We start from the raw sequence: 144,179 nt of genomic DNA on the forward strand, positions 1-144,179 counted from the left end.
TCTCACAAAGATTCTTTAAATTTTGAAAATTTAAATGCCCGTAGCGACTATGCCATTTTTTTGCAAGAGATATATCGGATATCAAATGCACTGCATCAGTGGTTTTTTCCACTCCATACACGTATAAATTGTTTTCTTGTACCGCTCGCAACATTATATGTCCATGTTTATTTCGCACTAAAGCTTCTGAATTTCCGAATGTAGTGACATTCCCGAACTCGGCTGCTTTGCTCACCGACAAAAAATTCATTTATAAATCCGGCACATACAACACGTTTCGCAAATCTATATTTGTTTCATTTGATTTAATTTTTACAGTTCCAATACCTAGGGACTCAATGTACTTTTCTGCAGCCAACATAATGGTTGTGTTTTTCTTATTAAAGGTTTCAAACAAATTTTTATTACAACACATATGCCATGTTGCCCCACTGTCGATACACCAAGAATTTTTTCGCTGCTTAACAACGCAGCTGTGCATTAAACAGTTTGATTTTTCATCCCTTACGCACTCTTTCGTATTATCTTTGTTGCTTTTGCACTCGGATGCGCGGTGCCCGCTTTGTTTACATTTGTATCATTTTCCTCGAAACTCGCGATGCTCGTTGGATTTCTGGCCGTCTCGTTTGCTGTCTTTTCGACTGGCGCCGTAATTCTTCGCACGCGCACCGTTTCTTTGAGTCTGTGTGTGTGTGCGTACACTGCCTGTACAGCAAGCTCACGATCGTCTCTTTCGTCTTTACGTGCTCCTTCTTCAAGTATTTTTACTTTTACCGTTTCGAACGACGGCAGACTGTCGCGTGTTTCTATCGCCACGACGAAATTTTCCCAACCGCTGGGCAAGCTCGACAACAACATTATTACTTTTAGCTCGTCTTGAATGTCGATATTTAGCTCGGCTAACTTTTCAATAATTTCCACGAAAGAATTTACATATTGTACCACGTTATCACCGTTTTGCATATTTTGCCGCAAAAGTTTTTGGTACAACTGTACCTTTCGCACTGGTCCCACTGACACATGTACATTATGTGCATCAACTGCGTTGCTTTTACATTTAATATAATACATGCCAACGCCTTTTGATCAGCCTTGTCCCACTGTGCCAAGTGTTCCTGTGTTCCTGCTGCTTCCTCCTGTGGCCTTTCGGCTTTACCACTTATCCACCACTTATCCACAAATCCGTTGTGATCAATACACTACGGTTGGACATAGACCACACATCGTAATTGTCTTCCCCCAATTTTTCAATTTGCAGAGACACACTCATTTTGTTTTAATTGCTACACGCCACTTTCTAACTAGTGCACGATTTATTTGCAATTGCATCAAACATTTGCAATTGCCTACCAGATAAAAATCCATGACATACTTTTCTCTGATATTTTGTATTTCAGGGGTGATTTCGAAGGTTAGATTGGTGTTACGATGCTCCGTTTTAGCAACGTTGCACGTAGGACATTCATTGATAATAATTTGGATTAACTTTTGATAATCGGGGTAGTAGAATTTTCCTTTAAACCAATTAGTGGTCTTTTCGATACCTGGATGAAGTAGCTCTTTATGATTCTTCAATATGTGTTCCTTGAATTCGGAGTAGTTCGGAATATCTATATTGGACGTTGACATGCAATGACTGCATCTTTCAAGAGGCGATGCAATTACTGCACCGTCAAGTGGCCCGTGTGACACCAGTAGAAGGCTGTTACGCGCGGATCCCAGGCAAAACGCAGTCCTACTCCCGCCCAACCGACCGAGGGGCGCTGCCGCATGACGCGCGGTGCGTAGTCGAACCAAACGCGAACATGCAAGAAAGATAGATATTAGACTAACATTCGAGGAAAATTAGCACTAAACTTACCAAGAAACTAAGCATGCAATCAAAATACAAATACCTCTACAATTACTAATTAATAGAAAGGTGTGTAAGGATTAGTAATTTAATAAGAGGAAGAGAATTAGTGTTGGATATAATATGGTAGAGGGAATTATAATCCGAGCATAAGACCCTAAACGGTTCATGCAAGGAATAATTCGATCTACAAAGTGGAAGGAACAACGGTATAAAATTTCTAGTCAGTCTAATAGGAATCGTGAAGTTTATGCGGCTCAACAGATCAGGGCTGTCTATGTCACCCCTGATCAAGTTGTGCATAAATATCACACCAAGCATTTTTCTACGGTTAACTGAGGATGGGAGGTTTACTAATAATAGTCTACTGGAGTCTTACACCCGCATCCCAGTTAAGGCCCAGCAGAGCAAAGAGTAAAAAGTTTTTCTGTACTGATTCTATACGGTCCTGGTGTACTTTGTACTGAGGGCACCATACACAGGAGCCGTATTCTAAGATCGGACGAACAAGCGAGGTATAGAGAGTCTTTGTTATATAGGGGTCGTCAAATTCCTTTGACCACCTCTTTATAAACCCAAGCACGCCCATGGCCTTATTTACCATGGTAGAAATGTGTTCGGACTTAACCTTGGGGTCTAACATAACACCCAGATCATCCACCAGGGTAATTCTCTCAAGAGAACTCCCAAATAGGGTGTAGGGAGCCAACAAAGGGCTAGAACGATGAAATGTCATAACTTTGCATTTCGAGGCATTAAGGTGTAACAAGTTTGCACAACACCATGACTGAAAGCTATTGAGATTGGATTGCAAGCGAGAACGAAATGAAATTTCCTTATACTGGACACCGAGTTTAACATCATCCGCATACATAAGTACTACAGAGTATGTTAATACTGAAGGCAAGTCATTAATAAAGAGTGTGAAAAGAAAGGGGCCTAGATGGCTGCCCTGTGGTACTCCCGAAGAAACCTTTACTGGTAAAGAGAGGGAGTTTTTGAAGAGGACTCTTTGAGACCTAGAACAAAGATAGCTAGAATTTTGAAATACATAGGTGCCAAAAAAGCTCGGCATCTCAAACAATGATGATGAATCATCGATGTTTTTCAAGCTAACAGTTGCAAAAAAATAAAACACATTAAGCTGCACAAATATGATTAAAGTTATTAAAAATATATTTTTATTAGAGATCATTTTAATTGGAAATAATTTCACTTTCAATAGCTCATAGCTTTCGTCCAGTAACATAAAAAAGTAAATTCCCTAGATTATATCTTAAAAGTCCTGATTTTTGTTTAGAAACATTGACTGGTCTACTACTTTCGGCTTTAGGCGAATACGACGATCAGAAATAATTTGACCGGCCTTGCTGAACATTCGCTCAGACTCGCAGGACGTGGCCGGGACGCACAAATATTTTTGGGCAGCAGCTTTGAAAGGCATAATTCCGTCTTTATTCCTCTAAAAATTGAATTATTTATTTATCGCACTGTTCCAACGAGTTTGCACTTCCTGAATCAATGCCAACGGCTTCTCAACATCCTGTGCTTGTTTAAATTTTGCCATCGCTTAATTTTACTTTTGCCAACACATCCAAGCCAACCCAACCTATATATTTAAAAGATTGTTTTAACGTACTCCAGAGTGACGCGTCATCATGAGAGAGAGCGCAGAGAGAACATCTTTGCATGTGTTAGTACACACGCAATATATATTGCGAGCTCGTTTGCGAGCGTTTTGCGACACAAAACCATATCGCTCGTACACAAGCTCGCTAGCGAGCTCGTTTGCGAGCATTTTGCGGAACTCCCGCAAAAGGCACGTTAGTTGGTTTGGGATTTTTCGACAAAAATATGCGATTGTATGCTTTTTTCAGATTTTTTGAACTCCCTCAGGTCTGGTTCTGTTTTTCCACCAGCATGTTTTAGTGTATTTGTGCACATGCATTCTCACGTACTTTGTGTGTGTGTGTTTACTATTGCTGCCCGCTAGAACTGAAATTTGAGTTTGGATCTTGTTTTGCGTCTTTTGATGGACTGAAACAAAGTAAATGAATAATGGGCAGGGGGTGGGGGTATGGTACACTAGGGCGCGGGAAATAAAATAAAAGCGGTTATTTGTTTGATTTATACCACAAAATATAATAATGTATATATATATATGTATATATAATGTAATTATTTTATTGTAATATTATAAAATAATTACAAATTTATTTCCTTATTTTAAACAGGTTGATTATAAATTATAAAAATTATGCAAACGCCGTCGGTTCTCGACTATATACAATAATATAATTGCACATTTATTTCCTTATCTTAAGCAGGTTGATTATAAATTATAAAAATTATGCAAACGCCGCTGGTTCTCGACATTTTTGTTTATTATAACTAAAACTTGAATATGTCCACACAGAAAAATAAATATATTGTAAATTGCGCCTTTTGACATGTATTAAATAGAGAACAACGCGTCTGTGCTCATAAGTGGTTTATTCAGAACTGAAGAGATGACATGTGTACATATGTACTTACATACGAATTGGAGAGACGAGAGATAACAGAGGCTCTCGCTGTTCATGTACATTATGTTAATTAGCGTTGCCAGACAGATCATATTATGGTTACACTTCAAATTTCAACAGTTACACTTCAAATTTCAACACTTTTGCTTAAGCATAATATTTTGTCATTACAATGTATTAATCAATTAATCCAAGCGATTTTACAAATCTATAATGCTTTTGCTTACATAAACTTTTGGTTAATACATCGGCAACGTTTTTCTGTGTGGACATATTCAAGTTTTATCTCTTTACTTTCTACTTTGTCTCTAAAAAAAATGATATTTTAAATCTATATGCTTTGTGCGTTTATGGTGAATAGGATTTTTCGCAATATGATGCGCACTGAGGTTGTCACCATAGATAGTCATTGGCCCTTGATTTGTGTATCCAATCTCTTGCAACAGACCTTGTAGATATACTGCTTCTCTAGCGGCTGTTGATAGCGCCACATACTCTGCTTCGGTGCTGCTCATGGCGACGACGCTCTGCTTGGCTGATATCCACGAAAACGCACTACCAGCTAGGAAGAAAACGTATCCGGAATATGATTTTCGGTCCAGCTTGTCATTTGCCCAATCAGCATCGGCGAACCCTTTTACTGGCTCTCCAGACTTTTGGTTGATGATGCTCATATTCATTGTGCCTCGTAAATAGCGCAACACATGCTTAGCTGCAGTTTCGTGCTCCACATGAGGGTCTTGGTTTCGCTGTGATAGTTTGCTCACAGCATAAAGAATGTCGGGCCGGCTCAAAACTGCTAAGTACATAAGCGAACCAATTAGTGATTGATAATATGTCTTATTTACCTTTACACATTCTTCATCTTTACAACCAGCGTGAAAACCTGGGTCAAGTGGTGTTGCGACTGGACGGCAATCCTACATACCGAAAGTATTCAAAACGCTTTCAATATACCTCTTCTGGCATAACTTGACGGCGCCTTGTTTGCCTTCTCGATGAATTTCCATGCCTAGGAAAAAGTTGAGCTGACCTCCATCTTTCATCTCAAATACGGATGCGGTATTTTGCTTGATCGCGCTGACGTCCATCTCTTTTGGACAGATGATTATCAGGTCGTCGACGTAAACTGCTATATAACTGAAGCCTTGTTGATGCTGTTTGACGTATAGACATGGCTCGTGTTGACTTTTTTTAAAGCCCATGTTAACCAGCACCTCGTTCAATTTGTCATTCCAGACACGTCCAGACTGCTTCAGCCCATAGATAGCCTTTTGCAAGCCTTTAGCGCAAATAACATTCGGATTGTCTCATAACGTATCACTGGAGAATATGTCTCCCAGTAGTTTACGCCAAACTGCTGGCCACATCCTTGTGCCACAAGTCTCGACTTATACCTTTCAATGTCACCGTTTTGGTTGCGTTTGATTCTGAAAACCCATTTTGAACATATAGCCTTTTTTCCGGGCGGAAGATTGACAGGAGTCCATGTATTATTTGACACGAGTGCATCGAATTCCTTTCGCATAGATTTTTTCCATTCTTCTGCAACGTGTCTTTGCAACGCCTCTGCAACGGTCCGTGGAGTCTCAATGTCATCGGAGCAGCTAAGATTGTTGAGGACATTGTACAGCTTCTTTGGTCTGCCAGGTTGACCAGTACGAATGATTTTTGGCCTTCCTGGGCCACGTATTTGTGGGATGTCTTCTTCATCTGAGCTGCGGCTCTGTTCTGGATCGCTTGCACTTACGAAGTACTCCTCCTCATCATCATCGCTGTTGTCAATGTTGCTAATCGTTTCGTCTTCGGGCTCAACAACAGTTTGTACCTGCACAGGTTCTTCGTTTGACTCAAAGCGTATGATGATTTTTGCAAGATCCACAGTCTGATCTCCATTTTCGTAAATATCATTTACTTCCTTGATGAACTCACCCTCCACAATTTTGACGTCTCGGCGTTCCACTATCATTCGCTTTTCTTGGTCATATAAACGATATGCTTTTGCTGCAAAAGAGTAGCCAACAAAAATGTACTCCTTTCCTTTTGCAACGAATTTGCCTTTTTTGGTTTTTTCCAGTGCAAATGCGCGTGAACCAAATATTTTCAGATGGTTTACCGACGGCTTGCGCTTGTTCCAAGCCTCGAAGGGGGTGTATCCATTTAACGCTCTGGTCGGACATCTATTTCTCAAATATACTGCAGTTTGAACGGCTTCATGCCACAAAAATTCTTTTAAATTTGCATGAATTAACATACTCCTAGCCATTTCAACGATTGTACGATTTGCGCGCTCAGCAACGCCGTTTTGCTGAGGTGTGTAAGGCACCGTTAGTTCTCTTTTTATTCCGCACGCATTTAAAAAATTTGTAAATTCATTGTTTATGTACTCAGTACCGTTATCGCTTCGCAAGGCTTTGATTGTTTTTTCGGTTTGGCACTCAACATAACTTTTATACATTTTAAGTTTCTCAAAAACTTGATTTTTGGCGCGCATAAAATATACGTGAATTTTTCGCGAGTAATCGTCTATAAATGTAACAAAATAACGGTTTCCAGCCAGAGATTTAACATTCATAGGTCCGCATACGTCGGTATGGATCAATTCGAGAACACTTTTCGTAACACGTACTGCCTTGTGTGGGAACACAATCTTTCTCACAAAGATTCTTTAAATTTTGAAAATTTAAATGCCCGTAGCGACTATGCCATTTTTTTGCAAGAGATATATCGGATATCAAATGCACTGCATCAGTGGTTTTTTCCACTCCATACACGTATAAATTGTTTTCTTGTACCGCTCGCAACATTATATGTCCATGTTTATTTCGCACTAAAGCTTCTGAATTTCCGAATGTAGTGACATTCCCGAACTCGGCTGCTTTGCTCACCGACAAAAAATTCATTTATAAATCCGGCACATACAACACGTTTCGCAAATCTATATTTGTTTCATTTGATTTAATTTTTACAGTTCCAATACCTAGGGACTCAATGTACTTTTCTGCAGCCAACATAATGGTTGTGTTTTTCTTATTAAAGGTTTCAAACAAATTTTTATTACAACACATATGCCATGTTGCCCCACTGTCGATACACCAAGAATTTTTTCGCTGCTTAACAACACAGCTGTGCATTAAACAGTTTGATTTTTCATCCCTTACGCACTCTTTCGTATTATCTTTGTTGCTTTTGCACTCGGATGCGCGGTGCCCGCTTTGTTTACATTTGTATCATTTTCCTCGAAACTCGCGATGCTCGTTGGATTTCTGGCCGTCTCGTTTGCTGTCTTTTCGACTGGCGCCGTAATTCTTCGCACGCGCACCGTTTCTTTGAGTCTGTGTGTGTGTGCGTACACTGCCTGTACAGCAAGCTCACGATCGTCTCTTTCGTCTTTACGTGCTCCTTCTTCAAGTATTTTTACTTTTACCGTTTCGAACGACGGCAGACTGTCGCGTGTTTCTATCGCCACGACGAAATTTTCCCAACCGCTGGGCAAGCTCGACAACAACATTATTACTTTTAGCTCGTCTTGAATGTCGATATTTAGCTCGGCTAACTTTTCAATAATTTCCACGAAAGAATTTACATATTGTACCACGTTATCACCGTTTTGCATATTTTGCCGCAAAAGTTTTTGGTACAACTGTACCTTTCGCACTGGTCCCACTGACACATGTACATTATGTGCATCAACTGCGTTGCTTTTACATTTAATATAATACATGCCAACGCCTTTTGATCAGCCTTGTCCCACTGTGCCAAGTGTTCCTGTGTTCCTGCTGCTTCCTCCTGTGGCCTTTCGGCTTTACCACTTATCCACCACTTATCCACAAATCCGTTGTGATCAATACACTACGGTTGGACATAGACCACACATCGTAATTGTCTTCCCCCAATTTTTCAATTTGCAGAGACACACTCATTTTGTTTTAATTGCTACACGCCACTTTCTAACTAGTGCACGATTTATTTGCAATTGCATCAAACAAAATATAACCTTCCAGTTCTACCACGGTTTTTTAATTGTCTTTAATACACGCCCGATCTTTCGGTGATCTGGGCCCATAACCTATTGTAAATTGCGCCTTTTGACATGTATTAAATAGAGAACGACGCGTCTGTGCTCATAAGTGGTTTATTCAGAACTGAAGAGATGACATGTGTACATATGTACTTACATACGAATAGGAGAGACGAGAGATAACAGAGGCTCTCGCTGTTCATTTACATTATGTTAATTAGCGTTGCCAGACAGATCATATTATGGTTACACTTCAAATTTCAACAGTTACACTTCAAATTTCAACACTTTTGCTTAAGCATAATATTTTGTCATTACAATGTATTAATGAAGCACGGGTTGGGATGTCAACCCAAACGTCGGTGGAAAGCGTAACTGCTACCACCGGCGGGCACGGGGAGAAGCAGTCCTCTCTGCGTGTCGCCAGCGGTCACACCTCTGACTTGGCGGGAGCAGGCCAGGTCAGTTGTAAAGCTACTGCCACAACAACAACAACAAAAACAACTCACTCCGTGCCCTGCAAGTTGAGCCGCACAGATGCCGTAGTCGATACAGACACGGATCTGGAGAGCGTGCTCTCTCTAAGCAGGACGGACGAAGAGAGCCTTCTCCGCTCGCCGGAACCAGGCACCAGCTCCCTGCGTAGGGAAGGGCCGAAGCGTTCCAAGGAGGGGATGAAGGCCAAAGCGCAATACAAAGCGGCCCTCAACATAAAAAGCCGGCTGCAAGGCAAAGCAGACATCTCCCAGGAGGAGAAGGTCAAGCTAGCCTGGGCCGAGCAGAGAATAGAGGAGGGTCGGCTACACTATGCCCAGATGCCACAGATGAGGGCGTCGAATGGCGAATATGCCAATAAGGTGGAGGATATGATGGCCACCAAGAGGCAACGCTCGACTGAGAGTGCCATTAAGGACACTCCAGCGAGCAAGCGGCAACGCGGGCCCAGGAGTGCAGCCCCTCCACCGAAAGCGGCCAAGAAGCCGAAAGCGAAGGTCAGCGAGGTGACCAAACGACACCTGATCGTGGCACTCATTGACCGCAGCGAAGAAAACGGCAAGATGTCAGCGGCACAGTGGAAGCTGGTGCACGCGCGTCTTGTCGACGCACTCTTTGCACAGATGGAGGAAGACCCCGCGGCCCCAATGCCCACGTTCGATGGTGCTGGGTGGCTAAATGGAGTTAAGATCCTGAAGTGCAATGATGACCCAACCCTAAGGTTGCTGACGCGTACGGTCTGCCAACTGGAGGCGATGTGGGAGGGGGCCAAGCTGGAGGTTGTGGACCGGGAGCTTATCCCGTCCAAGCCTAAGGCGAAGGTACTCTTCCCCATCACGATCCAGGGGGACCGAGCGCTGAAGCTCCTTCAGCGGCAAAACGCGGACGTGCCAACGGCCGACTGGAGGATCCTACACATTGGTAGCCCACTACCCAACGAGGGGGGCCAGTGTGTGATCCTCCAAATAAACAAGGAAGCAGAGGATCTGCTATACCCCAAGTTCGGGAAGATGGCGTGGGGCATGGGTAGCGTCTACCTGCGCCTCAAAAAGCGCCACCCTGAGGACAAGGACGCGCATACCCTGCAGGCAGGCGAGGTGGAAAAGGACCTAGGTCTCGAGTCCATCGTGGAGGCCGCCCAGGGTCTTGCGCTTGAAGATGAAGAAGAGGAAGACGGTGACCTGACGCTGGTAGTCAACCCGTCAGATGCAAGCGAGCCAGCCACCCATGCTGAGTGTGCTGCAGCTCAACTTGCATAAAAGTAAGGTAGCGTCGGCGGAGCTCCTCATCGCCATGGAGCAAGGGCTCGCCGACATAGCTCTAGTCCAGGAGCCCTGGATTGCGACAGGCAATTCAGTGGCCGGACTAAAGTCCTCAAATCATAACCTGTTCTACTCAACATCGGTAAGCAGGAGCAGAACCGTCGTACTCGCACGAAAAGGAATCCATGCTTACCTTATGTCTCATTACAGCACGGATGACCTGACGGTTGTGATGCTGGAAAGTGAGGAAAAGCGCCTTCTGGTGGCTTCCTGCTACATGGCTCACGACAGACCCGCACCACCCGACGAACTCAGGAGCCTGGTGACAGAAGCCGGCACCAAAAACTATCAACTCGTCATCGGAACGGACGCCAACGCCCACCATAATGTGTGGGGAAGCACCGACATCAATGACAGAGGTGAGTCACTCTTAGACTTTATACTAGCAACTAATCTATATATAGCAAACGTTGGGGAGGAGCACACCTTCGTAGGTCCGACCTCATCTAACGTGCTAGACCTAACACTTGCAATGGGAAACAGTACTACGGTATCTAGCTGGAGGGTCCTCGATAGACCATCCTTCTCAGACCATAAGTACATTCAGTTCAAGTGCGAATTCAAACACCTTTCGAAGACAACAGTCTATAGAAACCCCCGGAACACAAACTGGGCAAAGTTTAAAAAGACAGTTACTTCGAAGCTCGCGAATCCGGGCTCAGTGAAATCCGCGGAGGATATAGAGAAGTCCCTAAAGACCCTATCCAACGAGCTACTGAACGCCTACCATGCATCGTGCAAACCCTCGAGAACGAAGAGGAGGTCCAAGCCACTCTGGTGGAACCGAGATCTCTCTCTCCAAAGGAACAACCTCAAGGAATTCTTCAAGATCGCCAAACAAGCGAACGAGGAGATTGTCAATGAGGAATATAAAATCCTACTTAGGAGCTACAAGAAGGAAATACGTAAGGCACAAAGGAACTCGTGGAGAAACTTCTGCTCCAACATCGAGAAAGTGCCCGAAACCGCCAGGCTTCGGAAGCTGCTTTCAAAGCAGCCCACAGTACAGAGCCAACTAAAACTAGACAACGGACAGTGGACAGAGGGCAGCAAAGAAGCCCTAACAGCACTAATGGAGGCGCACTTCCCTGGATGCACCGAGGTCACTGACGCCAAGGAGCATCAGGACCTAGCAACCGAGGAACACCACCCTCCAATAGGTCTGTTAACCACTAAGAGAATACACTGGGCCATAGACTCCTTCGCGGGCATAAAAGCACCAGGACTGGACGGGATATTCCCAGCCATGATGCAGTTGACCAAAGAGGTTATCACCCCAAGGCTCCTCGCAATATACTCAGCATGCCTAAGTACGGGCTATATCCCCATCCAATGGAGAACCTCGAGAGTTGTCTTCCTCCCTAAGGCAGGAAAGTGCAGCCACGTGAGTCCCAAGGACTACAGACCGATAAGCCTTACCTCCTTTATACTAAAAACACTAGAAAAGCTGTTGGATTTGCACATCAGGAATGAGGTAGAGGGACTGATGTCAACAAACCAACACGCCTAAACTAAAGGGAAATCAGTGGAGACGGCACTACACTCGCTAGTAGCCACCATCGAGAGCGCCCTTCACAACAAAAAGTATGCTTTGGGAGCATTTGTGGACATCTCAGGAGCATTCAACAACGTGGCCACAACCGCAATAACAAGTCGCCTAGAAGCGAATAACATACACCCTGCAATCAACGTCTGGATCAAAAACCTCCTAAGTTGCAGACGGGTGCAATCGGAGTGGGGCACTGCTTCCATGGTAAAGGCGGCACACAGAGGCACACCTCAGGGTGGAGTCCTGTCGCCACTACTGTGGAATCTGGTGGTCGACGACCTCATCAAGAGATTTGAAAGGAAGGCCCCAAAGATAACGGCTTATGCAGATGACATAAGCATACTTATTACGGGTGTATGTCCATCGACCCTCAGCTCCTTAATGGAACGTACACTCAGGGAGATACGTGAGTGGGCGGAAGAGGTAGGACTCAGTATCAACGCGGACAAGACGGACCTCATCCTCTTTACCAAGAGGTACAAGGTACCGATATGGACCCCCCCGAAAATTGACCAAACTAGGCTGACCCCAAAATCACAGGTGAAATACCTAGGCACAGTACTGGACAGCAAGCTGGCATGGAGGCCCAATGTAGTGGAAAGGGTGAAGAAGGCTACCATTGCGCTTTATGCATCCAAGAAGATGCTCAGCAGCACATGGGGCCTGTCACCTGCTCTAATGCACTGGATCTACATCTCGGTGGTGCGACCAACTCTGCTGTATGGAGCCTTAGTGTGGTGGCAGGCTACTGAAAAGAAGACATACCATAAGCTTATGGAGAAGACTCAGCGACAGGCTCTGCTCTGTATTACAGGGGCGCTGAGGTCAACCCCAACAAAAGCACTCGAAACCATACTCGGAATCGACCCCCTGGACATTCAAGCTCGCCTGATTGCGGGAAAGGCAGCACAACGCCTCATAGCATCAGGAAATCTATCGCCACAAGGATACGGGCATAGTTCAATCGGCAGGGAAATGACCAGATCAACTGACTACATGACCCCCCAAACTTGCCTTGACGTCAAAACAACCACATCTCTGGGACCTGAAGACTGGAAGATTGGAAGGGACCAAACTGAGCACCTCAATATATACACAGACGGCTCCAAGATGGACGGAGGAGTAGGAGCGGGCCTATACTGCACAGACCCCGTGATAAGGCTGTCGTATAAGCTACCCGACCCATGCATCATATTCCAGGCAGAAGTTTTTGCCATCGGGATAGCAGCGGAGGTCGCTCTCCGCACAGAACGAACACACGATGCGGTCAACCTATTCGTCGACAGCCAAGCGGCGATAAGATCCATGCAGTCGTCCGTGGTCAGTTCCAGAAGTGTCTTGGCGAGCAGGGAGGCATTAGACATCCTAAGCACGACAAAGACAGTGCGGATCTATTGGGTTCCCAGCCACCAGGGCATCGAAGGAAACGAAGCGGCGGACGTACTAGCTAAGGAAGGCGTCGGGCTGGAGAATAGGAGAACCGAGAACGTGCCTGTCTCCCTCAGAACGCTGCAAGGCGATCTAGAGAAGCAGGCTAGAGCACAGACTGATAGCAGGTGGAGGAGTACCACCACCTGCAGAACCTCGAAGATAATGTGCAAGGAGCGCAACGAGAAACTTAGCCACTACCTACTGCACCTACCACGAAAGGACTGCAGACTGATGGTGGGAATACTAACAGGTCACTGTCTGGCTGCTGCACATGCAGCAAAGCTAGGCATCACCAACAGAGACAGTTGCAGGAAATGTGAGGAACCTGGGGCTATCGAAACCCTGGAACATCTCATCTGCAACTGTCCGGCTCTCTCAAGGGCAAGGAGGAGATACCTGGGCGCCCCAGTGTTGGCATCACTGGAAGATGCCTCCAAAAGGACGCCTCAGGAACTGCTGGCCTATGCTAAAAACACCTCGATTCTCGGGGACTTTTTAAAACCACATTAACACTCCCGCGACGGTTCATACACCCCCCCATCCGGATAACTAAGGGCCATATTGGCGTATGCGCGGCCCCGCTGAGGGCCGTCCGGGTTAACCTAACCTAACCTAATGTATTAATCAATTAATCCAAGCGATTTTACAAATCTATAATGCTTTTGCTTACATAAACTTTTGGTTAATACATCGGCAACGTTTTTCTGTGTGGACATATTCAAGTTTTATCTCTTTACTTTCTACTTTGTCTCTAACAAAATGATATTTTAAATCTATATGCTTTGTGCGTTTATGGTGAATAGGATTTTTCGCAATATGATGCGCACTGAGGTTGTCACCATAGATAGTCATTGGCCCTTGATTTGTGTATCCAATCTCTTGCAACAGACCTTGTAGATATACTGCTTCTCTAGCGGCTGTTGATAGCGCCACATACTCTGCTTCGGTGCTGCTCATGGCGACGACGCTCTGCTTGGCTGATATCCACGAAAACGCACTACCAGCTAGGAAGAAAACGTATCCGGAATATGATTTTCGGTCCAGCTTGTCATTTGCCCAATCAGCATCGGCGAACCCTTTTACTGGCTCTCCAGACTTTTGGTAGATGATGCTCATATTCATTGTGCCTCGTAAATAGCGCAACACATGCTTAGCTGCAGTTTCGTGCTCCACATGAGGGTCTTGGTTTCGCTGTGATAGTTTGCTCACAGCATAAAGAATGTCGGGCCGGCTCAAAACTGCTAAGTACATGAGCGAACCAATTAGTGATTGATAATATGTCTTATTTACCTTTACACATTCTTCATCTTTATAACCAGCGTGAAAACCTGGGTCAAGTGGTGTTGCGACTGGACGGCAATCCCACATACCGAAAGTATTCAAAACGCTTTCAATATACCTCTTCTGGCATAACTTGACGGCGCCTTGTTTGCCTTCTCGATGAATTTCCATGCCTAGGAAAAAGTTGAGCTGACCTCCATCTTTCATCTCAAATACGGATGCGGTATTTTGCTTGATCGCGCTGACGTCCATCTCTTTTGGACAGATGATTATCAGGTCGTCGACGTAAACTGCTATATAACTGAAGCCTTGTTGATGCTGTTTGACGTATAGACATGGCTCGTGTTGACTTTTTTAAAAGCCCATGTTAACCAGCACCTCGTTCAATTTGTCATTCCAGACACGTCCAGACTGCTTCAGCCCATAGATAGCCTTTTGCAAGCCTTTAGCGTAAATAACATTCGGATTGTCTCATAACGTATCACTGGAGAATATGTCTCCCAGTAGTTTACGCCAAACTGCTGGCCACATCCTTGTGCCACAAGTCTCGACTTATACCTTTCAATGTCACCGTTTTGGTTGCGTTTGATTCTGAAAACCCATTTTGAACCTATAGCCTTTTTTCCGGGCGGAAGATTGACAGGAGTCCATGTATTATTTGACACGAGTGCATCGAATTCCTTTCGCATAGATTTTTTCCATTCTTCTGCAACGTGTCTTTGCAACGCCTCTGCAACGGTCCGTGGAGTCTCAATGTCATCGGAGCAGCTAAGATTGTTGAGGACATTGTACAGCATCTTTGGTCTGCCAGGTTGACCAGTACGAATGATTTTTGGCCTTCCTGGGCCACGTATTTGTGGGATGTCTTCTTCATCTGAGCTGCGGCTCTGTTCTGGATCGCTTGCACTTACGAAGTACTCCTCCTCATCATCATCGCTGTTGTCAATGTTGCTAATCGTTTCGTCTTCGGGCTCAACAACAGTTTGTACCTGCACAGGTTCTTCGTTTGACTCAAAGCGTATGATGATTTTTGCAAGATCCACAGTCTGATCTCCATTTTCGTAAATATCATTTACTTCCTTGATGAACTCACCCTCCACAATTTTGACGTCTCGGCGTTCCACTATCATTCGCTTTTCTTGGTCATATAAACGATATGCTTTTGCTGCAAAAGAGTAGCCAACAAAAATGTACTCCTTTCCTTTTGCAACGAATTTGCCTTTTTTGGTTTTTTCCAGTGCAAATGCGCGTGAACCAAATATTTTCAGATGGTTTACCGACGGCTTGCGCTTGTTCCAAGCCTCGAAGGGGGTGTATCCATTTAACGCTCTGGTCGGACATCTATTTCTCAAATATACTGCAGTTTGAACGGCTTCATGCCACAAAAATTCTTTTAAATTTGCATGAATTAACATACTCCTAGCCATTTCAACGATTGTACGATTTGCGCGCTCAGCAACGCCGTTTTGCTGAGGTGTGTAAGGCACCGTTAGTTCTCTTTTTATTCCGCACGCATTTAAAAAATTTGTAAATTCATTGTTTATGTACTCAGTACCGTTATCGCTTCGCAAGGCTTTGATTGTTTTTTCGGTTTGGCACTCAACATAACTTTTATACATTTTAAGTTTCTCAAAAACTTGATTTTTGGCGCGCATAAAATATACGTGAATTTTTCGCGAGTAATCGTCTATAAATGTAACAAAATAACGGTTTCCAGCCAGAGATTTAACATTCATAGGTCCGCATACGTCGGTATGGATCAATTCGAGAACACTTTTCGTAACACGTACTGCCTTGTGTGGGAACACAATCTTTCTCACAAAGATTCTTTAAATTTTGAAAATTTAAATGCCCGTAGCGACTATGCCATTTTTTTGCAAGAGATATATCGGATATCAAATGCACTGCATCAGTGGTTTTTTCCACTCCATACACGTATAAATTGTTTTCTTGTACCGCTCGCAACATTATATGTCCATGTTTATTTCGCACTAAAGCTTCTGAATTTCCGAATGTAGTGACATTCCCGAACTCGGCTGCTTTGCTCACCGACAAAAAATTCATTTATAAATCCGGCACATACAACACGTTTCGCAAATCTATATTTGTTTCATTTGATTTAATTTTTACAGTTCCAATACCTAGGGACTCAATATACTTTTCTGCAGCCAACATAATGGTTGTGTTTTTCTTATTAAAGGTTTCAAACAAATTTTTATTACAACACATATGCCATGTTGCCCCACTGTCGATACACCAAGAATTTTTTCGCTGCTTAACAACGCAGCTGTGCATTAAACAGTTTGATTTTTCATCCCTTACGCACTCTTTCGTATTATCTTTGTTGCTTTTGCACTCGGATGCGCGGTGCCCGCTTTGTTTACATTTGTATCATTTTCCTCGAAACTCGCGATGCTCGTTGGATTTCTGGCCGTCTCGTTTGCTGTCTTTTCGACTGGCGCCGTAATTCTTCGCACGCGCACCGTTTCTTTGAGTCTGTGTGTGTGCGTACACTGCCTGTACAGCAAGCTCACGATCGTCTCTTTCGTCTTTACGTGCTCCTTCTTCAAGTATTTTTACTTTTACCGTTTCGAACGACGGCAGACTGTCGCGTGTTTCTATCGCCACGACGAAATTTTCCCAACCGCTGGGCAAGCTCGACAACAACATTATTACTTTTAGCTCGTCTTGAATGTCGATATTTAGCTCGGCTAACTTTTCAATAATTTCCACGAAAGAATTTACATATTGTACCACGTTATCACCGTTTTGCATATTTTGCCGCAAAAGTTTTTGGTACAACTGTACCTTTCGCACTGGTCCCACTGACACATGTACATTATGTGCATCAACTGCGTTGCTTTTACATTTAATATAATACATGCCAACGCCTTTTGATCAGCCTTGTCCAACTGTGCCAAGTGTTCCTGCTGCTTCCTCCTGTGGCCTTTCGGCTTTACCACTTATCCACCACTTATCCACAAATCCGTTGTGATCAATACACTACGGTTGGACATAGACCACACATCGTAATTGTCTTCCCCCAATTTTTCAATTTGCAGAGACACACTCATTTTGTTTTAATTGCTACACGCCACTTTCTAACTAGTGCACGATTTATTTGCAATTGCATCAAACAAAATATAACCTTCCAGTTCTACCACGGTTTTTTAATTGTCTTTAATACACGCCCGATCTTTCGGTGATCTGGGCCCATAACCTATTGTAAATTGCGCCTTTTGACATGTATTAAATAGAGAACGACGCGTCTGTGCTCATAAGTGGTTTATTCAGAACTGAAGAGATGACATGTGTACATATGTACTTACATACGAATAGGAGAGACGAGAGATAACAGAGGCTCTCGCTGTTCATTTACATTATGTTAATTAGCGTTGCCAGACAGATCATATTATGGTTACACTTCAACAGTTACACTTCAAATTTCAACAAAATATACAATATAAGAAAAAAAAAAAATATATATATACATATACTTAAATAAATATGCATAAATATAAATGAAATTGGTTTTACAAATATTTTAAATCAATTGTCAATCGCGCGCTTTCCGACGGGAATCTGCAAAGCTAAAATTTAGATGCCGGTCGCACCTTAAATACTCTCATGGACAATACCCATAAATTTTCTAATTCAATTATAAATTATCTTATGTACATACATAAATACGTACATAAATATTAAAGTTTATTACTTTCGTATATTGCATGAGGGTTTTCAAAATTACTGTTGTCTTAATGTTGTCTTTATAATTGAAATAGAAAATTTATTTATATTTATTTATTAACCTTTTCATTTTCTCGCATAATTCCGTTGACTTAAGCTTCAAAAAAGACACCCTGTTTTGCTCACTGGTCATTGGAATTTCGTTAGCAGCATTAATTCCCATGGTAGCGGCAGCGTTGGCAGAAAGACCAACGTCTCTAGCGGGAAGATGATCGCAAAGAGTAACACGAGCATTAGACGACAAGAACCGAGCCCAGCAAGCGAACAGCTATGTACGAACTGTATATACAAAGGCGACCGGTGTAAGAAACGTTTCTTGCGGGAAGATGACCGAAAAGAGAAGCGCATGCCAACAGCTACGTGCACTACCGAATATGCAGGGGAGGCCGGTGTATATATGTATGGATAACTTATGTGGTCGATGACACTGGTTGAGATGGCAATTAGTTTAGATCTTTGAATGCTATATTAGTTTGTGATTGCACTGATGGATTATTTATTGCACAATCACGTCGGGGTCACCAAATGTTAAGCTATTAAGCGTTTTTAATAACTGTTGCAATTTGAAGTTAATGAAAGTCGAGAGGTTGTATATAATTCACAATTTATTTGCATAGGTTAATCCAACTTATCACGTATGTACATATGGGGATGATTGGGCGAACGATTGATGCGAGGATGTTAATCTAATAGCTGCGACGATAAGCTCAAGACTGATAATGCAAGGGCCGACGGGCCAAATTGCCGGGTCCTATGCAGCAAGCTTAGACGCAAGCGAGAGAGTAGTATAGCCCGAGAGCGTTAGAGCTGTTTGGGGTCGCTATTAAGCCGACTACGAGAGATTGCGATATAAAAAGACGAAAGAATTCCGCTGCATGTGCATATGCGGTAGCAAATAATCTTTACAGTGGGGGCAAAGGAAATGACAACAACAAAATGCATTTCCTTTGGGCCGCACCACTGGCAATAATTTACAATATTTAAGCTCCTTGAACCGACAATTGTAATTCCGGTAATTGTAACGGAATCGATCCTTGGTCTAATCGATCCTCTAGGCGGCGAATGCTTTTTAATCGACTTTTGAGCTTCATCTTTAAGTGTTCATGAATGCGTAATACTTATGTAGAATTTTCGCAACATGCCATTATATTTATATTTATTTATCTTTTTTTTTAAATAAAATGTTTGAACGAGAACGATAATCGAAAATGAATTGTAATATTGAATGTCGAGGCACGATGTATCAAGAGAAGGAGTGGTTGCAAGTAACGTTTGAAAGCAATATACACTTACAATGTAGGGTAGCGTGTCACTTGGCAAGCAACAGCCGTAAATTACATACCCCTTGGCGCACCGCTAAGCTCAAGAGCGGCCACGAAAATTCTCCAAAGAAAGCGATTTGTCTGATACAAATTTGTTTTTGAAATTTGTATATTCTAATATACAAGCTTTTTGCTAAATTCCTCCGAAATGGCTCTACCAATTTTCGCGAAATTTTCGTGAAATTTTGTGAGCTTATATATTTTTTATCACGATCAGACCACTCTCACTGTCTCATTGGAAGACATATCCGTATACGTTTTGTATTCCGATCCGATGTCACCGGTTCAAGTACATGCCTTTGCTGACGCCTCCATTAGAGCCTATGGAGCGTGCGTCATATAAGTATGCAATACTGCAGAAGGCTGAAAAATATCATAGTTGACTTCCAAATCTAAAGTAGCGCCGCTCAAGACCAAAACACTTCCAAGGCTTGAGTTATGTGCCGCTCACCTTCCCGCAGATCTCTGTCACAGAGCCAAGCCCCTATTAAACGTCCCCATCGAACGAGTTGTTCATTGGTCGGATTCAGAGGTATCTCTTCATTGGTCCTGCACTTTCCTTTGTGCAAATGGTGCTCCAATGAGCCTATACTGCTTGAGGAGGGGCCTGAGGAAGAAAGGAAGCGCAAGTTCCATAATGGAACAGACATAGCGAGGGTGTTGGGGCTGGTATGGTGGGGGTCCCACCAAATAACATAAGAGCCAAGGTTGCGGAACGGGACTTGTACGTCGGCGATCTCATATCTAGTGATGACACAATACCTATACGCAAATGGTGCTGCAAAGAGCCTAGAGTGATGGAGGAGGAGCCTGGTATGCAAATGTACAGGCCTGTAGTCTAGAGCCAGATTCTATGATTCTCGGTTTGACAGCACCTATGTATTCTGGCCAGAGTCAAAATATTCTTTCCGAGCTTATGAGAGGACGATTTAGGATGGGAAGCTACAAGACTATGTCCTGAACATTTAGGAGCAGTTGATCGTTGTCGTTTTTGCTGGTACATGACATTTTAAATGTTAATAACTGTAGGGGATGGTAAATTTCATGTTAAATTTAACTTAAATCTATAAATTTGTTAGTGAATATCTATGACACAATTTCCAATATATCCATCCAATAATCCATTGTGAACTTTTATTATTTCTTGTTTTAATTGAATATTAAATTATTAGAATTACGCTTTGGTAATGGTGGGGGAATAGTGAGGGTACTTCCATAACTGAGTTCACTATACTCTTTTATTGAAAAATCCAGTTCTTTAGGCATTTCATACTCGTCTACTCTATAAACCTTGCCTAGAACACTTCTAGTATCCACAACTGTTTCTTCTGAAAAAGGACTGAAAAAAAATATTTTTTTATTTAATTGTTATTTTTCTTAAAAAACAATTGGATTACTTACTGCTGAGTATCATTTAAAATTTTTGCACCAAAGTATTTTCTTTTTGTTTCATCTATTGTGTATTCGGATTCTGTTATTGTTGATATATAGCATGTTTTATCCAATTTTTTAATTATTAATACGTTCTTTGAGCCCTCTAAAAGATCCGGGTAGGCTTTGATACCAAGATATGAAATTATTGCTCCAAAAATTGTGGAAACAAAAAGAATTAAGACCAGCATGGCGACCGAAAACTGCTTATTATTGCTAGTGTTTTGAATAGAATCCGTCGCATTATGAGTTTTCTCTCCAACCATAGGTACATAGAGTGGTTGACAAAAGAGCGGGGAAATAACTACGTTATCTGTCGGCATCATACAAAAAGTATATGTATGATTTCCATGCAGTGAAGCAATGGTTAAAAACGGGCCAGAATATTGCATACAGTTGTATGAGTAATCTACATCAAATACATCTTTATTGCTATCGAACAGTTCTGTAAACCAAATAATGTTTATCTGGTCTGCATCATTATAGTTATCAATTCGTACTTGTAGACTAAAATCATCTGATAACTCTAAATAGAGGTCATAGGTGGGGGGTTGAAAAACAAAAATGCCATTGGCATAGTTTGCTTGATTTGGTTCGACTTTATTTGTGTTTATGTCTCTCTGGGAATGGTTAGTAAGGCGTACACTTTCATTTAAATCAACAGCCTGGGAACAACTAAACTGTAGTATAGGACTGTAAGAATATTCATTTGTAAAAGAACCAGTGTATTTACCACTCCCTATTGTAGTTAGTGTTGAAAGTTCTTCTTGCCAGCCTGTTGTAGTTTGATTTGTTTTCTCAGCAGTTGTGGTTGAAATATATGTTTTTTGGGTAGTAGTAATACGTTCATTACCCGTAGAACAATTTATTTTACTGCTGTCTAGGTCGTTAAAGAGTATACCAAAAAAGTAGTAGGGCATGCGACAATATGGCACATTTATAAACAGCCTAGAGTGCTTAGAGACGAAATGTATCAAGGACAAAAGTTCACAATCGCAAAGCCAATTGTTGGGCTCAAGCTCAATATATATAGGATTAATTCCAGTTAGCACAATAGAACTGATAGTAGAAAGAATATTATTTGCCAAATTAACAATCTTTAAATTATGAGCTATATCATTAAAAGCATTATCTTCTATAGCAGTTATCGAACAATGCTGTAAGTAGAGGTAAGTTGTATTAGGCACGGCATTGAATATTTGCCTGGTAAGAGGACCAAGAAATCTATTGTAGCTGAGGTCCAAATAAGTTAGTCTTTCAAAATAAATATTCTCAAAAAGAGTCAAGTTACTGTAAAATATTAATTGAACATTCAACTTCAGATATGTTAGCGTGGTCTGCACTGGCTGTAAAAATGTCATACTCATGGTTGGAAGTTTCGAATCTATCTCCAGTTTTTTTAACGAGTATAAACCAACCAAAGCTCCACTGTCGACTTCTTGGAGTTTCAGGTTTACCCAGGACATGTGAATCACCTTCGCAAATAAAGGTACGTTAAATGAAGCGCTTTTGATTTCAGTCAAGTGGCTGTTGCTTATAATAATATCTAACACATCCACATCTTTATATATCCAATTGTTTTCAAGACAATGTCTGAATTGATTGGAGATAATTATTGATGTGATAATTTCACACGAGCTCGAGTTCATTACATCAGATATGTCTCCGTATACATCTTTGTTGTTTGAACAGGAAATTCTACAAGATATTTCCGTGCATCCGATCGCGGTGGTACTGGATATATTATAAGAAGTTTTACTGAAATTTTAATTATATACATATATTTCAAATTTTAATAATATATTGTTTCTAGTTTATAAAGAATTTTTTACCGTTGCACTTGTGATGATAATTCAAAATTTTCTTCATTTTCCTTTTTACTGTCAATGTTGTGCATATAATTTTGATCATCTGATCTTTCTTTTCTTGTATTGTCATTGTAGGCGTTGCTATATCTTACTGAAGCAGTCACTATAATACATAGTCCGATAGTTAAAAGCATCCAAGCCATTATTAGAATACAGAAGTTATTTACATTGTTCGAAGTGCTGGAAATAAAATGTTAAGTTAAATTATTTTAGATTTACGCTGTTTTTATACCTGATACTCAAAGAGCTGTTTCATGGTATATTAGGTATATCTTATCGGCTAGAATGTCGGGGAATCTTAGAACTAACAGGGCAAACAGCGGTTTCTGGCCTTCAGTGAATGAGAGCGTTACCTGGGGGCTTCTCGGTGACCTCCCTTATGTGCACGTCTGCCTCGCTCGACCCGCTCAGTACATTTTTCCAAGCGTGGTTCCTTTGGGCAACGGCTGGGGCTCTGACTCGGCGACCGCCTCTGCACCTTTGACTGTACCTTCGCACTTTGGTTTGGCTGCTTTTATTTACCGATTCAAATCGCACTCGCTGATACTTCCCGCATATCTTGTAGGCTGTCGTCGTGGCCTCCTTTTTATAACCTCTCCTAGCGCGGGCCACGACGTCGCTGCCTTGCAGAAGCGGTACATATCCCACTCGGCGCACAGTGGGACATTTCGCCTTTTCAGTTTGCTAAGTTAGTAACTTCTAAACAAATAAATATATCTTCATGAAAAAAAACTGCATTTGCAAGAGAAATCCTTTAAAATTCAATTTGATTAAGTAAATTAGGCTTTAATTTCTACAAGCTTCACAATAATGGGTTAAAGTTTAACTTTAACTGCAGTCTCCGCGGCATATTCACCAAACTTGAGGGTTACAGCTCCGAATTTGGAACGGCAGCGGTCAGCCCTACCTTAGTCTTCCTCTTTTCCAACTGAAGATCCTCGGAAGGTTCGATATAAGCGTTCTTGGGCCAGTTTTCTTCTTCCTCTTTCAGAAATTATGGTTCTTCGAACCAAATTGACTGAACGATTTCGTCGACGTCACAACCTCTTGAGACAATATCTGTTGGGTTCTGTTTCGTGGGTACATGCCTCCACGTAGCATCATCTGACCACTCTTGAATCTCGGCCACAATATTCGAAACGAAAGTCGACAACGATGATGGATGAGACCGTATCAAATGAAGAGTTACTTTTGAATCCGACCAATAAACCACTAGTTCGATGGGAAGGTTTAACAGAGGCATGATTCTGTGACATAGATCTTCGGGAAGGTGAGCGGCAAATAAGTCAAGACTTGGGGGTGTTTTGGTCTTGACCAGCGCTACTTTAGATTTGGAAGTCAACTCCGATATTTTTAAACCTTCTGCAGTTTTGCTACGTATATGACGCTCCATAGGCTCTAATGGAGGGGTCAGAAAAGGCATGTATTTGAACCGGTGACATCGTATCTGAAGACACAAACTGAGATATGGATATGTCTTCCAATTGAGACAGTTTTTTTTAAACTTATTCCATGTTGTTTCCAAATGCAGCGGAATCGATTCATCCCAATCTAGTTTTTTAAGCCAAAGATCCTGCAATAGGATCTTGCCTTTTGTGACGATGGAACATAGCAAACCAAGGGATTCAGACAACTTAGATGTTACTGATAGTATATACCGTTTTGTCGCTCGGAGACAATTCAATTTCGAACTTAAAGGCATCGTCAGTAGATAACCATGAGACTTCTAACGCCAAGAAGTCATCAATGTAAAAGTTGGACCTAATAACGTAAGCAGCTTTATGGAATGAAAGCTCAATCAACCTTTTCAAACACAGGATAGCCAAGAATATGGTTGATCCAGTCTTATATGTTGACATCAGATATGACTCAGAAGGGTCTCTTCTCTTAACTATGAGCTGAAACTGCCGATCCGCTTCATTCACCATCACTCGGCGATACAACTTTTTGATATCGGCAGTCAGGGCAAACCCGAGCAGACGGAAACGGAGCAGTGTCAAGTATAGTTCCTCTTAAATCATCAGAATATCATTCAAGGCCACCTGTGAGGACGTCTTGGACGAAGCATCGAACACGACACGGAGTTTGGTAGACGTACTTTGGGGCCTCAGGACACACTGATGAGGAATTACGTATTGTGGAGTAGAAGGAATCTTATTGTCATTAGGAGACATAGGTAGAGGTACTCTGCCATGAATTCCAAGTACATTTTCTTCAACTCAGGGTCACGATGCAATCTCTTTTCAAGTGATAAAAACTGCCGTTTAGCAACCTTAAAGGAGTTGCCTAAGCAACTTGGATCTGATTTAAACGGGAGCCTTACTTCGAACCGACCTGATGACAGTACCTGAGTCGTCTTACGATAGTGTTCTTCACATAGCTTGTGCTCAGGTGTGCCAATTTTCTTGGTAGATGGCATTTCTTCCAGTGAACAAAACTTTTTCAAGGTCCGATTGATGCATACTAGCAACTCTTCACTACAACTCAAACTATTTGTAATGTGAAGAGCAGAACTTTTGATAACATATTTTCTCGAAACAACCCAGCCAAGACTGGTTATCTGAATTGTTGGAATGTCAGGAACTTGCTTAATTTGACCAAATTTGACTAATAATTCAAAGAACGATTATGTTCCTATCAGCATATCTATTTTTTGTGGCTTGTAGAAATAAAGGTCTGCCAGTGGTAGGTTCTCTGGGATTCCCCAATCAGTCACTTTCACTGAAGAAGGCACTGGCTTCGTATTGCTTGCTGCTTTAAAGGCGGCGATAAGTGACATTATCTTTTCCTTGGTTATAATCGTCAGCTCTTCCAACTCGGTGCATATGCATCATCACCTGTTATCTCCTCGATTTGCTCTTGCAAATGGTTCGCCTTTTCAATAGAAGCATTCGAACAATCTAATCTAGATTGTAATTCCGGTAATTGTAACGGAATCGACTCTTTGTCTCATCGATCCTCTAAGCGACGAATACTTTTTACTCGACATTTGAGCTTAATCTTTAAGTCTTTAAGAAGGTATTTACTGTTTTCTACCATAATATTAATGTTAAATTTACGCAACAAACCACTATATTTATTTTTATTTATTTATTTATTACTATTTTTTTTTTAATATTTGGAAAATTTTAATAATAATTTTAATATCGGAAACGATAATTGAAAACGAATTGTAATATTGAATGTCGAGGCACGAGGTATCAAGGGAAAGAGTAGTTGCAAGTAACGTTCGATAACAATATACCTCTTAAACATAGGGTATCGCGTCAGCCGAAATAAATATACCCCTTAGAAATAGGGTAGCGTCACTTGGCGCACAACGCAAGCAGCGGTAGAGAAGCGAAAACGAAATAATGCACCGGTGATGCTTGTATGTATGTGTGGATACTTTCTATACGCCCTGGCTTGGGTAAACGAACGAACAAACTTTCTGGTGAGGTTCTAATGACGAGGAAGGTAGAACTAACAATGACAACTCTTGCGTCCAAATAGCGGTTCACATATGTCTGTATATGTCTATATGTATGAATGTGTGTGTATTTAGTTATATTCATATGCAATTATTAATAAAATAAATGCAATCAAGCTCTACTATGTATCATACGTCTGTGCTTAAAATTGAAAGCGATCTGCAATTTTTTCATCACTAGACACTTCACAAAATGTTCAAAACGTCTTTTGCTCTGCCTTAAATTTTTTGCACAAATACCTCTGATTCCTCTTTGGATCTTTGAATCCAACTGCTACTTTCCTGGCTTTATCGTAGGGCTTCCTTCGGCGGTAGCAGAAATTTTGCACAATAATTAGGATTGGCGAGATTGGTTGGACACACACAGACCACAACGCGGTCAACGCTTATGTTTGCATATACTGCAATTTCTTGTATCACTGTCACTTTTTGTTGTTGCCTATAATACAATTTACAGTCCACCCGGGGGCGCCATGAAAACTTTGGGTGGCTGTAATTTAATTATATGTTTTTGGCAGGGAGAAAATTATTGCTCTCGATCTCTTTCAATATTAATGATAGACTATGTTTTCTTCAAATCAATCTCTGATTCTAGCTAACCTACGTAGGCAAAGCGGGCGACTTCACCAGGAGCGAGAGAACGAGCTTTTATTGCGCTCCCTAGCTTAACTTACACTAGACTTCATAATTACGATAAAAATAAAAAATTCAAATATTATGACGATTAGATGAAGGTCAAGCAACAATATTCAAAATAAGACCCAATCTTTTGATAATGTCACTATCCACCCCAGTTATTTCTGCAATAATTTTGTTTTTCTCAAAAACGTCGGTGGGTGATGAGTTTCCATCGTTTGTGTTTCCAAATCTTTGTTGGGTACAGCGCACCTTCAGTGTATAATAATAATAATAATTTAATTTAATTTAATTTAATAAGAATAATTTTGTTCCTAGTCAAAATACAACGGAACGCGGAGTTATATGCAAGTTTTAAAATGAACTTTATAAATCTAGTTCTTGCATGGGAAACCTGGTCAAAAAGACAGTTTAAGGTAGAAATACTAGCCTGCATATTCATTCATAACCGATGACATAATTTAGGTAGCGCGAAATGGAAAATGATTCTGATATGGAGTGTACCTGAACAAATGGATTCATTAGTACCTAACTTTTTAGCAGTTTTTCAACTTTAACTGCACTTTACAAAAATATACCCCTAAATTTTCCTGAGATTTTTATACCAGATACTCAAAATGAGTATAGGGGTAGATTTGTGGTGAAAATGGATTCGTGTAACGTCCAGAAGAAATCGTTTCCGACCCCATAAAGTATATATATTCTTGATCAGCATCAATAGCCGAGTCGATCGAGCCCTGTCTGTCTGTCCGTCCGTCCGTCTATCCGTCCCTATGAGCGCCTAGTGCTCAAAGACTATAAGAGCTAGAGCAACAACATTTTATATCCGGACTTCTGTGGATGAATCGTAGAGGATAATTATGTCTTCTAGAGTGCAAAATCTGAACCAGATCATATAATTATTATAGCCTCTCTCTAACACACAGGTTTCATGGTCGGCTTTGCCTATTGAAAAATGTGAGTTCAAGGATCTCAGAGACTATAAGAGCTAGAGCAACCAAATTTTTGATCCACAGTCCTGAGATATCGGACAAGTTTGTTTCAAAATTTCGGCACACCCGGGCGGGAGAGAGTTTTGAAATATACTTGTAGCAGTGACATATCACAGAAGTCCGGATATAAAACGTCGTTGCTCTAGCTCTTATAGTCTTTGAGTACTAGACGCTGATAGGGACGGACAGACGGACAGACAGCCAGGGCTCAATCGACTCGGCTATTGATGCTGATCAAGAATATATATACTTTATGGGGTTGGAAACGATTCCTTCTGGACGTTACACGAATCCATTTTCACCACAAATCTAATATAACCCAATACTCATTTTGAGTATCGGGTATAAAAACAAAAAAATAATAAATATTATTTTTTTTTTGTGTGTGAAAACAACAAAGAACACAATAAATAAAGATAAAAATAGATTCAAATAATAAATTTGTATTTTTTTTTTTGTTATGTGAAAACACCAAAGAACACAATAAATAAAGAAAAAGAGAGAAAGAGAATCCTGCATTGCATCTCTTAAAAATAAGACTGCGGCTAGAGATAATTATATTCTCTACTGTCCCTGCACCTCCAACGCGGCGACCGCGGCGAGGGATAATTAAACGCTCATATATTAACACGACTGCTGAGCTGGACATATCTGATTTAGAATGCATTTAAATGATTTGAAAAATGAAAATTTCGATAATATTGAGAATACATCAATTTTAATTTAAAACGAGGGGGAACGTTGTGAGTTGCTGCAGACACCGCAACTCTACAGTTATACCCGATACTAAGTCAGTATGGCTCTCCTCCGGCAGACGCCGCTAATATTAAACGACACGACAAAGAGTGCGTGCGAGAGAGACAGAAAATCAGTCTGAGCGTGACGTCGGGCGCTGCCAGCCAGTGCAAATTGATTTGTTTCCTTTCGCTATAAAAATGATCTGATCTGATCCAGATTCGGCAATCTGATAGATATGGTCGTTATCTATGATTCTCCGTTTTTAGTTTTCTCAAATCTGCAATATTGTGGATGCAACAGATTTTCGTCCTTTGTGGGGGCGGAAGGGGGTGGGGCGAAATTTTGAGATATATGTACGTTTTATAGTGAGATCTAACAGAAGTGCGGATACCAAATTTGGTTACTCTAGCTTTAATAGTCTCTGAGATTTGTGAATATCCCCAGATGTGCATTCTTTGCGTGGGCGGAAGGGGGTGTGGCGAAATTTTGAAACAAACTCGTCTCGGTCCGATATATTAGGAGTGTGGATACCAAATTTGGTTGCTCTAGCTTTTATAGTCTCTGAGATCTAGGCGCTAATGTTTTACTCTAAGCAAAGCCGCCTATGCTACGTGTGTGTTAGAGAGAGACAGGGCGAGTGGGCGGGGCAAAGTTTTGAAATATTTTTGTAGCAGTGACAGATCACAGAAGTCTGGATCCAAAACATCGTTACTCTGGCTCTTATAGTCTTTGAGCATTAGGCGCTGAAGGGGACGGACAGACGGACGGACGGACAGACGGACAGACGGACAGACGGACGGACGGACAGACGGACAGACAGACATGGCTCAATCGACTCGGCTATTGATGCTGATCAAGAATATATATACTTTATGGGGTCGGAAACTATTCCTTCTGGACGTTACACACATCCACTTTTACCACAAATCTAATATACCCCAATACTCATTTTGAGTATCGGGTATAAAAAAAATAAAACTAAAGTGAGTGAGTTAGAGAGTTTTCATTTCGGTGACCATTCATGCCGTAGTCCTTCAATAAATCTGCTTAAAGACGAATGGTCAGAAATAAACTAAACAAAAAACAGAAACGACACGAACTTGTTGCCAGAACGTTAGTGCAAGTTTGCTAGGAGGGTTCATTGACCTAAAAGTACCTGACCATGTTAACCAACCCGCTGCGTGCAGCCAAACGAAAAAACAGACATGGACGTTGAACATCTCAGAGCTATAATAGCAGACTATGAGGCCGTGCAAAGCGCCCTCATAGTGCAGGCGCGAGAGAAGACTAGGAGGGAGGACGCCCTCAAACAGAAGATTCAGCAACAAAAAACATTAGTAAATTCTAAAATACAAAACTCACCTCTCTCGGTACCCGAGGTGAAAGTCTATAAGGATGTAGAAATAACCTACAGGGTCTTTTGTCATGAGCAGTGAAGTGCGACATACCGACATGCGACATGCCGCATACAAAATTTTTAAAAATGTATGATGGAAGCTCCTGTCATTACCAGGCCATATTTATAATCCGGAGTAAGATTAGGGGCCCAGCAGATGAGGTCTTGGCATCATTTAACACACAGTTGAACTTTGAGGCCGTCATCGCAAGGCTGGACTTCTCATACAGTGATAAGAGGCCCATATGTATGTCATTGAATAAGAAATGGGCACGCTGAGGGAAGGCGGAATGTCAATTCTGCAGTATTATGATGAGGTAGAAAAGAAACATACCTTGTTGACCAACAAGGCCCACATGACCTACGACAGTAGTTTGGCAAAGGGCATGTGCAAAAAGTTCAGAGGCGACGAACTTCGTGTATTCATCTCTGGGCTGAAGCGTAGCTTGACGGACGTACTGTTCTCCGCGAACAAGAGGCAAACTACGCACAAGTAGCACAGGGATCGGTAGCCGAAATAGACGACGGCAAAGACTCTGACACAGATAGCGACAACGCTAATTTTTTAGGTGAAGGTCCCTGCTGCCGTTCATTCGGCGCAGAATAGCAGGGACGGACATGTCTTTTCTAATCGACACGGGTTCTGCCAAAAATTATATCAGACCAAACGAACGACTAAACAACGTTACCCCTGTCGAGTACCCTTTTGCCGTGCACTCCATCCATGGCTCAAACAACACCACGCAGATACCCATGTTTGGACCCGACAACTTATTCTTCCTATTCCATGACTACATTCGATGGGATCATAAGACTTGACCTACTAAAACAAGTAGGGGCGGTATTATGACATGATGAAGACACAATAAAACGACGGGGAACGTTGTAAGTTGCTGCGGCGACCAAAACTCTACATTTATACCCAATACATAGTCAGTATGGCTACAATGAGCGACAATGTGTACGTGCGGGAGAGACAGAAAACGTGTCTGAACGTGTAATCGGGCGGTGCGTAGCCACTGCAAATTGATTTCTTCATTTTGGCAATAAAAATGATCCGATCTGATCCAGATTCAGCAATCTGGTAGATATCGTATTTTTTTATGATTGTTTTAGTTTTCTCGTATCTTCATATTGATGATGCCACAGATTTTCGCTCTTTGTGGAAGGAGGTGAGGAGAAATTTTGAAATATACGATTTATAGTGAGTTCTAACTAACTCGTCAAGGTCCAATATCACATGAGTGTGGATCAAAAATATGAGATCCCTGAAATCACATTTTGCAATAGGCAAAGCCGACCATGAAACCTGTGTGTTAGAGAGAGGGAGAAAGCGAGAGAGAATGAAATTGTTTTCTTGATTCTGGCTATAATAATTATATGATCTGGTTCAGATTTTGCACTCTAGAAGACATAATCATCCTCTACGATTCATCCACAGAAGGATATAAAATATTGTTTATTTTAACATTTATACTTTATGGGGTCGGTAACGATTCCTTCTGGACGTTACACACATCCATTTTCACCACAAATCTAATATAACCCAATACACATTTTGAATATCGGGTATAAATAGGTGCAACTTCGGAGGCGCTGCCTCAAGTGTACTAACGTCAACCACACCAAAAACAAAAATATACAAGCACCACCTGCAGTAAAACCTGACTTCTTAAAAATGCTTGACCGCTACCAAAAGGCTTTCTCAGATTCTAACGTGTCGCTGCCTTATAATACAGCCGTAGTGGCTACAATCTGTACGACCGACGAAAACACGGTCTACTCAAAGCTGTATCCATACCCCAAAAGTGTCGAAGATTTCGTAACTTCAGAGGTCTTCGATCTCTTACGAAACGACATCATCAGAAAGTCCAGATCTCCATAAAACAATCTGGTATGGTATGGTATGGGAACCGACGAGAAGGGGAATAGGAAGAAACGCCTGGTTATCGATTTCAGGAAACTGAATCTAAAAACCATCACAGACACATACCCCGTGCTGAGCATGACCATGATTATGATGATACTGGCAAATGCTCTCGATCTCAAATCAGGTTACCACCAGATCACTCTGGCCGAATCTGAACAAGTGAAAACGGCGTGCTCAGCTAACGGGGGGAAGTACGAATTTTGTCGACTCCCTTTCGGCTTAAAAAATGCTGGGGTATTTTTCGGCGCACGATCGATAATATTACGTGCTACGTGTACGTTGACAATGTCATCGCCTTCTCCGAAGATGAGGTGGATCACGTCAGACACGTCGGCTGGGTATTAAAGAACCTTCATAGTGTGAACATTAGGGTGGCCCGCGAAAAGTCACAATTTTTTAAAGAGAGCATCGAGTTGAGAGCGACAAAGCCGAGGTCTTTGTCGTTACTGAGCACGGCGCAAAAACGGACCCTGAAAAGGTGAAAGCCATTCAGCACTACGATGAGCCCAAAACGGTATTAAGCGTCAGATCATTCATGGGTCTAGCCATCTATTGCCGTTGTTTCATTAAGGATTTCGCAGTAATCGCGAAACTAATCTCCGACATTCTGAAAGGAGAAAACGGATCCGTCACAAAGTACAGGTCAAAAAAGATCCACGTACAGTTTAATGAGACCCAACGCAACGCGTTTGAAAAGTTCGTTCTCGGGATCCGAGAGCCACCCAAATGCCAAAATCAAACGCAGGAAAGTGCGATCTGTAACCGGCATCCGCTGAAAAAGAACTTTATCTTGTTCGGGGAAAAACTTGCCACTTGATAAACTTCACCGACAAAGAAACCTTAGAGGAGACAGTCAAGTCTGTCATCAACCGAGGCGTAGTGAATGCGATTCAATGCAGCCTGGCAAAACTGGAAAAAAACAGCACGAGGTGATAAAAGCCTTCCCAGCCACAGGGCAGGGCAGTAAAAGGGAGAAACAAATAATGACAGGCTGGAGAGATGTTACACGTTGACATCTTTTCCACAGACAAAAAGTTCTTCCTCACCTGCGTAGACAAACTATTCAAGTTCGCAATTCTGCAACCCATTGAATCCAGTACAATAGAGGACTTACAACCCCCTCTATTGATACTAATGAACGTCTTTACCAGGGCAAAGCAAGTCTATTGCGATAATGCGCGTGCTCTTAAGTCCGAGACCATAAGGTCTCTTCTTTTGAACAATTATGATGTAAACATCGTAAACGAACCACCACTCCACAGCGTATCGAACGGCCAGGTGGAACGGTTCCACAGCACCCTGTTAGAAATAGCCAGCTACCTGAAACTCCAAAGAGGAATCATAGGCACAGTCGATCTTATCTTGCAAGCTACTGTATTACTAACAGTTCTATTCATTTGGTAACCGAGCAAAGCCCCAAGGATGTCGTAACCACCGCTTCGCCGGAATGTATCCAGGGCATTAAAAAAAAGATAGAGGAAGCTCAGATCGAGCAAAATACCAGACAATAAAAAGCAACCACAGGTTAGGGAACAAACTTTCGCCCCTTTGCGTTAAAAAACGGTTGAAGCGGACTTTGGGACAACGGTCCTCATCAAGGGAAGGGTGGTCCACAAAGACAACCTTCGTCGGTGATTTGTAATTTTAATCCCTTTTTCTTTATATCATTTTAGGCATATAATACTTCTTCATACTTCATACTTCGACATACTTCTTTGGGACCAGAAGGGATACTTACGACACTCAACCAACCTCACCGACCACAGATCCATGACCGACCAGACAATGAAGTTGACAAACTTGTTTCCACAGCCCCACATGAGGAAGTTGTTGGAGATAGACACTGGACACGTACGAGACATGCTAACTGCCCTCGACATTCACCAGAGAAGGGTAAGAAGCCTTGACTTCCTAGGTACAGGTTTTGAGGCTGTAGAGCGTACGCCAGACTCAAATGACCTTAAGAATATAGAACAAATACAGACGCAGCTTGTCACTGTAAACAATAGACAAATCGGCATTAATACCAGAACGCAAGAAATGATTAATCAACTCACGGACACAGTCAACAAAATTCTGAAGACCACAAAGGACCAACAGGTGAACACGGGTCACTTGTTTGAGACCCTCACTACACGCAATAGAATGTTAATAACCGAATTGGGAGCTCTCAATGATTAATTATCCCTCATGAACAAGTAATTAATCCAGAAATCATAGACCACTCAGATATCGAATCAATTTTCACCGATCAAGTCACAGAGACCTACATTACCGATTTAATGAAAGTATCCAATATTAAGATAGATCGTAAAGAAAACATCATACATTTTATAATCCAATTTCTCCATTGTAAGAAAGCTATGCAGGATGATCACCATCTACCTAGTCGCGCACAACGGGCTGGTACTCCAGCTACCAGGACAACCTGGTAGCCGAATGCAACGGGAAGGTCATGGCCGCGACAAATTGCACCCAAACAGCGACAGTCACATTCTGCAAAGGGTCAGAGAACGTTACCTGTGGGCAAGGTCTCCATTCAGGAGACATCGTTCACTGTCAGAAGCAACCAAGCCACCTGGACCCTGTCACTGTGGTCGACGACGGCATCATCATCGTAAACGATTGTAGCGCCACCATTAGCTATGACGACTGCTCCGTGGACAAAACCTCATCTACAAGTCTCCGAAATAGTCGAGAACTATGACGCGACCGAGGGCGGTCGATCTTGAGAGGGGGAGTAGTTAACCACCGACATTGGACGTGTGCTGATTTAGCATATTAGCGAGGTCCATGACCAGGGTCACAGGCGCGGCTGATGTGTCGCAACAATATTGGCAACCGCTGCAGCAATCCGACACCACCCACAAGGCGCAAGTCAGCAGTTCTCACGGGTGCCGAACAGCTGCTAGCGACGGTAGAGTTCCTGGAACGGCGGCGACGGCAGCGCCGCGGCAGCCCCGGGCGGGGTTTCTTCCTCGCTATCAGATAAAGATCATCTGATAGTTCTTGGTTACTTCCAACTTGCCAGGAACTGTTTGGTCTTCGGTAAACAAGTCTGGTAACCTAGTGCCCATGTCACGACATGTCTTTGTTGACGGGTTGCCTGACTTGTCTCTGTGTCAAGTCAATCACGTACAAAATTCCCTGGGTAGATTGGCTGATCTGTGCTTTGTATCGCATCCGACCATGGTGTTGTTAACCCGAGCCTATAGTAATAGACGAACCAATCATATCTCAATCTTATCAAGACAATATTCAAAATGGATTTAAAGACATACATAGGTTATAGAACTATAATTTATCTACATCGAATAATTTATACCAGACTGCCGAGCTACTTATATGATAAATTAACCATTGAGCAGAACGGCGCAGAATTTTCCCAAAGTAAATGCCATCGAGCATCTTTGTTTGTTTTAGCTATTTTGAATGTTTTGTAATCTCTCTCCATTAGCGGTTGTAAAGACCTTAAAAGAAAACTCTAGAAATTTTGTGAGTTGAGTTGTAAATTCAAACTAATTTGTATTCTTAAAATCAGAGCTAGGTAGGAGGTACAATTTTGTATTCTATAATTATTGTTAGACCTAGGCAAAGGATACATATTACTGCGGGTGTCTATTTGAGTGCATGCTTACATTAGTGTTATTTTAGGACTGCATTGGTTAAGTGTTTTCTCCACTTGTGTTTTGTTTGTAGTCTTTTAATGGGTTACAGATCTTTGTTTACACCCGAACAGTCATCACTTGTCTACTTCATGTAATTTCTTTAGAGATCAGTTTTTTGGATTCATGAGTGAATGTGTACAAAAATATGTTTATGTTTGAACATTCTGCAAGGGGCCGAAAGTGGCAGGGTTTTGTATTTTAATTCTTATGAATCTTTTTTGTGTACATTTTCTTTATAGCTATAATTACAAGTACAGATAATCATTTAAAGTCAATTACAGTGGGTAGGGAAGTGCAACGGCTTGCAGTCTTCGTGCTACATTTATTCTTATGGTATAGATTATACATATTATTATTATTATTATTGCGATAGTCAAGGCCACAACTTCACAAATAAAATAAGCAGAAGCGGGCCCAGATAACTTCCCTGTGGCACACCTGAAGTAGCATTAACAATATTTGACTAGACATTAGAAAACAAAACAAGTTGAGTACGGTTAGAACAAAATCCAATCTAGGAGATTCGTTGGGAGCCCAAAAAAGAGAATCGAATTCACAGAATCGAATGCCTTGCTAAAGTCCGTAAAAACTGCATCCCTCTGCAAACCACTTTGAAAACCACTGTGGATTAAGTTAGAAAACTCAAGAAGGTTGGACGATGTCTGAAAAAACCGTGTTGCGACTCAGATATCAAACTGCAACAAAGCTATTGTAGTTGCCGGGTGACCAGGAGCTCAAGAAGCTTCGGGATGGCGGAAAACTTTGCGCTACCACGATAGTTTTCAATATTTGATCTTGAACCTTTTCAGTGAAGCGAAATGATATAGGACTCATTCCAAATTACTGAGAGACAAGACTGTTCCAAAGAGAGGTTGAAGAGAAAGGTCAAGGGTTTGCAAAGGGACTGGGCACAGTGTTTTAAAATGCAAGGAGTATAGAGCTAAGGCCGACGTGGAGCCCGACTTTTGGTACTTTTTATAGAGCCTGGAGAACCAGGGAGGCTTGGACGATACAGGTACAGTGATATTTGGAACAAATGAATTAAGAGCGGAGTAAATATAGCTAAAAAACGAGTTAACAGTTGCATCTATGTTCGGTAATGAATAATGAAACGATCAATCAACACGCGAGAGATGTAGATCTAAATCGATAAAGTTTGTTTTGAGAAAACACTTTATGTGGCAAGGAGCCATGGAACTGTCCGCACAACCAGATTGGGTACACTCAAGGGGATATAGACAAAGTTAGATATTAAAGATTTTCAGGAAATGATATTGGTCTTGCTCTGGATAACAAACATTACGTCAATACATCTGTCCATAATCTTTTTAACGGCATTAATTTGGACAAGGGAGCCCATTGATACAGTCATTGTGGCAATTGGGAAAGAACAGGTTTGCGTTTTCTGCAACGGGTGGAGCAGGAATTGCCAACACATCACCAGCAACCAACACACCTGCAGTAGGAGCACTCACCAGGTCGGTAGTGATGGGATTGATGCTGATGGGAACTTGGATGCTCGAAGGAATTGCCCGGAAAAAACACCGGAGCTTCCGTTGGCGGATTTACTGCTAACGGCGAGGCATGACCACACGGAGTAACAAATGGTTCCGATGTATGCAGGTGGGAAGCAGGCATACCAATCGGATTAGGTTGCAAGAGATTGGTATCATAATTTGGAATTTTCCGTCTAGGCGATTCGCTCAAGAGTTTGAACCCAAGAAACTGCGATTCTAGGGCTAGAAATTTCTCGTTGAGAGCCACGAATTGTTTCCGGACATCAAGAATCCCAGCTCGATTCTGCCTCATGGCCTCAATCTCCCGATAAGCCAGACATGACCAAGATTGGCCCATACGTTTCGAGATCAGATCGCTTAGTCGGCCAAAATTTCCATCACCAGCACATTTTATGTGGGCAAAATTGTCGCACAGCCAACAGGTAAGGAATGTATCGCCAATAATTACACCACCGAATTCACATTTCTTTGCACTGCAAACAATTGCAATTATTGACAGCAGTAGAATCACTGTGCACGAATAATAAAAGCACAAATTAAGAGCGCAAGCGAAATGGGAGAGGAGACAGCAGAACGAGCCCGCAGCGGCATTAATTCAGAGCAGACGATCCAACAAAGTGCAGGGAACGAGCAGTAAACTTACCAAAGCAGAGACAACAAAAGAATAGTCCACAAAGAGGGAGAATATAGGTCATCCAGAGAGAGTGAGAGCAAGAATGCGAGCAGCAGGCCCGCTTATGCTTTCGAGAAAGTGTAGGCGATTCAAACGCTGATGCGCGAGAACAGTGCACCGATGAAACGATAACCAAAAGCAGACTAGGTAAAAGAAATAACAAATTGCTTGCACGAGTCCGTTATTACGTTGCGACATTGTATTTATATTAAAAACTTGTTTACAAACGGAACACTGGTGCTTAACAAAAATTATAATAAAAAAATTAAAGAGATTCGATGATATATCAAAACAAAATGACAACAATGCTGTATGATATTTAGGCAAAGGGCGGAGAATGCAGGAGTAAGAAAAAACACAACCGGCTTAAGCAAGAGCTTAATGACTCCAGAAATTCTAGCATTAGTGCATTAATCTGCAATTTGTCTTTCCGCGTTATCTAAGGCATTATTGCATTGATCTTCAACTTTCATTTTCCCAATCAATTCTATCCCTTTTTTTATCATTTAAAAATACGGGTCCATGATATAATATACAATTAAATCCCAGGATGAGGCGACTATTTCAACGTCCCCCATCGGTTTCAAATATATCGAAGTGGAACTGTTTATTTTTTTAATTGACCACTTCGCCTTTCCTCTGGCAGCAATGTTTGCATTTGATACTTGGCAACATAACAAAAGCAATGCTAACAATGTTGCCGTTAGTCCTAGCTTGGACATTTGGGGTCTACTGCGAATACTTCTGGTATCTTTTGGAGCCATTACTGAATCTTGCTCTTCTGACTAAATTCCAGCTAATGCACAAATTTTAGTTAAAGCCAGACCTCGCAAAAAGCGGTTGACACTTTCGGCGTGTCTGATTAAAACTTGTCATTTACGGACTCATTGAGAAAAGTAACCGAAAAGACCCGATAAAATCTGTTTTTGCTCAAATCGCTCTGCGCTTAAGCAAAGACCGATTTTTTCACTTCTCTTTTGTTCCTGTTTTCCACTAATCATATTGTCGCGAGCGAACGAAACAAGTGTCTTTTGCGTATGTATGCGTGATAGTATGGCAACGATCATTATATTTTGAATGAAAAACGTTGCTCTTTAAGTGCGTAATATATAAACTCCTTGTTAGTGGTTAAGCTTAATTTTTATTTAAAAAAATGTATCTATTTATCAGTTTGAAATAAATATACATATTACAGTACAATAACCCAAAAGATTCGAAAAACATGAATAATAATGTTTATTTATTAAAAACACTTTACTCAGACACTTTTTTGGTTCTGCTCGTGTGAAGACAGTTTTGCTGTGAGCGCTTGATCAAAAGTGTCTCTCTAAGTTGTTATTGAGTACCTACCTTTATGTATTTCTTCTATTTTTCCCAAGGGCCATCTAACTGGGTGACAGGTTTGATCTTTTATTAATACAATCTGTCCTTTTTTATTTAATATTCTGCATTCCTATCATCCATTTATTTCTGTGTTGCAGTGTGTGTAAATAATCTTCTTTCCATATCTCTTTTCATTTTGTGATTTAATCTCCGCCTATTCAGATTCCCGATTTGTTCCTCTGAAATTGTCTCAATCGGGCCATATATTAGCCTTCCAATTATAAAATGACCTGGTGTTAATACATCCAGATCGTCAATATCATTTGTAGCTGTATACAAAGGGCGTGAATTTAGTACCGCTTCAATTTGACATATTAGAGTTGACATTTCCTCATAGGTTAAATTATTGTCCCCAATTACCCTTTTTAAGTGATAGTTCACTGATTTTACCCCAGCTTCCCAAATACCTCCGAAGTGAGGTCCTGCCGGGGGAATAAAATGCCACTCGATCTGTTCTCTTTCTAAAGAAAGAGTATGATCGCTGACTACTTCCAAATGAATAGCTTTTGTCGCCATGCATACGAATACGGCAATATATCCCTTATAGGATTTCTGCCCCCCGTTGTTAGAGCATCGAATATGGTAAGGCCCGGCGAAGTCTACACCTGTATTTGTAAACGGGTGCGACATTGTAGCTCTGTGTTTCGGCTGATTTCCCATAATCGTTCTGCAGTAATCTGTCGGTACCTAGCACAGGTGACGCAGTCTTTAAGTTTTTTCTTAAGCAATTTCATAGCCCAAATATCCAAAACTTTCGCTGGATATAGTATCGCATCAGATAAATTCCACCGTGCAATGTTTCTTTATGTGCATTCTTGATAATTAAAGACGTCAAGTGACACTTATCTAAAATCAAGGGATGTTTAACCTCGAATTCCGCGTTGGAGTTTTGCAATCTAAATCCAGCTCGTAACAATCCACCTTTATCGAAGAACGGATTCAAGCTTCATAGTTTATTTTCGGTTTCTATTTCCTTTTTATTAATTAGGCTAGCTATTTCGGAACTGATCCAATTCAGCTTGTTGTTGTTTTACTATTAATACTTTGGCGCTATTAATCTCCTTCACTGTCAAAAATAAAGGAACTTCTTTCTTTTTGGTTTTGATTTGAATAAACCTCAATACATATGCAATGACTCTTTCTTGTTTATGCATACACGAATATTTTTGTAATAATTTACAAAAAATTTTATTTTTTTTGCTAATACCATTGTTGTGCCAAAAACTAATTTTTCTTCAATTTCCTCTTTTGGGCAATGTTCCTTAGGTTTTGCCAACCATTGAGGCCATTTCCACCAAATCCTTTAACTTATCTGCACTAATGCCCTTTGATGCTACATTTGCTGGATTGTCTTCACCTCTAACATGCCAACATTTCATTTCTTAAATTTTTCTTACTTCGTCAGTTCGACGCCTCATAAACTTGTCTTTATTGTCTCCATTTTTTATCCAGGCTAGAGTAATCGTAGAATACCTCCAGGCATAACATTCTACATTAATTTCAACCGCTATTTTTACCCGCTAAATTTGATTTTGCCAAAAGATGTGCTGCACAAAGTTCTAATTTCAAATAATACTTTTCCGATTCTTCTTCTTCTTGGCATACACTACGGCATATGCCTTTTCTGAATCATCGGCAAACCCATGAATTTTCATCGACTTATTGTGCTGATAATTTAGCCATCTTGGTATCCGAATTTTTTTAGTTCGGTTAAACTATCTTTAAACGAATTCCATTCCCGAGTATCCTGTTCCGATAATTCTTCATCGCAATTTTTGTATGCTATCCAAAGTTTTTGAATAAACAATTTTCCGACAAGTGTCACTGGAGACAACCAGCCTAAGGGGTCATATATCTTGGCTAAGGTAGATAATACTATTCTTTTGTTATTTTTCTTAATTGGTTCATAGTGGAAATTGAACCTAAACTAGTCTTTAACCGGTTCCCATTGTAGTCCTAATGTTTTGACGGATTCATTCTCCTCAATGGTTAATACTTTATTTTCTTGGTCATCTCTAATGCCTTCTATAATTTCTGGGATATTTGTTATCCACTTTCTTAAGTTAAACCCAACCTTATTAAACTCCCGGGTAACTTCCTTTACATGCTTTTTAGCATCCAGTATCGTGTAGGCACCTGTCATCAGGTCGTCCATATAAAATATATGGATCAAATATTGTTGATCGTCTTTATCAACATTAATTTGCCGGTACATTTTTTCAATGTCCGCCGATATTACAAATGGCCATTTACGCCATTTCACCATAATATCGAAGATATATTTTTGGACCCTTGGTCCAACCCACATGATATCATTTAAACTTTTATTGTTTGTGGTTTTTGCTGAAGCATCGAAAACCGCCCTCAGCTTTGTCGTTAGACTGGAATCTCTTATGACTCCTTGATGGGGTAAATAATATTTCCTATCTTCTTTGGACTCTACCACATGTCCTAAGTTTTTATATTCATGCATGAACTTTACATAATTTTCTTTTAATGTTTTATTATTGCTGAGCTTTCTTTCTAAACTATAAAATCGCGCTATAGCTTGGTGTTTTGAATCTCCTAGATCCTATTCTTTTTTAAATGGTATTTTAACCACATACCTACCATTCTCATCTCTTCTTGTTGTTTCCAAGAAATGCTCCTCGCACACATCTTCTACGTCATTCTTTTCACTTTCCAATTTCTAGAACCGCTTTAAGTCCCCAACTTCAATTGTTGTCGCCACAATAAATTTATCACCTTTTAATTTGGTGCAACCGGATATAATCCATCCGAATTCTGTATTTTGACCAAGTAGTACGTCTATTTTGACTACTCCGTCTTTTAAAGTATGGGTATATAAATCTATCCCAATTATTACATCTACCCTACTTGGTTTGTTAAAGTTAGGGTCTGTCAACACATAATCTTGCCACTTGGTTTTGTCAATATTGAAAGACTTTAATGGTAAGGCTTTCATTAGTTTCGGAAGAATAATTGCTTCAATATTAAGGATTGATTTTTTTTTTTTACGTTGACATGCAATGACTGCATCTTTCAAGAGGCAATGCAGTTGCGGCACCGTCAAGTGGCCCGTGTGAAACGCAGTCCTACTCCCGCCCAACCGACCGAGGGGAACTGCCCCAAGACGCACGGTACGTATCCGAACCGACCGCGAACATGCAACAAAGATAGCCATTAGACTAACATTCGAGGAAAATTAGCACTAAACTTACTAAATACAAATACCACTACAATTACTAATTATTAGAAAGGTGTGTAAGGATTAGTAATTTAATAAGAGGATGAGAATTAGTGGTGGATATAATATGGTATAGAGAATTATAATCCGTGCATAAGACCCTAAACAGTTCTTGCAAGTCATAACGCGGTCTACAAAGTGGAAGGAACAACGGTATAAAATCTAGTCAGTCTAATAGGAATCGGGAAGTTTATGCGGCTCAACAGATCAGGGCTGTCTATGTCACCCCTGATCAAGTTGTGTATAAATATCACACCAAGTATTTTTCTATTCTAAGATCGGACGAACAAGCGAGGTATAGAGAGTCTTTGTTATATAGGGGTCGTCAAATTCCTTTGACCACCTCTTTATAAACTCAAGCACGCCCATGGCCTTATTTACCATGGTAGAAATGTATTCGGAAAACTTTAACTTGGGGTCTAACATAACACCCAGATCATCCACCAGGGTAACCCAAATAGGGTATAGGGAGCCAACAAAGGGTTAGAACGATGAAATGTCATAACTTTGCATTTCGAGGCATTAAAGTGTAACAAGTTTGCACAACACCATGACTGAAAGTTATTGAGATCGGATTGCAAGCGAGAATGAAATAAAATATCCTTGTACTGGACACAGAGTTTAACATCATCCGCATGCATAAGTTCTTGAGAGTATGTTAATACTGAAGGCAAGTCATTAATAAAGAGTGTGAAGAGTAAGGGGCCTAGATGGCGGCCCCGTGGTACTCCCGAAGAAACCTTTACTGGTAAAGAGAGGGAGTTTTTGAAGAGGACTCTTTGAGACTTGGAACAAAGATAGCTAGAAATCCATCTCAGGAGGTTGGGCGGAAACCCTAAAAGGTCAAATTTATGCGCTAAAAGGGAATGGTTTACAGAGTCGAATGCTTTACTAAAGTCGGTGTAAATAACATCCGTCTGTAAGTTACCTTGAAAGCCTTTAATAATGAAAGAGGTAAGCTCTAACAAGTTCGTGGTGGTTGATCGCCGCCTTATAAATCCATGCTGAGTTGGAGATATAAGTGACTTGCAGAGATGTTGCAAGTGCGGAGATAAAACCTTCTCAAACATTTTAGGAATAGCGGATAACTTTGATATACCTCTACAATTTTTTGCATCAGACTTGCTACCTTTTTTATGGAGAGGAATTATAAACGATTCCTTCCAGATCGGGGGGAAGCAAGAAGAATCAATGGACAGGGTGAATAGTTTAAGCAATGGTCCACACAGAGCCTCGGCGCAGTACCTGAGTACACAACCTGGAACCCCGTCTGGACCAGGTGAAAACACCGGCTTAACTAGTCGAAGATCATGAAGTAGAGAACATTCATTTAACAAGGGACTGAAAATGCCGTTCGACCTGGGTAAGCCGTATGGGTACGGATGACCAGAGTAGCTTTCCTCAGAATAGGTGGTTTGGAAAAATTGGGCAGAAAGATCGGCAATTGTCTGATCATTAGACCTTGGATTTTGCATATGAAGTATGTCACTGTTACAAGTGTATCTTTAAACTTCTTGAGCACTAGGCGCTCATATGGACGGACAGGACGACATGGCTCAATCGACTCGGCTATTGATGCTGATCAAGAATATATGTATATACTTTATGGGGTCGGAAACGATTCCTTCTGGACGTTACAGAAATCTATTTTCACCACAAATCTAATATACCCCCATAATCATTTTGAGTATCGGGTATCAAAACACCAAAAGAGATAATTTTGTGTAAATACTCGATAGGAATCTACATTAATCCAATTCCCTTTTCCACTGTTCCGTTCGCAGATTTTTTCATTTTACTAGATTAAGCCAAAGTCGACTTCTTTTTCGCGTACGTTCACGACAACATTGTTATTGCAATCTTAATGAAAACTAAGAACTGGATGAACACCATGTTTTTTACTAAACCAAGTGCTAACAAAATTCTATCGAATCGCTTAAAAAGCCGTGGAGAACAATTTTGTTTTTATCTTTTTATACCCGATACTCAAAATGAGTATTGGGGTATTTTAGATTTGTGGTAAAAGTGGATGCGTGTAACGTCCAGAAGGAATCGTTTCCGAACCCATAAAGTATATATATTCTTGATCAGCATCAATAGCCGAGTCGATTGAGCCATGTCTGTCTGTCCGTCTGTCCGTCCCCTTCAGCGCCTAGTGCTCAAAGACTATACGAGCTAGAGCAACGATGTATTGTATCCAGACTTCTGTGATATGTCACTGCTACAAAAATATTTCAAAACTTTGCCCCGCCCACTTCCGCCCCCACAAAGGGCGAAAATCTGTGGCATCCACAATTTTAAAGATACGATAAAACCCGAAACGCAGAATCGTAGAGAATGACCATATCTTTTAGACTACAGAATCTGAATTGGATCGTATTATTATTATAGCCAGAATCAAGAAAACAATTTCATTCTTTCTCGCTCTGCCGGGTTTGCCAATTGCAAAATATGAGTTCAAGGATCTCAGAACCTATAAGAGCCAGAGCAACCAAATTTCGTATCCACACTCCTGTGATATGGGACCTTGACCGTTTCATGTCCAAATTTCGCCACACCCCCTTCCGCCACCGCAAACGACGAAAATCTGGGGCATCCTCAAATCTCAGAGACTATTAAGGCTAGAGTAACCAAATTTGGTATCCGCACTTCTGTTAGATCTCACTATAAAACGTATATCTCAAAATTTCGCCCCACCTCCTTCCGCCCCCGCAAGGAACGAAAATCTGTTGCATCCACAATATTGCACATTCGAGAAAACTAAAAACGATGACCATAATGATAATGACCATATCTATCAGACTGTTGAATCTGGATCAGATCGGATCATTTTTGTAGCCAAAAGCAAAAAGACAATTTTCAGTGGCCACGCAGCGCCCGACAACACGCTCGGGCTGATTTTCTGTCTCTCTCGCGCGCACTCTTTGTCGTGTAGTTCAATATTAGCGGCGTCTGCCGGAGGAGAGATACTGACTTAGTATCGGGTATAACTGTAGAGTTGCGGTGCCTGCAGCAACTCACAACGTTCGCGATCCGCGGAAGGGCCCAGATATATTTTTTTTATCGGCCATCCGTTGGGTGATCCTCATAAGAACATTTTTTCTCACAATTGCAATGACGCCCAAAAATAAAATCTTTTTCTCATGGAGATGGTTTCTTCTGTGTTGATCAAATTAAAAAAAAAAACTTTTATCCTGCAAGATTAACACAACAAAAACTCTTAAAACAACCGAATGCATAAAATTATTATAAAGTTATTATTTTTAATATATACGAAATACTAAGTCTTACATTCATACAAAAACGAATTTATAAAATTTGAATTGAACCTTTTAAGAACTTATAAATAAAAAAAACAGTATACCAAATTTATTAAAATTTCATCCATTCGCATTCGTTCTCGTTCGTAGATCTTTTTCGTTTTTCTTTTGCGCTCCGCATATTTTTCCTTTGTTTTACATAAACAACCGGTGTTTTCTTAAATAAACATTAAACACCTTCGTAATCCACCTACTATCTGGAAACCTATTCTATTCCGCGAGTCATTAGACTCGGCATGCCTTTTGATTTGTGTTTAATTATTATTTATTGAATTTAAAATTGTTCGGCGTCGGGTTGTTGTGTTTGTGTTGTTGACGTGAGTAAATTACATTGCATTACAGCTCTCGTCTCTCGTCTTGTAGCTTTTGTTGTTTTATCACTCTCTCGCTATCACCTCAACTTCAATAACTGTTCTTTCTGTCCCTCTTTAAATTTTCTGAGCAATAGCGCTCTGTACTCAGTACCGCTCGCTATAACCGCTCTCCACTCTGCTCTCATTTTTTACCAATTCCACTTTGAGCATTGTCTGGCACATTGGTCTGATACCAATTTGTTTTGGAAATTTTCTTTTTTTCGTAAATTTTCTTGAGCAAATATATAAATAATACAAATGGAATACGCTGTGGTCTGCGCCAAAAAAACCTGTAAGAAGCAGATCACTCACGATTAGCCGAATGTCCCCTGCTGGCTCTGCGACAGCGTAGTGCATGCAAAATGGATTTTCTGGCCTCGTGAGTGATGCTATAGCTAAACGTAATGGGTTGCATTACAGTTGCGAGGCATGCCGTGCGATGGAGAGTGACATGGTTGCTGTCATGAGGCAGACGCGGAAGGGCTTTAAGGAGCTGACCGTTGGCTTTAAAAAGCAATACGATCGGCTCCTAGCCATGGAGTCTCAATTTCGCAGTCTGCAACTGCTGAATGAGTCTCCGAGGCGTAAAAAGGTCACTCCGCGGGATCTGCAAGTGCCAACCGTCACTCAGCCGTGCGCCGCCGAAAAACTGACTCCGACCACTCCAAGTGTGCAGCAGTTGATCTCGTTTGCCACTCCAAGGGAAACGACAGCGGCTGGCGATGCAGATTCGGTAGCCGAATTCATCGTCTCAGATAATGTGCAGCCAAGTACGTCTGCAGCGTCCGTGTCCGTGGGGTCCGCAAGTTCGCTAGTTGTCCCGTCTATCCCGATCCCACCAGTAAATAGACGTTCCGGACCTCCGGATATTGCCACCACAGGTACTAGGCCTGTGGTGACTAAACCACTGGTGGGAGTCCCACCTAAACGACAAGTTTTTGTTTCACCGCTGGCCCCTGACCTCACATCTAATGATGTAATTGCTTTTATTCAAAGCAAAATAAAAGCCGTGGGTTTAAAGGTGGTGAAATTTAACTTCTCTTATGCTAGGGAGATAGCCTCGTTTAAGATAAGCATCTCCCCAACTCAATTTGACACCATTTGCTCCGCCAAATTTTGGCCGGAGCATTTGGTGGTGTAGGAGTTTAAGGCTAAGAAGAAGAAGGCCCCATATCCCTTACAAATCTTTCCAGTGTGCCACCCTCACCTCAACTTCCCCTTCCTCAACTTCCCGTCTTGCTTCCACATTTCCAAAAAACTAACTTCTCAATAACGTAATAGTAACGTATCAGAATGTAAGAGGCTTGCGTAGTAAGCTCAGCATTCTTTTCCGGGATAGTGTTGCATTTGCTTCCCACGTTTTTGTGCTTACCGAAACCTGGTTAAAGCCAGACATTCTTAGTTCCGAGGTTTTAACAGGCCGGTACACAACATTTAGGAAAGAGGGGTTCTGATTGCAGTGAGCTCTAACTTCGCGTGGGAACACTTCACAGTCCAAGTCCAACATGAACTGGAATTCCTGTGTGTAAAACTGATTCTTCCCGCTTTCGCTATATTCATTACTTGCTCGTATATCCTACCTTCTTCGGATATTTCAATTTATGAGCAGCACTTGTCCGCTTTAACCGCTGTTGCTTCCTCGCTATCTGATAAAGATCGTATGATAGTTCTTGGTGACTTCAACTTGCCAGGAACTGTTTGGTCTTCGGTAAACGAGTCTAGTATCCTAGTGCCCATGTCACGATATGACTTTGTTGACGGCTTGCTTGACCTGTCCCTGTCTCAAGTCAATCATGTGAAAAATTCCTTGGGTCGATTGCTTGATCTATGCTTTGTATCGGATCCGACCATAGTGTTGTTAACCCGAGCCCTTCCGCTCACTATACCTGAAGACGCCTACCACCCTACTTTCGAGGTGTCGCTAGACATAGGACCAACTGTATTGGATCGGTCGAGTAGGCTGCCCGAACGTGTCCGCTGCTTTCGTAAAGCCGAGTTTGCGAAGCTTAATAACCTAATTAGGGATTTTGATTGGTCCGCTTTGTACTTGTGCTCTGATATCATAAAAGGCACAAACATTTTTTACAATGCTCTTGACACATTTTTCGATTCTTGGGTCCCTCTTTCTTGTCCGACTAGATCTGGAAAACCCAATTGGTTTACCAAAGAGTTATCCAGTCTAAAAAACTTAAAATCAAGACTTTATAAAAAATTTCAAGAAGTGGGTTCTCCTACTTCTCACTCTCGCTATGTATTAGCTCGGTCAAACTTTTCAGTTCTTAATGCTCAATGCTATAAGAACTACCTATCTCGATGCAGGATACGTTTTTCGCAGGACCCTAAACAGTTTTACAGCTTCGTAAATAGTAAGCGTAGAACGTCCGCACACCCATCCTCGCTATCATTTTGTAATACGTCGGCAAATAATGATCAGGCAATTGCCGATCTTTTTGCCCAATTCTTCCAAACAACCTATTCTGAGGAAAGCTACTCTGGTCATCCGTACCCATACGGTTTACCCAGGTTGAACGGCATTTTCAGTCCCTTGTTAAATGAATGTTCTTTACTTCATGATCTTCGAGTAGTTAAGGCGGTGTTTTCACCGGGTCCAGACGGGGTTCCAGGTTGTGTACTCAGGTACTGCGCCGAGGCTCTGTGTGGACCATTGCTTAAACTATTCACCCTGTCCATTGGAAGGAATCGTTTATAATTCCTCTCCATAAAAAAGGTAGCAAGTCTGATGCAAAAAATTGTAGAGGTATAGCAAAGTTATCCGCTATTCCTAAAATGTTTGAGAAGGTTTTAACTCCGCACTTGCAACATCTCTGCAAGTCACTTATATCTCCAACTCAGCATGGATTTATAAGGCGGCGATCAACCACCACGAACTTGTTAGAGTTTACCTCTTTCATTATTAAAGGCTTTCAAGGTAACTTACAGACGGATGTTATTTACACCGACTTTAGTAAAGCATTCGACTCTGTAAACCATTCCCTTTTAGCGCATAAATTTGACCTTTTAGGGTTTCCGCCCAACGGAGGTTCTCTAGCTATCTTTGTTCCAAGTCTCAAAGAGTCCTCTTCAAAAATTCCTCTCTTTACCAGTAAAGGTTTCTTCGGGAGTACCACAGGGCAGCCATCTAGGCCCCTTACTCTTCACACTCTTTATTAATGACTTGCCTTCAGTATTAACATACTTTCGAGAACTTATGCATGCGGATGATGTTAAACTCTGTGTCCAGTACAAGGATATTTCATTTCATTCTCGCTTGCAATCCGATCTCAATAACTTTCAGTCATGGTGTTGTGCAAACTTGTTACACTTTAATGCCTCGAAATGCAAAGTTATGACATTTCATCGTTCTAGCCCTGATCTGTTGAGCCGCATAAACTTCCCGATTCCTATTAGACTGACTAGATTTTATACCGTTGTTCCTTCCACTTTGTAGACCGCAATATGACTTGCAAGAACCGTTTAGGGTCTTATGCACGGATTATAATTCTCTATACCATATTATATCCACCACTAATTCTCATCCTCTTATTAAATTACTAATCCTTACACACCTTTCTAGTAATTAGTAATTGTAGTAGTATTTGTATTTTGATTGCATGCTTAGTTTCTTAGTAAGTTTAGAGCTAATTTTCCTCGAATGTTAGTCTAATGGCTATCTTTGTTGCATGTTCGCGGTCGGTTCGGCTACGCACCGTGCGTCATGCGGCAGCGCCCCTCGGTCGGTTGGGCGGGAGGACTGCTGCGTTTTGCCTGGAATCCGCGCGTAACAACCTTCGGCTGGTTTCACACGGGCCACTTGACGGTGCAGTAACTGCATCGCCTCTTGAAAGATGCAGTCATTGCATGTCAACGTCCAAGATAAAAAAAAATCAATGTTACACTAAGATCTGTTTTTTGAATATTTGGGTTTTTACACCCGATACTCAAAATGAGTATTGGGGTATATTAGATTTGTGGGTAAAATGGATATGTTTAACGTCCAGAAGGAATCGTTTCCGACCCCATAAAGTATATATTCTTGATCAGCAACAATAGCCGAGTCGATTGAGCCATGTCTGTCTGTCCGTCTGTCTGTCCCCTTCAGCGCCTAACGCTCAAAGACTATAAGAGCTAGAGCAACGATGTTTTGGATCCAGACTTCTGTGATATGTCACTGCTACAAAAATAGTTCAAAACTTTGCCCGGCCCACTTCCGCCCCCACAAAGGACGAAAATCTGTGGCATCCACAATTTTAAAGAAACGATAAAACCAAAAACGCAGAATCGTAGAGGATGACCATATGTTCTAGAGTGTAAAGTCTCAACCAGATCGTATAATTATTATAGCCAGAATCAAGAAAACAATTTCATTCTTTCTCGCTCTGTATCTCTCTAACACACAGGTTTCATGGTCGGTTTTGCCAATTGCCAAATATGAGTTCACGGATCTCAGAGCCCATAAGTATCCACACTCCTGTGATATCGCACCTTGACCGTCTTGTATCAAAATTTCGACACACCCCCTTCCGCCACCGCAAAAAAACGAAAATCTGGGGCAACCTCAAATCTCAGAGACTATTAAGGCTAGAGTAACCAAATTTGGTATCCGCACTTCTGTTAGATCTCACTATAAAACGTATATCTCAAAATTTCGCCCCACCTCCTTCCGCCCCCACAAAGGACGAAAATCTGTTGCATCCACAATATTGCATATTCGAGAAAACTAAAAACGCAGAATCATACATAATGACCATATCTATCCAGTTGCTGAATTTGGATCAGATCGGATAATTTTTATAGCCGAAATGAAAAAAAAAACAATTTTCAGTGGCTACGCAGCGCTCGACGTCACGCTTAGACTGATTTAATATTAGCGGCGTCTGCCGGAGGAGAGCCATACTGACTTAGTATCGGGTATAACTGGAGAGTTGCGGTGTCCGCAGCAACTCACAACGTTCCTCCTCGTTTTTCCTGCATTTGAACGACTATTCTCAACGATAGGAAATAAATTATTATTCAACTGCCTTATCTTTTTAATATACTTCGTTTGCTGATAACATTGCGGACTCAGATTTTCGATATAAAATCCCAATCAGCAGTACAAGATAAGAGTTTCTCTTCAGAAATATAGGTATATATTTACATATATATAGTGACATATCCATAATTCCCCACATCCCATACACATTATGTTTATGTACAATTCATCCACCCCATCCACACAAGTAACAGGACCCCACTCAAGAATCAATAACTGTTTCTTCCCATACTCCAAGCTAGGGCCCCCCATAATATAAACAATGGACCACATTGTTTCATCAACATTAGAATCACGCCACTCTCGAGAAATCGATTCTTTAGAATCACGCCACTCATGAAGACCAATCAAAGCTAGACATAAAACCAAGGAGTATCACATTCCTAGCTCCGTCATGTAATGCAACACCGATCGCCAGCAGCGGATGCCTTTCATCAAAGCCGACGCATCCCCAAATATCGATCCAGGCACGTACGCCACCGACACGAAGATGCAGCCGAGGAAAGCAACGCCCGAAGCCAGAGTCGGGAGTTCCAAGAGAAGGGCTCATGGAAACTAGCCAGCAGCAGAGAGATCAGTTCCGTTTGAGACAAGCAGACCCACAGTCAAGTCGTCAAGTCAAGTATTTAAGTTTGTAAAATAAAAGTATTTTTTAAAAACTTAAAATCGAGTTGCTGATATTTAACTGGCGCAGTCGGTAGGATTTCGTTTAAAATTAACACCTATATTTCGGTAATGGTCAGCTTGTGTAATTTCTAATTACTGTGATCACGTAATCCCGGAATCGTTAATAAAATTGTGAAATCCGCCAAAGAACCTATGTGTTACGAGCATATACGATTTGCAAAACTAATTTAAGTGAACTGAAGTAAGCGGAGATAGTGAATCACCAAGGACAGTGAAGCACTTAATACAATATCAAAAAAATTACAAGTGAACCAAAATAAAGATCAAAACTACTGAAAACAAAACCCAATCAACACCAACAACATGGCGTTACCACCACTATCATTGAGCGAAATCCACTTGAACCAGGCACTGCTGTCGATCCGACAAATACCTGCCTATGACGGTTCATCTGGACAGCTAAGCTCATTTATCAAACGAATCGAATATGTATGCGGATTATGTCCAACTGAAGATCTTCGCCAACAAAGGATCCTATTTGGAGCGACCGAGATCCAACTGTCAGGAGAGGCACAACGCATATCGCAAATGATACAACCCAACACGTGGCTCGAACTGAAGACGGCGCTGATCAACGAGTTCAAAAATCACACACCATATGAAGAACTCTTACGAAAACTATACACCACCAGATTCAACGGCAGTCTTCGTAAGTTTATAGAAGAATTAGAGATAAAAGCATTATTAATAAACAATAAGCTAAACTTAGAAAACATACCAGAAAATAATGTCATTTATAAAAACGCTTTGAACAACACAATTAAAGATGCCATTACTCGAAAACTTCCTGACAGAATGTTCATGACCTTAGCAAGAAAAGATATTACCACATTGTCTAATCTTAAGAAGGCAGCACAAGAAGAAGGATTGTACGAAGCTAGTACAACAGATTCAGGTACAAATAAAGATCAATCGAAATCGTCTCAATCAAATCGAAAGAATGTTGGAAACTATTATCCAAATTATAATACTACTAACTATCACAATCAAACTCAGAGTTCATCTGGAACAGGTCAGACTAATCGAACAAATCAAAATCAAAATTCCCAAAATCCTGGATTATACAATGAGTTCAAAAATTCCTTGAATCAAGGTAGGGCTCAGAATCCATTCAATCAGCAAATATCTCAAAACCAAGCTAGTGGGAGTGGACCCAACCAACCTACTAAAAGAGGGACGGAGAGCCAGAGTGGCCAAACGAAGATGGACGTAAATTTTCATCAAGCCGCCTCGGAAGAAACTGAGGAGGACCCTATATAAACATTACCATTAATAAAGAATATTAAGGTGTATCGCTGACTCGGGATCATCGATCAACATCATGAAAGAAAATTATACAGATTCCGAGATAAAAGACGATAACCTTACGGTCCATACCATCAATGGACTTGTCCGTTTAACTAAGAGAATAATGAGGAATGCGAAAAAACATGTCCGTCCGAACAAAAGTTCTACATACATAACTTTTCCGAAAATTATGATATTTTATTAGGAAGAGAATATTTGATGGCAAGTAAAGCCGGCATCGATTACAGAAATGACACTGTAACACTAGGAGCTAGGTCGTACCCAATCATTCAGAGTGGAGAAGCTATTGAAGCCGGCAAGACCGCACAGAAGTGCACTGATCCCTCTACAAAAGAAGAGAAGATCGCACCTAAGTGCCTTGACCCATCTCCAGAGGGAGCAAATATACAAGCAAATATAATAATTCCAGAGAAACCGAGGAAGTTAATGGAATCGGCGAACTTCAACACAATTAAAATCCTCATCTTCCTCATAATTACCATCGTAATGGCACAGGGCCAAAACATAGAAATAAATCCTATAAAATCCCAAAACGGATATATGATATTCAAAACTGGATCGATTAACATACCTATCAATTACGAATACCATTATCTAACTGTTAATGTAACTAAAACCGAAGAACTATACCAAAATTTGGCACAGGGCCAAAACATAGAAATAAATCCTATAAAATCCCAAAACGGATATATGATATTCAAAACTGGATCGATTACCATACCTATCAATTACGAATACCATTAAGCAGAGAGATCAGTTCCGTTCGAGACAAGCAGACCCAAAGTCAATTAACCCAAATTAATTTAAATCTTGTGACATAAAGATATTTAAGTGTGTAAAATAAAAGTCTTTTTTAAAAACTTAAAATCGAGTTGCGGATATTTAACTATATACTAATTTACGTACTATTTTTTTCCCCCCTAATTTAAGATAATTTTCCATAAATGTTTGAAACGGATATACATATGAAAGAATCTTCAACGCCATAATGTTCATAACATACCTTAATTCTTAATTAGCATCACAGGCTTAATTGATAAACCCGTTCCGACCGTTCCAACTGTTTGTATATTTTACATTTTATTGCATCGAAATGCGAAGTCCTTAATTTAAAGTAAGTAAGACTTTTTAAAAGTTAGACCATACCATCCTATGTTCGTATATATGTACCTACTACATACATATATGGGGAGAACAACCTTAGAATACTTGTTGCTGCTGGTCAAGCTAAATATGTTTCCTTCAAAAATGTAATTTGATGGGAGTCCTCTGACCAAAATTAGAATTAGAATTAGAAAACAGAGGTAGCCGCAGGGGAAAAGCATGCTGGGAGAGCGAGAGAATTATACGCATTAGCAGGCTTTCCAGTTAAGCTGGAAGCAAGACAGCGCAGTAGTTGTTTTTATACCCGATACTTAAATTGAGTAGGTGTATATTAGATTTGTGGGTAAAATGGATATGTTTAACGTCCGGAAGGAAGCGTTTCCAACCCCATAAAGTATATATATTCTTGATCAGCATCAATAGGGCCATGTCTGTCTGTCCGTCCGCCTTTTTGGGCGCCTAGTTCTCGGAGACTACATGAGCTAGAGCAGCGAAATTGTAGCCAGATTCCTGTGATGTCGCTCTGAATCAAGCTTGTTTCAAAATTTTGCCACGCAAAGGACGAAAGTCTGCAGCATCCACATTTATAATATCAGAGAACCAAAAATGCAGAATCGTAGAGAATGACCACATCTACCAGACTGCCGAATCTGAATTAGATCTGATCATTATTATAGCCAAAAGGAACAAATCAATTTGGAGTGGCTAAGCAAAACCCTGAGATCTAGGCGCTCATAGCGACGGAAAGACGGACGGACAGACAGACAGACAGTCATGGCCCTATCGACACGGCTATTGTACTGATCAAGATATGTATAGGACTGAAAAATGTATGGGATTTCATCAATTGAGAAAGGCTGTGCCGATTTGGCTCAAATATTTTTTCAGTTGTTCTTATTACCCAGGAATACATTTTTCTAAACCTACCCGTGATCGGGAAACATTTTTTTCTAATCATTTTTTTTGTCTCAGCCGTAGTATGTGAGGAGGTAATGCCTATCATGTAATATTCGACGCTTGTCGTGGCTTTTCTAATTTGAAAAGCCAACTGCTAAGCTGCAAATTACCGCCTAAAACTAGGCCGTAAAAAAAATTCGAGGTGATGATCTTGGGAACTTATCACAATCTATTTTGCGACCAAGTGGCGACCAATATTGCTGTGCCTGGACTCTGTATAGCAGAAAAAGTCCTGATACAAGTGCAAAAACGTGGGCTGCTGTAGCTGGTAGTCCAAACCTCGTTCCTCGCCCCCAAATAGTGGTACAATTCTATTGAAACGCTGGTCTATAAGTTACTGAAGGGACCAGATATATTTTTTTTGATCCTCATAAGAACATTTTTTCTCACAATTGCAATGGCGCCTAAAAATAAAAATCCTTTTCTTATGGAGATGGTTTCTTCTGTATTGATCACATTTAAAAAAAAAACACTTTTATCCTGCAAGATTAACCTAACAAAAACTCTTAAAACAACCGAATGCATAAAATTATTATAAAGTTATTATTTTTAAAATATACGAAATACTAAATCTTACATTCATAAAAATAAGAATTTATAAAATTCGAATTGAACCTTTTAAGAACTTATAAATAAAAAACAGTACACCAAATTTAGCAAAATTTCATCCAAAATCAATGTTACATTACCCTTGTAAGAATTTGTAAAATCTGTTTTTTAAATATTTGGGTTTTTTTTCCTGCATTTGAACGACTAGGCTCACCGATATGAAATAAACACGATGGACGCAACATTATTCAACTGCCTTATCTTTTTAATATACTTCGTTTGCTGATAACAATGCGGACTCAGATTTTCGATAGAATATCCCAATCAGCAGTACAAGATAAGAGTTTGTCTTCCGAAATATAGATACATATTTACGTACTATTTTTTTCCCCCCTAATTTAAGATAATTTTCCATAAATGTTTGGAACGGATATATGAAAGAATCTTCAACGCCATAATGTTCATAACATACCTTAATTCTTAATTAGCATCACAGGCTTAATTGATAAACCCGTTCCGACCGTTCCAACTGTTTGTATATTTTACATTTTATTGCATCGAAATGCGAAGTCCTTAATTTAAAGTAAGTAAGACTTTTTAAAAGTTAGACCATACCATCCTATGTTCGTATATATGTACCTGCTACATACATATATGGGGAGAACAACCTTAGAATACTTGTTGCTGCTGGTCAAGCTAAATATGTTTCCTTCAAAAATGTAATTTGATGGAAGTCCTCTGACCAAAATTAGAATTAGAATTAGAAAACAGAGGTAGCCGCAGGGGAAAAGCATGCTGGGAGAGCGAGAGAATTATACGCATTAGCAGGCTTTCCAGTTAAGCTGGAAGCAAGACAGCGCAGTAGTTGTTTTTATACCCGATACTCAAATTTAGTAGGTGTATATTAGATTTGTGGGTAAAATGGATATGTTTAACGTCCGGAAGGAAGCGTTTCCAACCCCATAAAGTATATATATTCTTGATCAGCATCAATAGGGCCATGTCTATCTGTCCGTCCGCCTTTTTTGGCGCCTAGTTCTCGGAGACTACATGAGCTAGAGCAGCGAAATTGTAGCCAGATTCCTGTGATGTCGCTCTGAATCAAGCTTGTTTCAAAATTTTGCCACGCAAAGGACGAAAGTCTGCAGCATCCACATTTATAATATCAGAGAACCAAAAATGCAGAATCGTAGAGAATGACCACATCTACCAGACTGCCGAATCTGAATTAGATCTGATCATTATTATAACCAAAAGGAACAAATCAATTTGGAGTGGCTAAGCAAAACTCTGAGATCTAGGCGCTCATAGCGACGGAAAGACGGACGGACAGACAGACAGACAGTCATGGCCCTATCGACACGGCTATTGTACTGATCAAGATATGTATAGGACTGAAAAATGTATGGGATTTCATCAATTGAGAAAGGCTGTGCCGATTTGGCTCAAATATTTTTTCAGTTGTTCTTATTACCCAGGAATACATTTTTCTAAACCTACCCGTGATCGGGAAACATTTTTTTCTAATCATTTTTTTTGTCTCAGCCGTAGTATGTGAGGAGGTAATGCCTATCATGTAATATTCGACGCTTGTCGTGGCTTTTCTAATTTGAAAAGCCAACTGCTAAGCTGCAAATTACCGCCTAAAACTAGGCCGTAAAAAAAATTCGAGGTGATGATCTTGGGAACTTATCACAATCTATTTTGCGACCAAGTGGCGACCAATATTGCTGTGCCTGGACTCTGTATAGCAGAAAAAGTCCTGATACAAGTGCAAAAACGTGGGCTGCTGTAGCTGGTAGTCCAAACCTCGTTCCTCGCCCCCAAATAGTGGTACAATTCTATTGAAACGCTGGTCTATAAGTTACTGAAGGGACCAGATATATTTTTTTTGATCCTCATAAGAACATTTTTTCTCACAATTGCAATGGCGCCTAAAAATAAAAATCCTTTTCTTATGGAGATGGTTTCTTCTGTATTGATCACATTTAAAAAAAAAAACACTTTTATCCTGCAAGATTAACCTAACAAAAACTCTTAAAACAACCGAATGCATAAAATTATTATAAAGTTATTATTTTTTAAATATACGAAATACTAAATCTTACATTCATAAAAATAAGAATTTATAAAATTCGAATTGAACCTTTTGGTGAGAAATGAGCCTCGAAGTTTTTAATTCAATGTTCATGTATATTGCGATTGACCTATTTACACGCTCATGATTGTAGTACACCGCCTAAGTAACTATTTTTACGCGCATAGCTGTGTTGTTGTTTACTCGGGTCCAGAACATAGCTGTAATGTTCTCACACGCATGGCCAGACCCGCAGCTGCACACGCACACAGCGATGCGTTCCGTTGTTTTGCATTGAGACCGTCGCGTCGAGTCTTATCGCGTGATCTTTCAATTCCAGTAGAAACTTCGAGACGAAGCCGCCCGCACGCATAGTTTGTACCGCCGCAGAATTGAACCCCCCGCTATTCTTGTAATATAATTGTACTATAACCACCATAAATAATCAATAAATAATAAATAAGCTCAAGATATAAACGATTATACAGTCCACTAATTCATAACCATAGCAAATTTTGGTCCTTCGAGCCGGATATCCGCGTTTGAGCTTATTTATATACATACATATTGAGTGATACCGTTACCCGCTGTTTGCCATGAAGGCCATAGTGCATCGTCTAATTCAGCAACGTGGGGCCTGCAAATCCCAATTAACTCGCGTGGCTGCGGAGGCTCAAGAGTTTGTACAGTCATGTACTTCTGTGCAAACATTAGAGCACAAGTTGGACCGACTTGTTGCAACTTTCAACCGCTTTATGGAGCTGAAGAGCTGGTCCAATATAATGATGAAGATGAATACGTGGATCCGGATTTGGACATCCCCGAATATGAGAAAAGGTTCTTTAGTGCGCATAGTATCTTCACTGAAGCCATACGTGACCGGAGCAGTCACGAGAATGAGCACGACAACTCAAATCTACTGCTATCGACCACTGTGGAACGCTTATTTGAGGGACAAACTCAACTTCTGGAGAGGATTCGGGACTCATCGGGAACCACAGAGCTGCAGTTCGAGAAAATACGCATTCCGACGTTTTCGGGCAGATACGAGGATTGGTGTCAGTTTAGTGACTTGTTCTTAGGCTCAGTCGACAAGAAGAGTAGTCTGTCCAAGTGCCAAAAGTTTCATTATTTGAAATCCTATCTGGATGGTGAAGCGTTGTCTCTGATAAAACATATTCCCGTATCGGATGCCAATTACCAGGACGCATGGGAGATTCTCGAAAATCGCTACAACAAGAAGTCACTGATTGCTCGTTCGTTCATTCAAAACTTTCTTTCGTTGCCAACCGCAAAGGGTTCAAACATCGCCGAGTTGCGTAAGATAGTCGACACCGCTGACGAAAGTATACGTGGTCTACATGCGCTGAGCTGCGACAGCCGCGATGTGTGGCTAATCCATATCTTGCTCTCAAAGTTAGACCCGGAATGCAAGGAAGCGTGGGCCACCTCCAGTGAATCGTGCAAGGAAAACGTGACTATAAATGACCTGTTCGGCTTTGTCTTCGCCCGTTGCGATGCACTTGAGTCTTGTCAAGATCCAAAGCTAATCCAGGATACACACACGGTGCTGAATAAACGTCGTGCAATTTCTCATCATGTGGACGTGCCAAATACGTCTGCTCGTGATTAGGTATATTGTCACGAGCAACACAGTCTTTATGCGTGCACTCAATTCAAGGCTCTAGATGTTGTGGACCGCCGCAAGTTCGCAAGGGATGGTAATTTGTGCTTCAATTGTCTAAGCCGATCTCATCAAGTCAAGGAGTGTAATTCCACAAACACGTGCCGTCTGTGTAAGCTGAGGCACCACACTCTTGTGCATCCAGAGGACATACGCTCTGTCACGGCTTCCGCTGAGGTCAATAACTCCGCTAACTCACCCGTCCGCTCGTCCAGTTTCCCTGCTGACGCTGATCCTGCCGTGGTCAGCCATCATACATTGGAGAGGAAATTCGTGGCCAAGAGTCAGGCCATATTGCCAACGATTTTGGCCACTATAGTCGACTCCTGGGGCAACGAGACCACCTGCAGGATACTGTTGGATACTGGTTCGACTATAACGATGGTCGCCGAATCATTTATTCAACGAATTGGTTTGCCGCGCACCCACGCTCGTATACCAGTGGTTGGTCTAGGCGCAAATCCTGCTGGGGTTACTAGAGGTCGCGCCACATTCACGCTGCTCTCCCGCACAAGCTCGGCCTCAGTGGTGGTAACAGGTCTGATTATGAACACTTTAACCTCCTCGATTCCAGCCCAGAGGATCGAGTCTAACACACCGATGTCGAAAAGAATTCGTGATCTACCCTTAGCGGACCCTACATTTGGTAAACCAGGCGAAATCGACGTGATCTTAGGAGCTGATGAGCTTTGGAACCTTTACACTGGACAACGCAAAGAGTTTGGTTCTGAATATCCTATTGCACTTCACACCAATTTTGGTTGGGTCATTACAGGCAGCTACCATCTCAGTAGTGATGCTCACAACCACGCACTAGCCCATCACGCGCACGAGGATCTGGACACTTTGGTTCGATCGTTCATGGACATGGAACGAGTTCAACCAAGTGACGCTACCATTGATGCTAGTGATCCCGCTGAGCAACACTTCGTTCATACGCACGCCCGCAGAAACGATGGCGTGTACATCGTCCAATACCCGTTCAAGGAATCTGCCCCTCCGATGGGGTCCACACTGCCACAAGCACTACGACGCTTTTCTTCTCTCGAGCGGAAATTTCGAAAATTTCCTGCGCTCAAGCAACAGTATGTCGAGTTTATGGACACATGGAGGTGATTCCTTCCACTACCGTAGAAAACGATCCCGCCAATCACAATTACTTAGCACACCACGCAGTATTTAAACCAGATAGCACCACCACGAAATGCCGAGTTGTATTCGATGGCTCTGGGGAGGACTGCAATGGATCTTCACTTAATTCACGACTACACATCGGACCACCTATTCAAAGGGATTTACTTGGAGTATGTCTACGTTTCCGTCAGCATCGCTATGTGTTTTGTACGGACATTGAGAAAATGTTTAGAGGCATCCTGGTTTCAGAAGATCACACGCATTACCAACGGATTGTCTGGCGAAAGGAGGAGACTGCTACACTCGATCATTATCGATTGCTGACCGTGACGTATGGTTTAGCGTCTTCACCGTTCTTGGCTGTTTGAGTTCTCAAGCAGATCGCGCAAGATCATGCCGATTTGTATCCGAAGGCTGCTGCTGTGCTTGTACGAGACGCGTACGTAGATGATATTCCTACTGGTTGCGATAATATCGACGATCTCATTGCACTCAAAGATGAATTAATTTTGCTATTGAGCCAAGCTCAATTTAAACTTCGAAAATGGAGTTCAAACTGTTGGTCATTACTCAAATCGCTGCCAAAGGACATTTGTGAGTATCCACTTGAAGCCCTAGAGGGAGATAGCCCAACTCAATATTTCAAGGTTCTTGGAATACGCTGGGACCCGGCTGTGGACGAGCTTTCCTTCAAGTTGACCATTCCCGACGCCACAGGGGTTCTGACAAAACGGATTTTGCTGTCCGAGCTTGCCAAGATCTACGATCCACTGGGGTTGCTTGCCCCCACAACTGTATTTCTAAAGGTTCTCTTTCAAGATAGTTGGCTGAGCTCGGTCGACTGGAACGAACCACTACCCGCGCAGCTATGCGCACGGTGGCAACAGTTTGTAGCTGAAGTTCATTTACTGGAAAGCTGTCGCATACCCCGCTATCTATCCTCGCCACTTCAAGCAACGGAGCTGCATGGATTCGCCGATGCGTCATCTCATGCATACGCCGCTGTCATCTACAGTCGCGTGAGAGTCAATAGTGACTACGCTGTAACACTGATCGCCGCAAAAGCATCGTTCTCTTTCGTAGTGATCAGACGTGTTTTTGTTTTGCGCTCCGCATTTTTCCTTTTGTTTCGAATAAACAGCCGGAGTTTTCCTAATTAAATTCTAAATATACTTTCTAACCAGACAACAATCTGGAAACCTATTCATTTACGCGAGTGCATGCCTTTTGATTTGTGTTAAAATATTATTTAACTTTTTATTTTTCGGCGTCGGCTTGTGTTGTGTTGTGTTGTTGCAGTGAGTGAGTATTGCATTGCAGTCCGCTCTCGTCTGGTAGCTTTTGTTGTCTTATCACTCTCTCGCTATCACCTCAACCTCAATAACTGTTCTTTCTCTCTCGCTCTTTCAACTTTCTGAGCAATAGCGCTCTCTGTCTAGTAGCTCTCGCTAAAACCGCTCTCCACTCTGCTCTCTTTTTTTTCTTACCAATTCCGCTTTGAGCGTTGTCTGGCACATTGGTCTGATACCAATTTGTTTTGGAAATTTTTAATTTTTTTGATTTTAATAAAATATTTGAATAATAAAAATAAAATGGAATTCGCTGTGGTCTGCGCCAAAAAAACCTGCAAGAAGCAGATCACTCACGATCAGCCAAATGTCCCCTGCTGGCTCTGCGACAGCGTAGTCCACGCAAAATGCGCGGGATTTTCTGGCCTCGTGAGCGATGCCATAGCCAAACGTAATGGCTTGCATTACAGTTGCGAGGCATGCCGTGCGGTGGAGAAAGACATGGTGGCTTTCATGAGGCAGACGCGGAGTGGCTTTAAAGAGCTGACCGTTGGTTTTAAAAACCAATACGATCGGCTCCTAGCCATGGAGGCTCAGTTTAGCGGTTTAAAACTGCTGAATGAGTCTCCGAGGCGCAAAAAGGTCACTCCGCGGGACCTGCAAGTGCCAACCGTCACTCAGCCGTGCGCCGCCGAAAAATTGACTCCGACCACTCCAAGTGTACAGCAGTTGATCTCGTTTGCCACTCCAAGGGCAACGACAGCGGCTGGCGATGCAGATTCGATAGCCGAATTCATCGCCTCGGAGAATGTGCAGCCAAGTACGTCTGCTGCGTCCGTGTCCGTGGTGTCCGCAAGTTCACTAGTTGTCCCGTCTATCCCGATCCCACCAGTAAATAGACGTTCCGGACCTCCGGATATTGCCACCACAGGTACTAGGCCTGTGGTGACTAAACCACTGGTGGGAGTCCCACCTAAACGACAAGTTTTTGTTTCACGGCTGGCCCCTGACCTCACATCTAATGATGTAACTGCTTTCATTCAAAGCTAAATAAAAGCCGTGGGTTTAAAGGTGGAGAAATTTAACTTCTCTTATGCCAGGGAGATAGCGTCGTTTAAGATAAGCATCTCCCCAACTCAATTTGACACCATTTGCTCCACCAAATTTTGGCCGGAGCATTTGGTGGTGAAGGAGTTTAAGGCTAAGAAGAAGAATAGGCCCCCCATATCGCTTCCAAATCTTTCCAGCGTGCCACCCTCAACCTCAACTTCCTCTTCCTCAACTTCCCGTCTTGTTCCAACCTTTTCAAAAAACTAACTTCTCTTTTAGTAACCTATCAGAATGTAAGAGGCGTAGTAAGCTCAGCATTCTTTTCCGGGATAGTGTTGCATTTGCTTCCCACGTTATTGTGTTTACTGAAACCTGGTTAAAGCCGGACATTCTTAGTTCCGAGGTTTTGGCAGGTCGGTACACAACTTTTAGAAAGGACCGTTCGTCTCGACGTGCAGGAGGGGTTCTAATTGCAGTGGACTCTTACTTCACGTCAGAACACTTCACAGTCCAAGTTCAACAGGAACTGGAATTCCTGTGTGCAAAACTGATTCTTCCCGCTTTCGCTATATTCATTACTTGCTCGTATATCCCACCTTCTTCGGATATTTCAATTTATGAGCAGCACTTGTCCGCTTTAACCGCTGTTGCTTCCTCGCTATCTGATAAAGATCGTATGATAGTTCTTGGTGACTTCAACTTGCCAGGAACTGTTTGGTCTTCGGTAAACGAGTCTAGTATCCTAGTGCCCATGTCACGACATGACTTTGTTGACGGCTTGCTTGACCTGTCCCTGTCTCAAGTCAATCATGTGAAAAATTCCTTGGGTCGATTGCTTGGTCTATGCTTTGTATCGGATCCGACCATAGTGTTGTTAACCCGAGCCCTTCCGCTCACTATACCTGAAGACGCCTACCACCCTACTTTCGAGGTGTCGCTAGACATAGGACCAACTGTATTGGATCGGTCGAGTAGACTACCTGAACGTGTCCGTTGCTTTCGTAAAGCCGAGTTTGCGAAGCTTAATAACCTAATTAGGGATTTTGATTGTGCACTGATGTCACAAAAGGCACAAACATTTTTTACAATGCTCTTGGCACATTTTTTGATTCTTGTGTCCCGCTTTCTTGTCCGATTAGATCTGGAAAACCCCCTTGGTTTACCAAAGAGTTATCCAGTCTAAAAAACCTAAAATCAAGACTATAAAAAATTTCAAGAAGTGGGTTCTCCTACTTCTCACTCTCGTTATGTAATAGCTCGGTCAAACTTTTCAGTTCTTAATGCTCAATGCTATAAGAACTACCTATCTCGTTGCAGGATACGTTTTTCTCAGGACCCTAAACAGTTTTACTGCTTCGTAAACAGTAAGCGTAGAACGTCCGCACACCCATCCTCGCTATCATTTTGTAATACGTCGGCAAATAATGATCAGGCAATTGCCGATCTTTTTGCCCAGTTTTTCCAAACCACCTATTCTGAGGAACGCTACTCTGTTCAACTGTACCCATACGGATTACCGAGGTCGAACGGCATTTTCAGTCCCTTGTTAAATGAATATTCCCTACTTCAAGATCTTCGACTAGTTAAGCCGGTGTTTTCACCGGGTCCAGACGGGGTTCCAGGTTGTGTACTCAGGTACTGCGCCGAGGCTCTAAGTGGACCATTGCTTAAACTATTCACCCTGTCTATTGAATCCTATTGCTTCCCCCCAATCTGGAAGGAATCGTTTATAATTCCTCTCCATAAAAAAGGTAGCAAGTATGATGCAAAAAATTAAAGAGGTATAGCAAAGTTATCCGCTATTCCCAAATTGTTTGAGAAGGTTTTAACTCCGCACTTGCAACATCTCTGCAAGTCACTTATATCTCCAACTCAGCATGGATTTATAAGGCGGCGATCAACCACCACGAACTTGTTAGAGTTTACCTCTTTCATTATTAAAGGCTTTCAAGGTAACTTACAGACGGATGTTATTTACACCGACTTTAGTAAAGCATTCGACTCTGTAAACCATTCCCTTTTAGCACATAAACTTGACCTTTTAGGGTTTCCGCCCAACCTCCTGAGATGGATTTCTAGCTATCTTTGTTCTAGGTCTCAAAGAGTCCTCTTCAAAAACTCCCTCTCTTTACCAGTAAAGGTTTCTTCGGGAGTACCACAGGGCAGCCATCTAGGCCCCTTACTTTTCACACTCTTTATTAATGACTTGCCTTCAGTATTAACATACTCTCGAGTACTTATGTATGCGGATGATGTTAAACTCTGTGTCCAGTACAAGGACATTTCATTTCATTCTCGCTTGCAATCCGATCTCAATAGCTTTCAGTCATGGTGTTGTGCAAACTTGTTACACTTTAATGCCTCGAAATGCAAAGTTATGACATTTCATCGTTCTAGCCCTGATCTGTTGAGCCGCATAAACTTCCCGATTCCTATTAGACTGACTAGATTTTATACCGTTGTTCCTTCCACTTTGTAGACCGCAATATGACTTGCAAGAACCGTTTAGGGTCTTATGCACGGATTATAATTCTCTATACCATATTATATCCTCCACTAATTCTCTTCCTCTTATTAAATTACTAATCCTTACACACCTTTCTAGTAATTAGTAATTGTAGTAGTATTTGTATTTTGATTGCATGCTTAGTTTCTTAGTAAGTTTAGAGCTAATTTTCCTCGAATGTTAGTCTAATGGCTATCTTTGTTGCATGCTCGCGTTTGGTTCGGCTACGCACCGCGCGTCATGCGGCAGCGCCCCTCGGTCGGTTGGGCGGGAGGAGGGCTGCGTTTTGCCTGGGATCCGCGCGTAACAGCCTTCTGCTGGTGTCACACGGGCCACTTGACGGTGCAGTAATTGCATCGCCTCTTGTTAGATGCAGTCATTGCATGTCAACGTCCAATGAGGAAAAAAAACCCGGGTGGCAATCAAACCTATCTCCATCCCACGGCTCGAGTTGAATGCCGCCCATCTTCTGTCGAAATTGATGTCTCTGGTTAAGCAAAATCTAACGATTCCTATTTCCAGTACTTCGTGTTGGTCAGACTCCGAAATTGTACTACATTGGCTCTCATCACCCCCACGGACTTGGAACACTTATGTTTGTAATCGCACGGCTGAGATTCTAGAAGCTTGCCCACGTAGCTGCTGGCAACACATTCGCACTGAGGACAATCCCGCGGACTGTGCATCACGCGGACTTCTACCAAAGGATCTGGTAGAACATCAACTGTGGTGGAATGGACCACCGTGGCTTTCCCAATCCCATCGCACTTGGCCACCTGCTAAGGCCAAGTTCGCACTGTCGACTGAGGACGCTGAGCGGATGGAAGTAAAGGTCAAGCCCCAAGTTAATCTACACATTTCCAATGAAGGAAATGATCTTAACTGTATGATCAACAAAGCTTCCTCCTGGTCACATCTCTTGCGGACACTTAGCTATTGCTTTCGGTTCGTACATCGTCTTCGTTGCAAGGACCGCCTGTCATCATTTTTATCGTCATGGGAGCTTCAATATGCCCGCTCTAGGGTAATCAAACATGTCCAGATGGAGTTCTTCCAAGTGGAGTACAGACAGCTGAGCACTGGACAAGCCATTTCTCAAAAATCCAAGTTGATTCACTACACTCCATTTGTTGACGACCAAGGAATTCTGCGCGTGGGAGGACGCATTGGAAATTCGATGACAACCTATGACGCAAAACATCCCATCCTTCTTCGAAAAGAATCACCAGTCGCTGTTTTAATAGCTAGACACCAGCACGTCACATCGTTACACGCTGGAGTCGAATTTATGTTTCACACGTTGAGACAGAAGTATTGGATCCTGGGAGCCCGTAACATAGTCCGCAAAATTGTATTCAACTGCAAGATATGCTTCCTCCAGCGCAAAGGAACGAGTACACAGCTCATGGCTGATCTTCCCGCCGTTCGCGTTCAGCCCACCCGCTGCTTTCTACATTCTGGATTGGATTACGCTGGACCAGCTACCATCAAGACATCAGCAGGTCGGACACCGAAGTATGGCAAAGCTTGGTTTGCCATCTTTGTTTGTCTGTCCACCAAAGCAATTCATATCGAGATCGTCAGTGATTTGACGACTCCTGCATTTATCGCCGCTTTCAAACGTTTTTTGGTCTCGACGTGGCCCTAAATCCGACTTGTACTCGGACAATGGCACAACATTCCATGGAGCCAGAAAGGAACTAACGGAGATGCAATGGATAGCAGTATCTCAAAGTCAAGACGAGGAAATTGCTAATTTTCTGACGAGTCAGGACATCAACTGGCACTTCATTCCGCCATCTGCCCCGCACTTTGGAGGTCTTTGGGAAACAGGCGTACGATCTATCAAACTCCACCTTCGCCGAGTAATTGGTAGCAGTGCGTTAACCTTCGAGGAATATTCAACAATTTTAACTCAGATTGAAGGGTTACTCAACTCTCGCCCACTGTGCGCGCCTAGCGATCACAGCTTGGATCCCCTTACCCCCGCTCATTTTCTTACAGGTCAACCTCACATGTCGGTGCCGGAGCCGTCCTTGTTAGACCTCAACATTAATAGACTGCAGCGTTGGAGACAACTGTAAGCCAAGGTTCAAGGATTCTGGAAACGTTGGAGTCTGGAACACCTTACTTCCTTGCAACCTCGCACGAAATGGCAGCAGGAGTCCAACAACATAACCGTGGACACTCTTGTGGTACTGAAGGAGCTGAATCAACTGCCTAGCAAGTAGCTGCTTGGGCGAATCACCGAAGTTCATCCTGGCCAAGACGAGAGGGTTCGAGTGAGTGGTCACCGTCAAAACAGCCCGAGGAGTTTACAAGAGACCTATTACCAAACTTGCTGTGCTTCCCTTGTTCTGAACAGTCGTTCAGGGGGGCCGGTATGGTGAGAAATGAGCCTCGTAGTTTTTAATTCAATGTTCATGTATATTGCGATTGACCTATTTACACGCTCATGATTGTAGTACACCGCCTAAGTAACTATTTTTACGCGCATAGCTGTGTTGTTGTTTACTCTAGTCCAGAACATAGCTGTAATGTTCTCACACGCATGGCCAGACCCGCAGCTGCACACGCACACAGCGATGCGTTCCGTTGTTTTGCATTGAGACCGTCGCGTCGAGTCTTATCGCGTGATCTTTCAATTCCCTTTTGCTCGACTTCTTTTCGCGGAGTTGAGGCAGTAGAAACATCGAGACGAAGCCGCCCGCACGCATAGTTTGTACCGCCGCAGAATCGAACCCCCCGCTATTCTTGTAATATAATTGTACTATAACCACCAATATTAAATAATCAATAAATAATAAATAAGCTCAAGATATAAACGATTATACAGTCCACTAATTCATAACCACCTTTTAAGAACTTATAAATAAAAAACAGTACACCAAATTTAGCAAAATTTCATCCAAAATCAATGTTACATTACCCTTGTAAGAATTTGTAAAATCTGTTTTTTAAATATTTGGGTTTTTTTTGGACGCAACATTATTCAACTGACTTATCTCTTTAATATACTTCGTTTGCTGATAACAATGCGGACTCAGATTTTCGATATAATATCCCAATCAGCAGTACAAGATAAGAGTTTGTCTTCCGAAATATAGGTACATATTTACATATATATATAGTGACATATCCATAATTCCCCACATCCCATACACATTATGTTTATGTACAATTCATCCACCCCATCCACACAAGTAACAGGACCCCACTCAAGAATCAATAACTGTTTCTTCCCATACTCCAAGCTAGGGCCCCCCATAATATAAACAATGGACCACATTGTTTCATCAACATTAGAATAACGCCACTCTCGAGAAATCGATTCTTTAGAATCACGCCACTCATGAGGACCAATCAAAGCTAGACATAAAACCAAGGAGTATCACATTCCTAGCTCCGTCATGTAATGCAACACCGATCGCCAGCAGCGGATGCCTTTCATCAAAGCCGACGCATCCCCAAATATCGATCCAGGCACGTACGCCACCGACACGAAGATGCAGCCGAGGAAAGCAACGCCCGAAGCCAGAGTCGGGAGTTCCAAGAGAAGGGCTCATAGAAACTAGCCAGCAGCAGAGAGATCAAGAGACAAGCAGACCCAAAGTCAAGTCGGGGAATTCATTTAAATCTTGTGACATAAAGATATTTAAGTTGTAAAATAAAAGTCTTTGTTAAAAAACTTAAAATCGAGTTGCGGATATTTAACTGGCGCAGTCGGTAGGATTTCTTTTAAAATTAACACCTATATTTCGGTAATGGTCAGCTTGTGTAATTTATAATTACTGTGATCACGTAATCCCGGAATCGTTAATAAAATTGTGAAATCCGCCAAAGAACCTATGTGTTACGAGCACATACGATTTGCAAAACTAAAATTAAGTGAACTGAAGTAAGCGGAGATAGTGATCCACCAAGAACAGTGAAACACTAAATACAAAATCAAAAAACTTACAAGTGAACCAAAATAAAGATCAAAACTACTGAAAACAAAACCCAATCAACACCAACAACATGGCGTTACCACCACTATCATTGAGCGAAATCCACTTGAACCAGGCACTGCTGTCGATCCAACAAATACCTGCCTATGACGGTTCATCTGGACAGCTAAGCTCATTTATCAAACGAATCGAATATGTATGCGGATTATATCCAACTGAAGATCTTCGCCAACAAAGGATTCTATTTGGAGCGACCGAGATCCAACTGTCAGGAGAGGCACAACGCATATCGCAAATGATACAATACAACACGTGGCTCGAACTGAAGACGGCGCTGATCAACGAGTTCAAAAATCACACACCATATGAAGAACTCTTACGACAACTATACACCACCAGATTCAACGGCAGTCTTCGTAAGTTTATAGAAGAATTAGAGATAAAAGCATTATTAATAAACAATAAGCTAAACTTAGAAAACATACCAGAAAATAATGTCATTTATAAAAACGCTTTGAACAACACAATTAAAGATGCCATTACTCGAAAACTTCCTGACAGAATGTTCATGACCTTAGCAAGAAAAGATATTACCACATTGTCTAATCTTAAGAAGGCAGCACAAGAAGAAGGATTGTACGAAGCTAGTACAACAGATTCAGGTACAAATAAAGATCAATCGAAATCGTCTCAATCAAATCGAAAGAATGTTGGAAACTATTATCCAAATTATAATACTACTAACTATCACAATCAAACTCAGAGTTCATCTGGAACAGGTCAGACTAATCGAACAAATCAAAATCAAAATTCCCAAAATCCTGGATTATACAATGAGTTCAAAAATTCCTTGAATCAAGGTAGGGCTCAGAATCCATTCAATCAGCAAATATCTCAAAACCAAGCTAGTGGGAGTGGACCCAACCAACCTACTAAAAGAGGGACGGAGAGCCAGAGTGGCCAAACGAAGATGGACGTAAATTTTCATCAAGCCGCCTCGGAAGAAACTGAGGAGGACCCTATATAAACATTACCATTAATAAAGAATATTAAGGTGTATCGCTGACTCGGGATCATCGATCAACATCATGAAAGAAAATTATACAGATTCCGAGATAAAAGACGATAACCTTACGGTCCATACCATCAATGGACTTGTCCGTTTAACTAAGAGAATAATGAGGAATGCGAAAAAACATGTCCGTCCGAACAAAAGTTCTACATACATAACTTTTCCGAAAATTATGATATTTTATTAGGAAGAGAATATTTGATGGCAAGTAAAGCCGGCATCGATTACAGAAATGACACTGTAACACTAGGAGCTAGGTCGTACCCAATCATTCAGAGTGGAGAAGCTATTGAAGCCGGCAAGACCGCACAGAAGTGCACTGATCCCTCTACAAAAGAAGAGAAGATCGCACCTAAGTTCCTTGACCCATCTCCAGAGGGAGATCAATACTTCGCTTCCGCTCTAGACAGTGAATTAAGGGAATGTAATCAATTAAGATTGGAACACTTAAACGACGAAGAGAGGGAAGAGTTAAAGAAGGTCTCATATGAGTTTAAGGATGTGCAGTACAGAGAAGGTGACAATTTGACTTTCACAAGTACAATCAAGCACCAGATCAAAACTCAACATGAAGACCCGGTCTACAGACGACCATACAAATATGCCCAGATACATGATCAGGAGGAAAGCCAGCAAATCTTTGGACGTTGACATGCAATGACTGCATCTATCAAGAGGCGATGCAATTACTGCACCGTCAAGTGGCCCGTGTGACACCAGCAGAAGGCTGTTACGCGCGGATCCCAGGCAAAACGCAGCCCTCCTCCCGCCCAACCGACCGAGGGGCGCTGCCGCATGACGCGCGGTGCGTAGCCGAACCAAACTCGAGCATGCAAGAAAGATAGATATTAGACTAACATTCGAGGAAAATTAGCACTAAACTTATTAAGAAATTAAGCATGCAATAAAATACAAAATACAAGTACCACTACAATTACTAATTACTAGAAAGGTGTGTAAGGATTAGTAATTTAATAAGAGGAAGAGAATTAGTGGAGGATATAATATGGTAGAGGGAATTATAACCCGAGCATAAGACCCTAAACGGTTCATGCAAGGAATAATTCGATCTACAAAGTGGAAGGAACAACGGTATAAAGTTTCTAGTCAGTCTAATAGGAATCGTGAAGTTTATGCGGCTCAACAGATCAGGGCTGTCTATGTCACCCCTGATCAAGTTGTGCATAAATATCACACCAAGCATTTTTCTACGGTTAACTAAGGATGGGAGGTTTACTAAGAATAGTCTACTAGAGTAAGATGGGAGTCTTACACCCGCATCCCAGTTAAGGCCCCGCAGAGCAAAGCGTAAAAAGTTTTTCTGTACTGATTCTATACGGTCCTGGTGTACTTTGTACTGAGGGCACCATACACAGGAGCCGTATTCTAAGATCGGACGAACAAGCGAGGTATAGAGAGTCTTTGTTATATAGGGGTCGTCAAATTCCTTTGACCACCTCTTTATAAACCCAAGCACGCCCATGGCCTTATTTACCATGGTAGAAATGTGTTCGGAAAACTTTAACTTGGGATCTAACATAACACCCAGATCATCCACCAGGGTAATTCTCTCAAGAGAACCCCCAAATAGGGTGTAGGGAGCCAACAAAGGGTTAGAACGATGAAATGTCATAACTTTGCATTTCGAGGCATAAAGGTGTAACAAGTTTGCACAACACCATGACTGAAAGCTATTGAGATCGGATTGCAAGCGAGAATGAAATGAAATGTCCTTGTACTGGACACAGAGTTTAACATCATCCGCATACATAAGTACTCGAGAGTATGTTATTACTGAAGGCAAGTCATTAATAAAGAGTGTGAAGAGTAAGGGGCCTAGATGGCTGCCCTGTGGTACTCCCGAAGAAACCTTTACTGGTAAAGAGAGGGAGTTTTTGAAGAGGACTCTTTGAGACCTAGAACAAAGATAGCTAGAGAACCTCCGTTGGGCGGAAACCCTAAAAGGTCAAATTTATGCGCTAAAAGGGAATGGTTTACAGAGTCGAATGCTTTACTAAAGTCGGTGTAAATAACATCCGTCTGTAAGTTACATTGAAAGCCTTTAATAATGAAAGAGGTAAACTCTAACAAGTTCGTGGTGGTTGATCGCCGCCTTATAAATCCATGCTGAGTTGGAGATATAAGTGACTTGCAGAGATGTTGCAAGTGCGGAGTTAAAACCTTCTCAAACATTTTAGGAATAGCGGATAACTTTGCTATACCTCTACAATTTTTTGCATCAGACTTGCTACCTTTTTTATGGAGAGGAATTATAAACGATTCTTTCCAATGGACAGGGTGAATAGTTTAAGCAATGGTCCACACAGAGCCTCGGCGCAGTACCTGAGTACACAACCTGGAACCCCGTCTGGACCCGGTGAAAACACCGCCTTAACTACTCGAAGATCATGAAGTAAAGAACATTCATTTAACAAGGGACTGAAAATGCCGTTCAACCTGGGTAAACCGTATGGGTACGGATGACCAGAGTAGCTTTCCTCAGAATAGGTTGTTTGGAAGAATTGGGCAAAAAGATCGGCAATTGCCTGATCATTATTTGCCGACGTATTACAAAATGATAGCGAGGATGGGTGTGCGGACGTTCTCCGCTTACTATTTACGAAGCTGTAAAACTGTTTAGGGTCCTGCGAAAAACGTATCCTGCATCGAGATAGGTAGTTCTTATAGCATTGAGCATTAAGAACTGAAAAGTTTGACCGAGCTAATACATAGCGAGAGTGAGAAGTAGGAGAACCCACTTCTTGAAATTTTTTATAAAGTCTTGATTTTAAGTTTTTTAGACTGGATAACTCTTTGGTAAACCAATTGGGTTTTCCAGATCTAGTCGGACAAGAAAGAGGGACCCAAGAATCGAAAAATGTGCCAAGAGCATTGTAAAAAATGTTTGTGCCTTTTATGATATCAGAGCACAAGTACAAAGCGGACCAATCAAAATCCCTAATTAGGTTATTAAGCTTCGCAAACTCGGCTTTACGAAAGCAGCGGACACGTTCGGGCAGCCTACTCGACCGATCCAATACAGTTGGTCCTATGTCTAGCGACACCTCGAAAGTAGGGTGGTAGGCGTCTTCAGGTATAGTGAGCGGAAGGGCTCGGGTTAAGGGCTCGATACAAAGCATAGATCAAGCAATCGACCCAAGGAATTTTTCACATGATTGACTTGAGACAGGGACAGGTCAAGCAAGCCGTCAACAAAGTCATATCGTGACATGGGCACTAGGATACTAGACTCGTTTACCGAAGACCAAACAGTTCCTGGCAAGTTGAAGTCACCAAGAACTATCATACGATCTTTATCAGATAGCGAGGAAGCAACAGCGGTTAAAGCGGACAAGTGCTGCTCATAAATTGAAATATCCGAAGAAGGTAGGATATACGAGCAAGTAATGAATATAGCGAAAGCGGGAAGAATCAGTTTTACACACAGGAATTCCAGTTCCTGTTGAACTTGGACTGTGAAGTGTTCTGACGTGAAGTAAGAGTCCACTGCAATTAGAACCCCTCCTGCACGTCGAGACGAACGGTCCTTTCTAAAAGTTGTGTACCGACCTGCCAAAACCTCGGAACTAAGAATGTCCGGCTTTAACCAGGTTTCAGTAAACACAATAACGTGGGAAGCAAATGCAACACTATCCCGGAAAAGAATGCTGAGCTTACTACGCCTCTTACATTCTGATAGGTTACTAAAAGAGAAGTTAGTTTTTTGAAAAGGTTGGAACAAGACGGGAAGTTGAGGAAGAGGAAGTTGAGGTTGAGGGTGGCACGCTGGAAAGATTTGGAAGCGATATGGGGGGCCTATTCTTCTTCTTAGCCTTAAACTCCTTCACCACCAAATGCTCCGGCCAAAATTTGGTGGAGCAAATGGTGTCAAATTGAGTTGGGGAGATGCTTATCTTAAACGACGCTATCTCCCTGGCATAAGAGAAGTTAAATTTCTCCACCTTTAAACCCACGGCTTTTATTTAGCTTTGAATGAAAGCAGTTACATCATTAGATGTGAGGTCAGGGGCCAGCCGTGAAACAAAAACTTGTCGTTTTGGTGGGACTCCCACCAGTGGTTTAGTCACCGCAGGTCTAGTACCTGTGGTGGCAATATCCGGAGGTCCGGAACGTCTATTTACTGGTGGGATCGGGATAGACGGGACAACTAGTGAACTTGCGGACACCACGGACACGGACGCAGCAGACGTACTTGGCTGCACATTCTCCGAGGCGATGAATTCGGCTATCGAATCTGCATCGCCAGCCGCTGTCGTTGCCCTTGGAGTGGCAAACGAGATCAACTGCTGTACACTTGGAGTGGTCGGAGTCAATTTTTCGGCGGCGCACGGCTGAGTGACGGTTGGCACTTGCAGGTCCCGCGGAGTGACCTTTTTGCGCCTCGGAGACTCATTCAGCAGTTTTAAACCGCTAAACTGAGCCTCCATGGCTAGGAGCCGATCGTATTGGTTTTTGAAACCAACGGTCAGCTCCTTAAAATCAAAGATATGATCAGGCAGGGAATAATTCGAAAGTCGAATTCTCCTTACTGCTCGCCCATATCTATGATTCCGAAGAAGATAGATGCTTCAGGAAAGCAAAAATATCGAATGGTAGTAGACTATAGAAGTCTAAATGAAATAACAGTTAAGGACAAATTCCCAACTCCACGAATGGATGAAATCCTAGACAAACTAGGTAAATGTCAGTATTTTACGACAATCGATTTAGCAAAAGGTTTCCATCAAATACCCATGGAACCTAGCTCAATCCCCAAAACTGCGTTCTCCACTAAGCATGGACATTACGAGCTCACTCGTATGCCCTTTGGGCTAACCACTGCCCCAGCTACCTTCCAAAGATGTATGAACAATCTGCTAGAAGAGTTAATCTTCAAAGATTGCTTTGTATACTTAGATGACATCATTATATTTTCCACTTCATTGGAAGAACACTTGTTGTCATTCAGGAGAGTATTTGGAAAGTTGAGAGACGCCAACTTGAAGCTACAAATGGACAAATGTAAATTCATGAAAAAGGAAACTGAATTCCTAGGTCATGTAGTCACTACCAAAGGAATAGTACCAAATCCAAATGAACATGAAATAAACTATTCAGCCATCGAAAAGGAATTATTAGCGATCGTATGGGCAACCAAGTATTTCCGTTCATACCTGTTCGGTAGAACATTCGAGATACAAAGCGATTATAAACCCTTGATTTGGTTGAACAACCTCAAGGAGCCAAATATGAAATTACAAAGGTGGAAAATAAAACTGAATGAGTTTGATTTTAAAATGAAATATCTACCAGGCAAAGAAAATCATGTAGCTGATGCCTTATCAAGGGTAAAGATTAATGAAAATCTCCTTGGAGAAGCTTCCAATAGCGTTGGTGCAACTGTACATAGCGCACAGGAAGACAATCTAAATCACATTGCTATCACGGAAAGACCAATTAACTATTACAATCGGCAAATTGAGCTAATAAAAGGCAATGAAGATAAGGTAGAAAAAAATCGTTATTTTCACAAGCTAATCATCAAGATCACGTATAAGGAAATGACTCACACCTTAGCGAAGGATATAATAAAGGAATATCTATGCACCAAAAAGAGCGCATTGTATTTCCATAACGAAATAGATTTTCCTCCATTCCAAAAAGCCTATTTATAAATAATTAATTCTAACAATATAACCAAAGCTGTCAAATCAAGCACGAAACTCCTAGATATTCAGAATTACGCTGAATTTAAAGAAACCATATTAAAGAATCATAAAGGCTTACTCCTTCCAGGGATAGAGAAAACCGTCAATTGGTTTAGGGGAAAATACTATTACCCGGATTATCAAAAACTAATCCAAAACATCATAAACGAATCTCCTACTTGTAATATTGCCAAAACAGAGCATAGAAATACGAAGTTGGCATTCGAAACTACACCGGAAATACTGAACATCAGAGAGAAATACGTCATGGATTTCTATATGGTTGGTAACCAACAGTTCCTATTGTAGAAGTAAAAAGTCGTGACTGGTTAGAAGCAAAAAGAGCCATCATGAAAGTTTTTAACGAAATTGGCAAACCAATTGAAATCGAAGCCGATAAAGATTAATAAGTGAATAAAATCACTCAATTAAATAAAAACCGCATAGAATATGAAGTAGATACCCGCTATAAACTATCACCTCTAGTTAAGTCTAAGGTAACAAATCCTTTCAAAAGGACGGGCGAAATTAGACAGGTAGACGAAAAACATTATGAAGAAAAGAATAGGGGTAGGAAAATAACTCATTATAAATCAAAATTCAAGAAAAAGAAGAAATCTAATACAAGCAAATATAATAATTCCAGAGAAACCGAGGAAGTTAATGGAATCGGCGAACTTCAACACAATTAAAATCCTCATCTTCCTCATAATTACCATCGTAATGGCACAGGGCCAAAACATAGAAATAAATCCTATAAAATCCCAAAACGGATATATGATATTCAAAACTGGATCGATTAACATACCTATCAATTACGAATACCATTATCTAACTGTTAATGTAACTAAAACCGAAGAACTATACCAAAATTTGTTAATGCAAGCCACTAAATTCCAGGACATAATCCAAATAAAATATCTAGTAGACAAATTGCAAAGAGAAATGAACGGTCTAAAAATAACCAAAAGAAATAAAAGAGGCCTAATCAATATAGTAGGAACAGCCTACAAATATCTCTTTGGAACACTAGATCAGGAAGATAAAGTCGATTTGGAACAAAAAATAGAAAATTTAGCCAGCCATAGCATTCAAATGAATGAACTAAATTTGGTAATAGATGCAGTTAATAGCGGAATAAACGTTATAAACAAACTAAATGAAGAAAAAGACAGGAATCAACAAATAGAAATTTTGATATTCAATCTACAACATTTCACAGAATATATCGAAGATATAGAACTAGGTATGCAATTAACTAGGCTCGGTATATTTAATCCAAAATTATTAAAACAAGACTACCTGGAACAAATAAATTCTGAGAAAATACTAAATATAAAAACCTCCACATGGCTAAAATCCGATACCAACGAAATTCTAATAATTTCCAACATTCCCAAAGACATTACAAAAGTACCAATCTATAAAATCGTTCCGTATCCAGACGAATTAAATAGCATGTTAACAGATATGACATACGACAAGTACTACACAAAAAATTAAGAAGTATTTGTTGAAGAAACTAGATTGAAAACCAATGACAATTCTAAAGAAAAAAAGGAATTTTAATGCAAACTCCCACTAAATGTCCATATTCCAAAACTTTTCAAAACTTTCAAATAAACTTTATTGAACCCAAAATACTAATCACATGGAATCTTCCAAAAACAACGCTAAACCAGAATTGTGTAAACCAAGAAATCATAGCGGAAGGAAATACCATTATAAAAATCTACAACTGTTCAATCCAATTAAATGAATTTACAATATCAAACACAATGTTAGATTTTGCCCAGAATGTTTATGTCAACAACAACATAACTAAAATAAAACCACTGTCGTATGTCCAAACTAATGAAATAATTATGCAATACACCAAATATAGTAACCTATTACAAATAAGTCTACTAATTTCATTTGTCATAATTATATTAGTACTACTAAGTTATGTAGCTGTTAAATTTAAGAAAACTCCTAAATGCGGTTAAATGTATTAACCCTATAATAGAAGCAGAAGAGGAACCAACCTCAGCCACCGCACTTGACACCCCGTCACTATACCCGAGGGTAATCGCCTAGGGACAGGCTAATAACAAACGTTGGGGAAGTTACATATCCATAATTCCCCACATCCCATACACATTATGTTTATGTACAATTCATCCACCCCATCCACACAAGTAACAGGACCCCACTCAAGAATCAATAACTGTTTCTTCCCATACTCCAAGCTAGGGCCCCCCATAATATAAACAATGGACCACATTGTTTCATCAACATTAGAATAACGCCACTCTCGAGAAATCGATTCTTTAGAATCACGCCACTCATGAGGACCAATCAAAGCTATACATAAAACCAAGGAGTATCACATTCCTAGCTCCGTCATGTAATGCAACACCGATCGCCAGCAGTGGATGCCTTTCATCAAAGCCGACGCATCCCCAAATATCGATCCAAGCACGTACGCCACCGACACGGGGATGCAGCCGAGGAAAGCTACGCCCGAAGCCAGAGTCGGGAGTTCCAAGAGAAGGGCTCATGGAAACTAGCCAGCAGCAGAGAGATCAGTTCCGTTTGAGACAAGCAGACCGAAAGTCAAGTCGGGGAATTCATTTAAATCTTGTGACATAAAGATATTTAAGTTGTAAAATAAAAGTCTTTGTTAAAAAACTTAAAATCGATATTTAACTATATATATATTTACGTACTTTTTTTTCCATACTGTTTGGAACGGATATATTAAAGAATCTTCAACGCCATAATGTTCATAACATACCTTAATTCTCAATTAGCATCACAGACTAAATAGATAAACCCGTTCCGACCGTTCCAACCGTTTGTATATTTTACATTTCATTGCATCGAAATTTCTGGTCTGATGAGCTCGTGAGGCAGCTCAAAGGGGGCCTAGCAGCCAGCGGGTATTAGCTAGGTAGCAGCACTGACGATGCGCTTGTGGTGCCGCCTCAATAAGTAGCTCACACACTCCCATCCATACACAAAACCTACCCTACTACATCCCAACCCCCACACCCACCTCACACCGGGCCGGACTAAGTGTGTTACTCGACCCGTGCCGAGAGTCAGCCTGGCTGGGGCCCGGTATAAAAACTAGCCCAGTCGCTAACGGAGGGCTCATGGACTTGGCAGCCCGCTGTTCTAATGATGCCTTACCCGGGCAACGTGGATCTCTGCCCGGGCTGACCTTTCCCTTTCTCTGCATCTCGTGGGAATAAGATGTATAACAACAAAAAATACAAACCAAAAAAACAAATGAGTGCGGCGCTCCCCAAATGCCAACCGGGAGCAATCCCAAGCACGGAAAGGCAGCGACCCAAAGGCCTGGCCCAACCGGCTCTACAGCAGGGAATACCTGTAAGGTGGAAGGTGCTTGTGCGAACCCGAGGGGGTCCCATCCCGAATCCGGAGTGGGTGGCAAGGTAACTCCCGAAGCTGACACCTTGGAAGGAAAGCTAAGCAATATTGCGGCTGCCCGACCTTCTGGTAAAGCGGAGGGCGTTGACTTGCCGTCGACAAGCGCCCAAGCCAGACAATACACGCCAGCAATGAAGCCAGCACATCAGCCGACTGGCTGAAGAAGGTGGAATGGGCTTCGGCCGTGCTCCCGGAGTTCACCTTGGAACAGAAAAAGGTGGCTCCCCAAGCCAAGAGGCAGCGCTCGCAGGAGACACCAGGACCGGCAGCAAAGCGCACCAGAGTGCTGCCAAATGTCTCTTTTGCGCAGATTGCCAAGGAGAGGACGCTTATTGGTGTGGTCCTCGACCAAGACCCAGGACCACCGCCAGTCTGCAAGGACATGGGGTGGTTCCAGGGCAATGCCTGCGAAGACGAGCGCTCCGTAAAGCTTTATAAAGCGGCGGTAGCGCAGGTCGGCGAGGTCTATGCTGGGGCGAAACTCGTCGCAGTCGATTGGAGCGAGGTGCCCAGCAGACCGAGGGCCAGAATTTGGTTGCCGGCTACCTTTAAGGAGCCAGAACGCATCCTCAAGATGCTGCAGAGATGCAACCCAGGACTGCCAACCTCGGATTGGAAGGTAGCCAAGGTTGAGATGATACAAGGGCCGACTAAACAGGCAGTGCTCGTTCTCAATAAAGAGTCGCTGGCCCCGATAGAGGCAGCAAAAGGAGAGCTAAACTTCGACTTCAGCTCGATCACCATCAAGGTGTACAAATCGGACGCGGCGGCCGCGGCGCTTCCTGTCGTCAACGCAGACGTGAAGGATGTCGCTGCGGAGATCAAAGCGCCTGACGACGAGCTGGAGGCAGACCAGGAAGGCTTCTTTTCACAGACGGTGGTGGAGAATCTTGAAGATGGTCCTAAGGATCCTTCAAATAAATCTCCACCACTGTAAAGCAGCATCGGCTGCTTCGCTTCGCTTAGAGGCAAGTGGAGCTGACGTAGTCCTGATCCAGGAGCCTTGGGTGGTAGGAAGCAAGGTCTGTGGATTGGGGACGATGGAATGCAAGATCATTGTATCCCAAAATTAAGGTAAAATCCGTACCTGCATACTTGCGAGAAAGCATTTAAATATCTTTCTGCTCCATAATGATAGCGATGGCGATAACACGGTGTCAAGCCCAGAGCTAAACGGGAATCATCTCAGACCCCACGTTTATAATTAAAAATCGGAGGAGGTCATTGACCTCACGCTAGTGTCAAACAAACTTCTAGACACAATGAAGAGCTTGGAAAGTCCTAGGAGACCACTCCTTCTCAGACCACAGGTATATGGAGACGATATTATCCTTCGAGATCCCCAAACCCACCGACTATATCAACCCCAGAAAAGCCAACTGGGAAAAATATGGCACAACCCTGGAGAAACTACTCCCTCCTAACGCCCCTAATTGCCCGAACACGGAAGACAACCTAATCCGTCTTGTGAACAGGCAGCATGTCCTTCTACTAGACCAAGGGGGAAAAAGAAACCCCTGGTAGTCTAAGCAACTAGACACCCTTCGTTGAACTTGTAGGACTCTATTCAATAGAGCCACAAGAGCTAAGGAGGATACTCACTGGGCAGACTATTAAACCAGCACTATACAAAAAAGGAAACGAGGAAGGCTAAAAGAGTGTCCTGCCAAAAATTTTGCTCCGAAATCGAGGAAACTTCGGAGACCGCAAGACTCCGAAAAGTTCTCTCAAAAACTACTCCATCGGTAGGTTACCTTAAAAAGAATGATGGTACGTGGACCAACTCCAGTAAGGAGTCCCTACACATTCTGCTCGACACGCATTTTCCCGGATGCACAATCACCGAGCCGACATACCTCCCAGGAGAGGGATCGGTAGAATTGATGGACTATATCCTTACAAAACGGAACATAAGTTGGGCAGTAAACAGCTTCAACCCGCTTAAATCGCCAGGACCGGACCAGGTAATCCCGGCCCAACTACAGAAGGCCGGGGATACGGTCATCAACTAGCTACATAGTATCTTCAGGAAGATACTGGCGGTATGTACAATACCGCAAGCATGGCTTAAGGCTAGGATAGTTTTTATCCCTAAAGCAGGCAAAGCCTCACACTCAACCCCGAAAAACTTCAGACCAATCAGTTTATCGTCTTTCCTACTCAAAACCTTTGAGAGACTTATTGGGTTACAATTACGGATAACCATAAGTCCCCAGCTGTACTCAAGTGCGCAGCATGCCTACCGGAAAGGAAAATCCACGGAAACGGCACTTCATGAAGAGATCTCGAGTGTAGAAAAATCGCTGCATCTCAAAGAATACTCATTAATAGCTTTTCTCGATATCGAGGGAGCCTTCAACGACGTCACACCGGGCGCCATTACAGAAGCCCTGACTGACCTTGGGGTGGACCGTCACTAGGTGATGCTCATTGATCAATTGCTCATACGCAGGACAGTGACATCATCGATGGGATCGCCCACCCAGTCAAGGTATGTCAACAGAGGAACCGCGCAAGTGGGAGTTCTGTCTCCTCTTCTGTGGAACATGGCAGTCAATAAGATTCTATGCGACCTGCAAGAGGGGGGCTGTAAAGTAGTGGCATACGCGAACGACGTAGCAATTATCTTCGCGGGGAAATACCCCCAAACACTATGCGACCTAATGATCGCAAAGTTTGCTCGATTGTCCGGATGGACAGAATCGCTTGGTCTGGGAGTAAATCCCTCAAAAACGGAACTAGTGTTATTCACAAAAAAATACAAGGTCCCGCCCCTAAGCCCCCCAATACTAAATGGATACAGGATCTCCTTCAGCGACAGTGCCAGTTACTTAGGGTTGGTAATTGACAAAAAGCTTAACTGGAACAGGAATGTCAAGGATAGAGTGAAGAAGGCAACGACAGAACTCTACACTTGCAAAAAAGCTATCGGCCTAAAGTGGGGCAATAGTCAGACCTATAATACTCTACGAAGTTGTCTGGTGGTCTGCCCTAAAAAAAATGACGATCACCAATCAGCTGGGCAAGGTTCAGCGAACGGCCGCCCTCTACTCTTCGAACTACACCAAATGATGCGCTAAACGCCATGCTATGCCTCCAGAGCCTTGACCTTGCAGGAAAGGAGCGGGCAGAAATGGCAGCAATACGTCTTAGGGACTCTGAAAAATGGGTACCTCAACACATACACAGGTCACTCATCTATGCCAAACAAAAACAACATGGTCCCAGCAAGAACGGACTATCAAGTTCGAAGGGAGCACACGGAGACTCCATTCAGCACAATTATCCCTCATAGAGACGAATGGCTCGAGGGACTCCCCGGCCCAGACGGGGCCATAAGCATCTTCACGGATGGCTCAAAGCTGGACGGCTGGGTTGGAGGAGGAATCTACTCTGAACAGCTAAACATAAGGCAATCTTTCAGGCTTCCGGATCACTGAAGCGTCTTCCAAGCGGAAGTTACAGCAATCAGGGAGGCTCTGCACTGCCTTCACACGGTTACCACCTCAGCAATTTGCTATCAGCCTTATATGGGTCCCGGGCCACCGGGACATCGAGGGCAACTGCGTAGCGGACGAGCTGGCCAGATCTGGTACTACGACCCCCTTCTCCAAGAGAAGGAGGATATTTGTATGCGTATGGCCACCTGCAAGCTCATCATAAAAGAGAAGTACATGCGGCTAACAGACAACAAGTGGAAAATTGGGTCGCGTTGTCGCCGACCATAGATAAGAAGCGCACCTCAGAGCTCTGCAAACTAGGCAGGGAAATGTGCAGCGCAGTCACACGTTCCCTCACAGGACACTGGCTAGTAAGCACCAACGCAAGTAGGCTGGGTGCCCCATACAATGATTTCTGCCGCAGCTGCAGAGACGAGGACGAGGAGGAGACAGTGGAACACCTGTTCTGTTAATGTCCAGCTCTCAGCAGAAGGAGGCTGCATCACTTGGGCTCCGCCTTTCTAAACGACATGTCGGAGATGTCCACGCTATGTCCCAGAAAGATCGCAAACTTTATAAGAGCATCTGGATGGGACAACTGTTGACATGAAATCTCACTGCAGGGAGGGAATGATCCCAAGCGGTATCACAACTTCTGCAGGTCTGCAACCCCCACCTTCCCACAGCCGATTGGAAGGTGGCCAAGGTAGAGGACATCCTGGGGCAGAGGCGCCAGATTATCTTCGTCCTAAAAGAGGAGTTGCTAGAGCCCCTTGCCAAAACGGACGGTGTGGTCGACTACGGATACAAAAAGGTCACCATTACCACCTATAAGTCGGATCGCAAGGGCAGGCAAGCGGGGGTCGAGCCAGACCCGGAGCTGCCGAAGATCCCGAAAGAGGGGGCCTCGTGCGAGGAAGACAACCCGGCGTCGGATGCGGCGTCCATGATGTCGGACGACATCCTGGACGACTACGCGTTCGACGAGTGCGACCTAGCCAGAGGTCTCAGCCAGATCGTTGTCGGGGAGGAGCCATATTCCCCCGACAGCGATCTAGAAGCAACAATGGTGGAGGTGAGACTCAGGAATGTCACTGACGATCCTGCAGATAAACCTTCACCATTGTAAGGCAGCATGCGCTGCTCTACTGCTCCACCTGGCCAAGGGTGGAGCCGACATTCATTCAGGAGCCCTGGATCCTCGGAAACAGGGTTTTCGGTCTGAGGACTTCTGACTACAAGCTATACGTAGCTGAAACCACGGGTAAAAGTCGTACCTGCATTCTCGCAAAAAGAGAGTTGCACTTATTGTGCAATGAAGACCACACCGCAGTGAGCCTCGAAGGCCAGGAGCGCTCACTGAGGATCTGCTCCGCATACATGGGGCATGATCAACCAGACCCCCTCCACACGCGCCAAAGACTTAGGCCTAATTGTGGGGTGCGACGCCAATGCACATCACTGTCAGTGGGGAAGCACTGACACAAACGAAAGGGGTGAGTACCTTTTCAGTTACTTACTGACCACTCAGATGGCCTTATTAAACCGGGGTAGTGATCCCACCTTTAGTATTAAAAACCGCAAGGAGGTCCTGGACCTCACGCTTTCCTCTCATGAGATACAGAGTAACATTGTATCCTGGAGAGTCCTGGAAGATCACTCCTTTTCGGACCACAGGTACGTGCAAACTGTTTTCTCCTTCTCAGTACCGAAGCCAGTTCGTTTCCGGAACATCAGGCGGACAAACTGGACTCGATACTCTGATTACCTCTGTCGTGTTCTCCCCGAGTCCCCATCTGAGGAGGAGTTCTCCACGGAGGCCACGACCCGTCTTCTTAAGATCTTTACCGACGCCTGCAATAAGGCGCTCGACAAATCATGCCCCTCTTTCAAGAACAGAGGCCGGAGGAAACCTGAATGGTGGAATCCGAAACTGGATGAACTCCGGAAAGCCTCCCGGAGACTCCTCAATAAAGCCAAGGCTGAGGACGTTGAGCAAAACTGGGCCGAATACAAGGCCAGTCTGTCAATCTACAATAAAGAACTTAGAAAAGCCAAACGCGCCTCCTGGCGTAAGTTCTGCAGCGAAATCGAGAGTAACTCAGAAGATTCGCGCTTGCGCAGAGTTCTCTCTAAATACTCACTTCCCTGGCTGCGATGAAAACAGATCCAACTACTTCGAGCCTCCTTCTGTCGTCTCAAATGCCCTCCTGAGCCTGCTTAGCCGGGAGAACATCTCCTGGGCGATCAGAAGTTTTAAACCTTACAAATCCGCGGGCCCAGACGACATTTTCCCTGCCCAACTGATTCACGCGGGACTTAAAGCCATTAACTGGCTCAAAATAATTTACGAAGGAATCTTTTCCCACGGGTGCATTCCTGACACCTGGCTTCAGACCAAAGTCGTATTCATACCCAAGCCCTCGCACACTGCCCCAAAAGATTTCAGGCCCATTAGTCTATCGTCTTTTCTTCTAAAGGCGATAGAACGGCTCCTGGGTCTGCATCTCACAGCGTCTATTCTGTCCAGTCTGATCTCAGGAAGATCCACCGAAACGGCCCTACACTCGATCACATCGATCATCAAAGCGTCCCTTAACTTAAAGGAGTACACCCTCGTAGCCTTCCTCGACATAGAAGGCGCTTTTAACAACCGACCGCCATCATGGGCGCACGGACGGAACTGGGGGTTGACTCCAGGACGGTGAGCCTGATCGATCAGATGCTGCAATGCAGGACGGTTGAGGCATCACTGGGGACGTCAACATGCACCAGATTCGTCTGCAGAGGCACACCGCAGGGCGGAGTCCTCTCGCCCCTCCTATGGAACGTGGCAGTGAACAAACTGCTGCGGGAGATAGAGGGGGGTGGCTGCCGTGTGGTGGCGTATGCGGACGATGTTGCTATAGCACTCTCCGGAAAATTTCCGCAGACGTTGTGTGAGTGCATGACAAGTACTCTCACGAAAATGTCGAAATAGGCAGGCAAATGTGGGTTATGCGTCAACCCGTCTAAAACGGAACTGGTGCTTTTCACTAGGAAGTACAAGGTTACGGTACTGATTCCCCCTAGACTATGTTGGGAAGCGCTAGTTTTCAACGCCAAGTATCTTGGCCTAATCCTCGACAGAAAGCTCGACTGGAAATTGAGCATAGAGGAGCAGAGAGCATAAAGCCACAGTGGCCCTCTATACTTGCAGGAAATCCATCGGACTAAAATGGGGAATGACCCCCTATATAGTCCGGTGGCTCTACACCGTCATCATACGACCGATCATGCTCTATGGAGTGGTGGTATGGTGGCCAGCCTTAGACAGAAGGACATGCCTCAATAAACTCAGCAGAGTTCAACGCATGGCAGAGCCATGCATCACTGGCGGGCTGCGCACTACTCCAGGGGAAGCCCTGGATACTGTGCTGAACCTCCTCCCTGTAGATCTCATGGGAAAGAAGGTGGCAACACTTTCTGCCCTCAGAATGAGAGGAGCCAGTTTGTGGAAGGCGTCCGCGGTTAGGCACTCGGGACTCCTGATGAGACTCCCGCAATTACCAGAGAGGACAGATTACTGTATTCCTAGTGATCACCTCTCGACGCCCTCCCAGGTATCAATTCCACCTAGGGAGGACTGGGAGATGGGCGAACCAGGACCTGCAAATGCTGTTCACTTCTACACTGATGGCTCAAAGCTATACGGCCGTGTGGGAGGCGGTGTCTACTGCAGCGAGCTGAAAATCAGTCATTGCTTCATTGCGTCCCCGGCCACAGGGACATCGAAGGGAACGAACCCGCCGACGTGCTAGCCAGGCAGGGTACTACGATTCCTCTCCTATCGGAGAGGGTAGGTAACGTTGCCCTTGGCTACGTGCAGGCTCCTAACGCACGAATTGTTCGAGCAATATGCCAATAGAAGATGGCAGCAAACCGTCTCCTGTAAAGTCTCAACCCCCAGACGGGGTTCCAGGTTGTGTACTCAGGTACTGCGCCGAGGCTCTGTGTGGACCATTGCTTAAACTATTCACCATGTCCATTGATTCCTCTTGCTTCCCCCCAATCTGGAAGGAATCGTTTATAATTCCTCTCCATAAAAAAGGTAGCAAAGTTATCCGCTATTCCCAAATTGTTTGAGAAGGTTTTAACTCCGCACTTGCAACATCTCTGCAAGTCACTTATATCTCCAACTCAGCATGGATTTATAAGGCGGCGATCAACCACCACGAACTTGTTAGAGTTTACCTCTTTCATTATTAAAGGCTTTCAAGGTAACTTACAGACGGATGTTATTTACACCGACTTTAGTAAAGCATTCGACTCTGTAAACCATTCCCTTTTAGCACATAAACTTGACCTTTTAGGGTTTCCGCCCAACCTCCTGAGATGGATTTCTAGCTATCTTTGTTCTAGGTCTCAAAGAGTCCTCTTCAAAAACTCCCTCTCTTTACCAGTAAAGGTTTCTTCGGGAGTACCACAGGGCAGCCATCTAGGCCCCTTACTCTTCACACTCTTTATTAATGACTTGCCTTTAGTATTAACATACTCTCGAGTACTTATGTATGCGGATGATGTTAAACTCTGTGTCCAGTACAAGGACATTTCATTTCATTCTCGCTTGCAATCCGATCTCAATAGCTTTCAGTCATGGTGTTGTGCAAACTTGTTACACCTTAATGCCTCGAAATGCAAAGTTATGACATTTCATCGTTCTAACCCTTTGTTGGCTCCCTACACCCTATTTGGGGGTTCTCTTGAGAGAATTACCCTGGTGGATGATCTGGGTGTTATGTTAGATCCCAAGTTAAAGTTTTCCGAACACATTTCTACCATGGTAAATAAGGCCATGGGCGTTCTTGGGTTTATAAAGAGGTGGTCAAAGGAATTTGACGACCCCTATATAACAAAGACTCTCTATACCTCGCTTGGTCGTCCGATCTTAGAATACGGCTCCTGTGTATGGTGCCCTCAGTACAAAGTACACCAGGACCGTATAGAATCAGTACAGAAAAACTTTTTACTCTTTGCTCTGCGGGGCCTTAACTGGGATGCGGGTGTAAGACTCCCATCTTACTCTAGTAGACTATTATTAGTAAACCTCCCATCCTTAGTTAACCGTAGAAAAATGCTTGGTGTGATATTTATGCACAACTTGATCAGGGGTGACATAGACAGCCCTGATCTGTTGAGCCGCATAAACTTCACGATTCCTATTAGACTGACTAGAAACTTTATACCGTTGTTCCTTCCACTTTGTAGATCGAATTATTCCTTGCATGAACCGTTTAGGGTCTTATGCTCGGATTATAATTCCCTCTACCATATTATATCCTCCACTAATTCTCTTCCTCTTATTAAATTACTAATCCTTACGCACCTTTCTAGTAATTAGTAATTGTAGTGGTATTTGTATTTTGTATTTTATTGCATGCTTAATTTCTTAATAAGTTTAGTGCTAATTTTCTTGGAATGTTAGTCTAATATCTATCTTTGTTGCATGCTCGCGTTTGGTTCGGCTACGCACCGCGCGTCATGCGGCAGCGCCCCTCGGTCGGTTGGGCGGGAGGAGGGCTGCGTTTTGCCTGGGATCCGCGCGTAACAGCCTTCTGCTGGTGTCAAACGGGCCACTTGACGGTGCAGTAATTGCATCGCCTCTTGATAGATGCAGTCATTGCATGTCAACGTCCAAATATAAGATTGATATGGCCATATCGATCGAAGAAGCGCTCAGCAGAGCTGTTTAGACTCAGCAGAGCACAGTGCTCTGCAGCTCCTCGAGCCATTACGGGACACTGGCAGATCGGCACTCATGCCTCCAGACTGTCAATCCCTCCTAACGACTTCTGCAGGAGTTGCCGTAACGAGGAGGAGGAGGAATCGGTCCTCCACTTCTTCTGACACTGCCCAGCCCTTGGAAATCGTCGTCTTCGTATTCGCGGGGCCGCTTTCCTCACGGACATTTCGGACCTGTCCGAAATCAAACCAGGGACCTTGTCCAAATACATCCAAGCCACCGGATGGGACTGCCTTTAAAGGATCAACCTGCAGTAGTCTGCTCTCACGGTTCAGGCAACGAGAAGGGGCACATGCCCACGCGGCAACACAACGGACATTCTATAGGTCCAAGAGAGATCGGGGGCGGAAGGCTCACATCCCCCCCTCCCGGCTACCGCCTTAACCTAACGTAGCCTACCCGTGATCGGGAAACATTTTTTTTTCTGATCATTTTTTTTGTCTCAGCCGTAGTATGCGAAGAGGTATTGCCTATCATGTAATATTCGACGCTTTTCGTGGCTTTTCTAATTTGAAAATCCAACGGCTAAGCTGCAAATTACCGCCTAAAACTAGGCCGTAAAAAAAATTCGAGGTGATGATCTTGGGAACTTATCACAATCTATTTTGCGACCAAGTGGCGACCAATATTGCTGTGCCTGGACTCTGTATAGCAGAAAAAGTCCTGATACAAGTGCAAAAACGTGGGCTGCTGTAGCTGGTAGTCCAAACCTCGTTCCTCGCCCCCAAATAGTGGTACAATTCTATTGAAACGCTGGTCTATAAGTTACTGAAGGGACCAGATATATTTTTTTTACCGGCCATCATCCGTTGGGTGATCCTCATAAGAACATTTTTTCTCACAATTGCAATGGCGCCTAAAAATAAAAATCCTTTTCTTATGGAGATGGTTTCTTCTGGGTTGATCACATTTAAAAAAAAAAAAAACACTTTTATCCTGCAAGATTAACCTAACAAAAACTCTTAAAACAACCGAATGCATAAAATTATTATAAAGTTATTATTTTTAAAATATACGAAATACTAAATCTTACATTCATAAAAATAAGAATTTATAAAATTCGAATTGAACCTTTTAAGAACTTATAAATAAAAAACAGTACACCAAATTTAGCAAAATTTCATCCAAAATCAATGTTACATTACCCTTGTAAGAATTTGTAAAATCTGTTTTTAAATATTTGGGTTTTTTCCTGCATTTGAACGACCAGGCTCACCGATATGAAATAAACACGATGGACGCAACATTATTCAACTGCCTTATCTTTTTAATATACTTCGTTTGCTGATAACAATGCGGACTCAGATTTTCGATAGAATATCCCAATCAGCAGTACAAGATAAGAGTTTGTCTTCCGAAATATAGGTACATATTTACGTACTATTTTTTTCCCCCCTAATTTAAGATAATTTTCCATAAATGTTTGGAACGGATATATGAAAGAATCTTCAACGCCATAATGTTCATAACATACCTTAATTCTTAATTAGCATCACAGGCTTAATTGATAAACCCGTTCCGACCGTTCCAACTGTTTGTATATTTTACATTTTATTGCATCGAAATGCGAAGTCCTTAATTTAAAGTAAGTAAGACTTTTTAAAAGTTAGACCATACCATCCTATGTTCGTATATATGTACCTGCTACATACATATATGGGGAGAAAAACCTTAGAATACTTGTTGCTGCTGGTCAAGCTAAATATGTTTCCTTCAAAAATGTAATTTGATGGAAGTCCTCTGACCAAAATTAGAATTAGAATTAGAAAACAGAGGTAGCCGCAGGGGAAAAGCATGCTGGGAGAGCGAGAGAATTATACGCATTAGCAGGCTTTCCAGTTAAGCTGGAAGCAAGACAGCGCAGTAGTTGTTTTTATACCCGATACTCAAATTTAGTAGGTGTATATTAGATTTGTGGGTAAAATGGATATGTTTAACGTCCGGAAGGAAGCGTTTCCAACCCCATAAAGTATATATATTCTTGATCAGCATCAATAGGGCCATATCTGTCTGTCCTTCCGCCGTTTTTTGGCGCCTAGTTCTCGGAGACTACATGAGCTAGAGCAGCGAAATTGTAGCCAGATTCCTGTGATGTCGCTCTGAATCAAGCTTGTTTCAAAATTTTGCCACGCAAAGGACGAAAGTCTGCAGCATCCACATTTATAATATCAGAGAACCAAAAATGCAGAATCGTAGAGAATGACCACATCTACCAGACTGCCGAATCTGAATTAGATCTGATCATTATTATAGCCAAAAGGAACAAATCAATTTGGAGTGGCTAAGCAAAACCCTGAGATCTAGGCGCTCATAGCGACGGAAAGACGGACGGACAGACAGACAGACAGTCATGGCCCTATCGACACGGCTATTGTACTGATCAAGATATGTATAGGACTGAAAAATGTATGGGATTTCATCAATTGAGAAAGGCTGTGCCGATTTGGCTCAAATATTTTTTCAGTTGTTCTTATTACCCAGGAATACATTTTTCTAAACCTACCCGTGATCGGGAAACATTTTTTTTTCTGATCATTTTTTTTGTCTCAGCCGTAGTATGCGAAGAGGTATTGCCTATCATGTAATATTCGACGCTTTTCGTGGCTTTTCTAATTTGAAAATCCAACGGCTAAGCTGCAAATTACCGCCTAAAACTAGGCCGTAAAAAAAATTCGAGGTGATGATCTTGGGAACTTATCACAATCTATTTTGCGACCAAGTGGCGACCAATATTGCTGTGCCTGGACTCTGTATAGCAGAAAAAGTCCTGATACAAGTGCAAAAACGTGGGCTGCTGTAGCTGGTAGTCCAAACCTCGTTCCTCGCCCCCAAATAGTGGTACAATTCTATTGAAACGCTGGTCTATAAGTTACTGAAGGGACCAGATATATTTTTTTTACCGGCCATCATCCGTTGGGTGATCCTCATAAGAACATTTTTTCTCACAATTGCAATGGCGCCTAAAAATAAAAATCCTTTTCTTATGGAGATGGTTTCTTCTGTATTGATCACATTTAAAAAAAAAAACACTTTTATCCTGCAAGATTAACCTAACAAAAACTCTTAAAACAACCGAATGCATAAAATTATTATAAAGTTATTATTTTTAAAATATACGAAATACTAAATCTTACATTCATTAAAATAAGAATTTATAAAATTCGAATTTAAAAATTCGAATTTAACGTTTTTAAAAAAGATTTTATTCTTTCACTTAAACTTAGTGCACATTGATTAGTTAGGTCCCCGACGATGACTGATGTCCGATGTCTTGAATGGAATTAAATTTTGTTGAATTCTCCGACGGTGTCGCGATTGACGTTAGTCTTGAACAGAACTGATTTGCCTTCTTAAATGTAGACTATTTATATCATGATGCTCGGCTTGGGATTCGGATTGGGATTCGGAGGCGTTGGCTTCGACTTCGGCTTCGGAGATGGAGTACGTGTCTCGATCGATATGTGGGAAAGGCGGCTTTTGATGAAAGGCTTCCGCTGCGTATGATCGGTGTTGCATTACTTGGGGGTGGCTGAGAATGGGGCCTCTGATTGGTCAGCTACGATGGCGTGGTTCTTGAGAATCGATTAGTAATTGATCTCTGAAGAGTGGCGTGATTCCTGTGCGGGTGGATTTTAGTGCGGCTGGATTCTAGTGCGGCATCTATTGTTTTATGTTCCACTTCTAGCTTGGGGTGTTTGTTTACATTGCCTGCAATCGGCTACGCGTGGTCCATTTCGAGCGTGAGATTATTTATGGGGTTTCGAAGCTGAGAGTGTCGGATTGTTTATAGTAGTATCGGATTGTTTATAGTATTGTGGGTGCAGGGTAATAGACATAGACAAGGGTATGCGGAGCATGGACTATAGATATGTCACTCCCCCATTGTTAGATTTAAGCCTGTCCTCAGGCGATTATCCTTGGATATAGTTCAGGTTCGTCTAAAACTGTGCATGCTGGGGATTCTTCGTCTTCGTCTAAGGATGTTTCTATGTGCGGGTCGGTTTTAGGCTTATTGCTTTTACTTAGACTAAACAATTTGTAGCTTAATCCTATTATGATTATGACAAATAGTAGTATTAAGCTTACATGTAATACATTATTTAATCGCGTATTTTCTATTACGATTTCTTTGGTTTGCAAATAAGACAGTGGTTTAATTTTTGTTACGTTATTGTTGATGTATATGCTCTGTGCAAATTCTGGTATTGAGTTGGATATTAAGAATTCATTTAATTGTACACTGCAATTATGTATTTTTATTAATGCGTTACCTTCTACTTTTATTTCTTGGTTTAGGCAATCTTGGTTTAATAAGGTTTTTGGTAATTTCCAAGTTAACAATATATTGGGTTCTATGAAACTTATTTGAAAGTTTTGGTGTGCTTTGGTGTATGGACATTTTGTTTCTACTTGTTTGACTATTCCTGAAATACATTCGTCATTTATTTTTCGTTTTGATTCTTTTTCATATACCTCGTTTTCTAGAATGTAATAATTGTTTTGCGTTAGGTCAGTGAGGATGTTATTCTTCATCTGGATATGGAACAATTTTAAGTATAGGAATATTTCTGATCTCTCGTGGTGGATGTTGGAAATTATTAGTATTTCGTTAGTGTCTGATTTCAACAGCTTGAATTACTAAGTTTAATTCGTTAACTTGAACACTGTGGTTAGCCAGATTGTCTAATTTCCCTTCTAATTCGACCTTATCATCTTGATCTAACGTTCCAAATAGATATTTATATATTGTGCCTACTGCATTTATAAGGCCTCTTTTATTTCTTTTGGCTATTTTTATGCCGTTGAATTCACGTTGCAATTTCTCGACTAAATATGAACTTGGATTTCGTTATTAAATTGGGTTGCCTGTTCTAGTAAACTCTGATATGTTTCATCTGTTCTTGTTATATTAATTGTTAGATAATGGTATTCATCTGGTCTGATGAACTCGTGAGGTGGCTCAAAGGGGGCCTAGCTGAGGCCACCGGACGGGTCGCAGGTTGCGGATAGCGAACGACCTACCTATATACAGGTCATATAGGTAGGTCAGCTGCGAATAATCGGACATCCCTAGGGAGAGTACCGAAAATAAGCAGCCCCGGACAGCCAGCGGGTGTTCGCGAAGTAGCAACACTGACGATGCGCTTGTGGTGCCCCCTCGTATAATTAACTCACACACTTCCCTATCCCTACACACTACCTACCCACATCCCAACCCACCACATTCAGCTCACACCGGGCCGGACTAAGAGTGTGATTCGACCCGTGCCGAGAGTCAGCCTGGCTGGGGGCCCGGTATATAAAACTAGCCCAGTCGTTAACGTAGAGCTAAGTATCTATATAAGTATGCCTTATCCGGGCAACGTGGATCTCTGCCCGGACGGACCGTACCCCTTCTCGGCAGCTCGTGGGAAAAGAATGGAAGATTTAAAAAACAAACAAAATGAGTCTGGCACTCCCCAAATGCCAACAGGGAGTAATCCCAAACAGGGGAAGGCAGCGGCCCAAAGGCCTGGCCCAATCCGCAAACCAGCAGTGAAAACCTGCGCGGCGGAAGATGCTAGGGAGAGCCCAAAGGGTGTCGGGGTGGGTGGTGAATTGGCTCCCAAAACCGATACCTTGGCAGAGTGGCTTTGCAATCCTGCGGCTGCTCTGCCTGCTGGTAAAGTGGCGGGTGATGAGTCACCATCTACTAGTGTCCAAGCCAAATCTTTTACATATGCCGATAGAAGGAGTGCTGGCAACATACTCCGTCGGCAGAACGCAAGCCAGATGTCCAGCCCGACGGACAAATGGATTAAGAAGGTTGAGTGGGCGTCGAAGGTGCTGCCGAACTTTGGCAAGGAAGCACCGAAGAAGGAAGCCCCTCAACCACAAAGGCAGCGCTCGGAAGAGACTCCTGTGCCAACACCGAAGCGATCCAGAGTACTGCCTAACACATCGTTCTCGCAGATTGCCAGAGAAAGGACGCTGATTGGCGTCCTGGACAAAGGCAGACTCCCGAATCCCTAAGACCCGGAAAAGCAGCCTGAACCCCCCCGCAGGTAAAACCCGCCCCTGCATTCTCGCCAGAAAGCACCTTTCTGCTCCATTCCTATCTTTCTGCTCCATAATTATAGCGATAGCGACAACACGGCGGCAAGCCTAGAGCTGAAAAGGTCACATCTAAGGCTGATGTCGTCCTACATGGCCCAGAAGGGAAGCGATCCTCTCAAAGACCTTGTTCGCAAACTAGCCAGCGACAGCGAGTGGTCGGACATAGACCTATTAATAGGTTGCGATGCCAACGCTCACCACACTCAATGGGGGAGCTCGAACACAAATGTAAGGGGTGAGTCACTTTTCAGCTTCATCCTTAACTCAAATCTATTTATTTGTAATCGGGGCAACGACCCCACTTTTATACAACCGACCCCAGACTACAAAATCGGTCTGTCACTGTATAAAAAGGAAACAAGGAAAGCAAAAAGGGCCTCTTGGCAAAAATTTTGCTTTGAAATTGAGGAAACATCAGAGGCCGCAAGGCTTCGCAAGATTCTTTCCAAAACTAACCCCTCGGTAGGGTATCTTAAAAGGAATGACGGCACGTGGACTAACTCCAGTGAGGAGTCCCTGCACATTCTACTAGACACACATTTTCCAGGGTGCACAACCATCGAGACGGCACATCTTCCAGGAGAGGGACCGGTAACCTCGATGGATCACATCCTCACAAAACGTAACATAAGCTGGGCAATAAACAGCTTCAACCCGTTCAAATCGCCAGGCCCAGACCAGGCAATCCCGGCCCAACTTCAGAAGGCCGGGGATACGGCCATCAACTGGCTACAAGGTATCTTCAGGAAGATACTGGCTGTGGGTACAATCCCGCGAACATGGCTTAAGGCAAAGATAGTCTTCATTCCCAAAGCTGGGAAAGCCTCGCACTCAGCTGCAAAAGACTTTAGACCAATCAGCCTATCGTCCTTCCTCCTCAAAACCTTTGAGAGACTCATCGGGCTGCAACTGAGGACAACTGCAAAGTCGTGGCCTATGCGGACGTCGTTGCGATTATCTTCACGGGGAAATACCCCCAAACACTGTGCGACTAAATGACCACAAAGCTAGCGCAACTGTCGGATTGGACAGAATCGCGCGGTCTGGGAGTAAATCCCTCAAAAACGGAACTCGTATTATTCACAAATAAATACAAGGTCCCGCCCCTCAACCCTCCAATACTACAAGGATGCAGGCTCTCCTTTAGCGACAGGGCCAGTTACTTAGGGTTGGTAATTGACAAGAAGCTTAGCTGGAACCTGAATGTCAAAGACAGAGTGAAGAAGGCTATGACTGCACTCTATATATGCAAAAAAGCTAAGATGGGGTATGATCCCAAGCATCGTCCAATGGATATATCAAGCTATAGTTAGACCAATACTACTCTACGGAGTTACGGTGTGGTGGCCGGCCCTATCAAAAAGGGCGATCACCAAGCAACTGTGCAAAGTCCAGCGGACTGCCGCCCTATGTATTACCGGAGCTCTTCGCACCACCCGAAATGATGCGCTAAATGCCATCCTATGCCTACAGAGCCTTGACCTCGCAGGAAAGGAATGGGCAGAAGCAGCAGCAATACGTCTAAGAGACTCAGATCAATGGGTGACACAGTGCATAGGTCACTCAGCCATATTAAATGGCAGTACCGTCCCCTCAAAAACAGACTACCAAGTTCCAAGAGAGTATACAGACACTCCCTTCGACACAATCATCCCTCATAGAGACGAATGGCTCGAGGGACTCCCAGGCCCAGATGGGGCCATAAACATCTTCACAGATGGATCAAAGCTGGACGACAGAGTCGGAGGGGGAATCTACTCTGAACAGCTAAACATAAGGCATTCCTTCAGACTCCCAGATCATTGCAGTATCTTTCAAGCGGAAGTCATAGCAATCAGGGAGGCTCTAGACTGCCTACAAGCGGCTGCCGTCACGGCAACCAAGCTAAACATTTATAGCGACAGCCAGGCTGCGATCAAATCGCTAAGCGCGATTTCCTCGAACTCGGCCACCGTGGCAGACTACCGCAAATCTCTGCACGAGATGGCTCAGCAATTTGCTATTAGCCTACTGTATAGCGGACGAGCTGGCCAGATTTGGCACTACAATCCCCCTTCTCCAAGACAAGGAGGATATCTGTATGCCAATGGCCACCTGTAAGCTCATTATAAGGGAGCAATACAAGCGACTAAAAAACGATATGTGGCAAACAGTGCCACGATGTCGCACAACTCGGCAAACATGGCCGACCATGGACATGAAGCGCACCTCCGAGCTCCTCAAGTTAAGCAGGAAAAGGTGCAGCGTAGTCACACGCTCCCTCACGGTACACTGGCTAATAGGCACCCACGCTAACAGGCTGGGGGCCCCACATAACGATTTTTGTCGCAGCTGTAGAGACGAGGAAGAGGAGGAGACATTGGAACATCTGTTCTGCTCCTGCCCAGCTCTCAGCAGAAGAAGGCTACAGCACCTGGGCTCAGCCTTTCTACACGACATCTCAGAGATGTCCAAACTATGTCCCAGGAGGATAGCGAAGTTTGTGAGAGCATCTGGATGGGATAATTGCTGACAGGAAGTCTCACAACGCAGGAAGGAAATGATCCTATGCGGTATCACAACGGTCCGAAACCTAACCTAATTAACCTAACCTAACTGTCACTACGCCAATTGATCGTCTAAAAAAAGGGTTCACTTTTAACTGAGATCCTACTGACTGCGCCAGTTAAATATGCGACACTGCATTTTACGTTTTTAAAAAAGATTTTATTCTTTCACTTAAACTTAGTGCACATTGATTAGTTATTTCCCCGACGATGACTGATGTCCGATGTCTTGAATGGAATTAACTTTTGTTGAATTCTCCGACGGTGTCGCGATTGACGTGTGTCTTGAACAGAACTGATTTGCCTTCTTAAATGTAGACTATTTATATCATGATGCTCGGCTTGGGATTCGGAGGCGTTGGCTTCGACTTCGGCTTCGGATCGATATGTGGGAATGGCGGCTTTTGATGAAAGGCTTCCGCTGCGTATGATCGGTGTTGCATTACTTGGGGGTGGCTGAGAATAGGGCCTCTGATTGATCAGCTACGATGGCGTGGTTCTTGAGAATCGATTAGTAATTGATCTCTGAAGAGTGGCGTGATTCCAGTGCGGTTGGAATATAGACAAGGGTAATAGACATAGACAAGGGTATGCGGAGCATGGACAATAGATATGTCACTATATGCATATTTACGTACTATTTTTTTTCCACCCATAATTTAAGATAATTTTCCATAAATGTTTGGAACGGATATATGAAAGAATCTTCAACGCCATAATGTTCAAAACATACCTTAATTCTTAATTAGCATCACAGGCTTAATTGATAAACCCGTTCCGACCGTTCCAACTGTTTGTATATTTTAAATTTTATTGCATCGAAATGCGAAGTCCTTAATTTAAAGTCAGTAAGACTTTGTAAAAGTCAGACCATACCATCCTATGTTCGTATATATGTACATACTACATACTGGTGAGAAATGAGCCTCGTAGTTTTTAATTCAATGTTCATGTATATTGCGATTGACCTATTTACACGCTCATGATTGTAGTACACCGCCTAAGTAACTATTTTTACGCGCATAGCTGTGTTGTTGTTTACTCGGGTCCAGAACATAGCTGTAATGTTCTCACACGCATGGCCAGACCCGCAGCTGCACACGCACACAGCGATGCGTTCCGTTGTTTTGCATTGAGACCGTCGCGTCGAGTCTTATCGCGTGATCTTTCAATTCCCTTTTGCTCGACTTCTTTTCGCGGAGTTGATGCAGTAGAAACTTCTAGACGAAGCCGCCCGCACGCTTACTTTGAACCGCAGTAGAAACTTCGAGACGAAGCCGCCCGCACGCATAGTTTGTACCGCCGCAGAATCGAACCCCCCGCTATTCTTGTAATATAATTGTACTATAACCACCAATATTAAATAATCAATAAATAATAAATAAGCTCAAGATATAAACGATTATACAGTCCACTAATTCATAACCATAACAAAGTTTGGTCCTTCGAGCCGGATCTCCGCGTTTGAGTTTATTTAGATACATATTGAGTGATACCGTTACCCGCTGTTTGCCATGAAGGCCCTAGTGCATCGTCTAATTCAGCAACGTGGGGCCTGCAAATCCCAATTAACTCGCGTGGCTGCGGAGGCTCAAGAGTTTGTACAGTCATGTACTTCTGTGCAAACATTAGAGCACAAGTTGGACCGACTTGTTGCAACTTTCAACCGCTTTATGGAGCTGAAGAGCTGGTCCAATATAATGATGAAGATGAATACGTGGATCCGGATTTGGACATCCCCGATTATGAGAAAAGGTTCTTTAGTGCGCATAGTATCTTCACTGAAGCCATACGTGACCGGAGCAGTCACGAGAATGAGCACGACAACTCAAATCTACTGCTATCGACCACTGTGGAACGCTTATTTGAGGGACAAACTCAACTTCTGGAGAGGATTCGGGACTCATCGGGAACCACAGAGCTGCAGTTCGAGAAAATACGCATTCCGACGTTTTCGGGCAGATACGAGGATTGGTGTCAGTTTAGTGACTTGTTCTTAGGCTCAGTCGACAAGAAGAGTAGTCTGTCCAAGTGCCAAAAGTTTCATTATTTGAAATCCTATCTGGATGGTGAAGCGTTGTCTCTGATAAAACATATTCCCGTATCGTATGCCATTTACCAGGACGCATGGGAGAGGCTCGAAAATCGCTACAACAAGAAGTCACTGATTGCTCGTTCGTTCATTCAAAACTTTCTTTCGTTGCCAACCGCAAAGGGTTCAAACATCGCCGAGTTGCGTAAGATAGTCGACACCGCTGACGAAAGTATACGTGGTCTACATGCGCTGAGCTGCGACAGCCGCGATGTGTGGCTAATCCATATCTTGCTCTCAAAGTTAGACCCGGAATGCAAGGAAGCGTGGGCCACCTCCAGTGAATCGTGCAAGGAAAATGTGACCATAAATTACCTGTTCAGCTTTGTCTTCGCCCGTTGCGATGCACTTGAGTCTTGTCAAGATCCAAAGCTAATCCAGGATACACACACGGTGCTGAATAAACGTCGTGCAATTTCTCATCATGTGGACGTGCCAAATACGTCTGCTCGTGATTGTGTATATTGTCACGAGCAACACAGTCTTTATGCGTGCACTCAATTCAAGGCTCTGGATGTTCTGGACCGCCGCAAGTTCGCAAGGGATGGTCATTTGTGCTTCAATTGTCTAAGCCGTTCTCATCAAGTCAAGAAGTGTAATTCCACAAACACGTGCCGTCTGTGTAAGCTGAGGCACCACACTCTTGTTCATCCAGAGGACATACGCTCTGTCACGGCTTCCGCTGATGTCAACAACTCCGCTGACTCACCCTTCCGCTCGTCCAGTTTCCCTGCTGACGCTGATCCTGCCGTGGTCAGTCATCATACATTGGAGAGGAAATTCGTGGCCAAGAGTCAGGCCATATTGCCAACGATTTTGGCCACTATAGTCGACTCCTGGGGCAACGAGACCACCTGCAGGGTACTGTTGGATACTGGTTCGACTGGTTTGCCGCGCACCCACGCTCGTATACCAGTGGTTGGTCTAGGCGCAAATCCTGCTGGGGTTACTAGAGGTCGCGCCACATTCACGCTGCTCTCCCGCACAAGCTCGGCCTCAGTGGTGGTAACAGGTCTGATTATGAACACTTTAACCTCCTCGATTCCAGCCCAGAGGATCGAGTCTAACACACCGATGTGGAAAAGGATTCGTGATCTACCCTTAGCGGACCCTACATTTGGTAAACCAGGCGAAATCGACGTGATCTTAGGAACTGATCAGCTTTGGAACCTGTACACTGGACAACGCAAAGAGTTTGGTTCTGAATATCCTATTGCACTTCACTCTAATTTTGGTTGGGTCATTACAGGCAGCTACCATCTCAGTAGTGATGCTCACAACCACGCATTAGCACATCACGCGCACGAGGATCTGGACATTTTGGTTCGATCGTTCATGGATATGGAACGAGTTCAACCAAGTGACGCTACCATTGATGCTAGTGATCCCGCTGAGCAACACTTCGTTCATACGCACGCCCGCAGAAACGATGGCGTGTACATCGCCGCAACAACCCGGGTGGCACCCATCAAACCTATCTCCATCCCACGGCTCGATACTTCGTGTTGGTCAGACTCCGAAATTGTACTACATTGGCTCTCATCACCCCCACGGACTTGGAACACTTATGTTTGTAATCGCACGGCTGAGATTCTAGAAGCTTGCCCACGTAGCTGCTGCCACGTAGCTGCCCACATTCGCACTGAGGACAATCCCGCGGACTGTGCATCACGCGGACTTCTACCAAAGGATCTGGTAGAACATCAACTGTGGTGGAATGGACCACCGTGGCTTTCCCAATCACATCGCACTTGGCCACCTGCTAAGGCCAAGTTCGCACTGTCGACTGAGGACGCTGAGCGGATGGAAGTAAAGGTCAAGCCCCAAGTTAATCTACACATTTCCAATGAAGGAAATGATCTTAACTGTATGATCAACAAAGCTTCCTCCTGGTCACATCTCTTGCGGACACTTAGCTATTGCTTTCGGTTCGTACATCGCCTTCGTTGCAAGGACCGCCTGTCATCATTTTTATCGTCATGGGAGCTTCAATATGCCCGCTCTAGGGTAATCATACATGTCCAGATGGAGTTCTTCCAAGTGGAGTACAGACAGCTGAGCACTGGACAAGCCATTTCTCAAAAATCCAAGTTGATTCACTACACTCCATTTGTTGACGACCAAGGAATTCTGCGCGTGGGAGGACGCATTGGAAATTCGATGACAACCTATGACGCAAAACATCCCATCCTTCTTCGAAAGGAATCACCAGTCGCTGTTTTAATAGCTAGACACCAGCACGTCACATCGTTACACGCTGGAGTCGAATTTATGTTTCACACGTTGAGACAGAAGTATTGGATCCTGGGAGCCCGTAACATAGTCCGCAAAATTGTATTCAACTGCAAGATATGCTTCCTCCAGCGCAAAGGAACGAGTACACAGCTCATGGCTGATCTTCCCGCCGTTCGCGTTCAGCCCACCCGCTGCTTTCTACATTCTGGATTGGATTACGCTGGACCAGCTACCATCAAGACATCAGCAGGTCGGACACCGAAGTATGGCAAAGCTTGGTTTGCCATCTTTGTTTGTCTGTCCACCAAAGCAATTCATATCGAGATCGTCAGTGATTTGACGACTCCTGCATTTATCGCCGCTTTCAAACGTTTTTTGGTCTCGACGTGGCCCTATATCCGACTTGTACTCGGACAATGGCACAACATTCCATGGAGCCAGAAAGGAGCTAACGGAGATGCAACGGATAGCTGTATCTCAAAGTCAAGACGAGGAAATTGCTAATTTTCTGACGAGTCAGGACATCAACTGGCACTTCATTCCGCCATCTGCCCCGCACTTTGGAGGTCTTTGGGAAACAGGCGTACTATCTATCGAACTCCACCTTCGCCGAGTAATTGGTAGCAGTGCGTTAACCTTCGAGGAATATTCAACAATTTTAACTCAGATTGAAGGGTTACTCAACTCTCGCCCACTGTGCGCGCCCAGCGATCACAGCTTGGATCCCCTTACCCCCGCTCATTTTCTTACAGGTCAACCTCACATGTCGGTGCCGGAGCCGTCCTTGTTAGACGTCAACATTAACAGACTGCAGCGTTGGAGACAACTGCAAGCCAAGGTTCAGGGATTCTGGAAACGTTGGAATCTGGAATACTTTACTTGCTTGCAACCTCGCACGAAATGGCAGCAGGAGTCCAACGACATAACCGTGGACACTCTTGTGGTACTGAAGGAGCCAAATCAACCGCCTAGCAAGTGGCTGCTTGGGCGAATCACCGAAGTTCATCCTGGCCAAGACGAGAGGGTTCGAGTGGTCACCGTCAAAACCGCCCGAGGAGTGTACAAGAGGCCTATTACCAAACTTGCTGTGCTTCCCTTGTTCTGAACAGTCGTTCAGGGGGGCCGGTATGGTGAGAAATGAGCCTCGTAGTTTTTAATTCAATGTTCATGTATATTGCGATTGACCTATTTACACGCTCATGATTGTAGTACACCGCCTAAGTAACTATTTTTACGCGCATAGCTGTGTTGTTGTTTACTCGGGTCCAGAACATAGCTGTAATGTTCTCACACGCATGGCCAGACCCGCAGCTGCACACGCACACAGCGATGCGTTCCGTTGTTTTGCATTGAGACCGTCGCGTCGAGTCTTATCGCGTGATCTTTCAATTCCCTTTTGCTCGACTTCTTTTCGCGGAGTTGATGCAGTAGAAACTTCTAGACGAAGCCGCCCGCACGCTTACTTTGAACGGCAGTAGAAACTTCTAGACGAAGCCGCCCGCACGCCGCAGAATCGAACCCCCCGCTATTCTTGTAATATAATTTTACTATAACCACCAATATTAAATAATCAATAAATAATAAAAAAGCTCAAGATATAAACGATTATACAGTCCACTTATTCATAACCACATACATATATGGGGAGAACAACCTTAGAATACTTGTTGCTGCTGGTCAAGCTAAATATGTTTCCTTCAAAAATGTAATTTGATGGGAGTCCTCGGACCAAAATTAGAATTAGAATTAGAAAACAGAGGTAGCCGCAGGGGAAAAGCATGCTGGGAGAGCGAGAGAATTATACGCATTAGCTGTCTTTCCAGTTAAGCTGGAAGCAAGACAGCGCAGTAGTTGTTTTTATACCCGATACTCAAATTGAGTAGGTGTATATTAGATGTGTGATTTTTTATACCCGATACTCAAAATGAGTATATGGGTATATTAGATTTGTGGGTAAAATGGATATGTTTAACGTCCGGAAGGAAGCGTTTCCAACCCCATAAAGTATATATATTCTTGATCAGCATCAATAGGGCCATATCTGTCTGTCCTTCCGCCTTTTTTTGGTGCCTAGTTCTCGGAGACTTGAGCTAGAGCAGCGAAATTGTAGCCAGACTCCTGTGATGTCACTCTGAATCAAGCTTGTTTCAAAATTTTGCCACGCAAAGGACGAAAGTCTGCAGCATCCACAATTTTAATAATATCAGAAAACCAAAAATGCAGAATCGTAGAGAATGACCACATCTACCAGACTGCGGAATCTGAATTAGATCTGGTCATTATTATAACCAAAAGGAACAAATCTATTTGGAGTGGCTAAGCAAAACCCTGAGATCTAGGCGCTCGTTCGTTCGTTCTCGTTCGTAGCTCAACCGCGTTTTTGTTTTGCGCTCCGCATATTTTCCGTTTGTTTTACATAAACAACCGGTGTTTTCTTAAATAAACATTAAACACCTTCGTAATCCACCTACTATCTGGAAACCTATTCTATTCCGCGAGTCATTAGACTCGGCATGCCTTTTGATTTGTGTTCAATTATTATTTATTAAACTTCAAATTGTTCGGCGTCGGGTTGTTGTGTTTGTGTTGTTGACGTGAGTAAATTGCATTGCATTACAGCTCTCGTCTCTCGTCTTGTAGCTTTTGTTGTTTAATCACTCTCTCGCTATCACCTCAACTTCAATAACTGTTCTTTCTGTCCCTCTTTAAACTTTCTGAGCAATAGCGCTCTCTACTCAGTACCTCTCGCTATTCCCGCTCTCCACTCTGCTCTCGTTTTTTACCAATTCCACTTTGAGCGTTGTCTGGCACATTGGTCTGATACCAAAAAAACCTGTATGAAGCAGATCACTCACGATCAGCCGAATGATTCCTGCTGGCTCTGCGACAGCGTAGTGCATGCAAAATGGATTTTCTGGCCTCGTGAGTGATGCTGTCGCTAAACGTAATGGGTTGCATTACAGTTGCGAGGCATGCCGTGCGGTGGAGAGTGACATGGTTGCTCTCATGAGCAGACGCGGAAGGGCTTTAAGGAGCTGACCGTTGGCTTTAAAAAGCAATACGATCGGCTCCTAGCCATGGAGTCTCAATTTCGCAGTCTGCAACTGCTGAATGAGTCTCCGAGGCGTAAAAAGGTCACTCCGCGGGATCTGCAAGTGCCAATCGTCACTCAGCCGTGCGCCGCCGAAAAACTGACTCCGACCACTCCAAGTGTGCAGCAGTTGATCTCGTTTGCCACTCCAAGGGCAACGACAGCGGCTGGCGATGCAGATTCGATAGCCGAATTCATCGCCTCGGAGAATGTGCAGCAAAGTACGTCTGCAGCGTCCGTGTCCGTGGTGTCCGCAAGTTCGCTAGTTGTCCCGTCTATCCCGATCGCACCAGTAAATAGACGTTTCGGACCTCGGGATATTGCCACCACAGGTACTAGGCCTGTGGTGACTAAACCACTGGTGGGAGTCCCACCAAAACGACAAGTTTTTGTTTCACGGCTGGCCCCTGACCTCACATCTAATGATGTAATTGCTTTTATTTAAAGCAAAATAAAAGCCGTGGGTTTAAAGGTGGAGAAATTTAACTTCTCTTATGCCAGGGAGATAGCCTCGTTTAAGATAAGCATCTCCCCAACTCAATTTGACAACATTTGCTCCACCAAATTTTTGGCCGGAGCATTTGGTGGTGTAGGAGTTTAAGGCTAAGAAGAAGAGGGCCCTTAAGAAGAAGGGATATGCCCTTACAAATCTTTCCAGTGTGCCACCCTCAACCTCAACTTCCTCTTCCTCAACTTCCCGTCTTGCTTCCACATTTTCAAAAAACTAACTTTTCTTTCAGTAACTTTTTGCATTTGCTTCCCACGTTATTGTGCTTACCGAAACCTGGTTAAAGCCAGGCAATCTTAGTTCCGAGGTTTTAACAGGCCGGTACACAACTTTTAGGAAAGACCGTTCGTCTCGACGTGCAGGAGGGGTTCTGATTGCAGTGAACTCTAACTTCGCGTTCGAACACTTCACAGTCCAACAGGAACTGGAATTCCTGTGTGTAAAACTGATTCTTCCCGCTTTCGCTATATTCATTACTTGCTCATATATTCCACCTTTTTCGGATATTTCAATTTATGAGCAGCACTAGTCCGCTATCTGATAAAGATCGTATGATAGTTCTTGGTGACTTCAACTTGCCAGGAACTGTTTGGTCTTCGGTAAACGAGTCTAGTATCCTAGTGCCCATGTCACAAAGCACAGATCAAGCAATCGACCCAATTGACTTGAGACAGGGATAGGTCAAGCAAGCCGTCAACAAAGTCATGTCGTGACATGGGCACTAGGATACTAGACTCGTTTACCGAAGACCAAACAGTTCCTGGCAAGTTGAAGTCACCAAGAACTATCATACGATCTTTATCAGATAGCGGACTAGTGCTGCTCATAAATTGAAATATCCCTGTCTGAAGTCAATTGGGTCGATTGCTTGATCTGTGCTTTGTATCGGATCCGGATCCGGATCCGGATCCGATTCGGGGATTGTTAATCCCCGAAGCTTAATAACCTAATTAGGGGTTTTGATTGGTCCGCTTTGTACTTGTGCACTGATATCATAAAAGGCACAAACATTTTTTACAATGCTCTTGGCACATTTTTCGATTCTTGTGTCCCTCTTTCTTGTCCGACTAGATCTGGAAAACCCAATTGGTTTACCAAAGAGTTATCCAGTCTAAAAACTTAAAATCAAGACTTTATAAAAAATTTCAAGAAGTGGGTTCTCCTACTTCTCACTCTCGCTATGTAAAAGCTCGGTCAAACTTTTCAGTTCTTAATGCTCAATGCTATAAGAACTGTTTTCTAATAGTAGTCTACTAGAGTAAGATGGGAGTCTTACACCCGCATCCCAGTTAAGGCCCCGCAGAGCAAAGAGTAAAAAGTTTTTCTGTACTGATACCTAAGAAGCATACCTAAGAAGCAAGCAAGCAAGCAAGTCGTGTACAACATACAGAGGAACAAAATCATGAAAAACTCAAGTGATACACTATTATTTATTAAACAGAGTGTTTTGTTCACATCATAAACTGTGTCCGCATTGAAAGACAACAATTGACGGTGGAAATAATTGAAGATAACGCTACAAAGCCAATTTTAATAAAATACAGTGGAAAAATATTTGTTATTGGTTGTGCTGTGGAAGAAGAATATTTGTTATTGTTCTGAACCACTCTCTGTAAACCAGCATTTGATCTTTCGGAGTCACTGAGAGAATAACGTAGCCATACCCAATAAAAGGTTGCTAGCAGTGCAGACAGCAAAGTGATTGGCAACGCATTGTAAAGAGTCGGCAGCAGTATTTCAAGCAGCACCGTAACGGAAAAACGTTTTGAACATGGCTCCAGTTTCAAAACGTCTGCGAGAAAAATCTGGAACTGATCTCAAGGGCTCGAAGAGTTCTGAGGAAATACCAGAAAATATTCAGAAAGCCCTGGACAGAATGTTTGCTAAGCAGGCTGAACTAATCACGGCAAATACGTTAAAGTCTGAGGGTGTATTGCAGGCCATAGAGGAAAAGTTCACAGCTATGACCAATCAAATTCTTGGTATGGCAGTAGATGTGAAGAAACTCACTGAACGTGTCCTGCAATTGGAAAAGGCGGGTGAGGTAATCCACGAAATGGAGCAGCAAATTATCAAACTCAAAAATGAGGTACATGGTATGCAAGAAATACGTGCGCAAGTTAGAGATCTAAGCACACAATGTGTTGAGCGCGCCAAAGCGGACATTGCGTGTGATCTCCGTATTCATGGAATACCCTTTGAAGAAGGTGAAATGTTGAAGGTCCGATTCAACAAGATGTGCTTTGCCCTTAACCTAACACCCCTCCCAAGGGTGAGAGACATCTTTAGGATCCGACAGATAACACACGGAACAGCTGTTGATCCAGTGATAATCCTGCGACTAGAGAGTGTGAGAGAGAAGGCGGCGTTGTTGCAAGCTGTTGGCAACTATTGCAGGGAATCGAAAAAACTGCTATCACTGGACCTACCGGAATTCGACTCACAGGCTGCGTTTTATATTAATGAGCAGCTGTCTAAAGAGAATCTGGCTGTTTTCAAAGAGGCTATGAAAATGAAAAAAGGAAAAGCACTATCGGCTGTTTTCACTCGTCGGGCGATCGTGCATGTTAAGAAGCATCCAGCTGGAGAGATTTTTAGAGTGGATAACATGCATGACCTGCAAACATTGCGGGATACTTCCGAGGATGAGCTTGCAGCAGTTGATCCAGGTGCAGTTAACAGGCCAGTTGAGACAGACCAGAATAACCTTTTTCGTTAGTAAAACTTCCCTTGGCCATAGTAATATAATGTTGAAGTTTAAGGTTTTATGTTTTTATATAGTTATAATTGATTTGTTGCGTGTGCTGCTAATATGCTATTTAGTAACTTTTAAATGGTCCATAATATGAATAGACTTCCAACGAATAGTAGGATATTGATTCGTACGCTGGCTAAACAAAAAGATGGCATAAATATTTGTCATATAAATGCTCAGAGTCTGTATGGTAAGATTGATGAGTTCCGATATATGTTTGAACAATCGAATGTTGATGTAGTTTGTGTTTCGGAAACGTGGTTCATGCCGCATCTATGTGATAATGTTATTTTGTGTACCGGATTTGATCTATACCGATCTGATCGGGAAGGAAATGGTGGGGGTGTTGCTGTATACATAAACAAGAAACTCAAATCCAAATTAATATGCAAGCACCCTCCAGAAAGTGCAATAGAATACCTTTTTATAGAATTATCGGCCTCTAACAGTTCTCTTAAATTACTATTGGGCTGTCTGTACAGACCACCGCAATACAATCTACCAACAAGTAATTGATGCAATTTCAGACCTATCTGTAAGCTATACTGACGTAATTATAATCGGGGATCTAAACAGCAATATACTGAAGGAACGACATATGGAGTCAGCGATGGCATCGTTAGGCTTGCATCTAGTCAATAATAGTAGACCAACACATTTCTCAAACACTGCAAGTACATTATTGGACCTTTGTTTTGTCAATGATAAAGAAAAAATCGTTCTTTATGATCAGTTATCTGTCCCAACATTTTCCAGACACGACCTACTTTTCCTGACTTATGATTTTAATTGTAAAAAGATTGACGACGACATATGGTACCGAAATTTTAAGAGCATTGACATTACCAAACTTAATGACGAATTCAATACATATGACTGGAATATAATATTTTACATGGATGATGTTAATTCTCAAGTAGAACAACTACGAGCTCACATAACATATCTTTATGAAAAATTCGTACCACTGCGTAAATTAAAGATTGCACAAAAGAAAAATCCATGGTTCAATCAATGTATTGCACACAATATATCATTAAGGGACAAAGCATATAACAAATGGAAACGCTACAGAACGTCTGTTCAGTATCAAGAATTTAAAACTTTAAGGAAAAAAACCAACCTATTAATACTGACAGCTAAAAAATCTTTTTATTCTGTAAGGTTTCAAAGTGCAATATTAACAAGAAGGACATGGAGGGAGCTCAAAGACTTGGGAATAGGGAAGAGGGCAAATAACACCAAAATTGATGTAGACATAGATGAATTAAATAGAAAATTTGTGATAAACGGGGTACCTGAAGTAGCATATAATCATTATCTTGACAATATACCGAATAGTTCCTGTGATAATAACTTTAGCTTCATGTGTGCCAGTCAGTGTGATGTCCTTGAATCTGTGCTTAAAATTAAGTCAAATGCAATCGGACTGCATGAAATACATCCAAAATTTCTAAAAATCTTACTTCCGAAAATATTACCACATGTGACTTATATTTGCAATACTGTCTTAACAAAATCAATATTTCCAAGTACATGGAAGCTTGCGAAAATAACACCGGTCCCTAAAGGAAAAAATGAATATAGACCTTTATCAATTCTATCGTTTTTGTCAAAAGTCCTTGAACAATTAATGTCACAACAAATTCGAACTTTTCTAGATAACAATGCACTACTAAGTGACAAACAGTCAGGTTACAGAAGACAAAGAAGCTGTACTACGGCAATAGTAAATATAACGGAAGACATTAGATTAACACAAGATGAAGGAAATGTGACGCTATTAGTACTACTTGACTTCAGTAAAGCATTTGACACGGCTAACCACGAAATCTTATTAAGTAAATTAGTTAACTTTTTCAATTTTAGTAAGGTAGCTATAAAGCTATTAAAATCGTATTTAACGGATAGAAGACAGGTAGTGGTAAGTGGAAGTAGAATTTCTTCAATGATGAGCACTGCACGTGGTGTGCCTCAAGGTTCAGTTCTTGGGCCGCTTTTGTTCTCATTATATGTGAATGACCTGCCAGACGTCCTGTTAAATTGTAAAAGTCATATGTATGCGGATGACGTCCAAATGTATGTTAGTCGTCCATTGAGTAAAATTGATGAGTGTATAAGTGTGTGTAACAGTGATTTGCTCAATGTGAGTAGCTGGGCGAAGCGTAATGGTCTGGCACTTAATCCAGATAAATGTAAATGTGTAATTATATACAAGAAGCAACAAAATACGATGGCCTATCCAAAACTTGAAATCGAAGGAAAACAAATTAATTACGTAGATCAGGTGGAAAACTTAGGATTAACATTTAACAATACGCTTTCTTGGAGTAGCCAAGTAGTGAAAGCTACTGGTAGAACATATAGTCTACTAAGAAAACTCGCACCAACACAAAAATACCTGCCAGATATACTCAAACTAATGATAGCTAAGACATATTTGACACCCACCTTATTCTATGGTATTGAAATATTTGGAAATTGTGACGCAGAATTTAAAAAAAAAACTAAAAGTAACATTTAACAACATTGCCCGCTACATATATAATAAGAGACGAACCGATCATATCTCAGTCTTAGCAAGACAAATATTCAAAATGGATTTAAAGACATGGATAGGGTACAGAACAATTATTTTTCTACATCGAATAATCTATACCAGACAGCCGAGCTACTTATATGATAAATTAACCTTTGCTTCATCAAATAGAACGTTGAATCTGGTAACCATAAGGTACAAACTTGCCAATTCAGGAAAACAATTTTTAACAAATGCTATTCGGTTATGGAATGATTTACCTTTCAATATTAAAAATATTAGTAGAGCAACGCAATTTAGGGATAAACTAGAAAAACACTTGATAAACCCATAAAAAAAAATAAATAAATAAATAAAAATAAATAAATAAAAATAAATAATAAAAATAATAATAATAATAATAAAAAATAATAATAAAAAAAAATAAATAAATTAAAAAAAATAAAATAGAAAAAAAAACAAAAAAAAAAATTAGAATTAGTATTAGTATTAATAATAAAAATATTAGTCATAATAATAAAAATATTAGTCATACCAAAAATGTTAGAATAAGAAAATCATTCTGCTTAAAGCATACAACTACATACATATGTGAACTCCATGTGACTAGCGCTTTAACATAAAGTAGGAATACTGTCGCGTTAGGAATATATATACAAATAAATAAATAAATTCTATACGGTCTTGGTGTACTTTGTACTGAGGGCACTGTTCGGGCCAGCCGCTGAAGAATAACCGTAACTTTAACATTGTTATTGTAAGAGCATAGAGAGCCGCCTACATATGTTGTAAAGCGTTGACTTTCTGCAGAGCTGCTGCGCTCTCCCGCTAAAGGGGCTCTCTGCCGCCGCCACTTCGGCAACTACTTTGATCTGCTGCCGCCACTTCGGCAGTCACTTTGATCTAACGCCGTCGTCTATAGTTTAGTTCTATGTTAACCCCTCTGCGCATTGGTTGCATATCGATCTCGCATAAAGTTTATCTGGCAATAGCAAGCAATCGGCTTCCGCTAAGCCACCAAGATTAAATACGAATTATAAAGTTTAACCCAAAATCTCTTTTCATCTTGAAACACATAGGTGCCAAAAAAGCTTGGCATCTCAAACAATGGTGACCCCGACGTGATATAAAACCATTGCTTAATCGCGTTCCGTTAAAACACTTATTAATTATACAATATTGTGTTGTTGGGTAGTTTAACTACCAACAAATACATTTGTGTGCACATTAAAAACAGTTTAAAGTGCAAATTCAGTGAAAGTGCGGCTGGAATATTTATAGACAAATTCCGGTACTTTAAGCGTCGAATCTCTCATTCTCTGCGCAGCTGCAGCCGCGGTTCTTGACTTTTCGTGTCTTGCATTCTCGCTCTCGCGTCTATACATAGTCGCTTAAGCGGTATTTCATTTTCCGTTGTTGTGTCGATTGCACAACGGTTAACATGGACAACGATCCGAATACAGGCGCGGGCGGAAATATTGTGGTGGCTGATTCCAGACTGAGTCTGTATAAGCGTAAAAGTCAGTCATTATATGATCGATTGCACAGGCTTGGCGAATCCTTCGCGGGGAATAAAATCGACAAGCTGACCGCCGCGGAAGTGAGGTGCGCCTTGATATGTTGGCAGAAATTCGAGCGGAATTTAATAAGGCCCATAATGAGTTGGAGGCTCTCGATCAAAACGAGATTGGGAGTGAGCTGCGCGAAATCTTCGATATTCTTTTCATATCGTTGAAAGCTGAGTTGCTGGCTGCTGTTGAAGTAAGCCAGTCACACGCCGCTGCCAATTCTACGACTCTGCCAAGCCATTCCGGACATAGTACCATCATCATGGCTCACAAGCAGCGACTTCCTGAGCTGAAGGTGCCGAAGTTTTCTGGTGGATACTTCGAGTTCTCGGATTTTATGGCAATGTTTAAATCGGTGATTGAAGCGGATGCGGATCTCAGTGACATCGAGAAATTCCAGCACCTTCGCTCTTGCCTCGCTGATGCGGCTTTGGATTCGGTTCGATCGTTGGAGCTCTCCAGTGCCAATTATCGTGCGGCTCTGGATATACTTAATAAACGCTTTAATAACAAAAGACTTGTTTTCCAGGCACACATCAAGAAGATTCTTGGGCTAAAGAGGGTAGACTCGCCTTCTGCTAAAAGGCTTCGGGAGTTTTCGGATGCAGTCAATTTACACATGCGAGCGTTGCAGACATTGGGAACTGCTGAGGAGATTTCGGGATTCATGGTTATCAACATGCTGCTGCAGAAGTTGGATTCGAAGACGCAAACCAAATGGGAGGAGCACACATCGTCGGATGCTATACCTACCGCAAAGGAATTCTTCGAATTCTTGCAGCAACGCTGCCAGAAAATGGAGCGATTGAATATGCTACAGCGACATACGCTAGTAGCGATCAGGTGGGAAAAAACCATTCCTATACGCAGGTTAAGAAAACGTTTGTAGCTTCCAACTCTTCCGCCGACCCGTCTGTATGCGTCTTTTGCAACTCAGCGGGCCATGGAATATACTCGTGCAAGATATTCGGAAATCTCTCACCGTTGCTGCGCCACAAAGAAGTGAAGAAGCTTTCCCTATGCTTCAATTGCCTAAAACCGGGGCACCGGACCCGCGCATGCAATAGTGGAAAATGTTGAGTATGCGGCGGTAGGCATCATAGTTTGTTGCACCTCGTTAGTATACAGCCCACAATACAAGGCTGCCCAGGTATTACTCCTCCCGATCTGGCCGTTCAACCGGATACTCTTTCCGTTGCTCAAAATTCTGCTAGCAGCTCGTCTCTACCTTCGTCTACCTCTCTTGCTGCCCAAGGTCTTCACTCTGATGTCGTGCTTCTGGCTACAGCCGTGGTTCTTGTGAAGAATCGGTCTGGCGTTTTAGTTCCTTGTCGTGCCATCTTAGATTCAGGATCGCAGCTGCATCTCGTCACATCCAGGTTCGCCCAGCAGCTTCAGCTTAGGAGAACTCAATCGTCTGCACTTGTGTCTGGGCTGGGCGATACCAGCGTTTCTACTGAGGGATCCACCATAAGCATTTGTATGCATTCTCGCACCTCTGCTTACACAACTACGCTTACTGCTCTCATCGCCCCCACGATTACCGATTCTCAACCAAGTATGGCAGTAAATGTATCTGATTGGCGTATTCCATCTAACATTCAGCTCGCTGATCCTGCATTTTTCAATCCTCAACGGGTTGATCTTCTCATTGGTGCGAGCGTTTTTTATGATCTCCTCTGCGTAGGGCAAATCAAACTCACCGATGGTCTGCCTCTTCTGCAGAAGACCCGGCTTGGGTGGATCGTATCTGGTGGTGGACAGAAGGTATCAAGCTCGGCGCTTTTGGCCACGCACAATTGTCCAGATTCGATAGCTGAGATGGAAGCAAGGTTGGATAAAACTTCGTATGTTTTGGGAAGTCGAGAATTGTGTGGAGGTTGAGTTGAATACCAAAGAAGAAGACGATTGTGAAGCACATTTCGTAAGCCACCTTTCACGGTTGCCATCCGGGGAGTATGCAGTTCGTCTGCCGCTAAATAACAATACTGATCGTTTAGGAGAATCTTATGCTCAGGCTTATCGACGGTTCATCAGTCTGGAGCGAAAACTGGAGCGTAATCCTACACTCAAGGAGCGGTATTCCGCCTTTATGAGGGAGTACATTGATTTGCATCATATGCACCAAGTCAACCCTGATTCCAGTAGCCTCTGCAAATATTTCTTGCCTCATCACTGTGTCCTAAAGGAGGACAGTACGACGAAAAAACTCCGTGTCGTTTTCGATGGATCCGCAGCTACATCAACTGGATATTCTCTAAATGATGTGATGATGACAGGCCCTGTTATTCAGCCTGCATTGTTCAACATATTGATTCGCTTTCGAACATATCCAGTCGCTCTCACTGGGGACATTTGTAAAATGTACCGCTGCGTACGAGTGTCTCCACCCGACAATTTGTATCAATGCATCCTATGGCGAGATTCCATCGAGTCCGAGGTTCAAGTCTACACATTAGACACCGTCACATACGGGACGAGGGCTGCATCATTTCTAGCGGTCCGCGCAATGCACCAGCTGGCCATCGACGAGGGTGAATCCTACCCTCTTGGCTCAGCTGCTCTGCGGCAGGAGTTTTACGTGGATGACCTTATTTCGGGCGGTAATTCGGTCGCACAGGTCATCGACAAGATGCACCAAACATCAGCTTTACTGTCCCGTGGTAACTTTAGACTTAGGAAATGGTGCTCCAGTCACCAGGAAGTACTTGAGGGAACCCCTGAAGATGACATAGAGAAGTTCCTAAAGTTTAATGATGGAAGCGACATAGTCAAAACTCTCGGCTTAGCGTGGGACCCTGCTTCGGATCAGCTGCTTTTTGCCTTGTCCGCACTGGACACAACCTCAAAGCCATCAAAGCGGTCGGTTTTATCTACGATTGCGCGGTTCTACGACCCTCTTGGATTGATAAATCCAGTCATTGTCAGGTGCAAAATCTTCCTTCAGCAGCTTTGGAGAGAAAATTTGGATTGGGATGAAAGCCTACCCTCAGCGTTGCATTCAACTTGGATGGACTTGAGAAATAGTTTGGCAAGCATTTCTCGGATCTCATTTCCTCGCTTGGTTCTTCGTTCTAGTGTGGCTACAGAAGTTCACGGATTCTGTGATGCCAGCTTAGAATCATATGGCGCTTGCGTGTATATCGTGTACAGGGAAGCCCAGTCTTCGAGCAACGTTTTGTGCTCAAAGTCGCGAGTGGCGCCGCTAAAGACTATATCGATTCCTAAGCTGGAATTAAGTGGAGCCCATTTGCTTGCGAAAATCATGCAGAATGTAAAGGACATGGGAATCTTTACAGGTCGGTTCTATTGCTGGTCGGTTCGTCAACAGCATTATCTTGGATTAGGGACGAGCCAGCTAAATTTCAAGTTTTCGTGGCAAATCGAGTGGCATCAATTCAGGAGTTGACGGCAGACATGGAATGGCGCTATGTTCCCACATCTTTAAATCCTGCTGATATTCTCTCGAGAGGCTCGCTTCCCAACCATCTTATCCAGTCAGAGCTATGGTTTCACGGCCCATCCTTTTTGCTAGGCTCCAAGGATAAGTGGCCTGTATCTCCATCTAACAACATAGCAACTTTGGAGCTATGGTTTCACGGCCCATCCTTTTTGCTAGGCTCCAAGGATAAGTGGCCTGTATCTCCATCTAACAACATAGCAACTTTGGAGCTTCGCAAGAGAGGATTGCTAATCACGTCTCCACATGCCGATCTCACGTCCGGATGCAAATTTGCGAATTCATTCTTTCGCATGCAGCGCACATTCGCCTACATGCATAAATTTATACATCGTCTTAGGCATCCAGGACTCACCGTTTCTGATATTCGGCAAGGAACGCATCTTCTAATTCGACACATTCAGCTGGAAAATTTGTGGATGGACATAAAGGAGATTCGGCGCAATGGTCAAGTCATGAAATCCAGTTCTATTAGTTCGCTCAACCCGTTCATCGATCATTCTGGACTACTTAGAGTTGGAGGTCGTCTTGGCAACTCATCGCTAGGATTTGACGCTCAGCACCCGCTCATTCTGCCAAAGGGACATTCCATTACCGTTGCGCTGATAAGATATTACCATGAAAGAAACCTCCATGCCGGACCTCGCGCCTTGCTATCCAAAATTCGGCTGGAATATTGGCCCATTGGAGGTGTTAAGGCAGTGTCAAGGGTCGTCAGCAGATGTGTGAGATGCTTCAGGACTAGGCCGCGCATGGTCGAACACATCATGGGAGACCTACCTAAGGAACGTTTGGAAGGATCTCGAGCTTTTGAAGTCAGTGGAGTAGATTACTGTGGACCTCTTTTCTACCGATCAGAAATCCGCACAAGGCCTCCGATCAAGTGCTACATTAGCGTATTCATCTGCTTCACTTCTAAGGCTATACACATGGAGCTCGTAAAGGATTTGACCACCGCATCGTTTCTAGGCGCACTAAAGCGTTTTACCTTCACTCGAGGAAGGCCAAGTCAAATTTGGTCGGACAATGCGACAAACTTCGTTGGGGCCAAGAACGAGCTTCTGGAGCTAAAGAAGCTCTGTCTGAGCATATGAAGGAGGTCCACGAATCCTGCTTGGCTGACTCGATCGACTGGCGTTTCATCCCACCTCGCTCTCCGCATTTTGGCGGGTTGTGGGAAGCGGCCGTGAAGACCGCAAAATATCACCTGTACCGCTCAGTTGGACCATCTGTGCTTAGCTTCGACGAGCTGCGCACTCTGATCTGTCAGATCACTGCAATTGTTAACTCTCGCCCTTTGCTCTCGCTTTCAGAAAATCCTGATGATTTAGACGTTTTGACTCCTGCTCATCTGCTTTTAGGCGGCCCCCATGAGCAAATCCTCGAGCCTGACCTAACGAAGCTGAACTACAATCGTCTGGATGGCTGGCAGCGGGTCACCCAACTACAACAAATATTTTGGAGCCGTTGGCGCGAAGAGTATCTCACTCTTTTGCAAGAGCGCGCGAAGTGGCGCACCCCCGCGCAAAACATCTGCAAGAACGACCTCGTTCTGGTGAAGGACGAAAATCTTCCTCCAATGCGTTGGCCACTGGCTAGAGTGGTCGATGTCGTTTTCGGCAAGGACGGAGTGTGTCGCGTCGCTGAACTGAAGACATCCTCAGGAAACATCAGGAGGGCCGTCACTCGGCTATGTTTGCTGCCCCTTAAGGAATCTGTTGAGAGACTAGCTCCCAACGGGGGGAGTATGTTCGGGCCAGCCGCTGAAGAATAACCATAACTTTAACATTATTATTGTATGAGCATAGAGAGCCGCCTACATATGTTGTTAAGCGTTGACTTTCTGCAGAGCTGCTGCGCTCTCCCGCTAAAGGGGCTCTCTGCCGCCGCCACTTCGGCAACTACTTTGATCTGCTGCCGCCACTTCGGCAGTCACTTTGATCTAACGCCGTCGTCTATAGTTTAGTTCTATGTTAACCCCTCTGCGCATTGGTTGCATATTGATCTCGCATAAAGTTTATCTGGCAATAGCAAGCAATCGGCTTCCGCTAAGCCACCAAGATTAAATACGAATTATAAAGTTTAACCCAAAATCTCTTTTCATCTTGAAACACATAGGTGCCAAAAAAGCTTGGCATCTCAAACACCATACACAGGAGCCGTATTCTAAGATCGGACGAACAAGCGAGGTATAGAGAGTCTTTGTTATATAGGGGTCGTCAAATTTCTTTGACCACCTCTTTATAAATCCAAGCACGCCCATGGCCTTATTTACCATGGTAGAAATGTGTTCGGAAAACTTTAACTTGGGGTCTAACCTAACAACCAGATCATCCATCAGGGTAACCCAAATAGGGTATAGGGAACCAAAAAAGGGCTAGAACGATGAAATGTCCTAACTTTGCATTTCGAGGCATTAAAGTGTAACAAGTTTGCACAACACCATGACTGAAAGTTATTGAGATCGGATTGCAAGCGAGAATGAAATAAAATATCCTTGTACTGGACACAGAGTTTAACATCATCCGCATACATAAGTTCTTGAGAGTATGTTAATACTGAAGGCAAGTCATTAATAAAGAGTGTGAAGAGTAAGGGGCCTAGATGGCGGCCCCGTGGTACTCCCGAAGAAACCTTTACTGGTAAAGAGAGGGAGTTTTTGAAGAGGACTCTTTGAGACTTGGAACAAAGATAGCTAGAGAACCTCCGTTGGGCGGAAACCCTAAAAGGTCAAATTTATGTGCTAAAAGGGAATGGTTTACAGAGTCGAATGCTTTACTAAAGTCGGTGTAAATAACATCCGTCTGTAAGTTACCTTGAAAGCCTTTAATAATGAAAGAGGTCAACTCTAACAAGTTCGTGGTGGATGATCGTCGCCTTATAAATACATGCTGAGTTGGAGATATAAGTGACGGAGATAAAACCTTCTCAAACATTTTAGGAATAGCGGATAACTTTGCTATTCCTCTACAATTTTTTGCATCAGACTTGCTACCTTTTTTATGGAGAGGAATTATAAACGATTCCTTCCAGATCGGGGGGAAGCAAGAAGAATCAATGGACAGGGTGAATAGTTTAAGCAGAGGTCCACACAGAGCCTTGGCGCAGTACCTGAGTACACAACCTGGAACCCCGTCTGGACCCGGTGAAAACACCGGCTTAACTAGTCGAAGATCATAAAGTAGGGAACATTCATTTAACAAGGGACTGAAAATGCCGTTCGACCTCGGTAAACCGTATGGGTACGGATGACCAGAGTAGCTTTCCTCAGAATAGGTGGTTTGGAAGAATTGGGCAAAAAGATCGGCAATTGCCTGATCATTATTTGCCGACGTATTACAAAATGATAGCGAGGATGGGTGTGCGGACGTTCTACGCTTACTATTTACGAAGCTGTAAAACTGTTTAGGGTCCTGAGAAAAACGTATCCTGCATCGAGATAGGTAGTTCTTATAGCATTGAGCATTAAGAACTGAAAAGTTTGACCGAGCTAATACATACATTGAAATTTTTTATAAAGTCTTGATTTTAAGTTTTTAGACTGGATAACTCTTTGGTAAACCAATTGGGTTTTCCAGATCTATTCAACAGTTTTAAACCGCTAAACTGAGCCTCCATGGCTAGGAGCTGACCGTTGGTTTTAAAGCCACTCCGCGTCTGCCTCATGAAAGCCACCATGTCTTTCTCCACCGCACGGAATGCCTCGCAACTGTAATGCAAGCCATTACGTTTGGCTATAACATCACTCACGAGGACAGAAAATCCAGCGCATTTTGCGTGCACTACGCTGTCGCAGAGCCGGCAGGGGACATTCGGCTGATCGTGGGTGATCTGCTTCTTACATGGCACAGACCACAGCGTATTCCATTTTATTATTTATTTATTATATACTATTATTTGCAAAACAAATTGGTATCAGACCAATGTGCCAGACAACGCTCAAAGCGGAATTGGTAAAAAAAGAGAGCAGAGTGGAGAGCGGTTATAGCGAGAGCTACTAAGCAGAGAGCGCTATTGCTCAGAAAGTTTAAAGAGCGAGAGAGAAAGAACAGTTATTGAAGTTCAGGTGATAGCGAGAGAGTGATAAAACAACAAAAGCTACCAGACGAGAGCGGACTGCAATGCAATGTAATGCTTACTCACTAACTGCAACAACACAACACAAGCACATGCACAAGCCGACGCCGAAAAATAAAAAGTTAAATAATGTTTTTACACAAATCAAAAGGCATGCACTCGCGTAAATGAATAGGTTTCCAGATTGTTGTCTGGTTAGAAAGTATAATTAGAATTTAGTTAGGAAAACACCGGCTGTTTATTCAAAACAATAGGGAACGAGGTGGAACGTTGTGAGTTGCTGCGGACACCGCAACTCTACAGTTATACCCGATACTTAGTCAGTATGGCTTTCCTCCGGCAGACGCCGCTAATATTAAACGACACGACAAAGAGTGCGTGCGAGAGAGACAGAAAATCAGGCTGAGCGTGACGTCGGGCGCTGCGTAGCCACTGAAAATTGATTTGTTCCTGTTGGCTATAAAAATTATCTGATCTGATCCAGACTCAGCAATCTGATAGATATGGTCGGTAGATATATCTATGATTTTCCGTTTTTAGTTTTCTCGAATCTGCAATATTGTGGATGCAACAGATTTTCGTCCTTTGTGGGGGCGGAAGGAGGTGGGGCGAAATTTTGAGATATACGTTGTATAGTGAGATCTAACAGAAGTGCGGATACCAAATTTGGTTACTCTAGCCTTAATAGTCTCTGAGATTTGAGGTTGCCCCAGATTTTCGTTTTTTTGCGGTGGCGGAAGGGGGGGTGTCGAAATTTTGACACAAAACGGTCAAGGTCCGATATCACAGGAGTGTGGATACCAAATTTGGTTGCTCTAGCTTTTATGGGTTCTGAGATCCTTGAACTCATATTTTGCAATTGGCAAAACCGACCAAGAAACCTGTGTGTTAGAGAGAGACAGAGCGAGAAAGAGTGAAATTATTTTCCTGATTCTGGCTATAATAATTATACGATCTGGTTCAGATTTTGCACTCTAGAAAATATAGTCATCTTCTACGATTTTGCGTTTTTAGTTTTTTCGTATCGTCAAAATTGTTGATGCCACAGATTTTCGTACTTTCTGGGGGCGGAAGTGGGCGGAACAAAGTTTTGAAATATTTTTGTAGCAGTGACATATCACAAAAGTTTGGATCCAAACCATCGTTGCTCTAGCTCTTATAGTCTTTGAGCATTAGGCGCTGAAGGGGACGGACGGACGGACGGACAGACGGACAGACAGACATGGCTCAATCGACTCGGCTATTGATGCTGATCAAGAATATATATACTTTATGGGGTCAGAAACGATTCCTTCTGAACGTTACACACATCCACTTTTACCACAAATCTAATATACCCCAATACTCATTTTGAGTATCGGGTATAACAAATGCGGAGCGCAAAACAAAAACACGTCTTATCACTACGAAAGATAATCGGAAGCTGCCCGTTGGAGCTACTATGGAGAGGAGGTGCGTTAACTACATCAACTCCGTATTGGCTTTTTAATAGAGACGTAATTGTCTCGGAACTGAAGGCGGCTTCGTTGTCGCAATATATGGTCTTGGTATTCGGGTAGAAGTTCATCAATTGCAAGATGGGGTCAGGTACTTCTACTATTCTACTATTGCCCTAGAAGCTAGGGGCTGCACAATGGCAAATTTTGAGAATTTGTCAATGCAGGTCAAGAAGAGTTGTTTGTCTGTAGAGAAAATGTCGATGTGCAGCATTTCTCCTGCATACGACGGAATTGGGGTCTTGGGGAATACACGGTCCAGACCGTGGCTTGGGTTGACGAACCAACCTTTTGACGAGATGTAAAACAACGGTTAAAACGGTGGATAACCGTTTTATATACAATATGTATAATTTAAAATGCGTTCATATGTATGTATATGTAAGATAAATACATATGTTGTGCCGTATGTATGGATCGTGTCTTATTTTTGTTAGCAATATCATTAGTTAAATACGGAGACGCAGTGATTTATTTTATTTATTCATAAAACCGAAAAACTATGGAACGTTGAGCATGGGAAAAAAACAACAAAGTAATTGCAAGAATATTAATTTATGATTGTTGTCAACCGCTTGGATTTCGTTGCGATGTGTACATGTGCTTGTATGCATGTGCATATGTCAGCAACCAAAGCTCAGCGGGTAGCTGGGAGAGGTAGGAATATATACACTGAATCGGAGGTTGACCGCAGGAGCTTGCTCGGATCAAATTAAACCTTTGGAGAAGTAGGTGGTCACAACCGTTGGCAGAACGAAGTATGGTTTAATTTGGAGCTAGAGCGAGAAATGAATGCATATGTATGTACATATGCCACGGGAACTCGGACTGGGATGGAAAACTCGCACAAAATCACTGCACTGGTGTTGGGCTTACTTATCTTGAACTTGGAGCGATCCGCCGATGCTGGCTGGGGTAAGCTTAAGTCTCCAACGACGATATGGATGATGAAGTGAAACCTCCTGTGGCCGTCTCAATAAAGAAAATGCCGTGGTGCTTTGTGGTAAATGGGTATTATTTATTTCGGGGGGTCGCGCGATCGTGCGCTTGAAACGGAGGTTGAAACGTCACTACTTAACTCTATGCCTTGCCGTGAGCGCCGTGTAGATCCTGGATTGTGGATCCGAGCGCCCCTCCGAGCGCGCGAGAGTGAGCCGGCACAGTGCGCGGAAACTGTCCACTGCTGACCTGAACAACCATATTGCCGGTTTTTGTCTGGTTTTGTATTTACCAAGTTTAAATTATGAAGTTTAAATTATTTCTTGCTCCTACTTATAAACACTTAATCTAGTTCTTGCACATATCCGCCAGTATGAATATTTATAAACATTTTTACTCGTACATACTTATAGCCATTTTTAAAGTCTTTAAATAATTATACCTTACCTCGCCCATATTATACTTTTTTCCCCTTATATTATATATATCAATACCCAGTAGCTATAAGAATATAGAATATCACATGCTTATATTAGGTGCTAAGTTCCATTAGAGTTGGATGTTATATTCTGTACGGCTGGCGAAAATCCTCTAGCTGAACCCTCCACGAGGGTGCCGGCTGGGCAATGGACACTGCATTACCCCGGACAGAGCAAGCGACAGTGCATTACAGAGCAAGCGACAGTGCATTACCCTTGTCCGGGGTAATGCAGTGTCTAGCTAAGGCTATGGTTCGGCGTCTTCCCGATTCAAAGTCGGGGGAACCGAACCAGGGCCATGGCTAGAGGTGTCTGGCGGTCTGGCCTAAAACGCTAGGGGGTGGTCCCCTGAAAAATATTAACCAGTATGGTCCCTCGGGCTAAATATGGAGGCGAAGATGGATAAAGCACGGGTTGGGATGTCAACCCAAACGTCGGTGGGAAGCGTGACTGCTACCACCGGCGGGCACGGGGAGGAGCGATCCTCTCTGCGTGTCGCCAGCGGTCACACCTCAGACTTGGCGGGAGCAGGCCAAGTCAGTTGTAAAGCTACTGCCACAATAACAACAACAAAAACAACGCACTCCGCAGCCTGCAAGTTGAGCCGCACGGATGCCGTAGTCGACACAGACATGGATCTGGAGAGCGTGCTCTCTCTGAGCAGGACGGAGGAAGAGAGCCTTCACCAGCTCCCTGCGTAGGGAAGGGCCGAAGCATTCCAAGGAGGGGATGAAGGCCAAAGAACGATACAAAGCGGCCCTCAATATCAAAAGCCGGCTGCAAGGTAAAGCAGGCATCTCCCAGGAGGAGAAGGTCAAGCTAGCCTGGGCCGAGCAGCGAGTAGAGGAGGGCCGAATACCTTACGCCCAGATGCCACAGATGAGGGCGTCGAATGGCGAATATGCCAATAATGCCAAATGCGAAGCACCCGACGATCATACAGAGATAGACCCAGAGGGCTACTCCACCGATGGCACGCTGAGATGCGACTTCGAGGCGATGTGTTGCCACGAGGAAGTCGAGGACGATCCGGATGTCGACATTACAGTGGTGGAGAACACTAAGGATGTCCCTGAGGCTCCTTCAGATCAATCTCCACCACTGTAAAGCAGCATCCGCTGCTCTTATACTCCGACTCGAAGAGAGCGGAGCAGACGTAGCCCTGATCCAGGAACCTTGGATAGTGGGGATAAGGTTTGTGGACTGTGGTCGAAGGAGTACAAGATAATTGTAGCTCAACATGAAGGTAAAACCCGCACCTGCATTCTCGCCAGAAAGCACCTTAATATCTTTCTGCTCCATAATTATAGCGATAGCGACAACACGGCGGCAAGCCTAGAGCTGAAAGGGTCACATCTAAGGCTGATGTCGTCCTACATGGCCCATGAGGGAAGCGATCCTCCCAACGACCTTGTTCGCAAACTAGCCAGCGACAGCGAGAGGTCGGACATAGACCTATTGATAGGTTGCGATGCCAACGCTCACCACACTCAATGGGGGAGCTCGAACACAAATGTAAGGGGTGAGTCACTTTTCAGCTTCATCCTTAACTCAAATCTATTTATTTGTAATCGGGGCAACGACCCCACTTTTATAAAAGTCGGTCTGTCACTATATAAAAAGGAAACAAGGAAAGCAAAAAGGGCCTCTTGGCAAAAATTTTGCTTTGAAATTGAGGAAACGTCAGAGGCCGCAAGGCTTCGCAAGATTCTTTCAAAAACTAACCACTCGGTAGGGTATCTTTAAAGGAATGACGGCACGTGGACTAACTCCAGTGAGGAGTCCCTGCACATTCTACTAGACACACATTTTCCAGGGTGCACAACCATCGAGACGGCACATCTTCCAGGAGAGGGACCGGTAACCTCGATGGATCACATCCTCACAAAACGTAACATAAGCTGGGCAATAAACAGCTTCAACCCGTTCAAATCGCCAGGCCCAGACCAGGTAATCCCGGCCCAACTTCAGAAGGCCGGGGATACGGCCATCAACTGGCTACAAGGTATTTTCAGGAAGATACTGGCTGTGGGTACAATCCCGCGAACATGGCTTAAGGCAAAGATAGTCTTCATTCCCAAAGCTGGGAAAGCCTCGCACTCAGCTGCAAAAGACTTTAGACCAATCAGCCTATCGTCCTTCCTCCTCAAACCCATTGAGAGACTCGTCGGGCTGCAACTGAGGACAACTATACACCCTCAGTTGCTGTCAGGCGCACAGCATGCCTACCGGAAAGGAAAATCCAGGGAAATGGCTGCAAAGTCGTGGCCTATGCGGACGACGTTGCGATTATCTTCTCGGGGAAATACCCCCAAACACTGTGCGACTTAATGACCACAAAGCTAGCGCAACTGTCGGATTGGACAGAATCGCGCGGTCTGGGAGTAAATTCCTCAAAAACGGAACTCGTATTATTCACAAATAAATACAAGGTCTCGCCCCTCAACCCTCCAATACTACAAGGATGCAGGCTCTCCTTTAGCGACAGGGCCAGTTACTTAGGGTTGGTAATTGACAAGGAGCTTAGCTGGAACCTGAATGTCAAAGACAGAGTGAAGAAGGCAATGACTGCACTCTATACATGATGCGCTAAATGCCATCCTATGCCTACAGAGCCTTGACCTCGCAGGAAAGGAATGGGCAGAAGCAGCAGCAATACGTCTAAGAGACTCAGATCAATGGGTGACACAGTGCATAGGTCACTCAGCCATATTAAATGGCAGTACCGTCCCCTCAAAAACAGACTACCAAGTTCCAAGAGAGTATACAGACACTCCCTTCGACACAATCATCCCTCATAGAGACGAATGGCTCGAGGGACTCCCAGGCCCAGATGGGGCCATAAACATCTTCACAGATGGATCAAAGCTGGACGACAGAGTCGGAGGGGGAATCTACTCTGAACAGCTAAACATAAGGCATTCCTTCAGACTCCCAGATCATTGCAGTATCTTTCAAGCGGAAGTCATAGCAATCAGGGAGGCTCTAGACTGCCTACAAGCGGCTGCCGTCACGGCAACCAAGCTAAACATTTATAGCGACAGCCAGGCTGCGATCAAATCGCTAAGCGCGATTTCCTCGAACTCGGCCACCGTGGCAGACTACCGCAAATCTCTGCACGAGATGGCTCAGCAATTTGCTATTAGCCTACTGTATAGCGGACGAGCTGGCCAGATTTGGCACTACAATCCCCCTTCTCCAAGACAAGGAGGATATCTGTATGCCAATGGCCACCTGTAAGCTCATTATAAGGGAGCAATACAAGCGACTAAAAAACGATATGTGGCAAACAGTGCCACGATGTCGCACAACTCGGCAAACATGGCCGACCATGGACATGAAGCGCACCTCCGAGCTCCTCAAGTTAAGCAGGAAAAGGTGCAGCGTAGTCACACGCTCCCTCACGGTACACTGGCTAATAGGCACCCACGCTAACAGGCTGGGGGCCCCACATAACGATTTTTGTCGCAGCTGTAGAGACGAGGAAGAGGAGGAGACATTGGAACATCTGTTCTGCTCCTGCCCAGCTCTCAGCAGAAGAAGGCTACAGCACCTGGGCTCAGCCTTTCTACACGACATCTCAGAGATGTCCAAACTATGTCCCAGGAGGATAGCGAAGTTTGTGAGAGCATCTGGATGGGATAATTGCTGACAGGAAGTCTCACAACGCAGGAAGGAAATGATCCTATGCGGTATTACAACGGGCCGAAACCGGCCTAAGTGTGACGGGCTCCGAGCGAGCCCGGCAGCCGCCTCAACCTAACCTAACCTAACCTAACTGTCACTACGCCAATTGATCGTCTAAAAAAAAGGGTTCACTTTTAACTGAGATCCTACCGACTGCGCCAGTTAAATATGCGACACTGCATTTTACGTTTTTAAAAAAGATTTTATTCTTTCACTTAAACTTAGTGCACATTGATTAGTTATTTCCCCGACGATGACTGATGTCCGATGTCTTGAATGGAATTAAATTTTGTTGAATTCTCCGACGGTGTCGCGATTGACGTTAGTCTTGAACAGAACTGATTTGCCTTCTTAAATGTAGACTATTTATATCATGATGCCTCTGATTGGTCAGCTACGATGGCGTGGTTCTTGAGATGCGATTAGTAATTGATCTCTGAAGAGTGGCGTGATTCTAGTGCGGCTGGATTTTAGAGCGGCTGGATTCTAGTGCGGCATCTATTGTTTTATGTTCCACGTCTAGATTAGGGTGTTTGTTTACATTGCCTGCAATCGGCTACGCGTGGTCCATTTCGAGCGTGAGATTGTTTATCGGGTTTCGAAGCTGAGAGTGTCGGATTGTTTATAGTAGTGTCGGATTGTTTATAGTATTGTGGGTGCAGGGTAATAGACATAGACAAGGGTATGCGGAGCATGGACTATAGATATGTCACTATATTTACGTATTATTTTTTTTCCACCCATAATTTAAGATAATTTTCCATAAATGTTTGGAACGGATATATAAAAGAATCTTCAACGCCATAATGTTCATAACATACCTTAATTCTTAATTAGCATCACAGGCTTAATTGATAAACCCGTTCCGACCGAAGTCCTTAATTTAAAGTCAGTAAGACTTTTTAAAAGTTAGAACATACCATCCTATGTTCGTATATATGTACCTACTACATACATATATGGGGAGAACAACCTTAGAATACTTGTTGCTGCTGGTCAAGCTAAATATGTTTCCTTCAAAAATGTAATTTGATGGGAGTCCTCGGACCAAAATTAGAATTAGAATTAGAAAACAGAGGTAGCCGCAGGGGAAAAGCATGCTGGGAGAGCGAGAGAATTATACGCATTAGCTGTCTTTCCAGTTAAGCTGGAAGCAAGACAGCGCAGTAGTTGTTTTTATACCCGATACTCAAATTGAGTAGGTGTATATTAGATATGTGATTTTTTATACCCGATACTCAAAATGAGTATATGGGTATATTAGATTTGTGGGTAAAATGGATATGTTTAACGTCCGGAAGGAAGCGTTTCCAACCCCATAAAGTATATATATTCTTGATCAGCATCAATAGGGCCATATCTGTCTGTCCTTCCGCCTTTTTTGGCGCCTAGTTCTCGGAGACTTGAGCTAGAGCAGCGAAATTGTAGCCAGACTCCTGTGATGTCACTCTGAATCAAGCTTGTTTCAAAATTTTGCCACGCAAAGGACGAAAGTCTGCAGCATCCACAATTTTAATAATATCAGAAAACCAAAAATGCAGAATCGTAGAGAATGACCACATCTACCAGACTGCCGAATCTGAATTAGATCTGGTCATTATTATAACCAAAAGGAACAAATCTATTTGGAGTGGCTAAGCAAAACCCTGAGATCTAGGCGCTCGTTCGTTCGTTCTCGTTCGTAGCTCAACCGCGTTTTTGTTTTGCGCTCCGCATATTTTCCGTTTGTTTTACATAAACAACCGGTGTTTTCTTAAATAAACATTAAACACCTTCGTAATCCACCTACTATCTGGAAACCTATTCTATTCCGCGAGTCATTAGACTCGGCATGCCTTTTGATTTGTGTTCAATTATTATTTATTGAACTTCAAATTGTTCGGCGTCGGGTTGTTGTGTTTGTGTTGTTGACGTGAGTAAATTGCATTGCATTACAGCTCTCGTCTCTCGTCTTGTAGCTTTTGTTGTTTAATCACTCTCTCGCTATCACCTCAACTTCAATAACTGTTCTTTCTGTCCCTCTTTAAACTTTCTGAGCAATAGCGCTCTCTACTCAGTACCTCTCGCTATTCCCGCTCTCCACTCTGCTCTCGTTTTTTACCAATTCCACTTTGAGCGTTGTCTGGCACATTGGTCTGATACCAAAAAAACCTGTATGAAGCAGATCACTCACGATCAGCCGAATGATTCCTGCTGGCTCTGCGACAGCGTAGTGCATGCAAAATGGATTTTCTGGCCTCGTGAGTGATGCTGTCGCTAAACGTAATGGGTTGCATTACAGTTGCGAGGCATGCCGTGCGGTGGAGAGTGACATGGTTGCTCTCATGAGCAGACGCGGAAGGGCTTTAAGGAGCTGACCGTTGGCTTTAAAAAGCAATACGATCGGCTCCTAGCCATGGAGTCTCAATTTCGCAGTCTGCAACTGCTGAATGAGTCTCCGAGGCGTAAAAAGGTCACTCCGCGGGATCTGCAAGTGCCAATCGTCACTCAGCCGTGCGCCGCCGAAAAACTGACTCCGACCACTCCAAGTGTGCAGCAGTTGATCTCGTTTGCCACTCCAAGGGCAACGACAGCGGCTGGCGATGCAGATTCGATAGCCGAATTCATCGCCTCGGAGAATGTGCAGCAAAGTACGTCTGCAGCGTCCGTGTCCGTGGTGTCCGCAAGTTCGCTAGTTGTCCCGTCTATCCCGATCGCACCAGTAAATAGACGTTTCGGACCTCGGGATATTGCCACCACAGGTACTAGGCCTGTGGTGACTAAACCACTGGTGGGAGTCCCACCAAAACGACAAGTTTTTGTTTCACGGCTGGCCCCTGACCTCACATCTAATGATGTAATTGCTTTTATTTAAAGCAAAATAAAAGCCGTGGGTTTAAAGGTGGAGAAATTTAACTTCTCTTATGCCAGGGAGATAGCCTCGTTTAAGATAAGCATCTCCCCAACTCAATTTGACAACATTTGCTCCACCAAATTTTGGCCGGAGCATTTGGTGGTGTAGGAGTTTAAGGCTAAGAAGAAGAGGGCCCTTAAGAAGAAGGGATATGCCCTTACAAATCTTTCCAGTGTGCCACCCTCAACCTCAACTTCCTCTTCCTCAACTTCCCGTCTTGCTTCCACATTTTCAAAAAACTAACTTTTCTTTCAGTAACTTTTTGCATTTGCTTCCCACGTTATTGTGCTTACCGAAACCTGGTTAAAGCCAGGCAATCTTAGTTCCGAGGTTTTAACAGGCCGGTACACAACTCTTAGGAAAGACCGTTCGTCTCGACGTGCAGGAGGGGTTCTGATTGTAGTGAACTCTAACTTCGCGTCGGAACACTTCACAGTCCAACAGGAACTGGAATTCCTGTGTGTAAAACTGATTCTTCCCGCTTTCGCTATATTCATTACTTGCTCATATATTCCACCTTTTTCGGATATTTCAATTTATGAGCAGCACTTGTCCGCTATCTGATAAAGATCGTATGATAGTTCTTGGTGACTTCAACTTGCCAGGAACTGTTTGGTCTTCGGTAAACGAGTCTAGTATCCTAGTGCCCATGTCACGACATAACTTTGTTGACGGCTTGCTTGACCTATCCCTGTCTCAAGTCAATTGGGTCGATTGCTTGATCTGTGCTTTGTATCGGATCCGACCATAGTGTTGTTAACCCCCGAAGCTTAATAACCTAATTAGGGGTTTTGATTGGTCCGCTTTGTACTTGTGCACTGATATCATAAAAGGCACAAACATTTTTTACAATGCTCTTGGCACATTTTTCGATTCTTGTGTCCCTCTTTCTTGTCCGACTAGATCTGGAAAACCCAAATGGTTTACCAAAGAGTTATCCAGTCTAAAAAACTTAAAATCAAGACTTTATAAAAAATTTCAAGAAGTGGTCAAACTTTTCAGTTCTTAATGCTCAATGCTATAAGAAATTTTTTCTAATAGTAGTCTACTAGAGTAAGATGGGAGTCTTACACCCGCATCCCAGTTAAGGCCGCGCAGAGCAAAGAGTAAAAAGTTTTTCTCTACTGATTCTATACGGTCTTGGTGTACTTTGTACTGAGGGCACCATACACAGGAGCCGTATTCTAAGATCGGACGAACAAGCGAGGTATAGAGAGTCTTTGTTATATAGGGGTCGTCAAATTTCTTTGACCACCTCTTTATAAACCCAAGCACGCCCATGGCCTTATTTACCATGGTAGAAATGTGTTCGGAAAACTTTAACTTGGGGTCTAACCTAACACCCAGATCATCCATCAGGGTAAGTCTCTCAAGAGAACCACCAAGTTGGGTGTAGGGAGCCAAGAAAGGGCTAGAACGATGAAATGTCATAACTTTGCATTTCGAGGCATTAAGGTGTAACAAGTTTGCACAACACCATGACTGAAAGAGATCGAATTGCAAGCGAGAATGAAATGAAATGTCCTTGTACTGGACACGTTGGGCGGAAACCCTAAAAGGTCAAATTTATGCGCTAAAAGGGAATGGTTTACAGAGTCGAATGCTTTACTAAAGTCGGTGTAAATAACATCCGTCTGTAAGTTACCTTGAAAGCCTTTAATAATGAAAGAGGTAAACTCTAACAAGTTCGTGGTGATGATCGTCGCCTTATAAATACATGCTGAGTTGGAGATATAAGTGACTTGCAGAGATGTTGCAAGTGCGGAGATAAAACCCTCTCAAACATTTTAGGTGTAGCGCCATTTGAATAATAATAATTGTTATTAGGATAGTATTTCATGAAGTCTAGTGTAAGTTAGGCTAGGGCAAAGCGGGAGCGCAATAAAAGCTCGTTCTCTCGCTCTTGGCGAATTCGCCCCGCTTTGCCACCGTAGGTAAGGTAGGCTTAGAAGAAATTGTTTGAATATATGAAAAGAAGTCGAGAAAAATCCCTGAAATAGAACGCACCCCTTTTCTTTCGTCGTATTAAAATAAAAAAAAATTGCAGTCACAAAAAATTTCGGTATTGTTATTTAGAAAAACTATTCTAAAATTTCATGGCGCCCCCGGGTGGACTCGCAATTTAAACGTACATATTAATTCAAGTGGAAAGGCAAAAAGTGACAGTGACACAGTGAAGAAAAGATAAATAGCCTAAATCTATTGTACATACATACATACATACATGTACATGCATATGTGCGGCAGCCAATTGCCAAATTGACCGCGACGTGTGTGCAAATAATCAAACAAACCAAACTAAAAATCACCGCGTCGGTCGTGCAATACCCTGTCTGCAGCTACATATATACAAGAGGAGAGTACAGCACCTGGAATTTCCTATCTTCCCAAGAGGTATTTGTGCAAAAAATTGAAAGCTCGAGTGAAGACAAAAAGATTAAAAAACTCGCAATTATTGTCTAGTGCTGAAACAATTGCACCTCGCTTTCAATTCTTGGCACATACGTATGACATAGTAGAGCTAGATTGCATGCTGTACTTAGAGTTGAGCATATAGATTAATACATATATACATACATATGTACATCTAACCCTCTTGGACGCAATAACTACACATATACATAACTCATTTTAACTGCAATCGCTGTCGCCCCTTTCCCCTTTCTCGTTTTCGTTGTGTCAAATATATGTATAGTTGGGTCGTTGGCCAAGCACGCATACCAATACGCAGCTGCAGCGGTGAATTTTTTCGTCTCGCTTTCGCTCTTCACCGTTGCTTATCGTTGTTCTTTTGTTTGGCGCGCTTGATCCAAACCGAACACCAAGTGACGCGCTACCCTGTTTTCGTCGGGTATATTCGTTTGGTGTCAGTAGGATCCAACTATCAATTAAGACAAAGTCCTGCCTCGCCAAATTTAGCGTCGATCGTTGTCGGTGCATACGCATACACAACATTAATTCTTCAGAACTGCAGCGGTGAAATTTTTCGTTTTCGCTTGTCACCAGTGCAGTTCGTTGGTATCCTTGTGTGGTTTTCGTGTACGCGCCAGCCAAGCGACGCTCTACCCTAAATTTTTCGGGTATATTGGTTTTTCACCGCGTTTGGGTACAATTACCCATTATTTCATTGAGTGCCTCGGCATTAAATACGATTATTAGAAACGATCTTTCGCCTTTAGTTGCTTGTATCGAGAATCAATATGACCTCAAAAGCCAACAATATCGTCCTTGAAGAGCTGAAGAAAAAGCGCAGTTGCCGTGTCAAAGGCATTCGTTTATTAGCGGACCGTTTAGAAGCGGGGGATATTCCGCTGGTATTGACGGAGCTCGAGTGCAGACTCGAAACGCTGATGCGTAGCATTGACACGGCACGCGAATTTGGAGTCGAGTTGGAAGAACTCTCAATTGTCACAAAGGCAAAATTAATGTCTCTCATTTGCGCATTAAAGACAGCTGATGAGAAAATACCGGCAGTACCAGCTTATGGTGGCCCAACTCGTGCTCGCCTTCCGAAGTTAGCTCTGCCGCAGTTCAGCGGCAACTTTTCGGACTTTAAAAACTTCATAGGTTTATTTGAGACTCTAGTTCATAATGACCAAAGCATTCCAATTATCGAAAAGTTCAACCATTTGCTTTCGTGTCTCTCCGGTGATGCGTTGGGAACAGTTAGGGATTTCCAAGTAACCGAGACCAACTACGAGAAAGCAATGGCTAGCTTAAAACGGGTCTACGATAATGATTGTCTGATCTTTAAAAATCACATTGATGCCCTATTTAATCTTCCCAAAATGACCCAGCAATCAGCATCGTCCTTAAGGAACCTTATCGATACCGCCTCATCCATATATGGTTCGTTGTTGTCGATAGGCGATGATAAAAAGATCTCGAATGCGATGATTATTCATCTCGTCTTGAGCAGAGTCGATCTGGTGACCAAAGAGAAATGGGAAGAACAGCTCGATTATGACAAACTGCCACTTTGGACGGACTGTGAAAAGTTGCTTAATCGCAGACATCAGCATCTTTCGGCCGAAAATTCGGACAAACCAAAGCAGGAGCAGAAAGCTGTGCCAAGCAAGCCGCATAATCGGAGCTCATTCGCGTGTTCCACCGCGAATACTAAAAATCAACAATGCAACTACTGCAATGCGAAAGGCCATTTGTTGACAGAGTGCAGTCCATTTGGTCGGCTAGCAGTAATGCAAAGGTTCGAATTCGCAAAAACTGCATCCTTGTGCATCAATTGTCTGCAGCCAGGCCACTCTGTAGTACGATGCAAAGCTAAGAAGTGTCGAGTGTGTGGCTGCTCACACCATACCTTATTGCATAGGTACACAGTGGCGAATAAAAGTCTAGCGTTACCATCACCCCCAGAGAATTCGTCTCCTCCTCCCAATCAGAATCAACCTTCCACTTCGCATGCTCTCCATGCGACAGCTATGGATAGAGTTATTCTGGCTACGTCGATCGCAAGCGTCCGAACAAATAATGCTGAACATGTTTTGGCCCGAGCTCTGCTTGACTCGGGGTCTCAAACCAATTTTATAACTGAGGACTTCGCACAGCGCTTACAGATCCGTAGGGAGGAGTCGTGTATTAACTTGCTTGGTATTGGTGAATCCAATTCACAAGTCAAGAAAAAGATACACACGGTGGTGAAGTCGCGAATTACTAGTAGTGAGTTTTCGGTTGATTTCTGGATTCTAAAGTCCATTTCGGGGTATCACCCTGATCAGACACTTAACGTGAGTGACTGGAAAATCCCGAAGAACTTACCACTTGCAGACCCATATTTCTTCAAGCCACAGAAGATAAATATGTTGATAGGTGCAGAAACATTTTTCGAACTTCTATCTGTTGGTCAGATTCGACAAGGTCCTGACTATCCAACTCTGCAGAAAACGCTTCTCGGCTGGATTGTGTCGGGCAGATACACTCCAAAGGTGACTGCCGAGAAGAGTCAGTGATCCACATCGACAAAACATTACAAAAGTTTTGGTCACTGGAAGAATTGCCGTCTTCTTAAAAGTCTTTATCTCCTGAACACAAGTTATGTGAAAAGCATTATAGAAGGACTACTCAGGTCGTGCCTTCAGGTCGGTTTGAAGTAAGACTGCCGTTCAAATCAGATCCCAGTATCTTAGGCAACTCCTTTGAAGTGGATAAACGGCGGTTTTTATCGCTTGAAAAAAGATTGTCTCGTGACCCCGAGTTGCAGAAAATGTACTTGGAGTTCATGGAAGAGTACCTCTCCTTGGGTCACATGTCTACCACAGACAACACAATCCCCAAAACTCCACATTATTTCATTCCACATCAGTGTGTGTTGAGGCCTCAAAGCACGTCGACCAAGCTCCGCGTCGTTTTCGATGCGTCTTGTAAAACGTCCTCTCAGGTGGCCTTGAACGACATATTGCTGTATTCGACATTGCTCCGATTCAGACTACACAGGTACGCCTTGACAGCCGATGTTAAGAAGATGTATCGCCAAGTCTGGGTCGCTGATGCGGATAGACAATTCCAGCTCATAGTGTGGAGAAGAGACCCGTCTGAGTCTTTGAGAATATACCAGCTCAACACCGTAACCTATGGGACTGGACCAGCCCCATTTTTGGCAATTCGGTGTTTGAAGAGGTTGAGTGAGTCTGCAAAACTCTCATTCCCTAAAGCTGCTGAAGTTATCGACTCCGACTTCTATGTCGATGACATGTTGACTGGTGCTGGTTGCGTAGAGGAGTTAAAGACAATTAAGTCTGATGTGGCTCAGGTTCTTCAAACCGCTGGGTTTGAATTGACTAAATGGTTTTCGAACTCACCTGAGGTCACCGCATCCGAGAGCACAGTAAAACCGATAACGATCCCGGACTCAGAGTCAACTAAGGCGTTAGGAATATCGTGGCTGCCACACGAAGACGTCTTTAAGTTCCAAATTGACACGTCAGTTATGGGTCTCCGAGCGACAAAACGGAACATCTTATCGGTGACATCAAAGCTGTTTGACCCCCTTGGCTTGTTAAGTCCTTTAGTAATTAAGGGAAAGATCCTACTGCAGGAGCTTTGGCTCAACAAGCTAGATTGGGATGAGTCAATTCCAATGAACTTGGAAACAGCATGGAACTTATTAAAAGAATCCTTGGGTCAGTTGGAGAAGATTACCATACCTCGATTTGTGCATACTGATCCCATGTCACCGATTCAAGTACATGCCTTTGCTGACGCATCCATGAGAGCTTATGGAGCCTGCGTCTATATCCGTAGAAAGACTGCAGAAGGTTTCAAGGTCTCCTTGTTGACTGCAAAGTCGAAAGTAGCGCCACTCAAGACGAAAACGCTCCCAAGGCTTGAGTTATGTGCCGCTCACCTTCTAGCAGACCTTTGTCACCGAATCAAATCACTGCTCAAGGTTCCAATTGATAAAATGATATTCTGGTCAGATTCAGAAGTTACTCTTCATTGGATCAGATCCCACCCTTCGTCGTTGTCAACATTCGTTGCGAACCGAGTAGCGGAGATTCAAGAGTGGTCAAGTGAAGCCAACAAAACAGAACCCAGCAGACATAGTTTCGAGAGGTTGTGACGTAGAGGAAATCGTGCAGTCGATCTGGTTTGGTGGACCAGAGTTCTTAAAGTTTGAAGAAGAGAGCTGGCCCAGAAATCCACACTTCGAGCTTTCCGAAGAAGAGATACAGATGGAAAGTCGGAAGAAATCGGTCACACCTCAAACTGCTAAGAGTGTTCGTTTTCGTGTTCCGCTTCATCCGAAAATGCAAAGACAAAAGTCTCAACTTTGGAAAAATTCCGTCATCCGTAGAATACGACGAGGCGTTTCTAAAAATAGTCGAAATAACACAGAAAAATGAGTCTCAAGAAGATATTGAAAGGGTTCGTAAAGGCACCAAGTTAGGCCCCAGTCTTCAGCGCTTGAATCCCTTCATCCATGAAGAGGCTGGGACATGGTGCTCTTTTTCGTTGTTGCGAGTTGGGGGGCGACTAGTTAACGCTCCTATGTCATATAATGCCAAGTTTCCTTTGTTATTGACAAAACGCTCGCAGTTTGTGCAGACATACGTTCGCTATCTGCATCAAACGAATTTTCATACCGGCCCACGAGCACTCGTGAGTATCCTTAGACAGCGCATTTGGATAGTGAATGCTCAGGTGGTCTGCAGGGCGACAGTTAGGTCGTGTATTCGTTGCTTTAAATGCAAGCCGCTACTCCAGACCCAAATGATGGGCAACTTACCCGCAGACCGGCTCCGTGCTCTCCGCTCATTTTCAGTATGTGGCGTTGATTTTTGTGGCCCAGTCTATACGACTCTGAAAATTCGTGGAAGGCCCCCTTATAAGTCCTACATAGCGTTATTTTTCTGTTTTGCGTCTAAGGCGGTTCATTTAGAAATTGTCTCCGATTTGACGACTAATTCCTTCTTGTTGGCATTCCAAAGGTTCGTCGGTCGTCGAGGATGTCCGCAACGCGTGAACTGCGACAACGCGACAAATTTCGTCGGAGCAAGTCGCCACTTCAGCGAACTGCGGAGGAAGATGGAGGCGGAAGCGGACGCGATACGCGAATTTCCGTCAAGAAGCGGGTGCGAGTTTGCCTTCATACCGCCTCGAGCACCGCACATGGGCGGACTTTGGGAGGCCGGTGTGAAGTCTGCCAAGGGCCTACTCCTACGGGCAGTCGGAAGCGCTCTCCTCACCGCAGAGGAGCTGGAGACCGTGCTGGTCGGGATCGAGGCGGTACTCAACTCGCGCCCGCTAGGACCCCTAAGCCCAGACCCAAGCGACGGAGACGCGCTGACTCCCGGGCACCTGCTGACAGGCGGTCCAGGAGGGTCTGAGCTGCTTAAAGCGATGGCGGCTTGTCTCGTCAGCCAGGCAAATGTTCTGGCAGCGATGGTCCCGGGAGTATGTGCTGGGATTACAAATCAGATGCAAGTGGCACCAGGAGGAGCCAAACATAAAGGAAGGCGACCTAGTAATCGTCGCCGAGGACAACCTGCCCCCTCAACAGTGGCTCCTCGGAAGGGTGGTCGGAACAACCGCCGGGCAGGACGGAAGGGTCAGAGTGGTCGAGCTAAGGACGAGCAGCGGAGCAACGTTCAGGAGGCCGATACACAAATTGGCGCTTCTGCCAATGGTTTGAAGCCTTCCAGGCCTTCAACGGGGCCGGTGTAGCGCCATTTGAATAATAATAATTTTTATTAGGATAGTATTTCATGAAGTCTAGTGTAAGTTAGGCTAGGGCAAAGCGGGAGCGCAATAAAAGCTCGTTCTCTCGCTCTTGGCGAATTCGCCCCGCTTTGCCACCGTAGGTAAGGTAGGCTTAGAAGAAATTGTTTGAATATATGAAAAGAAGTCGAGAAAAATCCCTGAAATAGAACGCACGCACCCCTTTTCTTTCGTCGTATTAAAATAAAAAAAATGGCAGTCACCCAAAATTTCGGTATTGTTCTTTAGAAAAACTATTCTAAAATTTCATTAGGAATAGCGGATAACTTTGCTATACCTCTAGAATTTTTTGCATCAGACTTGCTACCTTTTTTATGGAGAGGAATTATAAACGATTCCTTCCAGATCGGGAGAAGCAAGAAGAATCAATGGACAGGGTGAATAGTTTAAGCAGAGGTCCACACAGAGCCTTGGCGCAGTACCTGAGTACACAACCTGGAACCCCGTCTGGACCCGGTGAAAACACCGGCTTAACTAGTCGAAGATCATAAAGTAGGGAACATTCATTTAACAAGGGACTGAAAATGCCGTTCGACCTCGGTAAACCGTATGGGTACGGATGACCAGAGTAGCTTTCCTCAGAATAGGTGGTTTGGAAGAATTGGGCAAAAAGATCGGCAATTGCCTGATCATTATTTGCCGACGTATTACAAAATGATAGCGAGGATGGGTGTGCGGACGTTCTACGCTTACTATTTACGAAGCTGTAAAACTGTTTAGGGTCCTGAGAAAAACGTATCCTGCATCGAGATAGGTAGTTCTTATAGCATTGAGCATTAAGAACTGAAAAGTTTGACCGAGCTAATACATACATTGAAATTTTTTATAAAGTCTTGATTTTAAGTTTTTAGACTGGATAACTCTTTGGTAAACCAATTGGGTTTTCCAGATCTATTCAACAGTTTTAAACCGCTAAACTGAGTCTCCATGGCTAGGAGCTGACCGTTGGTTTTAAAGCCACTCCGCGTCTGCCTCATGAAAGCCACCATGTCTTTCTCCACCGCACGGAATGCCTCGCAACTGTAATGCAAGCCATTACGTTTGGCTATAACATCACTCACGAGGCCAGAAAATCCAGCGCATTTTGCGTGCACTACGCTGTCGCAGAGCCAGCAGGGGACATTCGGCTGATCGTGGGTGATCTGCTTCTTACATGGCACAGACCTCAGCGTATTCCATTTTATTATTTATTTATATACTATTATTTGCAAAACAAATTGGTATCAGACCAATGTGCCAGACAACGCTCAAAGCGGAATTGGTAAAAAAAGAGAGCAGAGTGGAGAGCGGTTATAGCGAGAGCTACTAAGCAGAGAGCGCTATTGCTCAGAAAGTTTAAAGAGCGAGAGAGAAAGAACAGTTATTGAAGTTCAGGTGATAGCGAGAGAGTGATAAAACAACAAAAGCTACCAGACGAGAGCGGACTGCAATGCAATGTAATGCTTACTCACTAACTGCAACAACACAACACAAGCACATGCACAAGCCGACGCCGAAAAATAAAAAGTTAAATAATGTTTTTACACAAATCAAAAGGCATGCACTCGCGTAAATGAATAGGTTTCCAGATTGTTGTCTGGTTAGAAAGTATAATTAGAATTTAGTTAGGAAAACACCGGCTGTTTATTCAAAACAAAAGGAAAAAATGCGGAGCGCAAAACAAAAACACGTCTAATCACTACGAAAGATAATCGGAAGCTGCCCGTTGGAGCTACTATGGAGAGGAGGTGCGTTAACTACATCAACTCCGTATTGGCTTTTTAATAGAGACGTAATTGTCTCGGAACTGAAGGCGGCTTCGTTGTCGCAATATATGGTCTTGGTATTCGGGTAGAAGTTCATCAATTGCAAGATGGGGGCAGGTACTTCTACTATTCTACTATTGCCCTAGAAGCTAGGGGCTGCACAATGGCAAATTTTGAGAATTTGTCAATGCAGGTCAAGAAGAGTTGTTTGTCTGTAGAGAAAATGTCGATGTGCAGCATTTCTCCTGCATACGACGGAATTGGGGTCTTGGGGAATACACGGTCCAGACCGTGGCTTGGGTTGACGATCCAACCTTTTGACGAGATGTAAAACAACGGTTAAAACGGTGGATAGCCGTTTTATATACAATATGTATAATTTAAAATGCGTTCGTATGTATGTATATGTAAGATAAATACATATGTTGTGCCGTATGTATGGATCGTGTCTTATTTTTGTTAGCAATATCATTAGTTAAATACGGAGACGCAGTGATTTATTTTATTTATTCATAAAACCGAAAAACTATGGAACGTTGAGCATGGGAAAAAAACAACAAAGTAATTGCAAGAATATTAATTTATGATTGTTGTCAGCCGCTTGGATTGCGTTGCGATGTGTACATGTGCTTGTATGCATGTGCATATGTCAGCAACCAAAGCTCAGCGGGTAGCTGGGAGAGGTAGGAATATATACACTGAATCGGAGGTTGACCGCAGGAGCTTGCTCGGATCAAATTAAACCTTTGGAGAAGTAGGTGGTCACAACCGTTGGCAGAACGAAGTATGGTTTAATTTGGAGCTAGAGCGAGAAATGAATGCATATGTATGTACATATGCCACGGGAACTCGGACTGGGATGGAAAACTCGCACAAAATCACTGCACTGGTGTTGGGCTTACTTATCTTGAACTTGGAGCGATCCGCCGATGCTGGCTGGGGTAAGCTTAAGTCTCCAACGACGATATGGATGATGAAGTGAAACCTCCTGTGGCCGTCTCAATAAAGAAAATGCCGTGGTGCTTTGTGGTAAATGGGTATTATTTATTTCGGGGGGTCGCGCGATCGTGCGCTTGAAACGGAGGTTGAAACGTCACTACTTAACTCTATGCCTTGCCGTGAGCGCCGTGTAGATCCTGGATTGTGGATCCGAGCGCCCCTCCGAGCGCGCGAGAGTGAGCCGGCACAGTGCGCGGAAACTGTCTACTGCTGACCTGAACAACCATATTGCCGGTTTTTGTCTGGTTTTGTATTTACCAAGTTTTATTATGAAGTAAATTATTTCTTGCTCCTACTTATAAACACTTAATCTAGTTCTTGCACATATCCGCCAGTATGAATATTTATAAACATTTTTACTCGTACATACTTATAGCCATTTTTAAAGTCTTTAAATAATTATACCTTACCTCGCCCATATTATACTTTTTTTCCCTTATATTATATATATCAATAATATCACATGCTTATTTTAGGTGCTAAGTTCCATTAGAGTTGGATGTTATATTCTGTACGGCTGGCGAAAATCCTCTAGCTGAACCCTCCACGAGGGTGCCGGCGGGGCAATGGACACTGCATTACCCCGGACAGAGCAAGCGACAGTGCATTACAGAGCAAGCGACAGTGCATTACCCTTGTCCGGGGTAATGCAGTGTCTAGCTAAGGCTATGGTTCGGCGTCTTCCCGATTCAAAGTCGGGGGAACCGAACCAGGGCCATGGCTAGAGGTGCCTGGCGGTCTGGCCTAAAACGCTAGGGGGTGGTCCCCTGAAAAATATTAACCAGTATGGTCCCTCGGGCCAAATATGGAGGCGAAGATGGATAAAGCACGGGTTGGGATGTCAACCCAAACGTCGGTGGGAAGCGTGACTGCTACCACCGGCGGGCACGGGGAGGAGCGATCCTCTCTGCGTGTCGCCAGCGGTCACACCTCAGACTTGGCGGGAGCAGGCCAAGTCAGTTGTAAAGCTACTGCCACAATAACAACAACAAAAACAACGCACTCCGCAGCCTGCAAGTTGAGCCGCACGGATGCCGTAGTCGACACGGACATGGATCTGGAGAGCGTGCTCTCTCTGAGCATGACGGAGGAAGAGAGCCTTCACCAGCTCCCTGCGTAGGGAAGGGCCGAAGCATTCCAAGGAGGGGATGAAGGCCAAAGAACGATACAAAGCGGCCCTCAATATCAAAAGCCGGCTGCAAGGTAAAGCAGGCATCTCCCAGGAGGAGAAGGTCAAGCTAGCCTGGGCCGAGCAGCGAGTAGAGGAGGGCCGAATACCTTACGCCCAGATGCCACAGATGAGGGCGTCGAATGGCGAATATGCCAATAAGGTGGAGGAGAATATGGCCACCAAGAGGCAACGCTCGACTGAGAGTGCCATTAAAGACACTCCGGCGAGCAAGCGGCAACGCGGGCCCAAGAGTGCAGCCCCTCCACCGAAAGTGGTCAAGAAGCAATCGAAATAGTAAGCGAAGGTCAGCGATGTGACCAAACGACATTTGATCGTGGCACTCATCGACCGGAGCGAGGAAAACGGCAAGATGCACACATGGGGGAAAACCCCGCGGCCCCTATGCCCACGTTTGATGGTGCTGGGTGGCTACATGGGGTTAAGATCCTAAAGTGCAACGACGATCCAACCCTAAGGTGGCTGACGCGTACGGTATGCCAACTGGAGGCGATGGCTGGGTGGCTACATGGGGTTAAGATCCTAAAGTGCAACGACGATCCAACCCTAAGGTGGCTGACGCGTACGGTATGCCAACTGGAGGCGATGTGGGAGGTGGCCAAGCTGGAGGTTGTGGACCGGGAGCTTATCCCATCCAAGCCTAAGGCGAAGGTACTCTTCCCCATCACAATCTAGGGGGACCGAGCGCTGAAGCTCCTTCAGCGGCAAAACGCGGACGTGCCAACGATCGATTGGAGGATCCTACACATTGGTAGCCCAACGAGGGGGGCCAATGTGTGATCCTCCAAATAAACAAGGAGGCAGAGGATGTGCTATATCCCAAGTTTGGGAAGATGGCGTGGGGATGGGTAGCGTCTACTTGCGCCTCAAAAAGCGACACCCTGAGGACAAGGACGCGCATACCCCGCAGGTAGGCGAGGTGGAAAAGGACTTTGGTCTCGAGTCCATCGTGGAGGCCGCCCAGGGTCTTGCGCTTGAAGACGAAGACGAGGAAGACGTTAGTAGTCAACCCGTCGGATGCGAGTGAGCCAGCCACCCATGCTGAGTGGGCTGCAGCTCAACTTGCATAAAAGCAAGGTAGCGTCGGCGGAGCTCCTCATCGCCATGGAGCAAGGGCCCGCCGACATAGCTTTAGTCCAGGAGCCGTGGATCTCGTCAGGCAACTCAGTGGCCGTACTAAAGTCCTCAAATTACAACCTTCTCTACTCAACATCGGTAAGCAGGAACAGAACCGTCGTACTCGTACGAAAGGGAATCCATGCTTACCTTATGTCTCATTACAGCACGGATGACCTGACGGTTGTGATGCTGGAAAGTGAGGGAAAGCGCCTTCTGGTGGCTTCCTGATACATGGCTCACGACAGACCCGCACCACCCGACAAACTCAGGAGCCTGGTGACAGAAGCCGGCACCAAAACCTATCATCGGGACGAATGCCAATGCCCACCACAATGTGTGGGGAAGCACCGACATAAATGATACAGGTGAGTCACTCTTAGACTTTATACTAACAACTAGTCTATATATAGCAAACGTCGGGGAGGAGCACACCTTCGTAGGTCCGACCTCATCCAACGTGCTAGACCTAACACTTGCAACGGGAAACAGTACTACGGTATCTAGCTTTCCAAACGACATATTCTGAGGAAAGCTACTCTGGTCATCCGTACCCATACGGTTTACCGAAGTCGAACGGCATTTTCAGTCCCTTGTTAAATGAATGTTCCCTACTTCATGATCTTCGACTAGTTAAGCCGGTGTTTTCACCGGGTCCAGACGGGGTTCCAGGTTGTGTACTCAGGTACTGCGCCAAGGCTCTGTGTGGACCTCTGCTTAAACTATTCACCCTGTCCATTGATTCTTCTTGCTTCCCCCCGATCTGGAAGGAATCGTTTATAATTCCTCTCCATAAAAAAGGTAGCAAGAGGTCCTCTTCAAAAACTCCCTCTCTTTACCAGTAAAGGTTTCTTCGGGAGTACCACAGGGCCGCCTTCTAGGCCCCTTACTCTTCACACTCTTTATTATTGACTTGCCTTCTGTATTAACATACTCTCGAGGACTTATGTATGCGGATGATGTTAAACTCTGTGTCCAGTACAAGGACATTTCATTTCATTCTCGCTTGCAATACGATCTCAATAACTTTCAGTCATGGTGTTGTGCAAACTTGTTACACCTTAATGCCTCGAAATGCAAAGTTATGACATTTCATCGTTCTAACCCTTTCTTGGCTCCCTACACTCTACTTGGTGGTTCTCTTGAGAGACTTACCCTGGTGGATGATCTGGGTGTTATGTTAGACCCCAAGTTAAAATTTTCCGAACACATTTCTACCATGGTAAATAAGGCCATGGGCGTGCTTGGGTTTATAAAGAGGTGGTCAAAGAAATTTGACGACCCCTATATAAAAAAGACTCTCTATACCTCGCTTGTTCGTCCGATCTTAGAATACGGCTCCTGTGTATGGTGCCCTCAGTACAAAGTACACCAGGATCGTATAGATTCAGTACAGAAAAACTTTTTACTCCTTGCTCTGCGGGGCCTTAACTGGGATGCGGGTGTAAGACTCCCATCTTACTCTAGTAGACTACTATTATTAAACCTCCCATCCTTAGTT

At 43.2% G+C, this 144,179-nt stretch overlaps 1 protein-coding gene across 3 annotated transcripts; it reads right to left on the bottom strand.

Moving 5' to 3' along the window:
- Window positions 1-20,651: 20,651 nt before the first annotated feature.
- On the bottom strand, window positions 20,652-56,125 carry LOC26532575 (leucine-rich repeat-containing protein 70-like). 3 transcript variants are annotated; one of them, XM_033378371.1, is made up of 5 exons: window positions 55,944-56,125; window positions 22,809-23,024; window positions 21,710-22,734; window positions 20,947-21,656; window positions 20,652-20,884 (listed from the first exon to the last, which is right to left on the bottom strand). In XM_033378371.1, exons 1-4 carry the CDS (start codon window positions 55,997-55,999, stop codon window positions 21,652-21,654), a joined length of 1,302 nt encoding a protein of 433 aa, XP_033234262.1. In that variant the 5' UTR covers window positions 56,000-56,125; the 3' UTR covers window positions 20,652-20,884; window positions 20,947-21,651. The 3 variants fall into 3 exon arrangements, with proteins under 3 accessions (XP_033234262.1, XP_033234260.1, XP_033234261.1); XM_033378369.1 differs by having other exon boundaries at window positions 20,947-22,734; window positions 55,944-56,085; XM_033378370.1 differs by lacking the exon at window positions 55,944-56,125 and adding an exon at window positions 25,192-25,400 and having other exon boundaries at window positions 20,947-22,734.
- Window positions 56,126-144,179: the final 88,054 nt, after the last annotated feature.

This window comes from Drosophila pseudoobscura, chromosome 3 (genome assembly GCF_009870125.1).
Source record: "Drosophila pseudoobscura strain MV-25-SWS-2005 chromosome 3, UCI_Dpse_MV25, whole genome shotgun sequence".
NCBI classification, from domain to species: Eukaryota; Metazoa; Arthropoda; class Insecta; order Diptera; family Drosophilidae; genus Drosophila; species Drosophila pseudoobscura.

Coding starts and splice junctions, on each gene's coding strand:
- LOC26532575 (XM_033378369.1), bottom strand. CDS start 55,999: ATGCAGGAAAAAAAACCCAAATATTTAAAAAACAGATTTTACAAATTC. Junction 23,025..55,943: donor TTTTACAAATTCTTACAAGG/GTAATGTAACAT, acceptor TTTTATTTCCAG/CACTTCGAACAATGTAAATA. Junction 20,885..20,946: donor ATTTTAAATGATACTCAGCA/GTAAGTAATCCA, acceptor ATTTTTTTTCAG/TCCTTTTTCAGAAGAAACAG.